This window comes from Bufo bufo, chromosome 10 (genome assembly GCF_905171765.1).
Source record: "Bufo bufo chromosome 10, aBufBuf1.1, whole genome shotgun sequence".
In the NCBI taxonomy this organism is placed as follows: Eukaryota; Metazoa; Chordata; class Amphibia; order Anura; family Bufonidae; genus Bufo; species Bufo bufo.
In genome coordinates, this window is record NC_053398.1 from 146,727,709 (window position 1) to 146,871,887 (window position 144,179).

Below are 144,179 nucleotides of genomic sequence, written 5' to 3' on the forward strand. Positions count from 1 at the left end.
AATGACACACTGACACTCGGGGTACAGGATAATGACACTGACACTCGGGGTACAGGACAATGACGCTGACACTTGGGGTAGGAGATAATGACGCTGACACTCGGGGTACAGGATAATGACACTGACACTCGGGGTACAGGATAATGATGCTGATACTCGGGGTACAGGATAATGACGCTGACACTCGGGGTACAGGATAATGACGCTGACACTCGGCGTACACGACAATGACGTTGACACTCGGGGTACAGGATAATGACACTGATACTCGGGGTACAGGGTAATGAGGCTGACACTCGGGGTACAGGATAATGACGCTGACACTCGGGGTACAGGATAATGACGCTGACACTCGGGGTACAGGATAATGACGCTGACACTCGGGGTACAGGATAATGACACTGACACTCGGGGTACAGGATAATGACACTGACACTTGGGGTACAGGATAATGACGCTGACACTCGGGGTACAGGATAATGACGCTGACACTCGGGGTACAGGATAATGACGCTGACACTCGGGGTACAGGACAATGACGTTGACACTCGGGGTACAGGATAATGACACTGATACTCGGGGTACAGGGTAATGACGCTGACACTCGGGGTACAGGATAATGACGCTGACACTCGGGGTACAGGATAATGACGCTGACACTCGGGGTACAGGATAATGACGCTGACACTCGGGGTACAGGATAATGACACTGACACTCGGGGTACAGGATAATGACACTGACACTTGGGGTACAGGATAATGACGCTGACACTCGGGGTACAGGATAATGACGCTGACACTCGGGGTACAGGATAATGACGCTGACACTCGGGGTACAGGATAATGACGCTGACACTCGGGGTACAAGATAATGACGCTGACACTCGGGGTACAGGATAATGACACTGACACTCGGGGTACAGGATAATGACGCTGACACTTGGGGTACAGGATAATGATGCTGATACTCGGGGTACAGGATAATGACACTGACACTCGGGGTACAGGATAATGACACTGACACTCGGGGTACAGGATAATGACACTGACACTCGGGGTACAGGATAATGATGCTGATACTCGGGGTACAGGATAATGACACTGACACTCGGGGTACAGGATAATGACACTGACACTTGGGGTACAGGATAATGACGCTGACACTCGGGGTACAGGATAATGATGCTGACACTCGGGGTACAGGATAATGACGCTGACACTCGGGGTACAGGATAATGACACACTGACACTCGGGGTACAGGATAATGACGCTGACACTCGGGGTACAGGACAATGACGTTGACACTCGGGGTACAGGATAATGACACTGTAACTCGGGGTACAGGGTAATGACGCTGACACTCGGGGTACAGGATAATGACGCTGACACTCGGGGTACAGGATAATGACGCTGACACTCGGGGTACAGGATAATGACGCTGACACTCGGGGTACAGGATAATGATGCTGACACTCGGGGTACAGGATAATGACGCTGACACTTGGGGTACAGGATAATGACACTGACACTCGGGGTACAGGATAATGACGCTGACACTCGGGGTACAGGACAATGACGTTGACACTCGGGGTACAAGATAATGACGCTGACACTCGGGGTACAGGGTAATGACGCTGACACTCGGGGTACAGGATAATGACGCTGACACTCGGGGTACAGGATAATGACGCTGACACTCGGGATACAGGATAATGACACTGACACTCGGGGTACAGGATAATGACACTGACACTTGGGGTACAGGATAATGACACTGACACTCGGGGTACAGGATAATGACGCTGACACTCGGGGTACAGGATAATGACGCTGACACTCGGGGTACAAGATAATGACGCTGACACTCGGGGTACAAGATAATGACGCTGACACTCGGGGTACAGGATAATGACACTGACACTCGGGGTACAGGATAATGACGCTGACACTTGGGGTACAGGATAATGATGCTGACACTCGGGGTACAGGATAATGACGCTGACACTCGGGGTACAGGATAATGACACACTGACACTCGGGGTACAGGATAATGACGCTGACACTCGGGGTACAGGACAATGACGTTGACACTCGTGGTACAGGATAATGACACACTGACACTCGGGGTACAGGATAATGACACTGACACTTGGGGTACAGGATAATGACGCTGACACTCGGGGTACAGGACAATGACGTTGACACTCGGGGTACAGGATAATGACACACTGACACTCGGGGTACAGGATAATGACGCTGACACTCGGGGTACAGGACAATGACGCTGACACTCGGGGTACAGGATAATGACACTGTAACTCGGGGTACAGGGTAATGACGCTGACACTCGGGGTACAGGATAATGACGCTGACACTCGGGGTACAGGATAATGACGCTGACACTCGGGGTACAGGATAATGACACTGACACTCGGGGTACAGGATAATGACACTGACACTCGGGGTACAGGATAATGACACTGACACTCGGGGTACAGGATAATGACGCTGACACTCGGGGTACAGGATAATGACGCTGACACTCGGGGTACAAGATAATGACGCTGACACTCGGGGTACAGGATAATGACACTGACACTCGGGGTACAGGATAATGACGCTGACACTTGGGGTACAGGATAATGATGCTGATACTCGGGGTACAGGATAATGACACTGACACTCGGGGTACAGGATAATGACACTGACACTCGGGGTACAGGATAATGATGCTGATACTCGGGGTACAGGATAATGACACTGACACTCGGGGTACAGGATAATGACACTGACACTTGGGGTACAGGATAATGACGCTGACACTCGGGGTACAGGATAATGACGCTGACACTCGGGGTACAGGATAATGACGCTGACACTCGGGGTACAGGATAATGACACACTGACACTCGGGGTACAGGATAATGACGCTGACACTCGGGGTACAGGACAATGACGTTGACACTCGGGGTACAGGATAATGACACTGTAACTCGGGGTACAGGGTAATGACGCTGACACTCGGGGTACAGGATAATGACGCTGACACTCGGGGTACAGGATAATGACGCTGACACTCGGGGTACAGGATAATGACACTGACACTCGGGGTACAGGATAATGACACTGACACTCGGGGTACAGGATAATGACACTGACACTCGGGGTACAGGATAATGACGCTGACACTCGGGGTACAGGATAATGACGCTGACACTCGGGGTACAGGATAATGATGCTGACACTCGGGGTACAGGATAATGACGCTGACACTTGGGGTACAGGATAATGACACTGACACTCGGGGTACAGGATAATGACGCTGACACTCGGGGTACAGGACAATGACGTTGACACTCGGGGTACAAGATAATGACGCTGACACTCGGGGTACAGGGTAATGACGCTGACACTCGGGGTACAGGATAATGACGCTGACACTCGGGGTACAGGATAATGACGCTGACACTCGGGATACAGGATAATGACACTGACACTCGGGGTACAGGATAATGACACTGACACTTGGGGTACAGGATAATGACACTGACACTCGGGGTACAGGATAATGACGCTGACACTCGGGGTACAGGATAATGACGCTGACACTCGGGGTACAAGATAATGACGCTGACACTCGGGGTACAAGATAATGACGCTGACACTCGGGGTACAGGATAATGACACTGACACTCGGGGTACAGGATAATGACGCTGACACTTGGGGTACAGGATAATGATGCTGACACTCGGGGTACAGGATAATGACGCTGACACTCGGGGTACAGGATAATGACACACTGACACTCGGGGTACAGGATAATGACGCTGACACTCGGGGTACAGGACAATGACGTTGACACTCGTGGTACAGGATAATGACACACTGACACTCGGGGTACAGGATAATGACACTGACACTTGGGGTACAGGATAATGACGCTGACACTCGGGGTACAGGACAATGACGTTGACACTCGGGGTACAGGATAATGACACACTGACACTCGGGGTACAGGATAATGACGCTGACACTCGGGGTACAGGACAATGACGCTGACACTCGGGGTACAGGATAATGACACTGTAACTCGGGGTACAGGGTAATGACGCTGACACTCGGGGTACAGGATAATGACGCTGACACTCGGGGTACAGGATAATGACGCTGACACTCGGGGTACAGGATAATGACACTGACACTCGGGGTACAGGATAATGACACTGACACTCGGGGTACAGGATAATGACACTGACACTCGGGGTACAGGATAATGACGCTGACACTCGGGGTACAGGATAATGACGCTGACACTCGGGGTACAAGATAATGACGCTGACACTCGGGGTACAGGATAATGACACTGACACTCGGGGTACAGGATAATGACGCTGACACTTGGGGTACAGGATAATGATGCTGATACTCGGGGTACAGGATAATGACACTGACACTCGGGGTACAGGATAATGACACTGACACTCGGGGTACAGGATAATGATGCTGATACTCGGGGTACAGGATAATGACACTGACACTCGGGGTACAGGATAATGACACTGACACTTGGGGTACAGGATAATGACGCTGACACTCGGGGTACAGGATAATGACGCTGACACTCGGGGTACAGGATAATGACGCTGACACTCGGGGTACAGGATAATGACACACTGACACTCGGGGTACAGGATAATGACGCTGACACTCGGGGTACAGGACAATGACGTTGACACTCGGGGTACAGGATAATGACACTGTAACTCGGGGTACAGGGTAATGACGCTGACACTCGGGGTACAGGATAATGACGCTGACACTCGGGGTACAGGATAATGACGCTGACACTCGGGGTACAGGATAATGACACTGACACTCGGGGTACAGGATAATGACACTGACACTCGGGGTACAGGATAATGACACTGACACTTGGGGTACAGGATAATGACACTGACACTCGGGGTACAGGATAATGACGCTGACACTCGGGGTACAGGATAATGACGCTGACACTCGGGGTACAAGATAATGATGCTGACACTCGGGGTACAGGATAATGACACTGACACTCGGGGTACAGGATAATGACGCTGACACTTGGGGTACAGGATAATGATGCTGACACTCGGGGTACAGGATAATGACGCTGACACTCGGGGTACAGGATAATGACACACTGACACTCGGGGTACAGGATAATGACGCTGACACTCGGGGTACAGGACAATGACGCTGACACTCGGGGTACAGGATAATGACGCTGACACTTGGGGTAGAAGATAATGACGCTGACACTCGGGGTACAGGATAATGACACTGACACTCGGGGTACAGGATAATGACGCTGATACTCGGGGTACAGGGTAATGACGCTGACACTCGGGGTACAGGATAATGACGCTGACACTCGGGGTACAGGATAATGACGCTGACACTCGGGGTACAGGATAATGACACTGACACTCGGGGTACAGGATAATGACACTGACACTCGGGGTACAGGATAATGACGCTGACACTCGGGGTACAGGATAATGACACTGACACTCGGGGTACAGGATGATGACACTGACACTCGGGGTGTAGGACAGTGATATTTGGGGCACAGCAGCTGTTGTTTATCAGGTCTCTATTGCACAATATTACAGGCCACACATAATCCTGAGGCCCCTGGGGGTCATTTTCTGGGTAGGGGGGCTTTTTTCTACTCGGATTTCGCTCTCTTTATGGATTTGTTTCTTGATTTTTATGTTCCTTTTTCAGATGCGGGCGCTCAGTGTCCGGTCTGTAGTGATGTGTCGCTGCCTGTGGGGTCCGTCCTTACAGGAGGGTCTATGTGGTCCCCACTCTAGGGTGGCCGAAGGCACAGATGACACACTGATTTCACATGGGACCAGACGCTCAGGAGTCAGTCTTACAAGAGGCGTAGGCTTGGTGGTCACCTTTCAGTGAAGGCTGCGGGGTCACTAGTGCAGTACTGTCTCTTTAAGAGGAGACCACCGCTTACTCTCTCCTTTGTTGTATTGCACCCTGCACATCACCACTCTAACTGGAATCTCCTCCAGATGGCAGCGTGACGATTGCTAGGGGCAGTTGGCACCGTGATATCTCTATATGGCACGGTCCCTCACAGTTGTGCCCAGGTTGTGGTATGTCTGTCCTTGCAACCACCCCCCACTTGTTATACAGAACATGGCTGCTGTCCAGATGGGGGGCTCTTTTCTACCCCTATGCTGCTCTACTACCTGAGGTGGTGCACCTTTATGACTAGTGTCACTTACCTCCACTTCTAGCTAACTACACACATTAGTGCAGCAGCTCTCAGCCCACACCAGTGCTGTGTCTGACCATGAGGTCTGCCTGCTCTGCCATACAGGAGGACGGGCTAGTCGGGGGACAGTACTCGGCGTCGGCCATCTGTAAGGCCCCATGACACCCTATCTGACTCCTGCGAGGTGTCAGAGCACAGGCTGATGATAATGTTGCCAATTCAGAGCCCACCATGGCCACGATATGCACAGGGCCAATCGATCTCATATCTGGTCACCTTGTAGTACCAGTCTCATCGTATGACATATTACACGTATAATAACATACATGTAATGCTGGCGTGTCCTCAGCAACATTCACATAACTGTTCAACAGGGTTAATGGAAACCCATAGCAACTGGCTCAGTGGTAACCCATAGCAATAGAACACTGAAAAGGATACAGTTTGGAAGACCAGGGCTGTTTTCAACCTCTTACAAAGGTTCTGTGGGGACGGTGACAACCGCCATATTGGTCTTTGTCAGCAGTAGAGAGTGTTTCATGGTTCTCTGTTATTGGGGGTTATAATTGGGGGTCATTCTTTTGTTGTATGTGTGGGTCCATGGACACTAGTCACTTGGGGTTCAGAGGAGCTGCTCGGGGTCTGGATGGGGGTGATTTGGCCCAGACCCCTGGACGTGTATCAGCAGATTCCGGAAGGTCTAGTCTTCCTCTGTGGTTTTGTAGTCACATCCCCTCCCCCGCTCCTTCATGTCCATCAGCCAGCAGGGACGCCCCCTTAGACAATAATTGAAGGGTCCTGTGTGATTATTGGTATTTGTGCAGCAAAGGATTTATTTTTGGAGTGATCTCCCACTTTCAGTAAGTATGTGCCCCCCTCCCCGAACTGTAACACCAGGATTGTGTGAATGGAGCCTCCTGGTTGTAGAATATTTATATATCTGTGAATGGGAAGCTTAGCTGAAAAACCTCAAAACTGTTTGTTACAATTGTATCCACTGGACAAAATCCTCTGAACTCCAGACTGTTACAATGTATCCAACTGTCAGGAAAGGAAAGTCTTGTGCTGCTGTGGTCAGCTCACAGAGGAAGATTGTAACAAACCCTCAGCTGTGAGAAGTAATAGGCTAGAGCTTCATATAGACTGCAGCTGTCCCACAAAGTCACTTTATTAAAGGGGTTATTCCATGATTAATGTAACAAATGAAAATCAGACATTATTTTTAACATGTTGAGCAAAGCTAGAACCAGCCCTGTACCTCACATGGTCCAGAGATCTGCCCAGTCAATGCTTCAGCTGCTCTGCTAGAGGTATTTCAGGCTGGCAGCTAAGAGGGGTGCGCCCAGTCGGCCGCAGCTCACAGAGGCCCCCCCCCCGACGGCCGCAGCTCAGAGGGGCGCGCCCCGTAGGCCGCAGCTCACAGGGCCCCTCCCCGACGGCCGCAGCTCAGAGGGGCGCGCCCCGTAGGCCACCGCTCACAGGGGCCTCCCCGACGGCCGGAGCTCAGAGGGGCGCGCCCCGTAGGCCGCAGCTCACAGGGCCCCTCCCCGACGGCCGCAGCTCAGAGGGGCGCGCCCCGTAGGCCACCGCTCACAGGGGCCTCCCCGACGGCCGCAGCTCAGAGGGGCGCGCCCCGTAGGCCGCAGCTCACAGGGGCTCCCCCCCGACAGCCGCAGCTCACAGGGCCCCCCCCCCGACGGCCGCAGCTCAGAGGGATGCGCCGCGTCCCGTTGGCCGCAGCTCAGAGGGGAGCGCCCTGTCGACCGCAGCTGGTGGCAGTTGAAGGATGGAACTGAGCATATGCGACCACCTCAGTGCGGTGGACAGAAATAAAAGAACTAACAACAGGTGGCGCTATACATACAGATATTATTAAATAGCTCAGATCCATATGCTGTTTTGAAAACTGTATAATATTTTTCATGGGACAACCCTAAAAGTTTCCTCTTTGCTGGTAACCTCTCCCTCCTACTACATGACCCCCCCAAATACCTCGTAGGACAAATTCCACCCCAGGATCACGTTTCTGCTCTTCTTCTTTTTATTCCGATCTCTGCCAATAATCAGCAAATCTCATCTTGCGCAATAAATCCGAGTGTCCTCTCCGGGGACGGAACGTGATGTACAGAAAATTTTTTGAACAAAACAAGTCACAGCCTCATATTCCTTCACTGATAGTAATATCGGGGTGTGCGGGACCCCTGGGTGTCTTGTATCTAGGCCACAGACTGAAATGGCTGATAACAGGGGGTAGTAGACTGTATTCTCCTGTCATGTATGTAAGGAGACATGGGAAACTGAATGTGGCACATTCCAAACATCCCTGTACTGTGACATCACTGTGTGTATTATCTCTGTACTGTGACATCACTGTGTTTATTATCTCTGTACTGTGACATCACTGTGTGCATTATCTCTGTGCTGTGACGTTGCTGTGTTTATTATCTCTGTACTGTAACATTACTGTGTGCATTATCCCTGGACTGTGACATTACTGTGTGCATTATCCCTGTACTGTGACTTCACTGTGTGCATTATCCCTGTACTGTAACATTACTGTCTATTATCTCTGTGCTGTGACATCACTGTGTTTACTATCCCTGTACTGTGACATCACTGTGTTTATTATCTCTGTACTGTGACATCACTGTGTTTATTATCCCTGTACTGTGACATCACTGTGTTTATTATCCCTGTACTGTGACATCACTGTGTTTATTATCCTGCACTGTGACATCACTGTGTTTATTATCCCTGTACTGTGACATCACTGTGTTTATTATCTCTGTACTGTGACATCACTGTGTTTATTATCTCTGTACTGTGACATCACTGTGTTTATTATCCCTGTGCTGTGACATCACTGTGTTTATTATCTCTGTACTGTGACATCACTGTGTGTATTATCTCTGTACTGTGACATCACTGTGTTTATTACCTCTGTACTGTGACATCACTGTGTGTATTATCTCTGTACTGTGACATCACTGTGTGTATTATCTCTGTGCTGTGACATCACTGTGTTTATTATCCCTGTACTGTGACATCACTGTGTGTATTATCTCTGTACTGTGACATCACTGTGTTTATTATCTCTGTACTGTGACATCACTGTGTTTATTATCTCTGTACTGTGACATCACTGTGTTTATTATCCCTGTACTGTGACATCACTGTGTTTATTATCCTGCACTGTGACATCACTGTGTTTATTATCTCTGTACTGTGACATCACTGTGTTTATTATCTCTGTACTGTGACATCACTGTGTTTATTATCCCTGTGCTGTGACATCACTGTGTTTATTATCTCTGTACTGTGACATCACTGTGTGTATTATCTCTGTACTGTGACATCACTGTGTTTATTACCTCTGTACTGTGACATCACTGTGTTTATTACCTCTGTACTGTGACATCACTGTGTATATTATCCCTGTACTGTGACATCACTGTGTTTATTATCTCTGTGCTGTGACATCACTGTGTATATTATCCCTGTACTGTGACATCACTGTGTTTATTATCCCTGTACTGTGACATCACTGTGTTTATTATCCCTGTACTGTGACATCACTGTGTGTATTATCTCTGTACTGTGACATCACTGTGTGTATTATCCCTGTACTGTGACATCACTGTGTTTATTATCCCTGTACTGTGACATCACTGTGTTTATTATCTCTGTACTGTGACATCACTGTGTTTATTATCTCTGTACTGTGACATCACTGTGTTTATTATCTCTGTGCTGTGACATCACTGTGTATATTATCCCTGTACTGTGACATCACTGTGTTTATTATCTCTGTACTGTGACATCACTGTGTTTATTATCTCTGTACTGTGACATCACTGTGTTTATTATCTCTGTACTGTGACATCACTGTGTTTATTATCTCTGTACTGTGACATCACTGTGTTTATTATCCCTGTACTGTGACATCACTGTGTGTATTATCTCTGTACTGTGACATCACTGTGTTTATTATCTCTGTACTGTGACATCACTGTGTGTATTATCTCTGTGCTGTGACATCACTGTGTTTTGTTATCTCTGTCTATGTGTACAGGGGTGTCGGTTACTGCAGTGTATCTAAGCCAGTTATGTGTGATACCGACTGCTTATCAGTGTATCCGATGTATCCTGTGCGATTCTCTTTTCTGCTTCATGTATAATTTGAAGTCGCGGATGATCATTTTTTTTAATCAGGGTTTTACGATGTGATTTGGGCAGAATTATTTATGGCATGCATTCCGGAGCAGCAAGCGCAGGGCACGGTGGGGCTGGAATTGATGGCATCCACAGCGGAGAGGGTCCTCTACTGTCTGGGTGATGTCTCTCTTGCTCCTTCATCTATGTAGAATTATCTGGGAAAGCTAGAGGACAACTCTCATGAGGAAGTACTACTTCCCCAGCCTCCGGTGGTCCCTGGCTGGTGTCTATACTGTGGAGCTTCTCTTTACCTGTATATTTTGCTGCCCTCTAGTGGTGACCCTTCACTTTTTTTTCCTATGTAGCTGTTGCTTGTAGAATGTTGCAGGACTATAACCCCCATCAGCCTGTGTTGAGCCTTGTGGTCCCCTGCTCGGTAGGAATGTGTCTGGGGACCTGAGAGGTTCAGCTGGGTTTCTTGCTGTGATTTACGAGGCAGCGGTTATGGCTGTGACAGCGCCAGCCTAATAAAAAGCGCAGTAAGTGCTCCACGAAGACCGCGATGATGCAGACCGCGCCGCGCATCTGCCGGTTTACCCCATCCGCGGCCCCAGCTGTTATCATACAATGTATCAGTTTATGTTACTGCTCCTCCTGAACGCACAGCTCTGCTACATGGTAACGCTCTGCTGCTTCAGGGCCACGTTCTGGGTTGAAATGGTACAGTACAGTATAATGTTTGTGTGCGCCACCGTCACCATTTTTCAAGATCTCTGCTTGCTGTCAGTAAATGGAAACTTTCATGCACACTCTGAACACCTGTCCTTGCCCCTCTCCCACAGCTGAGGGTTTGTTACAAAGTATCTAGTGGAGACCATCCTTTGTGAGGTAGACAGCCTGCACTCCCCACTGATACATTGTAACAAACAGAGACAGGACAGATTTGTGCTGCTGATTGGAGACGTCTGGTGCTCACTAGGAGAGGCGTAACACCAGATCCTGGTGTCACCTGGCCACTAGACGGCCGCCATCGATCTCCGTGCAGGACTGTGGCATCAGCTAGATGAATGGAGAGAAGTATGTGACCCCTCCACCTCCAGCAGGTTGTATCCCATTCTACATCCCTGAGCATTGATGGAGGAAGAGAAAAGGGCCTCCCCAAACTGTCCCCAAACAATTGTCCATGATGTCTCGTCTGAAGCATTAAGATTTCCCTTCACTGGAACTAAGAGGCCGACCCCTGAAGACCCCCATAGTATTACCCCTCCTCCACCAGACTGTACAGCAGTCAGGCCGACCCCCGAAGACCCCCCATAGTATTACCCCCTCCTCCACCAGACTGTACAGCAGTCAGGCCGACCCCCGAAGACCCCCCCATAGTATTACCCCTCCTCCACCAGACTGTACAGCAGTCAGGCCGACCCCCGAAGACCCCCCCATAGTATTACCCCTCCTCCACCAGACTGTACAGCAGTCAGGCCGACCCCCGAAGACCCCCCATAGTATTACCCCCTCCTCCACCAGACTGTACAGCAGTCAGGCCGACCCCCGAAGACCCCCCCATAGTATTACCCCTCCTCCACCAGACTGTACAGCAGTCAGGCCGACCCCCGAAGACCCCCCCATAGTATTACCCCCTCCTCCACCAGACTGTACAGCAGTCAGGCCGACCCCCGAAGACCCCCCCATAGTATTACCCCTCCTCCACCAGACTGTACAGCAGTCAGGCCGACCCCCGAAGACCCCCCTATAGTATTACCCCTCCTCTACCAGACTGTACAGCAGTCAGGCCGACCCCCGAAGACCCCCCATAGTATTACCCCTCCTCCACCAGACTGTACAGCAGTAAGGCCGACCCCTGAAGACCCCCCATAGTATTACCCCTCCTCCACCAGACTGTACAGCAGTCAGGCCGACCCCTGAAGACCCCCCCATAGTATTACCCCCTCCTCCACCAGACTGTACAGCAGTCAGGCCGACCCCCGAAGACCCCCCATAGTATTACCCCTCCTCCACCAGACTCAGGCAGGTAACATTCTCCTGGTCTTCATCAGACCTCCAGATAGAGAGGTATGATTGGTGGCTGCATTGAAGACGTCTCGTGTGGTCCAGTGGTGCTGTGCTTTACACCGCTCCATCCCACACCTGGCATTGTGCTTGGTGATTGAAGGATGGCATACAGTGGCCATGGAGATCCATGCCACAAACCTCCCGGGACAGCACAGGTTTCAGCAGACGAGGTCTGGACTCTGCAGATATGGAGTCAGCAAAGCGTTTTATGCACTTGGTCATCCGCTCTCTAACTTTACGTGGTCTCCACTTTGTGGATGATTTGCTGTGGTTCCTTCCTCTTTACAATAATGCCACTCACAGCTGATGATGGAAATCCTAGAAGGAAAGACATTTCAGGAAGTGACTTGTGGCAGCCGTGGCTCCAATTACAGGATGATGCTGAGATTCAGGGAACTCTTTACAAGAAACCATTCTGTCATCAATTGTTATACACCTGTGGTAATGGTGGACTGCACGGCTAGAGGCTGGATGTTATACACTGTGGTAATGGTAGACTGCACGGCTAGAGGCTGGATGTTATACACTGTGGTAATGGCAGACTGCACGGCTAGAGGATGGATGTTATACACTTGTGGTAATGGCAGACTGCACGGCTAGAGGTTGGATGTTATACACCTGTGGTAATGGCAGACTGCACGGCTAGAGGCTGGATGTTATACACTGTGGTAATGGTAGACTGTATAGCTAGAGGCTGGATGTTATACACTGTGGTAATGGTAGACTGCACGGCTAGAGGCTGGATGTTATACACTGTGATAATGGTAGACTGCATGGCTGGAGGCTGGATGTTATACACTGTGGTAATGGTAGACTGCATGGCTAGAGGCTGGATGTTATACACTGTGGTAATGGTAGACTGTATAGCTAGAGGCTGGATGTTATACACTGTGGTAATGGTAGACCGCACGGCTAGAGGCTGGATGTTATACACTGTGGTAATGGTAGACTGCACGGCTAGAGGCTGGATGTTATACACTGTGGTAATGGTAGACTGCATGGCTGGAGGCTGGATGTTATACACTGTGGTAATGGTAGACTGCATGGCTGGAGGCTGGATGGTATACACTGTGGTAATGGTAGACTGCATGGCTAGAGGCTGGATGTTATACACTGTGGTAATGGTAGACTGCATGGCTAGAGGCTGGATGTTATACACTGTGGTAATGGTAGACTGCATGGCTGGAGGCTGGATGGTTTACACTGTGGTAATGGTAGACTGCATGGCTGGAGGCTGGATGTTATACACTGTGGTAATGGTAGACTGCATGGCTAGAGGCTGGATGTTATACACTGTGGTAAAGGTAGACTGCACGGCTAGAGGTTGGATGTTATACACCTGTGGTAATGGCAGACTGCACGGCTAGAGGCTGGATGTTATACACTGTGGTAATGGTAGACTGTATGGCTAGAGGCTGGATGTTATACACTGTGGTAATGGTAGACTGCACGGCTAGAGGCTGGATGTTATACACTTGTGGTAATGGTAGACTGCACGGCTAGAGGCTGGATGTTATACACTGTGGTAATGGTAGACTGTATAGCTAGAGGCTGGATGTTATACACTTGTGGTAATGGTAGACTGTATAGCTACAGGCTGGATGTTATACACTGTGGTAATGGTAGACTGTATAGCTAGAGGCTGGATGTTATACACTGTGGTAATGGTAGACTGCATGGCTGGAGGCTGGATGTTATACACTGTGGTAATGGTAGACTGCATGGCTAGAGGCTGGATGCTATACACTGTGGTAAAGGTAGACTGCACGGCTAGAGGTTGGATGTTATACACCTGTGGTAATGGCAGACTGCACGGCTAGAGGCTGGATGTTATACACTGTGGTAATGGTAATCTGTATAGCTAGAGGCTGGATGTTATACACTGTGGTAATGGCAGACTGCACGGCTAGAGGCTGGATGTTATACACTTGTGGTAATGGTAGACTGCACGGCTAGAGGCTGGATGTTATACACTGTGGTAATGGTAGACTGTATAGCTAGAGGCTGGATGTTATACACTGTGGTAATGGTAGACTGTATAGCTAGAGGCTGGATGTTATACACTTGTGGTAATGGTAGACTGCACGGCTAGAGGCTGGATGTTATACACTGTGGTAATGGTAGACTGTATAGCTAGAGGCTGGATGTTATACACTGTGGTAATGGTAGACTGTATAGCTAGAGGCTGGATGTTATACACTTGTGGTAATGGTAGACTGTATAGCTAGAGGCTGGATGTTATACACTGTGGTAATGGTAGACTGTATAGCTAGAGGCTGGATGTTATACACTGTGGTAATGGTAGACTGCATGACTAGAGGCTGGATGTCATACACTGTGGTAATGGTAGACTGCATGGCTAGAGGCTGGATGTTATACACTTGTGGTAATGGTAGACTGCATGGCTGGAGGCTGGATGTTATACACTGTGGTAATGGTAGACTGCATGGCTAGAGGCTGGATGTTATACACTGTGGTAAAGGTAGACTGCACGGCTAGAGGTTGGATGTTATACACCTGTGGTAATGGTAGACTGCACGGCTAGAGGCTGGATGTTATACACCTGTGGTAATGGTAGACTGCACGGCTAGAGGCTGGATGTTATACACCTGTGGTAATGGTAGACTGCACGGCTAGAGGCTGGATGTTATACACCTGTGGTAAAGGTAGACTGTATGTAATTCTGCTGTTATCATGTTCTATGCTCCAGTCACATCCAGAGTCATGATTCTTCTGTTTTCCTATAGGTCCTAGGATCACATATGACTGGGTGACATTGGCCAAATGTAAAGGGTGATCAACTTGTTTTCCTGAAGTCCTAAATGACATAAATAATCTGGGTTGTTACACAGTGACATCTGCCCTGTCACCTGCTCTGCTTGTGTAAATGTCAGTCTTCTCTGTAGTGCTGGTATTCTATTCGTGAACCAGGCAGATCAGGATGAGCTTAGGTATAAGTGTTGTGCAATTAAGCTCATGGGTCTGGGAACTCATAGACTGCAGAGAACATGGCCCCCGGATGTTCTGTTTCAGTCACGGCTCAGTAGAAATCTTTGGGTCGTTGCCTGAAAATCTGCAGCAAACATCTTGCAGGTGCAGCGCAGATTGATAGCTGGAGTGATGGCCGCACAGGGACACGAAGCCCCCCCCCCATACTGACCGCCATGTGTAACCACCGCGGCAGCTCCCCATGTATCGGATACGGGGGCCTCACACGGTCACCAATGCTCACTATGAATGTGATACAAATGTGAGTGCAGCTCTGGATGTGACTGGAGCTTAAGACCTATTTTAACTGGAGAATTGTATATGACTGGAGTATAAGACATAAATAGTTGCTACAGCTTTGGATGTGTCTAGAGTATAAAATACATACATGATTTGCAGAGTTATATATTGAACTTAAAATATTAAATTCTGATTTACACTCCTCCTTGGCTAATAAAAACTCTACAATTTTCTAATCCACTTTGTTTCAATTCCTCATAGTTTTTAAGATCTCTGCTGGCTGTCAGTGAATGGGAACAACCATTGTTTATATCCAAAGACTGAAAAGTGCTGACACAGCAGAAGGTTGGTTACAATTGTATCAACTCTGCTCAGCGGTCAACACCTGGACTGATACACTGTGACAATCCCTCAGCTGTGTGACCCAGGTCGCCCTTATATCACATCATTCTTTGGTTGAGCACTGTAATTATATTATCCGTGGTCACATGACCCTGGTAATGGCTCCGATGATCGCGCAGCTCGCAGGGCAGAGTCCAAGGCCATGATATCGCGCTCCTCGTTATCTCATCCAGGACTCATTTATGAAGCCCAATCTTATTACACAATTTGTGGGTTTTATTTCAGGTGTGATAATGAGAGCGGCGAGAATCCTTTAAAATACGGACAGCCCCTTTAACCCTTCTTTCACCGGCCCTCCAGGAGGGGGCGACAGCAATTCCAATGACGTTAGAATGAGACGGATGACTACAGATAGCAGTAGTCAGTTCTGCAACTTTGATTTTTAAATCCTCACTGCTGTAAGTGAATAGGAACATATCCAGAGGCTGAGATCCCCACAGCTGAGGGTTTGTTACAATTGTATCCAGTCTAGACAATCATTTGTGATGTAAACAGCCTGGACTCCAGTCTGATACATTGTAACTCTCACGACAGGAATCATGTGTGCTGCTGCTGTGTCTAACTCACAGAGGATTGTTTAGACTGCTACATTGTAACAAACCATCAGCTGTGTGTGAGTTCAGGCCAGGTTTCAGCCTACGGATGAACGGTTTGTGTCCCGTTTCCGGGCTCCTCCTGAGTGTCACATGACCTGTCAGTAATTTATAGCTGTCGGTGACAGTGATTGGTGGCCGCTTATCTCCCTGTGATTGATACATGTGACTGCAGCTGCTGCGCCGCCTCCTGATCATTGATTTTCTGGCTCCATTGAGCAGGGGCACCGCGGGGTGATTGGCAGTCGGGCTGCAGGTGCCACTGACCTGCTTGTTGACAGGTCCCAATAATGAAGCTTTGTGAGGGAATTCTGGACATGGAACTAGCTGATTACTCCGAGCCCCTGGACTCCACGTACACCATGCTGGAATTCGACAGTATCCGGGTCCTGCCGCCCAATGCAGGTGAGGAGCTGTGACAACAGCCTAGGGCATGCTTAGACTTGTAGTCCCATGTCAGCTAGACTTCAAATATAACACAGATTCACATCATTCATAGACTTCCATAGCTTGGGGGGGGGGGGGGGATTTATCTCTCAGGTATAGGAGGAGTACATAGAGGACTCCGCTCCCAGGAACCCCCCCTCCCCCTAATCATCCACAGGAAGTTGCAGGTGCCGCGCGGCCATTTTCTACCTCTTGCCTTGCTTGTGAGGTTCCAGATTATTAGACCTCTCTGTGGTGTGTAGATAATAACATGCTGGAGTATTATAAACTGTGCCACTGGGTCGTAATGTCCCGATTTTTATCAACTAAATATCTCTAAAATTCTGTGATAATGACATATATCTTTTTATCCATCAGCGACTAGTTTCCCTGATGCACAGATCCAAATCCTCTGCAGAGACTGAAATCAGAGAGCTCAGGAAATCACAGCCACCACTAGAGGGAGCTCAGGAGATTACTGCATACAGATATATACAGCCACCACTAGAGGGAGTTCAGGAGATTACTGCATACAGATATATACAGCCACCACTAGAGGGAGCTCAGGAGATTACTACATGCAGATATATACAGCCACCACTAGAGGGAGATCAGGAGAATACTGCATAGAGCTATATACAGCCACCACTAGAGGGAGCTCAGGAGATTACTACATACAGATATATACAGCCACCACTAGAGGGAGCTCAGGAGATTACTACATGCAGATATATACAGCCACCACTAGAGGGAGATCAGGAGAATACTGCATACAGCTATATACAGCCACCACTAGAGGGAGCTCAGGAGATTACTACAGATATATACAGCCACCACTAGAGGGAGCTCAGGAGATTACTGCATACAGCTATATACAGCCACCACTAGAGGGAGCTCAGGAGATTACTACATACAGATATATACAGCCACCACTAGAGGGAGCTCAGGAGCTTACTGCATACAGATATATACAGTCACCACTAGAGGGATCTCAGGTGATTACTACATACAGATATATACAGCCACCACTAGAGGGAGATCAGGAGATTACTACATACAGATATATACAGCCACCACTAGAGGGAGCTCAGGAGATTACTGCATACAGATATATACAGCCACCACTAGAGGGAGTTCAGGAGATTACCGCATACAGATATATACAGCCACCACTAGAGGGAGCTCAGGAGATTACTACATACAGATATATACAGCCACCACTAGAGGGAGCTCAGGAGATTACTACATACAGTTATATACAGCCACCACTAGAGGGAGCTCAGGAGATTACTACATACAGTTATATACAGCCACCACTAGAGGGAGCTCAGGAGATTACTACATACAGATATATACAGCCACCACTAGAGGGAGCTCAGGAGATTACTGCATACAGATATATACAGCCACCACTAGAGGGAGCTCAGGAGATTACTGCATACAGATATATACAGCCACCACTAGAGGGAGCTCAGGAGATTACTGCATACAGATATATACAGCCACCACTAGAGGGAGCTCAGGAGATTACTGCATACAGATATATACAGCCACCAATAGAGGGAGCTCAGGAGATTACTACATACAGATATATACAGCCACCACTAGATGGAGCTCAGGAGATTACTGCATACAGATATATACAGCCACCACTAGAGGGAGCTCAGGAGATTACTACATACAGTTATATACAGCCACCACTAGAGGGAGCTCAGGAGATTACTACATACAGATATATTCAGCCCCCACTAGAGGGAGCTCAGGAGATTACTGCATACAGATATATACAGCCACCACTAGAGGGAGTTCAGGAGATCACTACATACAGATATATACAGCCACCACTAGAGGGAGCTCAGGAGATTACTACATACAGTTATATACAGCCACCACTAGAGGGAGCTCAGGAGATTACTACATACAGATATATTCAGCCCCCACCAGTGGATGCTTCCTGCATACGCTGAACTAAGTAATAACACTGTATGACAGTTTCTCCATCAATGTGGAAGGGGATTCTTTACTGTAGCAGACAAATGGAGCAGTGCGACTATGGACTCTTTACTGTAAGAGCAGTGAGACTGTGGACTCTGTACTGTAAGAGCGGTGAGACTATGGACTCTTTACTGTAAGAGCAGTGAGACTATAGATTCTTTACTGTAAGAGCAGTGAGACTATGGACTCTATACTGTAAGAGCAGTGAGACTATGGACTCTTTACTGTAAGAGCAGTGAGACTATGGACTCTGTACTGTAAGGGCAGTGAGACTATGGACTCTTTACTGTAAGAGCGGTGAGACTATGGACTGTTTACTGTAAGAGCAGTGAGACTGTGGACTCTTTACTGTAAGAGCAGTGAGAATATTGACTCTATACTGTAAGAGCAGTGAGACTATGGACTCTTTAAGAGCAGTGAGACTATGGACTCTATACTGTAAGAGCAGTGAGACTATGAACTCTTTACTGTAAGAGCAGTGAGACTATGGACTCTGTACTGTAAGAGCAGTGAGACTATGGACTCTGTACTGTAAGAGCAGTGAGACTATGGACTCTTTACTGTAAGAGCAGTGAGACTATGGACTCTATACTGTAAGAGCAGTGAGACTATGGACTCTATACTGTAAGAGCAGTGAGACTATGGACTCTTTACTGTAAGAGCAGTGAGACTATGGACTCTTTACTGTAAGAGCAGTTAGACTATGGACTCTGCTGTAAGAGCAGTGAGACTATGGACTCTTTACTGTAAGAGCAGTGAGACTATGGACTCTTTACTGTAAGAGCAGTGAGACTATGGACTCTTTACTGTAAGAGCAGTGAGACTATGGACTGTACTGTAAGAGCGGTGAGACTATGGACTCTTTACAGTAAGAGCAGTGAGACTATGAACTCTTTACTGTAAGAGCAGTGAGACTATGGACTCTGTACTGTAAGAGCAGTGAGACTATGGACTCTTTACAGTAAGAGCAGTGAGACTATGAACTCGTTACTGTAAGAGCAGTGAGACTATGGACTCTTTACTGTAAGAGCAGTGAGACTATGGACTCTTTACTGTAAGAGCAGTGAGACTATGGACTCTTTACTGTAAGAGCAGTGAGACTATGGACTCTTTACTGTAAGAGCAGTGAGACTATGGACTCTATACTGTAAGAGCAGTGAGACTATGGACTCTTTACTGTAAGAGCAGTGAGACTATGGACTCTTTACTGTAAGAGCAGTTAGACTATGGACTCTTTACTGTAAGAGCAGTGAGAATATTGACTATACTGTAAGAGCAGTGAGACTATGGACTCTTTACTTTAAGAGCAGTGAGACTATGAACTCTTTACTGTAAGAGCAGTGAGACTATGAACTCTTTACTGTAAGAGCAGTGAGACTATGGACTCTGTACTGTAAGAGCGGTGAGACTATGGACTCTTTACTGTAAGAGCGGTGAGACTATGGACTCTTTACTGTAAGAGCGGTGAGACTATGGACTCTTTACTGTAAGAGCAGTGAGACTATGGACTCTTTACTGTAAGAGCAGTGAGACTATGGACTGTTTACTGTAAGAGCAGTGAGACTATGGACTCTTTACGGTAAGAGCAGTGAGACTATGGACTCTATACTGTAAGAGCAGTGAGACTATGGGCTCTTTACGGTAAGAGCAGTGAGACTATGGGCTCTTTACGGTAAGAGCAGTGAGACTATGGACTCTTTACTGTAAGAGCGGTGAGACTATGGACACTTTACTGTAAGAGCAGTGAGACTATGGACTCTTTACGGTAAGAGCAGTGAGACTATGGACTCTTTACTGTAAGAACAGTGAGACTATGGACTCTTTACTGTAAGAGCAGTGAGACTATGGACTCTTTACTGTAAGAGCAGTGAGACTATGGACTCTTTACTGTAAGAGCAGTGAGACTATGTACTCTATACTGTAAGAGCAGTGAGACTATGGACTCTTTACTGTAAGAACAGTGAGACTATGGACTCTGTACGGTAAGAGCACTGAGACTATGGACTCTTTACTGTAGGAGCAGTGAGACTATGGACTCTTTACTGTAAGAGCAGTGAGACTATAGACTCTTTACTATAAGAGCAGTGAGACTATGGACTCTTTACTGTAGGAGCAGTGAGACTATGGACTCTTTACTGTAGGAGCAGTGAGACTATGGACTCTATACTGTAAGAGCAGTGAGACTATGGACTCTTTACTGTAAGAGCAGTGAGACTATGGACTCTGTACTGTAAGGGCAGTGAGACTATGGACTCTTTACTGTAAGAGCAGTGAGACTATGGACTCTTTACTGTAAGAGCAGTGAGACTATGGACTCTATACTGTAAGAGCAGTGAGACTATGGACTCTTTACTGTAAGAGCAGTGAGACTATGGACTCTTTACTGTAAGAGCAGTGAGACTATGGACTCTTTACTGTAAGAGCAGTGAGACTATGGACTCTTTACTGTAAGAGCAGTGAGACTATGGACTCTTTACTGTAAGAGCAGTGAGACTATGGACTCTTTACTGTAAGAGCAGTGAGACTATGGGCTCTTTACTGTAAGAGCAGTGAGACTATGGACTCTTTACTGTAAGAGCAGTGAGACTATGGACTCTTTACTGTAAGAGCAGTGAGACTATGGACTCTTTACTGTAAGAGCAGTGAGACTATGGACTCTGTACTGTAAGAGCAGTGAGACTATGGACTCTTTACTGTAAGAGCAGTGAGACTATGGACTCTTTACTGTAAGAGCAGTGAGACTATGGACTCTTTACTGTAAGAGCAGTGAGACTATGGACTCTTTACTGTAAGAGCAGTGAGACTATGGACTCTTTACGGTAAGAGCAGTGAGACTATGGGCTCTTTACTGTAAGAGCAGTGAGACTATGGACTCTTTACTGTAAGAGCAGTGAGACTATGGACTCTTTACTGTAAGAGCAGTGAGACTATGGACTCTATACTGTAATGAGGAAAATTGGCTTCTACCTCCTGAGAGGTTTCCTTCTACGGTGCAGGATAACCGGCTTTTTTTCAGCCTTTGTTACCATGTTAGGTTGTAATTTCTAGATGTAAACAATAATATTTCTATTAACTGACAGCAAGCAGAGATCTTAAACAGGAAGACATTGAAGCTGGTCTATTGGAAGCTGCTGAACTCCTGGACTGTTTTGTATACGAGATGTTGTCCAGTATAGATGGCGACATCCAGGATAACGGCGCATTGTGTAACCAGAGTAAATACATGGGAGGTAGCGGCTGTGGGGTCACGGATTGTGCGTGGGGTCGGGCTCGCCGTGGCGGGGTCATGTTCACTTTGTATTGTTTGCTGTGCAGTTAATCAATTACGTTTTTTGCCGCCATCTTTGTTGTCTATAGCAAAGTCAGCAGAAAATGGCGCGAGTATCAGTAGAACGTTAACATGACCGCCAGACGCCGTTTTATGAATTTATTTACCTCTGGTCGTGGTCTTCAGTTTAGGGGTGAATATGTGAAAGCGGTGCGCCAAACTTATAACACGGAGCGACCTCTTCTATGTACAAAAACTCATCATGATGCCTGAGTGTGGGGGTCATTCACACAACAGTCGGCCTGCCAGTACAGATCGGAGGGGCCAACCCTGCAGCTATGACGTAGGGAGGGGCCCGAGATCAGGCGCTCTCTTCACTACGGATGCCTAGGGCCCGTTCACATCTGCAAGGCATGCTGGGAGGGTTCATATTCGTGGCGTACCATGGCGGTTAAGATGTTGTGGATGGCGGTGCTGGGGCGCTGACGTCCCCTTCGGTCCGTGACCTTTGGTTCAATTAGCTGCATTTATGGCGCCATAAAACCTGAGCGAGCGCAGATTTCTCCCCGGAGATCAGAAGAGTCCAGTCCCAGAGACGGCGGAGGACAGAGCGCTTCCCAGAATGCACTGCGACCAGATACCTCCTGGTGAAAGCGCCAGTCCAGTAATAAGCTAATCTTATATCCGCTTGCTGTCAGTGAATGGAAACATGCAATATTAAATTCAGAAGCTGTAAAGCCATGGGATGCTCGCTGCAGGGCTCTGACACACTGTACTGAACTGTGCACCCCCCCCCCCAATAATGAGCAGAATCCCAAGACCCAGAGCCCCCGCGCCCCCTCCAGTAATGAACAGAGCCCCCGCGCCCCCTCCAGTAATGAACAGAGCCCCCGCGCCCCCTCCAGTAATGAACAGAGCCCCCGCGCCCCCTCCAGTAATGAACAGAGCCCCCGCGCCCCCTCCAGTAATGAACAGAGCCCCCGCGCCCCCTCCAGTAATGAACAGAGCCCCCGCGCCCCCTCCAGTAATGAACAGAGCCCCCGCGCCCCCTCCAGTAATGAACAGAGACCCTGCGCCCCTCCAGTAATGAACAGAGCCCCCGCGCCCCCTCCAGTAATGAACAGAGCCCCCGCGCCCCCTCCAGTAATGAACAGAGCCCCCGTGCCTCCTCCAGTAATGAACAGAGCCCCCGCGCCTCCTCCAGTAATGAACAGAGCCCCCGCCAGTAATGAACAGAGCCCTCGCGCCCCCTCCAGTAATGAACAGAGCCCCCGCGCCCCCTCCAGTAATGAACAGAGCCCCCGCGCCCCCTCCAGTAATGAACAGAGCCCCCGCGCCCCCTCCAGCAATGAACAGAGCCCCCGCGCCCCCTCCAGTAATGAACGGAGCCCCGCGCCCCCTCCAGTAATGAACAGAGCCCCCGCGCCCCCTCCAGAAATGAACAGAGCCCCCGCGCCCCCTCCAGCAATGAACAGAGCCCCCGTGCCCCCTCCAGTAATGAACAGAGCCCCCGCGCCCCCTCCAGTAATGAACAGAGCCCCCGCGCCCCCTCCAGTAATGAACAGAGCCCCCGCGCCCCCCTTTAGTAATGAACAGAGCCCCCGCGCCCCCTCCAGTAATGAACAGAGCCCCCGCGCCCCCTCCAGTAATGAACAGAGCCCCCGCGCCCCCTCGAGTAATAAACAGAGCCCCCGCGCCCCCTCCAGTAATGAACAGAGCCCCCGCGCCCCCTCCAGTAATGAACAGAGCCCCCGCGCCCCCTCCAGTAATGAACAGAGCCCCCGCGCCCCCTCGAGTAATAAACAGAGCCCCCGCGCCCCCTCCAGTAATGAACAGAGCCCCCGCGCCCCCTCCAGTAATGAACAGAGCCCCCGCGCCCCCTCCAGTAATGAACAGAGCCCCCGCGCCCCCTCCAGTAACGAACAGAGCCCCCGCGCCCCCTCCAGTAATGAACAGAGCCTCCGCACCCCCTCCAGCAATGAACAGAGCCCCCGCGCCCCCCCCCCCCGGTATCGCCTACTGAAGGATTGAACAGATAAGTACCCCCTAATGGCAGTACCCTCTATCAGCAGGTTAATGCTCAATCTGATCATCGTCTGTGGGATCCTCGGAGGCCGGATATAACAGGGCTCCTCCATGATGGGTCAGCGGGGGCAGCACAGTATTTGGGTTTTAATGTTCTGGCTCATATATAGTAATGTCATTTCATCAGTCTCCAGCTGCTGCAGCACTACAACTCCCATTATACACTGGCAGCCTATGAATAGCTTCAGGAGGTGACCGAGTCCTGGGGGCCGCTCAGCGCAGTTTTAAGGAGGTTGTCGCCGGTGTCCAATACGCGCAGCGCGACCGCAAATATACATGTATGAAAATCAGTCTCTCGACTCCGCAGTCGTGCGACCCCCTCGAGCTCCGCACACACCGTCCTGTAACACCGTCTTTTCTCTCCTGCAGAGATAATAACCATTGAGTCGGGGAGCCCGGGGCCCCTCAGCAGCGGCATCAGCGCCTTGTGCGCAATCTGTGAAGACCGGGCAACAGGGAAACACTACGGAGCGTCCAGCTGTGATGGCTGCAAGGGGTTTTTCCGAAGAAGTGTCCGCAAGAATCATATGTATGCCTGCAGGTAATAAAGAGCATCACCCCTCCAGATCAGCGCACTCCTCTCCTGAAATCCTCTGTGCTGCTGGGACCCTGTTCCTTTCACTATGTAAGGCTACTTTCACACTTGCGGCAGAGTGATCCGGGAAGCAGTTCCATCGCCGTCGCCATATGCCAACTGATGGCATTTGTAAGACTGATCAGGATCCTGATCCGTCTTACAAATGCAATGAAATGCCGGATCCGTCTTTCCGGTGTCATCCGGCAAAACGGATCCGGCATTTATTTTTTACTGGATCCAACATTCAGGCAAGCCTTCATTTTTTTGGGCCGGAGATAAAACCGTAGCATGCTGCGGTTTTATCTTTTGCCTGATCAGTCAAAATGACTGAACTGAAGACGTCCTGATGCATCCTGAACGGATTACTCTCCATTCAGAATGCATGGGGTTAAAACTGATCAGTTCTTTTCCGGTATTGAGCCCCTAGGACGGAACTCAGTGTAAAAGTACCCTTAGGCCTCTTGCACACAAACGTATGGCTTTTTCTGTATTTTGCGGTCCGTTTTTCACGGATCCATTGTTCAATTTTTCGTTTCCGTTCCGTAGTTCCGCAAAAAATCTCCGTATGGTTTCCGTATGCGATCCGTTGTTTGTGGATCACAAACAGAAACATTAAACTTTTAATCCTGTTTTGTAATGTGTTTTAACAGTACACACATGGGCAAAGAGGGCACGGATCCGCAAAAAACGGATGACATACTGATGTGTTCTGTATGCTTTCCGTATTTTTTGCGAACCCACTGACTTGAATGGAGCCACGGATCGTGATTTGAGGGGAAACAATAGGACAAGTTCTATCTTTCAGCGGAATGGAAATACGGAAACGGAATGCATACGGAGCACATTCAGTTTTTTTTTGCAGAACCATTGAAATGAATGGTTCCGCATACAGACCGCAAACAGAATCCGCAAAAACGGAGCGGAAACGGAAAAAAATAACATTTGTGTACAAGAGGCCTAACTCATGCTGTGACCTCCAGAAGATCAGCGCACTCCTCTCCTGAAATCCTCTGTGCTGCTGGGACCCTGCTCCTTCCACTATGTAACTATCAGCCTAACTCATGGCTGTGACCTCCACATGATCAGCACACTCCTCTCCTGAAATCCTCTGTGCTGCTGGGACCCTGCTCCTTCCACTATGTAACTATCACCCTGTGACCGCCACAAGATCAGCGCACTCCTCTCCTGAAATCCTCTGTGCTGCTGGGATCCTGCTCCTTCCACTATGTAACCCTCATCCTGTCACCTCCACATGATCAGCACACTCCTCTCCTGAAATCCTCTGTGCTGCTGGGATCCTGCTCCTTCCACTATGTAACCCTCATCCTGTCCCCTCCACAAGATCAGCGCACTCCTCTCCTGAAATCCCTGTGCTGCTGGGATCCTGCTCCTTCCACTATGTTACCCTCATCCTCTCACCCCACAAGATCAGCGCACTGCTCTCCTGAAATCTTATGTGCTGCTGGGACCCTGCTCCTTCCACTATGTAACTCTCATCTTGTGACCTCCACAAGATCAGCACACTCCTCTCCTGAAATCCTCTGTGCTGCTGGGGACCCTGCTCCTTCCACTATGTAACTCTCATCCTGTGACCTCCACAAGATCAGCGCACTCCTCTCCTGAAATCCTCTGTGCTGCTGGGATCCTGCTCCTTCCACTATGTAACCCTCATCCTGTCACCTCCACATGATCAGCACACTCCTCTCCTGAAATCCTCTGTGCTGCTGGGATCCTGCTCCTTCCACTATGTAACCCTCATCCTGTCACCTCCACAAGATCAGCGCACTCCTCTCCTGAAATCCTCTGTGCTGCTGGGATCCTGCTCCTTCCACTATGTTACCCTCATCCTGTCACCTCCACAAGATCAGCGCACTGCTCTCCTGAAATCCTCTGTGCTGCTGGGACCCTGCTCCTTCCACTATGTAACTCTCATCCTGTGACCTCCACAAGATCAGCACACTCCTCTCCTGAAATCATCTGTGCTGCTGGGAGGACCCTGCTCCTTCCACTATGTAACTCTCATCTTGTGACCTCCACAAGATCAGCGCACTCCTCTCCTGAAATCATCTGTGCTGCTGGGAGGACCCTGCTCCTTCCACTATGTAACTCTCATCTTGTGACCTCCACAAGATAAAGCGCACTCCTCTCCTGAAATCCTCTGTGCTGCTTCTACTAATGCTTCCCTAGCTTCAGAGTAGTGTGGAGTGTAGGCGGTGACTCTGTTCCCAGTAGAGCTGCAGCAGTAGCTCCTCCGTGTGCAGATGTGGAAATGATTTGTGTTTCTTTCTTTCCACTGTAACCAAAATCCAGGGGAAAAAATGACATTAGAGGAAGATTCTCCTGAGTGCGGTCAGAGGCTAATACCGTGTACAGATGTCTCACAGCGAGGGGTTTGTTACACTGTGTCAGAGTAGACAATCGTCACAAATCTCTCTCCTGTTATAATAGTTGGTTACCGTGTATCAGTCTGGAGTCCACGTTGTTTATATAACAGAGGATTGTCTCCACTGGGGACCACTGTAACAGACCCTCAGCTGTGAGATATACTAGGTCAATGGGTTTTTTAAATCCTGGATCTAGGCAAGAATGTTTCCATTCACTTGCAGCAAGCAGCGATCTTGAAAATGGTTAAGAAAACCCAAAGGGGGGGATATTTATTGATTGGTTTTGCTCTGCGCACCTGCGCCAAATTTATGAGCTTTGTATAATGAAGCTTTATATAAATAAGACTGAACGCCGGCCCTTTAAATGCAATCCTCTGAGCAGCGCTTTTTCTGCAGGTATGACACTGAAGCCCCGCCCCCGCACGCCCACACCGCCACCGCGCTCCTTCCTCCACTGCTTTATTAATTTTCCTTTGACTTGAATATTTCTTTCTGTTGATTTTCCCGAATCTGTGGGAAAATATGATTGCGGAGAATAAAAATCATCAATGTCTGCGTCCTCCAGAAACCGCGACAAATCCGGGGGCCAGGAAACAGTGTTTCTGACACTAACAGCCGCCATTACTGGGAGGTCACTCAGCTTTCCTGAGACTCTGAATAGTAGAAAATGCACCAGCCCTTCTCTATTCTATACAAGTGTCAGTCCTTACTATATTCATGCCATTCTATTCATAAACCTGAACATCCAAGCTTGGAAAATGTAATCCTGTCCTGTGTGATACAGTCTGCTGAGCTGTGTATCTAATCCTGTCCTGTGTGATACTGTCTGCTGAGCTGTGTATTTAATCCTCTCCTGTGTGATACTGTCTGCTGAGCTGTGTATCTAATCCTATCCTGTGTGATACTGTGTGCTGAGCTGTGTATCTAATCCTCCCCTGTGTGATACTGTCTGCTGAGCTGTGTATCTAATCCTATCCTGTGTGATACTGTCTGCTGAGCTGTGTATCTAATCCTATCCTGTGTGATACTGTCTGCTGAGCCGTGTATCTAATCCTCTCCTGTGTGATACTGTCTGCTGAGCTGTGTATGTAATCCTCTCCTGTGTGATACTGTCTGCTGAGCTGTGTATCTAATCCTATCCTGTGTGATACTGTCTGCTGAGCTGTGTATCTAATCATATCCTGTGTGATACTGTCTGCTGAGCTGTGTATCTAATCCTATCATGTGTGATACTGTCTGCTGAGCTGTGTATCTAATCCTATCCTGTGTGATACTATCTGCTGAGCTGTGTATCTAATCCTATCCTGTGTGATACTGCCTGCTGAGCTGTGTATCTAATCATCTCCTGTGTGATACAGTCTGCTGAGCTGTGTATCTAATCCTCTTCTGTGTGATACTGTCTGTTGAGCTGTGTATCTAATCCTGTCCTGTGTGATACTGTCTGCTGAGCTATGTATCTAATCCTATCCTGTGTGATACTGCCTGCTGAGCTGTGTATTTAATCCTCTCCTGTGTGATACTGTCTGCTGAGCTGTGTATCTAATCCTATCCTGTGTGATACAGTCTGCTGAGCTGTGTATCTAATCCTGTCCTGTGTGATACTGTCTGCTGAGCTGTGTATTTAATCCTCTCCTGTGTGATACTGTCTGCTGAGCTGTGTATCTAATCCTATCCTGTGTGATACTGTGTGCTGAGCTGTGTATCTAATCCTCCCCTGTGTGATACTGTCTGCTGAGCTGTGTATCTAATCCTATCCTGTGTGATACTGTCTGCTGAGCTGTGTATCTAATCCTATCCTGGGTGATACTGTCTGCTGAGCCGTGTATCTAATCCTCTCCTGTGTGATACTGTCTGCTGAGCTGTGTATGTAATCCTCTCCTGTGTGATACTGTCTGCTGAGCTGTGTATCTAATCCTATCCTGTGTGATACTGTCTGCTGAGCTGTGTATCTAATCATATCCTGTGTGATACTGTCTGCTGAGCTGTGTATCTAATCCTATCATGTGTGATACTGTCTGCTGAGCTGTGTATCTAATCCTATCCTGTGTGATACTGTCTGCTGAGCTGTGTATCTAATCCTATCCTGTGTGATACTGCCTGCTGAGCTGTGTATCTAATCATCTCCTGTGTGATACAGTCTGCTGAGCTGTGTATCTAATCCTCTTCTGTGTGATACTGTCTGTTGAGCTGTGTATCTAATCCTATCCTGTGTGATACTGCCTGCTGAGCTGTGTATCTAATCCTGTCCTGTGTGATACTGTCTGCTGAGCTGTGTATCTAATCCTATCCTGTGTGATACTGCCTGCTGAGCTGTGTATCTAATCATCTCCTGTGTGATACTGCCTGCTGAGCTGTGTATCTAATCCTGTCCTGTGTGATACTGTCTGCTGAGCTGTGTATCTAATCCTCTCCTGTGTGATACTCTCTGCTGAGCTGTGTATCTAATCCTATCCTGTGTGATACTGTCTGCTGAGCTGTGTATCTAATCCTCCCCTGTGTGATACAGTCTGCTGAGCTGTGTATCTAATCCTCTCCTGTGATACTGTCTGCTGAGCTGTGTATCTAATCCTATCCTGTGTGATACTGTCTGCTGAGCTGTGTATCTAATCCTATCATGTGTGATACTGTCTGCTGAGCTGTGTATCTAATCCTATCCTGTGTGATACTGTCTGCTGAGCTGTGTATCTAATCCTATCCTGTGTGATACTGCCTGCTGAGCTGTGTATCTAAGTCTATCCTGTGTGATACTGTCTGCTGAGCTGTGTATCTAATCCTATCCTGTGTGATACTGTCTGCTGAGCTGTGTATCTAATCCTACCCTGTGTGATACTGTCTGCTGAGCATCTAATCCTCTCCTGTGTGATACAGTCTGCTGAGCTGTGTATCTAATCATCTCCTGTGTGATACAGTCTGCTGAGCTGTGTATCTAATCCTCTCCTGAGTGATACTGTCTGCTGAGCGGTGTATCTAATCCTCTCCTGTGTGATACTGTCTGCTGAGCTGTGTATCTAATCCTCCCCTGTGTGATACTGTCTGCTGAGCTGTGTATCTAATCCTATCCTGTGTGATACAGTCTGCTGATCTGTGTATCTAATCCTGTCCTGTGTGATACTGTCTGCTGAGCTGTGTATCTAATCCTCCCCTGTGTGATACTGTCTGCTGAGCTGTGTATCTAATCCTATCCTGTGTGATACTGTCTGCTGAGCTGTGTATCTAATCCTATCCTGTGTGATACTGTCTGCTGAGCTGTGTATCTAATCCTATCCTGTGTGATACTGTCTGCTGAGCTGTGTATCTAATCCTATCCTGTGTGATACAGTCTGCTGAGCTGTGTATCTAATCCTATCCTGTGTGATACTGTCTGCTGAGCTGTGTATCTAATCCTCTTCTGTGTGATATTGTCTGCTGAGCTGTGTATCTAATCCTATCCTGTGTGATACTGTCTGCTGAGCTGTGTATCTAATCCTATCCTGTGTGATACTGCCTGCTGAGCTGTGTATCTAATCCTCTTCTGTGTGATATTGTCTGCTGAGCTGTGTATCTAATCCCGTTCTGTGTGATACTGCCTGATAAGCGATGTATCTAATCCTCCCCTGTGTTATACCGCTTGCTGAGCTGTGTATCTAATCCTCTTCTGAGTGATACTGTCTGCTGAGCTGTGTATCTAATCCTATCCTGTGTGATACCGTCTGCTGAGCTGTGTATCTAATCCTATCCTGTGTGATACTGTCTGCTGAGCCGTGTATCTAATCCTCTCCTGTGTGATACTGTCTGCTGAGCTGTGTATCTAATCCTCCCCTGTGTGATACTGTCTGCTGAGCTGTGTATCTAATCCTATCCTGTGTGATACTGTCTGCTGAGCTGTGTATCTAATCCTATCCTGTGTGATACTGTCTGCTGAGCCGTGTATCTAATCCTCTCCTGTGTGATACTGTCTGCTGAGCTGTGTATCTAATCCTATCCTGTGTGATACTGACTGCTGAGCTGTGTATCTAATCCTATCCTGTGTGATACTGTCTGCTGAGCTGTGTATCTAATCCTATCCTGTGTGATACTGTCTGCTGAGCTGTGTATCTAATCCTATCCTGTGTGATACTGTCTGCTGAGCTGTGTATCTAATCCTATCCTGTGTGATACTGCCTGCTGTGTATCTAATCCGACCCTGTGTGATACTGTCTGCTGAGCTGTGTATCTAATCCTATCCTGTGTGATACTGTCTGCTGAGCTGTGTATCTAATCCTCCCCTGTGTGATACAGTCTGCTGAGCTGTGTATCTAATCCTCTCCTGTGTGATACTGTCTGCTGAGCTGTGTATCTAATCCTATCCTGTGATACTGTCTGCTGAGCTGTGTATCTAATCATATCCTGTGTGATACTGTCTGCTGAGCTGTGTATCTAATCCTATCCTGTGTGATACTGTCTGCTGAGCTGTGTATCTAATCCTATCCTGTGTGATACTGTCTGCTGAGCTGTGTATCTAATCCTATCATGTGTGATACTGTCTGCTGAGCTGTGTATCTAATCCTATCCTGTGTGATACTGTCTGCTGAGCTGTGTATCTAATCCTATCCTGTGTGATACTGCCTGCTGAGCTGTGTATCTAATCATCTCCTGTGTGATACAGTCTGCTGAGCTGTGTATCTAATCCTATCCTGTGTGATACTGTCTGCTGAGCTGTGTATCTAATCCTCTTCTGTGTGATACTGTCTGTTGAGCTGTGTATCTAATCCCGTTCTGTGTGATACTGCCTGATAAGCGGTGTATCTAATCCTCCCCTGTGTTATACCGCTTGCTGAGCTGTGTATCTAATCCTCTCCTGAGTGATACTGTCTGCTGAGCGGTGTATCTAATCCTCTCCTGTGTGATACTGTCTGCTGAGCTGTGTATCTAATCCTCCCCTGTGTGATACTGTCTGCTGAGCTGTGTATCTAATCCTATCCTGTGTGATACTGTCTGCTGAGCTGTGTATCTAATCCTATCCTGTGTGATACTGTCTGCTGAGCTGTGTATCTAATCCTATCCTGTGTGATACTGTCTGCTGAGCTGTGTATCTAATCCTATCCTGTGTGATACTGTCTGCTGAGCTGTGTATCTAATCCTATCCTGTGTGATACTGTCTGCTGAGCTGTGTATCTAATCCTATCCTGTGCGATACTGTCTGCTGAGCGGTGTATCTAATCCTCTCCTGTGTGATACTGTCTGCTGAGCTGTGTATCTAATCCTCCCCTGTGTGATACTGTCTGCTGAGCTGTGTATCTAATCCTATCCTGTGTGATACTGTCTGCTGAGCTGTGTATCTAATCCTATCCTGTGTGATACTGTCTGCTGAGCCGTGTATCTAATCCTCTCCTGTGTGATACTGTCTGCTGAGCTGTGTATCTAATCCTATCCTGTGTGATACTGTCTGCTGAGCTGTGTATCTAATCCTATCCTGTGTGATACTGTCTGCTGAGCTGTGTATCTAATCCTATCCTGTGTGATACTGTCTGCTGAGCTGTGTATCTAATCCTATCCTGTGCGATACTGTCTGCTGAGCTGTGTATCTAATCCTATCCTGTGTGATACTGTCTGCTGAGCTGTGTATCTAATCCTATCCTGTGTGATACTGTCTGCTGAGCTGTGTATCTAATCCTATCCTGTGTAATACTGTCTGCTGAGCTGTGTATCTAATCCTCCCCTGTGTGATACTGTCTGCTGAGCCGTGTATCTAATCCTCTCCTGTGTGATACTGTCTGCTGAGCTGTGTATCTAATCCTATCCTGTGTGATACTGACTGCTGAGCTGTGTATCTAATCCTCTCCTGTGTGATACTGTCTGCTGAGCCGTGTATCTAATCCTCTCCTGTGTGATACAGTCTGCTGTGTATCTAATCCTATCCTGTGTGATACTGACTGCTGAGCTGTGTATCTAATCCTATCCTGTGTGATATTGTCTGCTGAGCTGTGTATCTAATCCTCTCCTGTGTGATACTGTCTGCTGAGCTGTGTATCTAATCCTCCTCTGTGTGATACTGTCTGCTGAGCTGTGTATCTAATCCTCTCCTGTGTGATACAGCCCGCTGAGCTGTGTATCTAATCCTATCCTCTGTGATACTGTCTGCTGAGCTGTGTATCTAATCCTATCCTGTGTGATACTGACTGCTGAGCTGTGTATCTAATCCTATCCTGTGTGATACTGTCTGCTGAGCTGTGTATCTAATCCTATCCTGTGTGATACTGCCTGCTGAGCTGTGTATCTAATCCTATCCTGTGTGATACTGTCTGCTGAGCTGTGTATCTAATCCTATCCTGTGTGATACTGTCTGCTGAGCTGTGTATCTAATCCTATCCTGTGTGATACAGTCTGCTGAGCGGTGTATCTAATCCTATCCTGTGTGATACTCTCTGCTGAGCTGTGTATCTAATCCTATCCTGTGTGATACTGTCTGCTGAGCTGTGTATCTAATCCTATCCTGTGTGATACTGTCTGCTGAGCTGTGTATCTAATCCTATCCTGTGTGATACTGTCTGCTGAGCTGTGTATCTAATCCTATCCTGTGTGATACTGTCTGCTGAGCTGTGTATCTAATCCTATCCTGTGTGATACTGTCTGCTGAGCTGTGTATCTAATCCTATCCTGTGTGATGCTGTCTGCTGAGCTGTGTATCTAATCCTATCCTGTGTGATACTGTCTGCTGAGCTGTGTATCTAATCCTATCCTGTGTGATACTGTCTGCTGAGCTGTGTATCTAATCCTATCCTGTGTTATACCGCTTGCTGAGCTGTGTATCTAATCCTCCCCTGTGTGATACTGCCTGATAAGCGGTGTATCTAATCCTCCCCTGTGTTATACTGCTTGCTGAGCTGTGTATCTAATCCTCCCCTGTGTTATACTGCTTGCTGAGCTGTGTATCTAATCCTTTCCTGCTGTGTATCTAAGCCTCTGACGGGTGGCTCTCTCCCCAGGTTCAGCAGGCAGTGCGTCGTGGATAAGGATAAGCGGAATCAGTGTCGCTATTGTCGTCTGCGGAAATGTTTCCGAGCGGGAATGAGAAAAGAAGGTTTGTACTGCGCGCTGCGATCACGTATCTTAAAGGGCAAGCAACCTTGCAGTTTCCATAGTGTGGGTCACTGGTCAGTTGGGGGCCCTGGAGCCCCCCTTGGTCAGCGCCGCGCTGTGCATTATAATCCTATTACAGTCCTGTCTGATCTTGGCGCGGTGGAGCAAGCATGTGATGTTTGTTGCGTCCACTGCCGCTCAACGCCTTCAGGTCCTTATGTGATGGAGAATGTGGACATTCTAGTAATTTGCGCAGAGATGAAGCAAGTAATTACCCCCCACCAGGCAGCAGGGCTATGGAGATGTCTCCTGAGCAGACGTGATCCCTCCACATAACGGGACAGCCACTGCGTATATTCCGGCCCTTTAAATTAAAAAATATTCATGAAAAATTCCATTCCGCCATTACTAGTTATTCAGGTTTCTGGGAAAATGGAGCAGTAATAAACATGGAGATCAGTCGGTTCTCAAATGTCAAATCAAAGAGCGCCCCCTCCAGTCCATGTGTCTGATATTTACAAGAATGTGGCTCAGCTGCATTACCAGACCCAACCATTGACTGCAGGGGCGCTGTTTCTGAGGAACCAAACCCTAAAACCTTCTGTCGCTCAGGTTGTGACTGGAGAAATGTGTCCAGAAGCTTCCCAGGGTGTAGGACTCACAGCTGAGGGTTTGTTAGCTTGTATCCAGTCTAGATAATCCCCTGTGAACCATACATGTTGCCTGCACTGATACATTGTAACAAACTATCAGGAGAGGAGGATTGTCCACGCCGGATACAAATGTAACAAATCTTCTCAAAGTGTTCAAGTCCAGACAAAATTTCCTCCTCTGTCTGTAAATCAGAATGTTTACATTTACTGACGGCCAGCAGAGTCTCAGCAAATGGTGACAGGATGATGCAGACTATTAGAAAGTTACATACGGGGGTGCTGGCTCTCATTGTCAATGGGGGGCACAGGGCGCCACTTACCACATTTACTGTTGTTTCAGCCGTGCAGAACGAGCGAGACCGGATCAGCATGAGAAGGAGCAGCTTCGAGGACAACGGCGCATTATCCATCAGCGTCCTGACCCAGGCAGAAGCCATGACACAGCAGGTGAGGATCCTCAATACCGCAATACCAGGATCTACAGTATAAAAATACAACAATGTAACCAGCGACATCTACAGTAATACAACAATGTAACCAGCGAACCGGAAACTGCGACATCTACGGTAATACCACATTGTAACCAGAGAGAAAACGGACCTGTCTCCAGCGTTTTTCTGTCCGCGATGGGGACGCAACCAAACGGAACGGAATGCATTTTGGTGCCCTCCGTTTCGTTCAGTTCAGTTTTGTCTCTATTGACAATGAAAGGGGACAAAACAGAAGCGTTGTCGTCTGCTATTGAGATCCTATGACGGATCTCAATAGCGGAATTGAAAACGCAGATGTGAAAGTAACCCTAACAGAGAACTGGGATCGGTGACATCTACAGTAATACAACAATGTAACTGGCGACATCTACAGTAATACAACAATGTAACTGGCGACATCTACAGTAATACAACAATGTAACCAGAGAACCAGGACCAGCAACATCTACAGTAACACAACAATGTAACTGGCGACATCTACAGTAATACAACAATGTAACTGGCGACATCTACAGTAATACAACAATGTAACTGGCGACATCTACAGTAATACAACAATGTAACCAGAGACATCTACAGTAATACAACAATGTAACCAGAGAACCAGGACCAGCGACATCTACAGTAATACAACAATGTAACCAGAGACATCTACAGTAATACAACAATGTAACCAGAGAACCAGGACCAGCGACATCTACAGTAATACAACAATGTAACCGGCGACATCTACAGTAATACAACAATGTAACTGGCGACATCTACAGTAATACAACAATGTAACCAGAGAACCAGGACCAGCGACATCTACAGTAATACAACAATGTAACTGGCGACATCTACAGTAATACAACAATGTAACCAGAGACATCTACAGTAATACAACAATGTAACTGGCGACATCTACAGCAATACAACAATGTAACCAGAGAACCAAGACCAGCGACATCTACAGTAATACAACAATGTAACCAGAGACATCTACAGTAATACAACAATGTAACCAGAGAACTGGGATCGGTGACATCTACAGTAATACAACAATGTAACCAGAGACATCTACAGTAATACAACAATGTAACCGGCAACATCTACAGTAATACAACAATCTAACCAGAGAACCAGAGACATCTACAGTAATACAACAATGTAACCAGAGAACCGGAGACATCTACAATAATACAACAACATAACCAAAGAACCAGAGACATCTACATTAATACAACAATGTAACCGGCGACATCTACAGTAATACAACAATGTAACCACAGAACCGGCGACATCTACAGTAATACAACAATGTAACCAGAGACATCTACAGTAATACAACAATGTAATCAGAGAACCAGGATCGGCGACATCTAGAGTAATACAACAATGTAACCATAGACATCTACAGTAGTGTTGAGCGAACTTGTGTTTTAAGTTCGGCGTCTAAAGTTCGAGTTCAGGTTATCGAAGTATCCCGTTATGGATTCTAAATTCCGTTATGGTCCATGGTAGCAGAATCCATAACGGGATACTTCGATAACCTGAACTCGAACTTTAGACGCCGAACTTAAAACACAAGTTCGCTCAACACTAATCTACAGTAATACAACAATGTAACCAGAGAACCGGTGACATGTACAGTAATACAAAAATGTAACCGGCGACATCTACAGTTATACAACAATGTAACCAGAGACATCTACAGTAATACAACAATGTAACCAGAGACATCTACAGTAATACAACAATGTAACCAGAGACATCTACAGTTATACAACAATGTAACCATAAAACCGAGACCGGTGACATCTACATTAATACAACAATGTAACCAGAGACATCTACAGTAATATAACAATGTAACCAGAGACATCTACAGTAATACAACAATGTAACCAACGATATCTACAGTAATACAACAATGTAACCAGAGAGAAAACCGATCTGTCTCTAGCGTTTTTCTGTCCGCGATGGGGACGCAACCAAACGGAAAGGAATGCATTTTGGAGCACTGCATTTCGTTCAGTTCAGTTTTGTCCCCATTGACAATGAATGAGGACAAAACTGAAGCGTTTTCTTCCGCTATTGAAACCCTATGACGGATCTCAATAGCGGAATTGAAAACGCAGATGTGAAAGTAGCCCTACCAGAGAACTGGGATCGGTGACATCTACAATAATACAACAATGAAACCGGTGACATCTACAGTAATACAACAATGTAACCAGAAAACCGGAAAACGGCGACATCTACAGTAATACAACAATGTAACCAGAGAGAAAAACGGATCTGTCTCCAGCGTTTTTCTGTCCGCGATGGGGACGCAACCAAACGGAACGGAATGCATTTTGGTGCATTCCGTTTCGTTCAGTTCAGTTTTGTCTCCATTGACAATGAATGGGGACAAAACAGAAGCGTTTTCGTCCGCTATTGAGATCCTATAACGGATCTCAATAGCGGAATTGAAAACGCAGATGTAAAAGTAGCCCTACCAAAGAACTGGGATCGGTGACATCTACAGTAAGGCTACGTCTACACGACGACATTTGTCGCGCGACATTTTGTTGCACTAATGTCGCGCGACAATTTTTATAATGGCAGTCTATGGTGTCCCACTGCAACATGCTGCGACTGCGACGCAACAGTCACAGAAAATCCATTCGAGATGGATTTTTCTGCGTCTGTTGCGTCGCAGTCGCAGCAGGTTGCATGTTGCAGTGCGACACCATAGACTGCCATTATACAAATTGTCGCGCGACAATTAGTGCTACAAATGTTGCAGTGTAGTTGTGCCCTATCTGTCCCGCGACAAATGTCGTCGTGTAGACGTAGCCTAATACAACAATGAAACCAGTGACATCTACAGTAATAAAACAATGTAACCAGAGAACCAGTGACATCTACAGTAATAAAACAATGTAACCAGAGAACCGGCGACATCTAGAGTAATACAATAATGTAACCAGAGGACCAGGACCGGCGACATCTAGAGTAATACAACAATGTAACCAGAGACATCTACAGTAATACAACAATGTAACCAGAAAACTGGGACCGGTGACATCTACAGTAATATAACAATGTAACCAGAGACATATTCAGTAATACAACAATGTAACAAGAGACATCTACAGTAATACAACAATGTAACCAATGACATCTACAGTAATACAACTATGTAACCAGAGAGAAAACGGATCTGTCTCCAGCGTTTTTCTGTCCGCGAGGGGAAGCAACCAAACGGAAAGGAATGCATTTTGGAGCACTGCGTTTCGTTCAGTTCAGTTTTGTTTCCATTGACAATGAATGGGGACAAAACTGAAGCGTTTTCTTCCACTATTGAAACCCTATGACAGATCTCAATAGCGGAATTGAAAAAGCAGATGTAAAAGTAGCCCTACCAGAGAACTGGGATCGTGACATCTACAATAATACAACAATGAAACCGGTGACATCTACAGTAATACAACAATATAACCAGAGAACTGGGACCGGTGACATCTACAGTAATGCAACAATGTAACCAGAGAACCAGAGACATCTACAGTAATACAACAATGTAACCAGAGAACCAGGACCGATGACATCTACAGTAATACATCAATGTAACCAGAGAACTGGGACCGGTGACATCTACAGTAATGCAACAATGTAACCAGAGAACCAGAGACATCTACAGTAATACAACAATGTAACCAGAGAACCAGGACCGATGACATCTACAGTAATACAACAATGTAACCAGAGAACTGGGACCGGTGACATCTACAGTAATGCAACAATGTAACCAGAGAACCAGAGACATCTACAGTAATACAACAATGTAACCAGAGAACCAGGACCGATGACATCTACAGTAATACAACAATGTAACCAGAGAACTGGGACCGGTGACATCTACAGTAATGCAACAATGTAACCGGCGACATCTACAGTAATACAACAATATAACCAGCGACATCTACAGTAATACAACAATGTAACAGGCGACATCTACAGTAATGCAACAATGTAACCGGCGACATCTACAGTAATACAACAATGTAACCAGAGACATCTACAGTAATACAACAATGTAACCAGAGAACCAGGACCGATGACATCTACAGTAATACAACAATGTAACCAGAGAACTGGGACCGGTGACATCTACAGTAATGCAACAATGTAACCGGCGACATCTACAGTAATACAACAATGTAACCGGCGACATCTACAGTAATACAACAATGTAACAGGCGACATCTACAGTAATGCAACAATGTAACCGGCGACATCTACAGTAATACAACAATGTAACCAGAGAACCAGGAACGGCGACATCTACAGTAATACAACAATGTAACCAGAGAACCATGACCGGCGACATCTACAGTAAGACAACAATGTAACCAGAGTTTCAGGACCGGTGACATCTACAGTAATACAAAAATGTAACCAGAGAACCCGGACCAGTGACATCTACAGTAATACAATGTAACCAGAGAATCGGGACCAGCGACATCTACAGAAATACAATAATGTAAACGGTGACATCTACAGTAATACAACAATGTAACCAGAGAACCAGAGACATCTACAGTAATACAACAATGTAACCAGAGAACCATGACCGGTGACATCTACAGTAATACAACAATATAACCAGAGAACCAGGATCGGGGACATCTACAGTAATACAACAATGTAACCAGAGAACCAGAGACATCTACAGTAATACAACAATGTAACAGAGACATCTACAGTAATACAACAATGTAACTAGAGACATCTACAGTAATACAACAATGTAACTGGCGACATCTACAGTAATACAACAATGTAACCAGATAATCAGGACCAGCAACATCTACAGTAATACAACAATGTAACCAGAGACATCTAAAGTAATACAACAATGTAACTGGCGACATATACAGTAAAACAACAATGTAACCAGAGACATCTACAGTAATACAACAATGTAACCAGAGAACCAGGATCGGCGACATCTATAGTAATACAACAATGTAACCGGTGACATCTACAGTAATACAACAATATAACCAGAGACATCTACAGTAATACAACAATGTAACCAGAGACATCTACAGTAATACAACAATGTAACCAATGACATCTACAGTTATACAACAATGTAACCAGAGAACCAGGACCGATGACATCTACAGTAATACAACAATGTAACCAGAGAACTGAGACCGGTGACATCTACAGTAATGCAACAATGTAACCGGCGACATCTACAGTAATACAACAATGTAACCGGCGACATCTACAGTAATACAACAATGTAACAGGCGACATCTACAGTAATGCAACAATGTAAACGGCGACATCTACAGTAATACAACAATGTAACCAGAGATATCTACAGTAATACAACAAAGTAACCAGAGAACCGGAGACATCTACAATAATACAACAATGTAACCAGAGAACCAGAGACATCTACAGTAATACAACAAAGTAACCAGAGACATCTACAGTATTATAACAATGTAACTGGCGACATCTACAGTAATACAACAAAATCCCTTTGAAGTGCAGCTCGAGGCAGGCGCTTGAGAGAGCTATATAAGATTAGTAACTCAGCTCCTCCAGTGGTTGTCTTATATTTCAGTAAGGGGGTCAGAGCTGCAGTACTACATACAACCTGTGGACAAGTGTGGCGTTGTTTCTCGAATGCCGTTCAACCCCGTTAACGCTTCTGCTAATAAACAGATTGATTAGCAGGAGTTTGCAATAGGGAAATATTGGGGCCGATAGGGGTTAATGGCGTGCACTCTGCGCGGTGTCAGTGCACAGAACAATCTCCTCTTATCTGCTGCCAATTCTCTAAGAGGAAAGTAGAAAGTGACGGCAAAGCAAGAAACGTGGCCCAAGGTGGGAATATCGTGTGTACAACACCACCTGGTGGCCACGATGTGGAACAGCCAGGGATTATAATATCCAGTGCGTATAACGGGTGTATATACTCAGTGTCGGACTAGGGTACCTAGGGACCACCAGTAAAATGTATTTTGGGGGCCCACCGTATGGATACATTCAAATATAATAAATAATCTAACAAGTTTTTTATATGAACATAAGCTGGTTGAGGTGCTGTACATTGAATATATGTATGTAGTGCAGTAAGTCTACTGTATTATGTGCCACTTGTGCAGGGGGTGGGAGACTAGGGGCCCACCTTGCTCAGGAGCCCACTGGGGGATTCCCCTGTACCCCTGTGGGCCAGTCCGAGCCTGTATATACTGTAGCTGGTTGTCAGCAGCCGCCTCGCTTCGTCCCATGACTTTGTAACTTTTTGCTATTTTAGGGGGTCATTCAGTATATCGGTGTGTTGTTTATAATAACCTGCCCATTGTCCCGCCCTCTTGCCTCCAGTTCTCCTGCCTCAGTCCAGCATCCGTGGGGGAAATTTCCATGAAGAAAATCGCTACGATCGGCGATGTGTGCGAGTCCATGAAGCAGCAGCTCCTCCTACTGGTCGAGTGGGCGAAGTACATCCCAGCGTTCTGCGAGCTTCCTCTGGACGACCAGGTAACACACACGCCATAGGGCAGGGGTCAGCACCCTCCGGGCTCCAACTACTACTCCCAGCATGCACGGTTGCTTGGCTGTTCTCAGAACTCCCATAGACTAGAATCACGCTGACAGATGTGTCTTCAGCTTTCTCTTATTCTCAGTATTTTTGTGTGTCCTGCCCCCGCGGTGCCTTTACCCCTCCCTCTTCTGCTGTCTTTTCCCAGGTGGCTTTGCTGCGGGCGCACGCTGGCGCTCATCTCTTGCTGGGTGTCGCCAAGCGCTCCCTCCCTTATACAGATTTCCTGCTTCTGGGTAAGAAACAAAGTATCGTTTTATAAACTTGCTCCTCCCCCTCTGATCTGACGGCTCTGCAGCTGCTGTCTAGGATCAGTCAACAGCATGGCTGCCTTATAACGTACCATAAATATTTCATTGTAGCCAGAAAATATTTTTTAGGGAAAAAAAAGTGAGAATAAAATCTGCGCAGCAGTGCAGGACCCATGGTTTTTACAGTAAATTATTTTTGGGGGTTGGAAATGAGTCTGGTTTGTGCGCCATTCATGGGGACACGCCTGGCGATGCATGACCCATGCAACCCCCCCGGGTTCTGCGCCGCTGTTCACTAGGTCCCCCGGCGGATCTCTGTTCGCACTGGTGTGATGTCACCGTGTCATGTGACCCCCGGGATCTGATCGCTCTGTATCTTCCTCCCTGCAGGGAACGATTTCATCATTCCCATGCAGTGTCCAGAGCAGGAGATCGCCCGCGTGGCGGTGAGGATCCTGGACGAGCTGGTGAAGCCGCTACGGGAAATCCTGATCGATGACAACGAGTACGCCTGCCTGAAGGCCATTATATTTTTTGATCCGGGTGAGTGTCAAATAAGGAGGGAGGGGCCAAACCTGCACAAAGGTCACGTGATTGGCGTGCTTGTTTAGCCCCGCCCCTGTACAAGGCATTTCTGGGAACAAATGGCGCAGTTGTGATCGCCGCCATGTGTCTCCGCAGACTGTAAGGGCCTCAGCGACTCCAGTAAAGTGAAGAACATGCGATTCCAGGTGCAGGTGAACCTAGAAGACTACATCAACGATCGGCAGTACGACTCCAGGGGGCGCTTCAGCGACATCCTCCTCCTCCTCCCCCCGCTGCAGAGCATCACCTGGCAGATGATCGAGCAGGTGCAATTCGCCAAGTTGTTTGGAATGGCGCGAGTTGACAGCCTGCTGCAGGAAATGTTACTGGGAGGTAAAGTATCAGCTGACACATTGTAACAATGACAGTGGGGGCCAGACAATGGATACAATGTTGACTGGGCTATTAAAGGGCCGGCCTCCTGTAAATACAACTTCAATCTTGTACGGTGAAAAGTTCTGCAGCTTTCCAGTAAACTCTATTTCTTACCATTGAGGATTTCTGCTTCTTGTCAGTGAATAGAAACATTCTGGTTTACATTCAGAGGCTGAAATCTCTGCTTAGAATGGATTGATATAACCTGTGTTCCAAGACTCTGGCAGGAAGCAGAGATCTTGAAGACGTTACTGAGCTTTGCCCCATACATTGACGGACTGACGTTGAACCCCCGCTGATCACTGTAATGTAGGGGTCACAGCTGCCCCTTTGAGTTATAATCTTCAGACTTTCACATTAATTTTAATGCACAGACAATGAAGGGGGCGCCGCGGCGCTTTGCTTTTAATGAGCACTTGGGGCCCCCAGACACATGACATCTCTGGGTGAACCTTTAAGACGCCCCTTTAAATAAGTACATGATTATGTTGTGGGTGGCAATGCTCATCTACAGGCGATGGGAACACACACATGCGCCACCTGCTGGTCAGTCACGGAATGCTTCCTGCAGGTGTAATGACTGACGCTGGATCTCTCCGCAGGGTCAGTGGCGGATGGCGGCCATCATTATCTGCACGCAGCGCCCTCCAGTCTCAGCCTGGAGCTCCTCCCCGCTCACACCCAGGTGCTGCCCCCCTCAGGTGAGCCCTTATATTGCAGCTCCCTCCTGTCCCATGGCAGCTTTGTTACGTGGTTTCAAGAGATATTTAAGAAAGGCGCCATTTTATGGTAAAACCAGATGGCAGAGAAGCCAGAATTCAGGTTCTTTACATGAACGACACCAACTCTACCAAAGAGTATGTTCACGCCATGAAAAACTCAGAAGAAGCAGGTATTTCTGTGGTGCCCCAGAGAACACAACCCCAGAAATCAAGGAATAAGATAGTCACAGACGCTCCCACCTCCAATCCGAGTAATTGGCCACTGGTAGAAAATGTGCAATTTCTGTCCCTTTAAAAAACAGTGACCCAATAGAGTAACATTGGAAGCTCTTAAAGGGACAGTAACATGAGATCTAGACTTCTTGGCTGTACTCACCGGGTCGCGCTATACATTCTATATTGATCGTCTTGAGGTGCTGATTCTGGAAGAAAAAAAAAGATATGAAGGTGAGAACAAAGGAAGTAAAGGAGGTTACACAGTGGGACAGGCGAATGAGACACGGTCCTGACAGGATAATGGGATTTGTGGCCCTTTAAGCTCCAAACGTTTCATCCAATATTTTACAGAATGTACATTTTTAATTCCTTTTTAGAATCCTCCGAAGTGTCACTCCCATCCTCCACCACCATCGGGACTGCCATACCCGTCCTGCACCGCACCGTCATCGCCAAGAAAGAGATCTTATAGGACGAAGTGCCGTCCGACCCTGCACAGAGGAGACAGATTGTGTCAAGATAGAATTAAAATATAAAGTGATGGATGATGGGGGTTGTGGCCACCAGAGAGACTCAATTTCATGGTAACGCACCGAGAGGAACGTTTTGGCAGCATCCGGTATATATTAACCACATTCTGAACTGAAGACCAGAGTGGACGGGATTGACTACTCGCCATCAGCCGCCATCCTCTGGTATTGTTAGCATCAAAATATACAGAAAACATCAGTAAGTGGTATTCTTCTAGAGCAGCGTGAAAAACACGGCCGCTTATCTCCAAACTCCACAGTGCAGAACTGGAACTCGTGCTGAATCGATTTAAGGCGGCGCAATGTGAACGGCGCAAACGGACTTTGTTCTAAGAACTTAATACCAACAAGTCCTATAACCATGGGGGAGGGGAAATATGAAGATGTAAAGATTAAGAAATCTGCTGCATTAAATGCATTTACATTAATCTTCTCGCTGAATGATAAAAGTCTGTTCTGTGACAGGACAAAGTGATAGTGAAAAATACTGTAATCGAGGGTCCCCCAAAAGAGGGAGAACCAGCAGAATACAGAAAAGGGAACAGACAAAAAAAACATACATGTAATATAACCTGTTATGTACAAGGAATATAACTACTATAATACTGCCTCCTATGTACAAGAATATAACTACTATAATACTGCCTCCTATATACAAGAATATAACTACTATAATACTGCTCCTATGTACAAGAATATAACTACTATAATACTGCCTCCTATGTACAAGAATATAACTACTATAATACTACCTCCTATGTACAAGAATATAACTACTATAATACTGCTCCTATGTACAAGAATATAACTACTATAATACTGCCTCCTATATACAAGAATATAACTACTATAATACTGCTCCTATGTACAAGAATATAACTACTATAATACTGCTCCTATGTACAAGAATATAACTACTATAATACTGCTCCTATGTACAAGAATATAACTACTATAATACTGCTCCTATGTACAAGAATATAACTGCTATAATACTGCCTCCTATGTACAAGAATATAACTGCTATAATACTGCTCCTATGTACAAGAATATAACTACTATAATACTGCCTCCTATGTACAAGAATATAACTACTATAATACTGCCTCCTATGTACAAGAATATAACTGCTATAATACTGCTCCTATGTACAAGAATATAACTGCTATAATACTGCTCCTATGTACAAGAATATAACTACTATAATACTGCTCCTATGTACAAGAATATAACTACTATAATACTGCTCCTATGTACAAGAATATAACTACTATAATACTGCTCCTATATACAAGAATATAACTACTATAATACTGCCTCCTATGTACAAGAAAATAACTACTATAATACTACCTCCTATGTACAAGAATATAACTACTATAATACTGCTCCTATGTACAAGAATATAACTACTATAATACTACCTCCTATGTACAAGAATATAACTACTATAATACTGCTCCTATGTACAAGAATATAACTACTATAATACTGCTCCTATATACAAGAATATAACTACTATAATACTGGCTCCTATGTACAAGAATATAACTACTATAATACTGCTCCTATGTACAAGAATATAACTACTATAATACTGCTCCTATGTACAAGAATATAACTACTATAATACTGCTCCTATATACAAGAATATAACTACTATAATACTACCTCCTATGTACAAGAATATAACTACTATAATACTGCTCCTATGTACAGGAATATAACTACTATAATACTGCTCCTATGTACAAGAATATAACTACTAGAATACTGCCTCCTATGTACAAGAATATAACTACTATAATACTGCCTCCTATGTACAAGAATATAACTGCTATAATACTGCCTCCTATGTACAAGAATATAACTACTATAATACTGCTCCTATGTACAAGAATATAACTACTATAATACTGCTCCTATGTACAAGAATATAACTGCTATAATACTGCCTCCTATGTACAAGAATATAACTGCTATAATACTGCTCCTATGTACAAGAATATAACTACTATAATACTGCCTCCTATGTACAAGAATATAACTACTATAATACTGCCTCCTATGTACAAGAATATAACTGCTATAATACTGCTCCTATGTACAAGAATATAACTGCTATAATACTGCTCCTATGTACAAGAATATAACTACTATAATACTGCTCCTATGTACAAGAATATAACTACTATAATACTGCTCCTATATACAAGAATATAACTACTATAATACTGCCTCCTATGTACAAGAAAATAACTACTATAATACTACCTCCTATGTACAAGAATATAACTACTATAATACTGCTCCTATGTACAAGAATATAACTACTATAATACTACCTCCTATGTACAAGAATATAACTACTATAATACTGCTCCTATGTACAAGAATATAACTACTATAATACTGCTCCTATATACAAGAATATAACTACTATAATACTGCTCCTATGTACAAGAATATAACTACTATAATACTGCTCCTATGTACAAGAATATAACTACTATAATACTGCTCCTATATACAAGAATATAACTACTATAATACTACCTCCTATGTACAAGAATATAACTACTATAATACTGCTCCTATGTACAGGAATATAACTACTATAATACTGCTCCTATGTACAAGAATATAACTACTAGAATACTGCCTCCTATGTACAAGAATATAACTACTATAATACTGCCTCCTATGTACAAGAATATAACTGCTATAATACTGCCTCCTATGTACAAGAATATAACTACTATAATACTGCTCCTATGTACAAGAATATAACTACTATAATACTGCTCCTATGTACAAGAATATAACTACTATAATACTGCTCCTATGTACAAGAATATAACTACTATAATACTGCCTCCTATGTACAAGAATATAACTACTATAATACTGCTCCTATGTACAAGAATATAACTACTATAATACTGCCTCCTATGTACAAGAATATAACTACTATAATACTACCTCCTATGTACAAGAATATAACTACTATAATACTGCTCCTATGTACAAGAATATAACTACTATAATACTGCTCCTATGTACAAGAATATAACTACTATAATACTGCTCCTATGTACAAGAATATAACTACTATAATACTGCTCCTATGTACAAGAATATAACTACTATAATACTGCTCCTATGTACAAGAATATAACTACTATAATACTGCCTCCTATGTACAAGAATATAACTACTATAATACTGCTCCTATGTACAAGAATATAACTACTATAATACTGCTCCTATGTACAAGAATATAACTACTATAATACTGCTCCTATGTACAAGAATATAACTACTATAATACTGCTTCTATGTACAAGAATATAACTGCTATAATACTGCTCCTATGTCAAAGAATATAACTACTATAATACTGCCTCCTATGTACAAGAATATAACTACTATAATACTGCTCCTATGTACAAGAATATAACTACTATAATACTGCTCCTATGTACAAGAATATAACTACTATAATACTGCCTTCTATGTACAAGAATATAACTACTATAATACTGCCTCCTATGTACAAGAATATAACTACTATAATACTGCTCCTATGTACAAGAATATAACTACTATAATACTGCCTCCTATGTACAAGAATATAACTACTATAATACTGCCTCCTATGTACAAGAATATAACTACTATAATACTGCCTCCTATGTACAAGAATATAACTACTATAATACTGTCTCCTATGTACAGGAATATAACTACTATAATACTGCTCCTATGTACAAGAATATAACTACTATAATACTGCTCCTATGTACAAGAATATAACTACTATAATACTGCTTCTATGTACAAGAATATAACTGCTATAATACTGCTCCTATGTCAAAGAATATAACTACTATAATACTGCCTCCTATGTACAAGAATATAACTACTATAATACTGCTCCTATGTACAAGAATATAACTACTATAATACTGCTCCTATGTACAAGAATATAACTACTATAATACTGCTCCTATGTACAAGAATATAACTACTATAATACTGCTCCTATGTACAAGAATATAACTACTATAATACTGCTCCTATATACAAGAATATAACTACTATACTACCTCCTATGTACAAGAATATAACTACTATAATACTGCTCCTATGTACAAGAATATAACTACTATAATACTGCTCCTATGTACAGGAATATAACTACTATAATACTGCTCCTATGTACAAGAATATAACTACTAGAATACTGCCTCCTATGTACAAGAATATAACTACTATAATACTGCCTCCTATGTACAAGAATATAACTGCTATAATACTGCCTCCTATGTACAAGAATATAACTACTATAATACTGCTCCTATGTACAAGAATATAACTACTATAATACTGCTCCTATGTACAAGAATATAACTACTATAATACTGCTCCTATGTACAAGAATATAACTACTATAATACTGCCCCTATGTACAAGGATATAACTACTATAATACTGCTCCTATGTACAGGAATATAACTACTATAATACTGCTCCTATGTACAAGAATATAACTACTATAATACTGCTCCTATGTACAAGAATATAACTACTATAATACTGCCCCTATGTATAAGAATATAACTACTATAATACTGCCTCCTATGTACAAGAATATAACTGCTATAATACTGCCTCCTATGTACAAGAATATAACTACTATAATACTGCTCCTATGTACAAGAATATAACTACTATAATACTGCTCCTATGTACAAGAATATAACTACTATAATACTGCTCCTATGTACAAGAATATAACTACTATAATACTGCCCCTATGTACAAGGATATAACTACTATAATACTGCTCCTATGTACAGGAATATAACTACTATAATACTGCTCCTATGTACAAGAATATAACTACTATAATACTGCTCCTATGTACAAGAATATAACTACTATAATACTGCCCCTATGTATAAGAATATAACTACTATAATACTGCTCCTATGTACAAGAATATAACTACTATAATACTGCCTCCTATGTACAAGAATATAACTACTATAATACTGCCTCCTATGTACAAGAATATAACTACTATAATACTGTCTCCTATGTACAGGAATATAACTACTATAATACTGCTCCTATGTACAAGAATATAACTACTATAATACTGCTCCTATGTACAGGAATATAACTACTATAATACTGCTCCTATGTACAAGAATATAACTACTATAATACTGCTCCTATGTACAAGAATATAACTACTATAATACTGCCCCTATGTATAAGAATATAACTACTATAATACTGCCTCCTATGTACAAGAATATAACTACTATAATACTGCCTCCTATGTACAAGAATATAACTACTATAATACTGCCTCCTATGTACAAGAATATAACTACTATAATACTGTCTCCTATGTACAGGAATATAACTACTATAATACTGCTCCTATGTACAAGAATATAACTACTATAATACTGCTCCTATGTACAAGAATATAACTACTATAATACTGCTTCTATGTACAAGAATATAACTGCTATAATACTGCTCCTATGTCAAAGAATATAACTACTATAATACTGCCTCCTATGTACAAGAATATAACTACTATAATACTGCTCCTATGTACAAGAATATAACTACTATAATACTGCTCCTATGTACAAGAATATAACTACTATAATACTGCTCCTATGTACAAGAATATAACTACTATAATACTGCTCCTATGTACAAGAATATAACTACTATAATACTGCTCCTATGTACAAGAATATAACTACTATAATACTGCTCCTATATACAAGAATATAACTACTATACTACCTCCTATGTACAAGAATATAACTACTATAATACTGCTCCTATGTACAAGAATATAACTACTATAATACTGCTCCTATGTACAGGAATATAACTACTATAATACTGCTCCTATGTACAAGAATATAACTACTAGAATACTGCCTCCTATGTACAAGAATATAACTACTATAATACTGCCTCCTATGTACAAGAATATAACTACTATAATACTGCTCCTATGTACAAGAATATAACTACTATAATACTGCTCCTATGTACAAGAATATAACTACTATAATACTGCTCCTATGTACAAGAATATAACTACTATAATACTGCTCCTATGTACAAGAATATAACTACTATAATACTGCTCCTATGTACAAGAATATAACTACTATAATACTGCTCCTATGTACAGGAATATAACTACTATAATACTGCTCCTATGTACAAGAATATAACTACTAGAATACTGCCTCCTATGTACAAGAATATAACTACTATAATACTGCCTCCTATGTACAAGAATATAACTACTATAATACTGCTCCTATGTACAAGAATATAACTACTATAATACTGCTCCTATGTACAAGAATATAACTACTATAATACTGCTCCTATGTACAAGAATATAACTACTATAATACTGCCCCTATGTACAAGGATATAACTACTATAATACTGCTCCTATGTACAGGAATATAACTACTATAATACTGCTCCTATGTACAAGAATATAACTACTATAATACTGCTCCTATGTACAAGAATATAACTACTATAATACTGCCCCTATGTATAAGAATATAACTACTATAATACTGCCTCCTATGTACAAGAATATAACTGCTATAATACTGCCTCCTATGTACAAGAATATAACTACTATAATACTGCTCCTATGTACAAGAATATAACTACTATAATACTGCTCCTATGTACAAGAATATAACTACTATAATACTGCTCCTATGTACAAGAATATAACTACTATAATACTGCCCCTATGTACAAGGATATAACTACTATAATACTGCTCCTATGTACAGGAATATAACTACTATAATACTGCTCCTATGTACAAGAATATAACTACTATAATACTGCTCCTATGTACAAGAATATAACTACTATAATACTGCCCCTATGTATAAGAATATAACTACTATAATACTGCTCCTATGTACAAGAATATAACTACTATAATACTGCCTCCTATGTACAAGAATATAACTACTATAATACTGCCTCCTATGTACAAGAATATAACTACTATAATACTGCCTCCTATGTACAAGAATATAACTACTATAATACTGCTCCTATGTACAAGAATATAACTACTATAATACTGCCTCCTATGTACAAGAATATAACTACTATAATACTGCCCCCTATGTACAAGAATATAACTACTATAATACTGCCTCCTATGTACAAGAATATAACTGCTATAATACTGCCTCCTATGTACAGGAATATAACTACTATAATACTGCTCCTATGTACAAGAATATAACTACTATAATACTGCCTCCTATGTACAAGAATATAACTACTATAATACTGCTCCTATGTACAGGAATATAACTACTATAATACTGCTCCTATGTACAAGAATATAACTACTATAATACTGCTCCTATGTACAGGAATATAACTACTATAATACTGCTCCTATGTACAAGAATATAACTACTATAATACTGCTCCTATGTACAAGAATATAACTGCTATAATACTGCCTCCTATGTACAAGAATATAACTACTATAATACTGCCTCCTATGTACAAGAATATAACTACTATAATACTGCTCCTATGTACAAGAATATAACTACTATAATACTGCTCCTATGTACAAGAATATAACTACTATAATACTGCCTCCTATGTACAAGAATAGGGCTTTTGCGACTTTTTGCATGTGTAAACCACTCACTCCAGTTTTGTAATATGGGTGGAGAAGTGGGCGTGGTCAGCTATGTTAATGAGTCTCACTCCAGGAGGAGGCGGAGAAGGAAAACGGGAGGAGCTTCTCCAGACAGAAGTGTTCGGTGTTTGATAAATGTGGCACAAAGTTCTCCATCACAGACTGAAGAAAAACGGACTAATGATAAATTCCCCCCAAAGTCTATTAGAACATATCATACATATCTCCTGAGCGGTGCCCAGCATTACACATTGATGAGGCGTGAGGCACGGGCCGCCTCGCTCCAGCACCAGGGGGGTTAACACAGCAGATCAGCTTCTAGAGGATGAGGACAATTAAACCTTCCAGGTGTGAAATCTCTTAATCCCGGTCTGGCAGTAACCACGGAGACGGAGGAGCGCGGCGCCGATAATCCTGACCGCTCCATACAATATGTGCTGCCCGGGAATGTCAGTGGTGTGAGGAGGGGAGTGTAAGCTCTTGTGCTCCAGAGCTGTAATCCAAACTCACACCTGATCATCTCTGGATAATGACAAGTTCTGTAACTTTCTAACTGACCTTTTTTAGGATCTCTGCTTGCTGTCAGTGAATGGGACCCTCCCCGATCATATTTGAAGGCTGAAAGCCTGTCAGAAAAATGTATACCCCATTTACTGGAGAGGAGATAACTGCTAGATTAAGGGGGGGTCCCCACTGATCATCGTAATGGGGGGGGGGGGGGGGGGGTCACAGTGCTAGGAGCCTCCTGATAGTGAATGGAAAGGTGGCCGAGCCGGTAGCGTTCATGCTGGACCACTGCTAGTCATATGGAGGACACGGGACCCCCGCCAATCTAACAGTTGTCTCTAATCCAGCAGAATACCCCTTTAAACCTAGTACTTCTCACCGCTGAGGACTTGTTACATTTGTATCAAATCTAGATTCTAAATACAAAAGCAGAAACATCTCTTCTGTACAAGACTGATACATTGTAACAAACCCTAGGCTGGGGGAAGTATTAGGTCAGTTTTCAGTCTTTGCATGTAAATGAGAAGTTTTCCATTCACTGACAGTAAGCAGAGATCTACAATTAAATAGCAGGACACAACGTAGACCCTTTATGTACAGAACCTTGTCACCCTGTGTGTGGGGGTCAATAAGTGTGAGACCACAGCTATAACCCCCCCCCCCCCCCAAGTGGTCGTCACCCAGCTTTCCTAGAGGCGGAGAACGAGTGACTACAATCTACAGAGAGGAAACGAGTTCAATACTTTATTTCACAAATCAGTGCATAAGAAAACTCTCATCATCCGCAACGGCATGCCCCATACACGAGACAACGGCGCTCCCCGGACACAGGATGATTTACAATGAGGAGAGGTGAAGGAGCCGGCGCCCAGGTTCATGCTGGGACACGCAGGAGAAGCGGTGACTACTCTGCAGAAGCCGCTTGTCCTGAGCGGATCAGACAGCACAATCACGGCGGCCCCTGCACGTCACGGATTCGCAGCTCCACTGTGACACATCATGTCCCAGGTTATTGCTGCATGAGTACTGTACTCCAGTCACAGCCAGAGCTGCAGCCACAATTCGTTTAGCTCTCCGGCTGCAGGACTTAAAGGGGTTGCCCCCTGGCTATATGGGCACACCATAGGGAGGGTTCCCCCAAATGAGTGAGAATGGAAACGCTCTCTGGTCATTCAGCCAAATTACTGCCATGCAATACTTCACTTCCCCTGTAGTGGCCGCCACAGGGGGAACGCCCCGCTGACTACAGCTGGGGGTGCCAACCATCCACTGATCGCTGCAGCATCCATATTCTGACATTTTAGCTAGCTGAATTGTGATTACAGCTCTGCACATGACAAGGGGAAAGGAATGATTTAAAATCAACGTTGTAACAGAAGCTCTAGATGTGAACGGAGCATTAGACAGGATATAAAAAGAATTGTGAATGCAGCTCTAGATGTGACTGCAGCATAAGACATGATTTAACAGAATTGTGAATGCAGCTGTGGGTGTCATTGAGGTACAGGACATTAAGTAACAATCTGACGGCAGCTCTAGATGTGAGTGGAGTATAAGACATGATGTAACATCACAATGGTCACTGGAGCTCCGGATAAGATTGGAGAATAAAGCATGATATAACAGTTGTGAATTCAGCTCTGGATGTGACTGAAGACAAAATGTAACAAATGTGAATGTAGCTCTGGATGCAATTGGAGTTTAAGGTATGATGCAATATCAAAATGTTGACTGCAGCTCTGGATGTGACTGGAGCCTAAGACATGATATAAGAGAATAGTGGGTTCAGCTCGGGATGTGATTGAAGATATGGTGCAACAGAATTGTGAATTCAGCTCTGGGAGTGACTGGTGTACAGAATTGTGAACCAGTATAACCCGCAGCTTTAACCAGTAAATGATGTCACAGTGGAGCTGCGTGTTGCCTGAAGACACTAAACCTGGCGCCACAAACCTCCTACTGCCCGGCGCCAAGATGTTCTGCAGCATCTAGATCAAGATGGCAACTGCAATGAGAGCGCAGGAGGGGGGGGAGGGACGGAGGAGGAGATGAAGCGGAGAGCGGAGCGAGCCCAGAGCCTACAGCCGCCATGCACACGTGGAGCAGGACCTGCATGCTGACACCGCCCAACCGGATCAGGGCGGCTCTCGTCTCCCGCCATAAAATCTCATCCTGATAAAAAAAAATCTGTAGACATGAACTAAAAAAAACAATCCGGACCCTGTAGCAGAAGAGAAGACCCTCCAGACCCCACACTGTCCGCATCTCTGAAGTCTCTTCAATTAAAAACAAATCCGTAAATTTGATTGTAAGCTCCTTGTGTCTTTTGGTCGTCTGAATAACACGTCTTATTCCGGGGTAAATCTCAAACCGAGAACTCGGTGCCTCCTTTCCGCGCTCTCAGGAAACGTCTGATTTGGAGACCGGCAAAGGGGTTAATCCACAGGAAAGATGGCTGCCCCCCGAAGACGGACCTCATTCCCTCCCAGCGCAGTCGCCGCTCCCAGGTCGGCTTCTCGCTCTTTAGTCGCTCGATTTCCTGCAACAGAAAATGAAGAAACAGAAGGTTCAGTGTTGGGCGAGTACTAGCGGGCAGAGCAATTCCGGAGTCCGGGAAAGCCGAGCGCCACCCACTGCTGGGGGTTATAATAGTCTCTCTACTGGTCGTCATCCAGCTTTCCCAGGCTCCTGAAATAGAGAACTTCCCTAATTACGTACAGATACACGATGTTCCAGGAGGTGGACAGTAGTGTCCGAAACAAAAAACAGTAAAAACATCGGGAAACTGGTAAATCAGTGTTTTTGGGTAGAAGTGATATTTGTACAAAGCAAAAAGTGTCGTTGAGGAATAAACAGAGCCAACAATCAGGACGTGCATACTGCGCATTCTGCATAGAAGAAATACAGACCCAACAATCAGGACGTGCATACTGCGCATTCTGAATAGAAGAAATACAGAGCCAACAATCAGGACGTGCATACTGCGCATTCTGAATAGAAGAAATACAGACCCAACAATCGGGACGTGCATACTGCGCATTCTGCATAGAAGAAATACAGACCCAACAATCAGGACGTGCATACTGCGCATTCTGCATAGAAGAAATACAGAGCCAACAATCAGGACGTGCATACTGCGCATTCTGCATAGAAGAAATACAGAGCCAACAATCAGGACGTGCATACTGCGCATTCTGCATAGAAGAAATACAGACCCAACAATCAGGACGTGCATACTGCGCATTCTGAATAGAAGAAATACAGAGCCAACAATCAGGACGTGCATACTGCGCATTCTGAATAGAAGAAATACAGACCCAACAATCGGGACGTGCATACTGCGCATTCTGCATAGAAGAAATACAGACCCAACAATCAGGACGTGCATACTGCGCATTCTGCATAGAAGAAATACAGAGCCAACAATCAGGACGTGCATACTGCGCATTCTGCATAGAAGAAATACAGAGCCAACAATCAGGACGTGTATACTGCGCATTCTGCATAGAAGAAATACAGAGCCAACAATCAGGACGTGCATACTGCGCATTCTGAATAGGAAATACAGAGCCAACAATCAGGACGTGCATACTGCGCATTCTGAATAGAAGAAATACAGAGCCAACAATCAGGACGTGCATACTGCGCATTCTGAATAGAAAATACAGAGCCAACAATCAGGACGTGCATACTGCGCATTCTGAATAGGAAATACAGAGCCAACAATCAGGACGTGCACACTGCGCATTCTGAATAGAAGAAATACAGAGCCAACAATCAGGACGTGCATACTGTGCATTCTGAATAGAAGAAATACAGAGCCAACAATCAGGACGTGCACACTGCGCATTCTGAATAGAAGAAATACAGACCCAACAATCGGGACGTGCATACTGCGCATTCTGAATAGAAGAAATACAGAGCCAACAATCAGGACGTGCATACTGCGCATTCTGAATAGAAGAAATACAGAGCCAACAATCAGGACGTGCATACTGTGCATTCTGAATAGAAGAAATACAGAGCCAACAATCAGGACGTGCATACTGCGCATTCTGAATAGAAGAAATACAGACCCAACAATCGGGACGTGCATACTGCGCATTCTGAATAGAAGAAATACAGAGCCAACAATCGGGACGTGCATACTGCGCATTCTGAATAGAAGAAATACAGAGCCAACAATCAGGACGTGCATACTGTGCATTCTGAATAGGAAATACAGAGCCAACAATCAGGACGTGCATACTGCGCATTCTGAATAGAAGAAATACAGACCCAACAATCAGGACGTGCATACTGCGCATTCTGAATAGAAGAAATACAGAGCCAACAATCAGGACGTGCATACTGCGCATTCTGAATAGAAGAAATACAGAGCCAACAATCAGGACGTGCATACTGCATAGAAGAAATACAGAGCCAACAATCAGGACGTGCATACTGCGCATTCTGAATAGAAGAAATACAGAGCCAACAATCAGGACGTGCATACTGCGCATTCTGAATAGGAAATACAGAGCCAACAATCAGGACGTGCATACTGCGCATTCTGAATAGAAGAAATACAGAGCCAACAATCAAGACATGTATATTGCGCATTCTGAATAGGAAATACAGAGCCAACAATCAGGACGTGCATACTGCGCATTCTGAATAGGAAATACAGAGCCAACAATCAGGACGTGCATACTGCGCATTCTGAATAGAAGAAATACAGAGCCAACAATCAGGACATGTACACTGCGCATTCTGAATAGAAGAAATACAGAGCCAACAATCAGGACGTGCATACTGCGCATTCTGAAAAGAAAATACAGACCCAACAATCAGGACATGTACACTGCGCATTCTGAATAGAAGAAATACAGAGCCAACAATCAGGACGTGCATACTGCGCATTCTGAAAAGAAAATACAGACCCAACAATCAGGACGTGCATACTGCGCATTCTGAATAGGAAATACAGAGCCAACAATCAGGACGTGCATACTGTGCATTCTGAATAGAAGAAATACAGACCCAACAATCAGGACGTGCATACTGCGCATTCTGAATAGGAAATACAGAGCCAACAATCAGGACGTGCATACTGCGCATTCTGAATAGAAGAAATACAGAGCCAACAATCAGGACGTGCATACTGCGCATTCTGAATAGAAAATACAGAGCCAACAATCAGGACGTGCATACTGCGCATTCTGAATAGAAAATACAGACCCAACAATCAGGACGTGCATACTGCGCATTCTGAATAGAAGAAATACAGAGCCAACAATCAGGACATGTATACTGCGCATTCTGAAAAGAAAATACAGACCCAACAATCAGGACGTGCATACTGCGCATTCTGAATAGGAAATACAGAGCCAACAATCAGGACGTGCATACTGCGCATTCTGAATAGAAGAAATACAGAGCCAACAATCAGGACGTGCATACTGCGCATTCTGAATAGAAGAAATACAGAGCCAACAATCAGGACGTGCATACTGCGCATTCTGAATAGAAAATACAGAGCCAACAATCAGGACGTGCATACTGCGCATTCTGAATAGAAGAAATACAGAGCCAACAATCAGGACGTGCATACTGCGCATTCTGAATAGAAGAAATACAGAGCCAACAATCAGGACGTGCATACTGCGCATTCTGAATAGAAGAAATACAGAGCCAACAATCAGGACGTGCATACTGCATAGAAGAAATACAGAGCCAACAATCAGGACGTGCATACTGCATAGAAGAAATACAGAGCCAACAATCAGGACGTGCATACTGCGCATTCTGAATAGGAAATACAGAGCCAACAATCAGGACGTGCATACTGCGCATTCTGAATAGAAGAAATACAGAGCCAACAATCAGGACGTGCATACTGCGCATTCTGAATAGGAAATACAGAGCCAACAATCAGGACGTGCATACTGCGCATTCTGAATAGGAAATACAGAGCCAACAATCAGGACGTGCATACTGCGCATTCTGAATAGAAGAAATACAGAGCCAACAATCAGGACGTGCATACTGCGCATTCTGAATAGGAAATACAGAGCCAACAATCAGGACGTGCATACTGCGCATTCTGAATAGAAGAAATACAGAGCCAACAATCAGGACATGTATATTGCGCATTCTGAATAGGAAATACAGAGCCAACAATCAGGACGTGCATACTGCGCATTCTGAATAGGAAATACAGAGCCAACAATCAGGACGTGCATACTGCGCATTCTGAATAGAAGAAATACAGAGCCAACAATCAGGACATGTATACTGCGCATTCTGAATAGAAGAAATACAGAGCCAACAATCAGGACGTGCATACTGCGCATTCTGAATAGAAGAAATACAGAGCCAACAATCAGGACGTGCATACTGCGCATTCTGAATAGAAGAAATACAGAGCCAACAATCAGGACGTGCATACTGCGCATTCTGAAAAGAAAATACAGACCCAACAATCAGGACGTGCATACTGCGCATTCTGAATAGGAAATACAGAGCCAACAATCAGGACGTGCATACTGTGCATTCTGAATAGAAGAAATACAGAGCCAACAATCAGGACGTGCATACTGCGCATTCTGAATAGAAGAAATACAGAGCCAACAATCAGGACGTGCATACTGCATAGAAGAAATACAGAGCCAACAATCAGGACGTGCATACTGCGCATTCTGCATAGAAGAAATACAGACCCAACAATCAGGACGTGCATACTGCGCATTCTGAATAGAAGAAATACAGAGCCAACAATCAGGACATGCATACTGCGCATTCTGAATAGAAGAAATACAGAGCCAACAATCAGGACGTGCATACTGCGCATTCTGAATAGAAGAAATACAGAGCCAACAATCAGGACGTGCATACTGCGCATTCTGAATAGAAAATACAGAGCCAACAATCAGGACGTGCATACTGCGCATTCTGAATAGAAAATACAGACCCGACAATCAGGACATGTATACTGCGCATTCTGAATAGAAAATACAGACCCGACAATCAGGACATGTATACTGCGCATTCTGAATAGAAGAAATACAGACCCAACAATCAGGACGTGCATACTGCGCATTCTGAATAGAAGAAATACAGAGCCAACAATCAGGACGTGCATACTGCGCATTCTGAATAGAAAATACAGAGCCAACAATCAGGACGTGCATACTGCGCATTCTGAATAGAAGAAATACAGAGCCAACAATCAGGACGTGCATACTGCGCATTCTGAATAGAAGAAATACAGAGCCAACAATCAGGACGTGCATACTGCGCATTCTGAATAGAAGAAATACAGAGCCAACAATCAGGACGTGCATACTGCGCATTCTGAATAGAAGAAATACAGAGCCAACAATCAGGACATGCATACTGCGCATTCTGAATAGAAAATACAGACCCAACAATCAGGACGTGCATACTGCATAGAAGAAATACAGAGCCAACAATCAGGACGTGCATACTGCGCATTCTGAATAGAAGAAATACAGAGCCAACAATCAGGACGTGCATACTGCGCATTCTGAATAGAAAATACAGACCCAACAATCAGGACGTGCATACTGCATAGAAGAAATACAGAGCCAACAATCAGGACGTGCATACTGCATAGAAGAAATACAGAGCCAACAATCAGGATGTGCATACTGCATAGAAGAAATACAGAGCCAACAATCAGGACGTGCATACTGCGCATTCTGAATAGAAGAAATACAGAGCCAACAATCAGGACATGCATACTGCGCATTCTGAATAGAAAATACAGACCCAACAATCAGGACGTGCATACTGCATAGAAGAAATACAGAGCCAACAATCAGGACGTGCATACTGCGCATTCTGAATAGAAAATACAGAGCCAACAATCAGGACGTGCATACTGCGCATTCTGAATAGAAGAAATACAGAGCCAACAATCAGGACGTGCATACTGCGCATTCTGAATAGAAGAAATACAGACCCAACAATCAGGACGTGCATACTGCGCATTCTGAATAGAAGAAATACAGAGCCAACAATCAGGACGTGCATACTGCGCATTCTGAATAGAAGAAATACAGAGCCAACAATCAGGACGTGCATACTGCGCATTCTGAATAGAAGAAATACAGAGCCAACAATCAGGACGTGCATACTGCGCATTCTGAATAGAAGAAATACAGAGCCAACAATCAGGACATGTATACTGCGCATTCTAAATAGAAGAAATACAGAGCCAACAATCAGGACATGCATACTGCGCATTCTGAATAGAAAATACAGACCCAACAATCAGGACGTGCATACTGCATAGAAGAAATACAGAGCCAACAATCAGGACGTGCATACTGCGCATTCTGAATAGAAAATACAGAGCCAACAATCAGGACGTGCATACTGCGCATTCTGAATAGAAGAAATACAGAGCCAACAATCAGGACGTGCATACTGCGCATTCTGAATAGAAGAAATACAGACCCAACAATCAGGACGTGCATACTGCGCATTCTGAATAGAAGAAATACAGAGCCAACAATCAGGACGTGCATACTGCACATTCTGAATAGAAGAAATACAGAGCCAACAATCAGGACGTGCATACTGCGCATTCTGAATAGAAGAAATACAGAGCCAACAATCAGGACGTGCATACTGCGCATTCTGAATAGAAGAAATACAGAGCCAACAATCAGGACGTGCATACTGCATAGAAGAAATACAGAGCCAACAATCAGGACGTGCATACTGCGCATTCTGAATAGAAGAAATACAGACCCAACAATCAGGACGTGCATACTGCGCATTCTGAATAGAAGAAATACAGAGCCAACAATCAGGACGTGCATACTGCGCATTCTGAATAGAAGAAATACAGAGCCAACAATCAGGACGTGCATACTGCGCATTCTGAATAGAAGAAATACAGAGCCAACAATCAGGACGTGCATACTGTGCATTCTGAATAGAAGAAATACAGAGCCAACAATCAGGACGTGCATACTGCATAGAAGAAATACAGAGCCAACAATCAGGACGTGCATACTGCGCATTCTGAATAGAAGAAATACAGAGCCAACAATCAGGACCTGCATACTGCGCATTCTGAATAGAAGAAATACAGAGCCAACAATCAGGACGTGCATACTGCATAGAAGAAATACAGAGCCAACAATCAGGACGTGCATACTGCGCATTCTGCATAGAAGAAATACAGAGCCAACAATCAGGACGTGCATACTGTGCATTCTGAATAGAAGAAATACAGAGCCAGCAATCAGGACGTGCATCCCGCTCAATCATTAATGGAAAAAGGCTCAAAATAATAGCCGTGATGAGATAAATTGGTGAATTCATTCATTGTGTGGAATAACAGGTGTAAATTTTGGCAATTATTTAAGGAGGAAGGCACCAAATGCTGCACATGTTGGTTATACTGCATTTCCTTCTGAAATACTGGGGAAAGTGGCTTGGTCCAGATATTGTTCTGAAGAACGTACTTTGATCGGAGAGAGAAAACCATACAGAGAAGTGCAGCAAATGATCGGCGGCTCAGCTGAAATGATCATAAATTCCTTGAAGTTGCAACGAAAACATGAAAGCCGCGGAACAATGGATGGAAGAATAGCCAAAATGGCAAAGGCCCAGCCGATGATGAGCTCCAGAAAGATGAAAGAAGATCTGATGTCACCAGCGAGAAGATGATGAAGTGAAGACAGGTTACCAGCAAGAACTCCCCGAAAAGTCCCCCCAAAAAATATAAAGACATGTCCTGAAAAAGTAAGACATGGACTGGTCCAAAGAGAAAAGGTGGAACATTGTGTGGACTGATGAAAGCAGTGGCTGCAGACAGAAGACGTGAAGCACGGCGGGGCAGACATCCTATATGGGGATGGTCCTATTTATCACGGCTCAGTAGGAATATATCAGAATACTGGCGGAGATCATGCTGCCATATAGTGAAGCAGAAATGCTAGTATAAACATTGCTATATAAGGCTCCATTCACACGTCCGTGGAGTATTGCGGATCCACAATACACCCGGCCGGCACCCCCCATAGATCTGCTTATTCTGGTCCGGACAAGAATAGGAATGTTCTATTTTTTTGCAGAGCCGCGTCCTGGAAGTTCGGGGCCGCGCTCCGGAAATGCGGATAGCACATTGTGTGCTCTCCGCATCTCGTTCTGCCCCATTGAGAATGAATGGGTCCGCACCCGTTCCCGCTGCAGACCCATTCGCTCCTCTCACAGATGTACGATGCGCGGCGGCTGGGGGGCTCCAGGGGGCAAAATAACAGCTCCATTTTGTCAGCGGTATGAACTCCTATTTAAATGGCGAGGTCCTGGGCCGGCATGTGCTTGGCTCTCCATGTCCAGGGTCTCATGATCAGGTCCTACCACCATTATTGGGCGCCACTAAAATAGCCTCCCCACTTATCCCTACCAATAATCCACGGACGCGATGCGTCCCAGGTCTCGCCTCGCTCTGAACAGCCGAGGACGAAACCAATATGGTGGTGCGCTCCGGGTGACTGGGACCGGAACCTATAAATCCATTCCATTCTGGTCCCAGTCACCTTTTCTAGGGGAAGGTCTCATCAGTTCTAATGCCGAAAAAGACAGAGAGACCTAGGATCTCCATCATGACGTTCCCAAATGTGATTTCCCACGGGAGTATTGTTCTTTTCCATATCATCATTTACAAGCTCAAGAACGCGGCAACGAAATTCTCGGAATGTTTTCCCCACATAGGACAAGGGCAGCGACATAGGAACACTACTCCCTTGCTCCTACAGTTAATAAAATCCCTTACGGTGTAACTTCCGTTTGTGGCTGAACATACATTGACTTTCGATTTCTTAACAAGACGACAGGCCGAGCAGGTTCCACAGCGAAAAATACCCAATGGTTTCCTGTCCAACCATGTCCGTGCTGGAACAGGGCGCGAAACGTTCGGACGGGGTAACAAGACGTCAGCCACGTCCGGATCCATCCAGAGGATTGGCCAGTATTTATCAAGGATCTCCCTAAGGGCTCATTCAGACGGCCGTACGCTGTCCGCAAAAATGTGGATCCGTTTTTTTTTGCGGACAGTTTCATCATGTCCGCAAAAAAAACGGATTGCATTGAGTTTCTTTGTTGACCCATAGACTTCAATGGGGCCATGTCCTGATATTTACTGACAAGGACAGGACATGTTTCATTTGTTTTGCTGAGCCGTGCAATGGAAGAAAAGGGCCCATAGAAGTGAATGGGACAGCATCTAATCCGCAAAAAAACGGATCCGCATTTTTGCGGACAGCATACGGCCGTCTGAATGAGCCGCTAAATATTGGCTCAGTCATTCAAAGGAAATCTCCGGCATTTCTTCACTTTACATTAAACATTTGGGTCTTTACAGAAAATGCTGGAGCGGCTACTTTTATAAACGGCCGGATATTCCTCCTTCTTTACTGACTGTAAAGGGTTAACACAATCTGGAGAAACGCTGGTGGGATCAGGGGATGAACGTGTAGAATTTCCAGGGGATTTATGGAAAGAAGTTATTAGAAGGATTTTGCAATTTATTTGCTTTTTTAAATTCACTGCAATTTTTTTTGAACACTTCTTCTGTGCATGCGGAAGTCTGGGAAAGCTGGGTGACGGCACCACAAGGGGCCACAAGGGGCCACATTGGCCATTAGCAGCTGTCCGAGGTATAGAGCCGTGTCACTACTGGCTGCCACCCAGCTTTCCCAGGCTCCTGCAATGGAAAACTTCCCTAATTATCACAGACACATTCTCTTCCCCGAAGTAAATATGCAGACGACTGGGAAAGCTGGGTGACAGCCGAAGGGCCAGCCTCAATGGGGACACTACTGGCTGCCACCCAGCTTTGCCAGGCTCCTGCAGAAGAAAACATTACTTTCCATTCCCTTAGGTTTATATGCAGAAGTCTGGGAAAGCTGGGTGACAGCTGTAAGTGGAGGGCGATGCTGGCTCCTACCCAGCTTTCCCAGGCTCCAGAATGGAAAACCTGCCCAGTTATGTTGACGGAAAGTTTGTAACAATGGGATTGTCCGGAATGACAACGTTTATAGAAGGGAGCGTTCACAATCTAGGCAGGCGATCGTCTACACGCGGTGGGTGGTCCCTGCGCCCCCAACTTCCTGAGGCAGACAACGTACCGTCTCATCGTTACATATCGAGTGAATCTGGGTCCCGAACATGACGGCGGTGAAGGTGAGGAAGAGGAACCCCTCCAGGCAGAGGAAGATCATGAGGATGACCGTGACCGGGGGTGAGAACGAGCTGCAGCCTGCAAGACAAAGGGGCAGATCACCCAACGGCAGATACAAGGGGGAGGGGAACGCCCCCAATACACACCGCGGGATGGAGGGAGCGCCCCAATACACACCGCGGGATGCAGGGAGCGCCCCAATACACACCGCGGGACGCAGGGAGCGCCCCAATACACACTGCGGGATGGAGGGAGCGCCCCAATACAAACCGCGGGAGGCAGGGAGCGCCCCAATACACACCGCGGGACGCAGGGAGCGCCCCAATACACACCGCGGGACGCAGGGAGCGCCCCAATACAAACCGCGGGATGGAGGGAGCGCCCCAATACAAACCGCGGGAAGCAGGGAGCGCACCAATACACACCGCGGGACGCAGGGAGCGCCCCAATACACACCGCGGGACGCAGGGAGCGCCCCAATACACACCGCGGGACGCAGGGAGCGCCCCAATACACACCGCGGGACGCAGGGAGCGCCTCAATACACACCGCGGGATGCAGGGAGCGCCCCAATACAAACCGCGGGAAGCAGGGAGCGCCCCAATACACACCGCGGGATGCAGGGAGCGCCCCAATACACACCGCGGGATGCAGGGAGCGCACCAATACACACCGCGGGACGCAGGGAGCGCCCCAATACACACCGCGGGACGCAGGGAGCGCCCCAATACACACCGCGGGATGCAGGGAGCGCACCAATACACACCGCGGGACGCAAGGAGCGCCCCAATACACACCGCGGGATGGAGGGAGCGCACCAATTGACACCGCAGGATGGAGGGAGCGCCCCAATACACACCGCGGGATGGAGGGAGCGCCCCAATACACACCGCGGGATGGAGGGAGCGCCCCAATACACACCGCGGGATGGAGGGAGCGCCCCAATACACACCGCGGGATGGAGGGAGCGCCACAATACACACCGCAGGATGGAGGGAGCGCCCCAATACACACCGCAGGATGCAGGGAGCGCCCCAATACACACCGCGGGATGCAGGGAGCGCCCCAATACACACCGCGGGATGCAGGGAGCGCCCCAATACACACCGCGGGATGCAGGGAGCGCACCAATACACACCGCGGGATGCAGGGAGCGCCCCAATACACACTGCAGGATGGAGGGAGCGCCCCAATACACACCGCAGGATGGAGGGAGCGCCCCAATACACACCGCAGGATGGAGGGAGCGCCCCAATACACACCGCGGGATGCAGGGAGCGCACCAATACACACCGCGGGATGCAGGGAGCGCCCCAATACACACTGCAGGATGGAGGGAGCGCCCCAATACACACCGCGGGATGGAGGGAGCGCCCCAATACACACCGCAGGATGGAGGGAGCGCCCCAATACACACTACAGGAACTGGGGGGGGGAGTAACAAGTATCAAGGGACAGGAAGTGATTGTTACAATGTACATCTGACCATGAACACAATCGGCTTACAATGCAACTTTGTGACTCTTTTCAATAGGTCTGCTTGCTGTCAGCAACTGGAAACATTCTCATTCACATTCAAAGGCTAAAATCCCATCCTGGGCTGCCTCACAGACCTGAGGGTTTGTTACAATTGTATCCAATCAGCAGCACAAATACCTCCTGTCCTGTGTAAAGGATGTAAAATGCCCGGCTACAACTGAAACAAACCCTCAGCTGTGAGGTCAGGAGCTAAGACAAGCTATCAGCCAATCATTTACCAGACGGTTTAGGCCGTTAAACAGCAACAGGAAATGAGCAGAGCAGTGTTGAGGGGCAGAGGTGAACCCCAAAAATAGCAGCTGCAGGGGTTAATGTACTCACTTGTCCACTGCCCCTGGACGCAGGTGAAGAGCTGGAGGACGCACAGGACGAGCGCGTGGAGGGAGATGAGCGCGATGTACATCTGCGGGGAGAGACAGTCATCAGCGGTACGCCCCTGACAGCGCCCCTCCCCCCCCCTACTGCGTACACCCCGACCCCAAAAGGCATCACCCCCATCATCCCTGATCTCAGGAACCCACAATCTATTCTGTCTATGTAACAATCATCACTCCCATCATCCCTGATCCCAGAAGCTCACAATCTATTCTCCCATCAGACACAAAATAGATAAAAACACCCGGGACCCCCCAGAGACCCCAGAGGCTGATCTCGGACTCACTGTGAAGAGGACAAAGAATCGCTGGTTCTTCTCCCCGACGCAGTTATTGACCCAGGGGCAGTGGTGGTCCATCTTCCGGATACATCGCTTACAGATACTGACGGGACAGAGAAAGAAGAGGTGACAGCGGGGTCCGGCCAGCCCCCCCCCACATCAGCACTACTACCCCCATCATGTAGTCACCCCCCAGGATGATCACCGTAAATACTTCCCTCATCACAGCGAAGACTCCAGTCACATCTAGAGCTGCAATTACCATCCCACTGTCACGTCATGTCTTACACTAATCACATCCAGAGCTTCAGTCTTATTGGTAGATTTTTTGGGCACAGTTTTTATAAAAATATTTTTTTTTACGGCGTTCACCTGATGGGGTGGATTATACAATATGTTTATAGAACCAGTAGTTACAGATGCAGCAATAACTTATTTTTTTCTATTTTTTACAACTTTATATGTATTTATTATGGAAAAGGGCGTTTTTGTTTTTTGAATTGAAACTAATTTTTATTATAATAAAACACTTTCTTTTTTTTTACTTTTGGGGGTCTGATCCGCTCTGCAGTGCATTACAACACATCTGTATTGTAATGCATTGCCTGGCTGTTCCTTTCCTTATATTTCTGTCCACCTCAATGAGATGGTCGCACATGCTCAGTTTTATCCTTCAACTGCCACCTGTGATAGTGACAAGGAAAAGGACACGCCCTTGAATTACCAAACCTGAACATCACAACTGGAGCAATGAATGGGGAGATCTCCGGAGAGAAGCCACGTGAGGTGCTCGGCTGGTTCTAGCTTTGGTGGAGATAGTCATATAATGTATGATGTCTGATTAACCATGAGAATACCGCTTTAAGAAGATCGGGGCCCTGGGGTGTGGGGGCCCCGGGCAGATGAATCACGCCTTCCATATTTGAAATGCATCATAAGTAATAAGTCAAATTTCTAATCATCGTCACATGGTCCAGGGGGAAGTGTCTAATAAGATCCTGCATTATATTAGGTCCTGAACAAGTTGTGCCGGATTCTTTGGGGACAGCTTTGGCTGTGACTGGAGTATAAGCGGATGCGACGGCACTGCTGTGTGGGGGTTACCTGCAGTGGTGGGCGCGCTCTGGTTTGATGCTGCAGCACTTCGGACACTTGTAGATCACCTCGCCCGGCTTCAGCTGTAAACTCTCCATATATTCCTTGGTCGCATTTCCTTTGGGCACTGCCCCCTAATGCCGTGGAGAAGACAGAGGATGATGAGAGGGATGATGAGAGTGATAATGGCGTCCGAACACGCCGGATGCTCGTTACAGGAATCTACTAACTACAGGACGCAGGAATGAGGTCACCGCGCTACGACCTATCATTTTCACTGGGTGGGGGGGCCTCGTAAAGTTTTCACATGTCATCAAGTATCAGCACTGACACCCGCCCTGCGACCGCTCCTTCAACCCCGTAAGCTAATTATATACAAATAAGATGGCAGGGTCAGGTCATAAAACCGCCATCTATAATGGAACGTTTATAACGAGCACCGCCAATCACGTGACCAGATGAATCACCTTTAAAATCTCTGCAAAAAGTGATACCGCCTACAATTCTCACAGTAAACACCGCGGAGCACCCGACTAGTCACTGACAACACAGTCCAGGGAACACATCAGAAAATTAGCACAGCAATAAAAAAGTAATTACCACTAATAATCAGTCAAAATGTCACAACAACATGAAGTCAGACTGACACCCGGAGCCATCACATAATGTCAAAGTATATATAGCAGTTATATCCTTGTATATAGGAGCAGTATTATAGCAGTTATATCCTTGTATATAGGAGCAGTATTATAGTAGTTATATTCTTGTACATAGGAGGCAGTATTATAGTAGTTATATTCTTGTACATAGGAGGCAGTATTATAGTAGTTATACTCTTGTACATAGGAGCAGTATTATAGTAGTTATATTCTTGTACATAGGAGCAGTATTATAGTAGTTATATTCTTGTACATAGGAGCAGTATTATAGTAGTTATATTCCTGTACATAGGAGCAGTATTATAGTAGTTATATTCTTGTACATAGGAGGCAGTATTATAGTAGTTATATTCTTGTACATAGGAGGCAGTATTATAGTAGTTATATTCTTGTACATAGGAGCAGTATTATAGTAGGTATATTCTTGTACATAGGAGCAGTATTATAGTAGTTATACTCTTGTACATAGGAGGCAGTATTATAGTAGTTATACTCTTGTACATAGGAGCAGTATTATAGTAGTTATATTCTTGTACATAGGAGCAGTATTATAGTAGTTATATTCCTGTACATAGGAGCAGTATTATAGCAGTTATATCCTTGTATATAGGAGCAGTATTATAGCAGTTATATTCTTGTACATTGGAGCAGTATTATAGTAGTTATATTCTTGTACATAGGAGCAGTATTATAGTAGTTATATTCTTGTATATAGGAGCAGTATTATAGTAGTAATATTCTTGTACATAGGAGCAGTATTATAGTAGTTATATTCTTGTACATAGGAGCAGTATTATAGTAGTTATATTCTTGTACATAGGAGCAGTATTATAGTAGTTATATTCTTGTACATAGGAGCAGTATTATAGTAGTAATATTCTTGTATATAGGAGCAGTATTATAGTAGTAATATTCTTGTATATAGGAGCAGTATTATAGTAGTTATATTCTTGTACATAGGAGCAGTATTATAGTAGTTATATTCTTGTACATAGGAGCAGTATTATAGTAGTTATATTCTTGTACATAGGAGGCAGTATTATAGTAGTTATATCCTTGTACATAGGAGCAGTATTATAGTAGTTATATTCTTGTACATAGGAGCAGTATTATAGTAGTTATATTCCTGTACATAGGAGGCAGTATTATGGTAGTTATATTCTTGTACATAGGAGCAGTATTATAGTAGCTATATTCTTGTACATAGGAGCAGTATTATAGTAGTTATATCCTTGTACATAGGAGCAGTATTATAGTAGTTATATTCTTGTACATAGGAGCAGTATTATAGTAGTTATATTCTTGTACATAGGAGCAGTATTATAGTAGTTATATTCTTGTACATAGGAGGCAGTATTATAGCAGTTATATTCTTGTACATAGGAGCAGTATTATAGTAGTTATATTCTTGTACATAGGAGGCAGTATTATAGCAGTTATATTCTTGTACATAGGAGGCAGTATTATAGCAGTTATATTCTTGTACATAGGAGGCAGTATTATAGCAGTTATATTCTTGTACATAGGAGGCAGTACTATAGTAGTTATATTCTTGTACATAGGAGCAGTATTATAGTAGTTATATTCTTGTACATAGGAGGCAGTATTATAGTAGTTATATTCTTGTACATAGGAGGCAGTATTATAGCAGTTATATTCTTGTACATAGGAGCAGTATTATAGCAGTTATATTCTTGTACATAGGAGGCAGTATTATAGTAGTTATATTCTTGAACATAGGAGCAGTATTATAGTAGTTATATTCCTGTACATAGGAGGCAGTATTATAGTAGTTATATTCCTGTACATAGGAGCAGTATTATAGTAGTTATATTCCTGTACATAGGAGCAGTATTATAGTAGTTATATTCTGGTACATAGGAGCAGTATTATAGTAGTTATATTCTTGTATATAGGAGCAGTATTATAGTAGTTATATTCTTGTACATAGGAGCAGTATTATAGTAGTTATATTGTTTTACATAGGAGGCAGTATTATAGTAGTTATATTCTTGTATATAGGAGCAGTATTATAGTAGTTATATTCCTGTACATAGGAGCAGTATTATAGTAGTTATATTCTGGTACATAGGAGCAGTATTATAGTAGTTATATTCTTGTATATAGGAGCAGTATTATAGTAGTTATATTCTTGTACATAGGAGCAGTATTATAGTAGTTATATTGTTTTACATAGGAGGCAGTATTATAGTAGTTATATTCTTGTACATAGCAGCAGTATTATAGTAGTTATATTCCTGTACATAGGAGCAGTATTATAGTAGTTATATTCTTGTACATAGGAGCAGTATTATAGTAGTTATATTCTTGTACATAGAAGTAGTATTATAGTAGTTATATTCTTGTACATAGGAGCAGTATTATAGTAGTTATATTCTTGTACATAGGAGGCAGTATTATAGTAGTTATATTCTTATACATAGGGGCAGTATTATAGTAGTTATATTCTTGTATATAGGAGCAGTATTATAGTAGTTATATTCTTGTACATAGGAGCAGTATTATAGTAGTTATATTCTTGTACATAGGAAGCAGTATTATAGTAGTTATAATCTTGTACATAGGAGGCAGTATTATAGTAGTTATATTCTTGTACATAGGAGCAGTATTATAGTAGTTATATTCTTGTACATGGGAGCAGTATTATAGTAGTTATATTCTTGTACATGGGAGCAGTATTATAGCAGTTATATTCTTGTACATAGGAGCAGTATTATAGTAGTAATATTCTTGTACATAGGAGCAGTATTATAGTAGTTATATTACTGTACATAGGAGGCAGTATTATAGTAGTTATATTACTGTACATAGGAGGCAGTATTATAGTAGTTATAATCTTGTACATAGGAGCGGTATTACAGTAGTTATATTACTGTACATAGGAGGCAGTATTATAGTAGTTATATTCTTGTACATAGGAGCAGTATTATAGTAGTTATATTCCTGTACATAGGAGGCAGTATTATAGTAGTTATATTCTTGTACATAGGAGCAGTATTATAGTAGTTATATTCTTGTACATAGGAGACAGTATTATAGTAGTTATATTCTTGTACATAGGAGGCAGTATTATAGTAGTTATATTCCTGTACATAGGAGGCAGTATTATAGTAGTTATATTCTTGCACATAGGAGGCAGTATTATAGTAGTTATATTCTTGTACATAGGAGCAGTATTATAGTAGTTATATTCTTGTACATAGGAGCAGTATTATAGTAGTTATATTCTTGATCAGAGGCTCCACACGTGGCGTCGGTGGCACTTACCGGATCAGTCAGCATTGTCCTCAGGTGGGAGGTCAGCGCCAGCACTGCCAAGCAGTTGAACATGGTCCCATTAATAACTGAATACCAAAAGTCTCTGGAGGGGAGCAGCATTACAAAAGTCACCACAAAGTCTGCATAGAAGACCAGCATCCATGTTATCACAGCGCAGACCATGCCGCAGCCATCGCGGATGAACCACAGCCTGTCCGCCAGCTCCGCCTCTGAGGGGGAGGAGTTGAAGCCATCGCTCTCATTAAGCAGAGGATGGTGCTCCACATCACGGAAGCGATGTGCTGACGCCTGCATGTCTGAAATGTGACCTGCGAAAGAAGAGACAAAGAGGTGACAGAATGTCCAGCGAGGCCACCAGAGGGCGCTGTGGAAAGGGGTGCAGAAGTGTGGAGCGATATCAGAAGTCACCACTGGTAAAGCTCTGCCTGTTGGTGCACTGATATATCCCTAGCACTGTACTTAAAGAGGCATGACACTCAGGAGTCTGGGAAAGCTGGGTGACAACTGTATGAGTTCTAATGGTTGCCGTAATGGTTCTCAAGAATCTTATCCGAAATTTTTTTTATACAGGCAGAAGATGACCGGAGGTGGATTCCGATTATTTCAGGGAATCTAAGATGTTGCGATTCTGGTAGTGTTGTTCCGGTTATCTATAGCGGTAATGTGGGGCGGCCACTGCACTGGCTCCAAGGGTCGTATGAGGCTCAGAAGAATTTAAAAGGGCCAATGACCTGTAGACAGACAGCAACTGAGATAAAAGCAGAGATAACGAGGGCAGAGAATTCCTGCTCTGACAACCATCCTAGTGGAGTACATTACAACAGGGGGCAATAGACTGTATTCTCCTGTCCTACAGTCATCCTCTCCCCTGAAATGTCTGATAACAGGGGGCAATAGACTGTATTCTCCTGTCCTACAGTCATCCTCTCCCCTGAAATGGCTGATAACAGGGGGCAATAGACTGTATTCTCCTGTCCTACAGTCATCCTCTCCCCTGAAATGGCTGATAACAGGGAGCAATAGACTGTATTCTCCTGTCCTACAGTCATCCTCTCCCCTGAAATGGCTGATAACAGGAGGCAATAGACTGTATTCTCCTGTCCTACAGTCATCCTCTCCCCTGAAATGGCTGATAACAGGGAGCAATAGACTGTATTCTCCTGTCCTACAGTCATCCTCTCCCCTGAAATGGCTGATAACAGGGGGCAATAGACTGTATTCTCCTGTCCTACAGTCATCCTCTCCCCTGAAATGGCTGATAACAGGGTGCAATAGACTGTATTCTCCTGTCCTACAGTCATCCTCTCCCCTGAAATGGCTGATAACAGGGGGCAATAGATTGTATTCTCCTGTCCTACAGTCATCCTCTTCCTGAAATGGCTGATAACAGGGAGCAATAGACTGTATTCTCCTGTCCTACAGTCATCCTCTCCCCTGAAATGGCTGATAACAGGGAGCAATAGACTGTATTCTCCTGTCCTACAGTCATCCTCTCCCCTGAAATGGCTGATAACAGGGGGCAATAGACTGTATTCTCCTGTCCTACAGTCATCCTCTCCCCTGAAATGGCTGATAACAGGGGGCAATAGACTGTATTCTCCTGTCCTACAGTCATCCTCTCCCCTGAAATGGCTGATAACAGGGAGCAATAGACTGTATTCTCCTGTCCTACAGTCATCCTCCCCCCTGAAATGGCTGATAACAGGGGGCAATAGTCTGTATTCTCCTGTCCTACAGTCATCCTCTCCCCTGAAATGGCTGATAACAGGGGGCAATAGACTGTATTCTCCTGTCCTACAGTCATCCTCTCCCCTGAAATGGCCGATAACAGGGGGCAATAGACTGTATTCTCCTGTCCTACAGTCATCATCTCCCCTGAAATGGCTGATAACAGGGAGCAATAGACTGTATTCTCCTGTCCTACAGTCATCCTCTCCTCTGAAATGGCTGATAACAGGGGGCAATAGACTGTATTCTCCTGTCCTACAGTCATCCTCTCCCCTGAAATGGCTGATAACAGGGGGCAATAGATTGTATTCTCCTGTCCTACAGTCATCCTCTCCCCTGAAATGGCTGATAACAGGGGGCAATAGACTGTATTCTCCTGTCCTACAGTCATCCTCTCCTCTGAAATGGCTGATAACAGGGGGCAATAGACTGTATTCTCCTGTCCTACAGTCATCCTCTCCCCTGAAATGTCTGATAACAGGGGGCAATAGACTGTATTCTCCTGTCCTACAGTCATCCTCTCCCCTGAAATGGCTGATAACAGGGGGCAATAGACTGTATTCTCCTGTCCTACAGTCATCCTCTCCCCTGAAATGGCTGATAACAGGGAGCAATAGACTGTATTCTCCTGTCCTACAGTCATCCTCTCCCCTGAAATGGCTGATAACAGGAGGCAATAGACTGTATTCTCCTGTCCTACAGTCATCCTCTCCCCTGAAATGGCTGATAACAGGGAGCAATAGACTGTATTCTCCTGTCCTACAGTCATCCTCTCCCCTGAAATGGCTGATAACAGGGGGCAATAGACTGTATTCTCCTGTCCTACAGTCATCCTCTCCCCTGAAATGGCTGATAACAGGGTGCAATAGACTGTATTCTCCTGTCCTACAGTCATCCTCTCCCCTGAAATGGCTGATAACAGGGGGCAATAGATTGTATTCTCCTGTCCTACAGTCATCCTCTTCCTGAAATGGCTGATAACAGGGAGCAATAGACTGTATTCTCCTGTCCTACAGTCATCCTCTCCCCTGAAATGGCTGATAACAGGGAGCAATAGACTGTATTCTCCTGTCCTACAGTCATCCTCTCCCCTGAAATGGCTGATAACAGGGGGCAATAGACTGTATTCTCCTGTCCTACAGTCATCCTCTCCCCTGAAATGGCTGATAACAGGGGGCAATAGACTGTATTCTCCTGTCCTACAGTCATCCTCTCCCCTGAAATGGCTGATAACAGGGAGCAATAGACTGTATTCTCCTGTCCTACAGTCATCCTCCCCCCTGAAATGGCTGATAACAGGGGGCAATAGTCTGTATTCTCCTGTCCTACAGTCATCCTCTCCCCTGAAATGGCTGATAACAGGGGGCAATAGACTGTATTCTCCTGTCCTACAGTCATCCTCTCCCCTGAAATGGCTGATAACAGGGGCAATAGTCTGTATTCTCCTGTCCTACAGTCATCCTCTCCCCTGAAATGGCCGATAACAGGGGGCAATAGACTGTATTCTCCTGTCCTACAGTCATCATCTCCCCTGAAATGGCTGATAACAGGGAGCAATAGACTGTATTCTCCTGTCCTACAGTCATCCTCTCCTCTGAAATGGCTGATAACAGGGGGCAATAGACTGTATTCTCCTGTCCTACAGTCATCCTCTCCCCTGAAATGGCTGATAACAGGGGGCAATAGATTGTATTCTCCTGTCCTACAGTCATCCTCTCCCCTGAAATGGCTGATAACAGGGGGCAATAGACTGTATTCTCCTGTCCTACAGTCATCCTCTCCTCTGAAATGGCTGATAACAGGGGGCAATAGACTGTATTCTCCTGTCCTACAGTCATCCTCTCCCCTGAAATGGCTGATAACAGGGAGCAATAGACTGTATTCTCCTGTCCTACAGTCATCCTCTCCCCTGAAATGGCTGATAACAGGGAGCAATAGACTGTATTCTCCTGTCCTACAGTCATCCTCTCCCCTGAAATGGCTGATAACAGGGAGCAATAGACTGTATTCTCCTGTCCTACAGTCATCCTCTCCCCTGAAATGGCTGATAACAGGGAGCAATAGACTGTATTCTCCTGTCCTACAGTCATCCTCTCCCCTGAAATGGCTGATAACAGGGGGCAATTGACTGTATTCTCCTGTCCTACAGTCATCCTCTCCCCTGAAATGGCTGATAACAGGGAGCAATAGACTGTATTCTCCTGTCCTACAGTCATCCTCTCCCCTGAAATGGCTGATAACAGGGAGCAATAGATTGTATTCTCATGTCCTACAGTCATCCTCTCTCCTGAAATGGCTGATAACAGGGGGCAATAGATTGTATTCTCCTGTCCTACAGTCATCCTCTCCTCTGAAATGGCTGATAACAGGGGGCAATAGACTGTATTCTCCTGTCCTACAGTCATCCTCTCCTCTGAAATGGCTGATAACCGGGGGCAATAGACTGTATTCTCCTGTCCTACAGTCATCCTCTCCTCTGAAATGGCTGATAACAGGGGGCAATAGACTGTATTCTCCTGTCCTACAGTCATCCTCTCCTCTGAAATGGCTGATAACAGGGGGCAATAGACTGTATTCTCCTGTCCTACAGTCATCCTCTCCCCTGAAATGTCTGATAACAGGGGGCAATAGACTGTATTCTCCTGTCCTACAGTCATCCTCTCCTCTGAAATGGCTGATAACAGGGAGCAATTGATTGTATTCTCCTGTCCTACAGTCATCCTCTCCCCTGAAATGGCTGATAACAGGAGGCAATAGACTGTATTCTCCTGTCCTACAGTCATCCTCTCCCCTGAAATGTCTGATAACAGGGGGCAATAGACTGTATTCTCCTGTCCTACAGTCATCCTCCCCCCTGTAATGGCTGATAACAGGGAGCAATAGACTGTATTCTCCTGTCCTACAGTCATCCTCCCCTCTAAAATGGCTGATAACAGAGGCAATAGACTGTATTCTCCTGTCCTACAGTCATCCTCTCCTCTGAAATGGCTGATAACAGGGGGCAATAGACTGTATTCTCCTGTCCTACAGTCATCCTCTCTCCTGAAATGGCTGATAACAGGGGGCAATAGACTGTATTCTCCTGTCCTACAGTCATCCTCTCCCCTGAAATGGCTGATAACAGGGAGCAATAGATTGTATTCTCCTGTCCTACAGTCATCCTCTCCCCTGAAATGGCTGATAACAGGGGGCAATAGACTGTATTCTCCTGTCCTACAGTCATCCTCTCCTCTGAAATGGCTGATAACAGGGGGCAATATACTGTATTCTCCTGTCCTACAGTCATCCTCTCCCCTGAAATGGCTGATAACAGGGGCAATAGATTGTATTCTCCTGTCCTACAGTCATCCTCTCCTCTGAAATGGCTGATAACAGGGGGCAATAGACTGTATTCTCCTGTCCTACAGTCATCCTCTCCTCTGAAATGGCTGATAACAGGGAGCAATTGATTGTATTCTCCTGTCCTACAGTCATCCTCTCCCCTGAAATGTCTGATAACAGGGGGCAATAGACTGTATTCTCCTGTCCTACAGTCATCCTCTCCCCTGAAATGGCTGATAACAGGGAGCAATAGACTGTATTCTCCTGTCCTACAGTCATCCTCCCCCCTGTAATGGCTGATAACAGGGAGCAATAGACTGTATTCTCCTGTCCTACAGTCATCCTCCCCTCTAAAATGGCTGATAACAGAGGCAATAGACTGTATTCTCCTGTCCTACAGTCATCCTCTCCCCTGAAATGGCTGATAACAGGGGGCAGTAGATTGTATTCTCCTGTCCTACAGTCATCCTCTCCCCTGAAATGGCTGATAACAGGGGGCAATAGACTGTATTCTCCTGTCCTACAGTCATCCTCTCCCCTGAAATGGCTGATAACAGGGGCAATAGACTGTATTCTCCTGTCCTACAGTCATCCTCTCCTCTGAAATGGCTGATAACAGGGGGCAATAGACTGTATTCTCCTGTCCTACAGTCATCCTCTCCCCTGAAATGGCTGATAACAGGGGGCAGTAGATTGTATTCTCCTGTCCTACAGTCATCCTCTCCCCTGAAATGGCTGATAACAGGGGGCAATAGACTGTATTCTCCTGTCCTACAGTCATCCTCTCCCCTGAAATGGCTGATAACAGGGGCAATAGACTGTATTCTCCTGTCCTACAGTCATCCTCTCCCCTGAAATGGCTGATAACAGGGGGCAATAGACTGTATTCTCCTGTCCTACAGTCATCCTCTCCCCTGAAATGGCTGATAACAGGGGCAATAGACTGTATTCTCCTGTCCTACAGTCATCCTCTCCCCTGAAATGGCTGATAACAGGGGGCAGTAGATTGTATTCTCCTGTCCTACAGTCATCCTCTCCCCTGAAATGGCTGATAACAGGGGGCAATAGACTGTATTCTCCTGTCCTACAGTCATCCTCTCCCCTGAAATGGCTGATAACAGGGGCAATAGACTGTATTCTCCTGTCCTACAGTCATCCTCTCCCCTGAAATGGCTGATAACAGGGGGCAATAGACTGTATTCTCCTGTCCTACAGTCATCCTCTCCCCTGAAATGGCTGATAACAGGGGCAATAGACTGTATTCTCCTGTCCTACAGTCATCCTCTCCCCTGAAATGGCTGATAACAGTGGGCAATAGACTGTATTCTCCTGTCCTACAGTCATCCTCTCCCCTGAAATGGCTGATAACAGGGGGCAATAGATTGTATTCTCCTGTCCTACAGTCATCCTCTCCCCTGAAATGGCTGATAACAGGGGGCAATAGACTGTATTCTCCTGTCCTACAGTCATCCTCTCCCCTGAAATGGCTGATAACAGGGGGCAATAGACTGTATTCTCCTGTCCTACAGTCATCCTCTCCCCTGAAATGGCTGATAACAGGGAGCAATAGACTGTATTCTCCTGTCCTACAGTCATCCTCTCCCCTGAAATGGCTGATAACAGGGGGCAATAGACTGTATTCTCCTGTCCTACAGTCATCCTCTCCCCTGAAATGGCTGATAACAGGGGGCAATAGACTGTATTCTCCTGTCCTACAGTCATCCTCTCCCCTGAAATGGCTGATAACAGGGAGCAATAGACTGTATTCTCCTGTCCTACAGTCATCCTCTCCCCTGAAATGGCTGATAACAGGGGGCAATAGACTGTATTCTCCTGTCCTACAGTCATCCTCTCCTCTGAAATGGCTGATAACAGGGGCAATAGACTGTATTCTCCTGTCCTACAGCATTGCTCTCTTATCAGCCACTTTCGGTGGGACGAGGGCTCTGGCACAGCAAACCTGGTGAAGAGAGATGTACCCAAACCAACCAGGGAGATGGGCACCGGGGCTTCCTCCACAGAAGTGCACGCTGTATTAGAGTCTGAGAATGGAATTGTTAAGTAAGCGACTGTCATCCTGGCTCCTCCGGGCCCCTGTCACACCCGTTGCTCCTCAATCTCCATCTCCCGTCTCTCCCTTAGAGATTTTGTCCGCCATAATAACTGAGCTGCCGGCCACACAGAGAGGTGGCAGCAGATGTCCGGGGCTCTGGAGACCTCGCACCTCACCAAAAATCTGTAACAGTTTAATTTACTCATTTTCAATACCTCTGTTTGCAGTTAGTGAATGGGGCCACTGTTTACATCTAGAGGATAAAAATCTGTACAGACGAAGACCAGCTCACACGGCTGAGGGTTTGTTACATTTGTATCCAGTCTGGACAATCCTCTGTGAGGTGAGTAGCCTGTACTCCAGACTGATACACTGTAACAAACAAGAGAGGAGGGAGAGACTAGAGCGGATACACTGTAACAAAGAAGAGGGGGGGGGAGACTAGAGCAGATACACTGTAACAAACAAGAGGGGGGAGACTAGAGCAGATACACTGTAACAAACAAGAGGGGGGAAGACTAGAGCAGATACACTGTAACAAACAAGAGGGGGGAGACTAGAGCGGATAGACTGTAACAAACAAGAGGGGGGGAGACTAGAGCGAATAGACTGTAACAAACAAGAGGGGGGAGACTAGAGCGGATACACTGTAACAAACAAGAGGGGGGGAGACTAGAGCGAATAGACTGTAACAAACAAGAGGGGGGAGACTAGAGCAGATACACTGTAACAAACAAGAGGGGGGAAGACTAGAGCAGATACACTGTAACAAACAAGAGGGGGGAGACTAGAGCGGATAGACTGTAACAAACAAGAGGGGGGGAGACTAGAGCGAATAGACTGTAACAAACAAGAGGGGGGAGACTAGAGCGGATAGACTGTAACAAACAAGAGGGGGGGAGACTAGAGCGAATAGACTGTAACAAACAAGAGGGGGGAGACTAGAGCGGATACACTGTAACAAACAAGAGAGGAGGGAGAGACTAGAGCGGATACACTGTAACAAACAAGAGGGGGGAGACTAGAGCGGATAGACTGTAACAAACAAGAGGGGGGGAGACTAGAGCGGATAGACTGTAACAAACAAGAGCGGGGAAGACTAGAGCAGATACACTGTAACAAACAAGAGGGGGGAGACTAGAGCGGATACACTGTAACAAACAAGAGGGGGGGAGACTAGAGCGGATACACTAACAAACAAGAGGGGGGAGACTAGAGCGGATACACTGTAACAAACAAGAGGGGGGAGACTAGAGCGGATACACTAACAAAACTTCCTAGCAGAACGATCTAAGGTACATTGTATCATTCACCAATTTCTTAGTTTGTTCACCAATTTGTTCCAATCTCACGACTCACCTCACAGTTTGGATAATCGTTACGCGGACATCGCACGCGGCTCCTGACCCCACGACCGACGTCTGATCATGTCCGAAGAAATCTGCAAAGACAAAAGCACAAAGAAGTGAGGAGTGTCCTGAGGAGGCGGCCGGCGCGGTACTTGATGCTTGTTTTATCTTGTGTCTTCGGGCCGAGCAGCTCAACTGCGGCACGGGACTAGCGAGCTGCTGCTCCGACACCTGACAACTGGCCTGCAGGGACGAGCCACCAATAACAAGTCCTAATTAATTACAGGACCTCAAAATAAAATCACTGAGTCACTGGAAGACGGACCGGTTCTGGAGAATGTAACCGGGCGAGTTCGCCCACCGCAAAAGAAACGGAAGCACAAGTCTGTACTGGTTGTCAGGTTTCCTGAGGACCACAATCTGAAATCCCGTGTGTGATCTGCCACAATCCAGACAACCTGCTTCATCTGCAGCACAAGTGTGGGAACCTGGTTGTCAGGGCCCAACCCGCTTCTGTACGATCCCACCATGTTCTGATGGGTTGTGCTCCTCCAGGATAATGGGCTGAGATCTGACAACCCAGGTCCACACTGCAGACAGACAGGATGGAGACTGCAGAAGAGCAACAGACCCCAATCATTGCCGCTCAGTGACTCCTGAGGGGTCAGATCTTACACAGAACCCAGGACTGTACCCCCTGCACACGCGCTACACCCCGACATACGCCCCCCTGCACGCGCGCTACACCCCGACATACGCCCCCCTGCAAACGCGCTACACCCCGACATACCCCCCTCCTGCACGCGCGCTACACCCCGACATACACACCCCCCCCCCTCCTGCACGCGCGCTACACCCCCCGACATACCCCCCCCTCCTGTACGCGCGCTACACCCCCCGACATATCCCCTGTACGCGCGCTACACCCCCACATATCCCCTGTACGCGCGCTACACCCCCACATATCCCCTGTACGCGCGCTACACCCCCACATATCCCCTGTACGCGCGCTACACCCCCACATATCCCCTGTACGCGCGCTACACCCCCACATATCCCCTGTACGCGCGCTACACCCCCACATATCCCCTGTACGCGCGCTACACCCCCACATATCCCCTGTACGCGCGCTATACCCCCACATATCCCCTGTACGCGCGCTACACCCCCACATATCCCCTGTACGCGCGCTACACCCCCACATATCCCCTGTACGCGCGCTACACCCCCACATATCCCCTGTACGCGCGCTACACCCCCACATATCCCCTGTACGCGCGCTACACCCCCACATATCCCCTGTACGCGCGCTACACCCCCACATATCCCCACATATCCCCTGTACGCGCGCTATACCCCCACATATCCCCTGTACGCGTGCTATACCCCCACATATCCCCTGTACGCGTGCTATACCCCCACATATCCCCTGTACGCGTGCTATACCCCCACATATCCCCTGTACGCGTGCTATACCCCCACATATCCCCTGTACGCGCGCTATACCCCCACATATCCCCTGTACGCGTGCTATACCCCCACATATCCCCTGTACGCGTGCTATACCCCCACATATCCCCTGTACGCGTGCTATACCCCCACATATCCCCTGTACGCGTGCTATACCCCCACATATCCCCTGTACGCGTGCTACACCCCGACATATCCCCTGTACGCGTGCTACACCCCGACATATCCCCTGTACGCGTGCTATACCCCCCTCCTGCACATGCTATACCCCCACATATCCCCTGTACGCGTGCTATACCCCCCTCCTGCACATGCTATACCCCGACATATCCCTTGTACACGTGCTATACCCCCATTCTCTGGTCTGATGACTGCTCTTGACAAGGACCTGTCACCAGTGGAGGAGCCGAGGGCAGCGTCTCATCAAGCGTCACATGTGGCTGTGTCACATCTGGGTCAGCGATGCGCCTCGGGCAGACGCTGCCACAACCGGCAGGAATGGCGAAAGATCAGCAGCTGCGCAAAGAGCAAAAAATATCACTAAAACGGTAACCCTATCGCACGGTACACCCAATACCCTGGTCAGGGGTCTAGTAAAGCTGGGGGACAGACAAAGTGGAAGCTGCTGTAGCAGCAGCCTTGAGAGCGACTCAGGGATCTCTTGGTTTTTGGGGCAAGGGGCACCATAAACGTTCCATCAGCTAGAAGATACAGTAAGAGCAGCCCTTGGGGCAAGTAAATGGTTAACTACATGGTGGCAGCGCTCAGACAGATCCGTCATATCAAGGTGAAAGGTCAGGCGTAATTTGAAGGTTAAGATAAGATGAGCGTTGCCACTGGCTGCCGCTTATCACCACCATATCATGGGTTGAAAGACGAACGCCGGCGCAGAATTCAAGGGCAACGCATGTGGTGTGGCGAGGAGACGACCTGACAGTAAACTACCCTGGAGGGTGACTGCTGCCGAGGATCCGGATAAATACTGCCTGCTCATCCTCCTCGGGGGGTAGTAGTACACAGCATATCCCTTCTTAAAGGGATCACATCATTCAGGCCCTATGAAGTACAGTAACACTTGTTGCTGACTCCAGATCAGTTATCTTTCGTCCATACGGACCCCCACCCCCACTACGTGCCCACATACCGGCTGCGGAATACAGAGAGGACATCTCCTGGAGTCCCGGTAGTGTCTTTAGCAGCTGCTGCATGGCACTATTCACTGAGCAAGCGCTCTCCTCTCTACAGCACTATTCACTGAGCATTCACCGCAGGGCAGGAGCGCTCTCCTCTCTACAGCACTATTCACTGAGCAAGCGCTCTCCTCTCTACAGCACTATTCACTGGGCATTCACCGCAGGGCAGGAGCGCTCTCCTCTCTACAGCACTATTCACTGAGCAAGCGCTCTCCTCTCTACAGCACTATTCACTGAGTATGCACCACAGGGTGGGAGCGATCTCCTCTATATAGCACTATTCTCTAGCATGCTCCACAGGGCGGGAGCGCTCTACTCTCTACAGCACTATTCACTAAGCATGCACCGCCGGGCAGGAGCGCTCTACTCTCTTCAGCACTACTCACTGAGCATGCACCGCCGGGCAGGAGCGCTCTCCTCTCTACAGCACTATTCATTGAGCGTGCACTGCAGGGAAGGAGCGCTCTCCTCTCTACAGCACTATTCACTGAGCATGCACTGCAGGGAAGGAGCGCTCTCCTCTCTACAGCACTATTCACTGAGTATGCACCACAGGGTGGGAGCGATCTCCTCTATATAGCACTACTCACTGAGCATGCACTGCAGGGAAGGAGCGCTCTCCTCTCTACAGCACTATTCACTGAGCATGCACCGCAGGGCAGGAGCGCTCTCCTTTCTGCAGCATTATTCACTGAGCATGCACTGCAGGGCAGGAGCGCTCTCCTTTCTGCAGCATTATTCACTGAGCGTGCACCGCCGGGCAGGAGAGCTCTCCTCTCTACAGCACTATTCACTAAGTATGCACCACAGGGCGGAAGCACTCCCCTCTCTTCAGCACTATTCACTGAGCATGCACCGTGGGAGCGCTCCCCTCTCTTCAGCATTATTCATTGAGCGTGCACCGCCGGGCAGGAGCGCTCTACTCTCTACAGCAGTATTCACTAAGCATGAACCACAGGGCGGGAGCGCTCTACTCTCTTCAGCACTATTCACTGAGCGTGCACCGCTGGGCAGGAGCTCTCTACTCTCTGCAGCACTATTCACTAAGCGTGCACCACAGGGCGGGAACGCTCTCCTCTCTGCAGCACTATTCACTGAGCATTCACCGCAGGGCGGGAGCGCTCTACTCTCTGCAGCACTATTCAATGAGCATGCTCCACAGGGCAGGAGCGCTCTCCTCTCTACAGCACTATTCACTGAGCATGCTCCACAGGGAAGGAGCGCTCTCCTCTCTACAGCACTATTCACTAAGCATGCACCACAGGGCGGGAGCGCTCTCCTCTATATAGCACTATTCACTGAGCATTCACCACAGGGCGGGGGGGAGCGCTCTACTCTCTACAGCACTATTCACTGAGCATGCACCACAGGGCAGGAGCGCTCTCCTCTCTACAGCACTATTCACTGAGCGTGCACCACAGGGCGGGAGCGCTCTCCTCTCTACAGCACTATTCACTGAGTATGATCCACAGGGCGGGAGCGCTCTCCTCTATACAGCACTATTCACTAAGCTTGCACCACAGGGCGGGAGCGCTCTCCTCTATACAGCACTATTCACTAAGCTTGCACCACAGGGCGGGAGCGCTCTCCTCTCTACAGCACTATTCACTGAGCATGCTCCACAGGGCGGGAGCGCTCTCCTCTATACAGCACTATTCACTAAGCTTGCACCACAGGGCGGGAGCGCTCTCCTCTATACAGCACTATTCACTAAGCTTGCACCACAGGGCAGGAGCGCTCTCCTCTCTACAGCACTATTCACTGAGCATGCTCCACAGGGCGGGAGCGCTCTACTCTCTACAGCACTATTTGTTGAGCATGCACCGCAGGGAAGGAGCGCTCTCCTCTCTACAGCTGCTGTACTGCACTATTCACTGAGCAAGCGCTGGAAGGGAAAGTGAATGGAGCCTGCGCAGGATCTTGTGCTGCAGAGGGCGGAGAGGGAACATGAAAGCCTGACTTCTAGGAGGTTTGAGCTGGAATCTTTGACTTCAACAAGCTAATTTGCCTATTGGCGACAACAAGAATAAAAGTTACAGTTACAAGTCACTTCTGGAGAACCATAGCCTGATGTAAAAGGTCCTGCGGGCGTCACCATATCAGCGAGCCGTCAGGATTCCTTTAAAGGGGTTCTCCGCTTAAGGCTACTTTCACACTTGCGTTGTTCTTTTCCGGCATAGAGTTCCGTCACAGGGGCTCTATACCGGAAAAGAACTGATCAGGTATGTCCCCATGCATTCTGAATGGAGAGTAATCCGTTCAGTTTGCATCAGTATGTCTTCAGTTCAGTCGTTTTGACTGATCAGGCAAAAGAGAAAACCGTAGCATGCTACGGTTTTATCTCCGGCTAAAAAAACTGAAGACTTGCCTGAATGCCGGATCAGGCATTTTTTCCCATAGGAATGTATTAGTGCCGGATCCGTCCTTCCGGTATGCGCATGCGCAGACTGAAAAAAAGGTGAAAAAATAAATGCCGGATCCGTTTTTGCCGGATGACACCGGAAAGACGGATCCGGCATTTCAATGCATTTTTTCGACTGATCAGGCATTTTTAAGACTGATCAGGATCCTGATCAGTCTTACTAATGCCATCAGTTAGCATACATTTTGCCTGATCCGGCAGGCAGTTCCGGCGACAGAACTGCTTGCCGGATCTCTCTGCCGCAAGTGTGAAAGTAGCCTTATTTACATTGATGACCTATCCTCAGGATCAGATCGGTTGAGGTCCAACTCCTGGCGCTCCCGCCGATCAGCGCTCCCTTACCTTTACTGTTGACCTGTTCGCTGTCGCAACCGCAGCGGTGTTCAGTGTAATTACAAGTAATGGCGGCTCCATTCACTTCTATGGACGGCTCTGTAGTATTCACCTGAATGGGAAGGAGGTGAATGGGGCCGCCATACTTGTAATTACACTGATCACAGGTCAACAGTGAAGGGAAGGTCGCGCTGCCTTCTCTTCCAACAGCTGATCGGCGGGGGCACCAGGAGTCGGACCCCCCCCCGATCTGATATTGATGACCTGTCATGAGGATAGATCAATCAATATAAATAAAAGCGACAACCCCTTTAAGACGACGACATTGCAGCAAGAAAAAGCTTTCTTTTGTCTTGGAATTTGTAGGATCCGGTTCGGTTGTGAACGTGAAATGTTCTGAATAAACTTGGTAAATGTTCTCCGCGTTGAAGGAACCAAAATCACCGGCTTTTTATGGGACAAGTCCAGGCGCCAAAGCCTTGGGAAGAGACCGTGATCAGGAGCCGGGTACGGGCGCGGCTTATACCTCAGCCAGACGTCGGCGTCCTCATCAATACCCAAACAGATGCTCAATTGGGTTCAGGTCTGGGGAATTAGGGGCCGGGGAGTCCCTGGAAGTCTTGCTCATGCTCTTCCAACCAATGTCGGACATTTCTAGCCATGTCACACATCGCATTGTCTTGCTTGAAGATCCCATCCGCCCCAAGGGAGACAATCAGCATGTATGGGTGTAGGTGATCTTCAAGGATGGATTCATACCAAAATGGGTGGAGAGCGCCTTCCACGTGGATGAGTGGCTCCTTCCCCCGACCATAACGCAGCCCCCACCGTCTTCTTCCAGCAGTGTTCCCTCTGATGTTTCCCGCCTGACCCACCAACGTCCATCTGTTCCATGAAGTAGAAAACGGGCCTCACCGGAGAAGACGACCCTTTACCAGTGGAGGTCCAACTCTGATACCGCCGCCAAAACTGAAGACCTCTGCCGATGAAGCTTCGTTATCAGAGGAGCAGTGACCGTCCGTCCGCTCTGGGGCCCCGTACGCAGTAGGTTCTCTGAACCGTTGTGTTAGGCTACTTTCACATTAGCGGTTTTTGCGGATCTGTCATGGATCTCCAAAAACGCTTCCATTACCATAATACAACCGCATGCATCCGTCATGACCGGATCCGGTTGTATTCTGTCTTCTATAGCCATGACGGATCCGTTTTCTATTGTGCCAGATTGTGTCAGAGAAAACGGATCCGTCCCCATTGACTTACATTGTGTGTCAGGACGGATCCGTCTTGTTGTGCACCACATCGCGGACGGAAAAACGCTGTGACCCCAGCAGCAGAGAACAGTTCACACTGCGCAGAAATACCGACTTCAGCTTCACAGTTTGATGCAAATTAACGAAGTGACGCGTGACAGAGGCGAGACGGAGCACGTCTTGGAAATCCCTCCGCAGAGGCCATACATTGTACAGTAGGACGGAGCCCATATTATTAAAAGGGGTTATCCCTATAATGACCCCCTAATGCCCGGGCCCCCTCACACAGGTTGTACCCACCTGGGCCCCCGCGTCTGAAGCCTGCACAGCCGCCACTGCATCTCCCGTCACGTGGATCAAAACATCCGGGGGGGGGGTAGAAAATAGCAAGCGGCGGCGGGGACGAGTCTTCCTAGCATCGCGGGCCCCGGGGAGCGCAGTAAGTATAACCTGTGTGAGGGGCCCGGGCATTAGAGGGGTTCACCTATAAGGTATCTTCTATGAGAATTATAGAAAATAAATATTATAGTAATAAATATATACACATATAGTATACACACATTATACACTACACATCTATATATAGTATACACACACATTATATACACACATATAGTATACACACATAGTATACACTACACATCTATATATAGTATATACACATTATATACACACATATAGTATACACACATAGTATACACTACACATCTATATATAGTATATACACATATTATATACACACATATAGTATACACACATAGTATACACTACACATCTATATATAGTATATACACATTATATACACACATATAGTATACACACATAGTATACACTACACATCTATATATAGTATATACACACATTATATACACACATATAGTATACACACATAGTATACACTACACATCTATATATAGTATATACACACATTATATACACACATATAGTATACACACATAGTATACACTACACATCTATATATAGTATATACACATTATATACACACATATAGTATACACACATAGTATACACTACACATCTATATATAGTATATACACACATTATATACACACATATAGTATACACACATAGTATACACTACACATCTATATATAGTATATACACATTATATACACACATATAGTATACACACATAGTATACACTACACATCTATATATAGTATACACACACATTATATACACACATATAGTATACACACATAGTATACACTACACATCTATATATAGTATATACACATTATATACACACATATAGTATACACACATAGTATACACTACACATCTATATATAGTATACACACACATTATATACACACATATAGTATACACACATAGTATACACTACACATCTATATATAGTATATACACACATTATATACACACATATAGTATACACACATAGTATATATACACACACACATAGTATACACTACACATCTATATATAGTATATACACACATAGTAATAAATATACACACATGTACATATATTATACACACATTCATATACATATCACCCCCCTCCATATGACAGTGAGGCGTCAGGCGCAGCTGCTGCAGAACCTCTTCAGATGCCGCTCCCCGTGCTGTCAGCCATCCCCCGGTCACATGATCTCAGGTGGTTACATTGTGACAGGAGGCCCGGGAGCCGCACTGCCCGCGCCCCCTCCTCCTCCTCCCTGCAGGACCCCCGGTCTCCCGTCACCCCGCCCTCACCTGTCGCCGCCGCCGCTCTCCTCCATTGTCCCCTCGGACGCCGCCGGCCACCACAGCCCCTGCCTGGCTCCAGCTGCTACTTCCGGGGTCGCTGGGATCGGCTCTTTCCGGAGGCGTTGAAGGCGACTTCGGAAGATTTCGGAGAGCCGACAGCAGGCATGCGACTTCGAGTTCTCGCGAGAGCTCACTCATCCTGCCATATTACTTGAGGCAAAGGCAGGTCCAGTGGCCTGTGTCCGCCATCTTGGTTGTGGCATTGCTGCTGTTCATAAGGTTCTATGGTAGGGAGTAAAAGTGTTTTATTGACCCCTTAATTTCCTTTTCTTACTCCCAACCTTCCCAAAGCCATAATTTTTTTCATTTAATTAACCTTGTCAGGGCTCATTATTTGCAGGGCATTCTGTACTCTTCATTGACAACTTTTTATAAAATTTGTTGAAGGAGGTGAAGCTCTTCTTAAAGGGTTGAGTGAATCACACATTGTACATTTTTTCCTGTTTGCCGTATGGGATAAATATTTTTAAATTTTAATAGTACAGGCACCCTAACAATAGCAGTGTCACACAGATGGCACCCTAACAATAGCAGTGTCACACAGATGGCACCCTAACAATAGCAGTGTCACACAGATGGCACCCTAACAATAGCAGTGTCACACAGATAGCACCCTAACAATAGCAGTGTCACACAGATGGCACCCTAACAATAGCAGTGTCACACAGATGGCACCCTAACAATAGCAGTGTCACACAGATGGCACCCTAACAATAGCAGTGTCACACAGATGGCACCCTAACAATAGCAGTGTCACAGAGATGGCACCCTAACAATAGCAGTGTCACACAGATGGCACCCTAACAATAGCAGTGTCACAGAGATGGCACCCTAACAATAGCAGTGTCACACAGATGGCGCCCTAACAATAGCAGTGTCACATAGATAGCACCCTAACAATAGCAGTGTCACACAGATAGCACCCTAACAATTGCAGTGTCACAGAGATAGCACCCTAACAATAGCAGTGTCACAGAGATGGCACCCTAACAATAGCAGTGTCACACAGATGGCACCCTAACAATAGCAGTGTCACAGAGATGGCACCCTAACAATAGTAGTGTCACACAGATGGCGCCCTAACAATAGCAGTGTCACATAGATAGCACCCTAACAATAGCAGTGTCACACAGATAGCACCCTAACAATTGCAGTGTCACAGAGATAGCACCCTAACAATAGCAGTGTCACACAGATGGCACCCTAACAATAGCAGTGTCACAGAGATAGCACCCTAACAATAGCAGTGTCACAGAGATAGCACCCTAACAATAGCAGTGTCACAGAGATAGCACCCTAACAATAGCAGTGTCACACAGATAGCACCCTAACAATAGCAGTGTCACACAGATAGCACCCTAACAATTGCAGTGTCACAGAGATAGCACCCTAACAATAGCAGTGTCACACAGATAGCACCCTAACAATAGCAGTGTCACAGAGATAGCACCCTAACAATAGCAGTGTCACACAGATAGCACCCTAACAATAGCAGTGTCACACAGATGGCACCCTAACAATAGCAGTGTCACACAGATGGCACCCTAACAATAGCAGTGTCACACAGATAGCACCCTAACAATAGCAGTGTCACACAGATGGCACCCTAACAATAGCAGTGTCACACAGATGGCACCCTAACAATAGCAGTGTCACACAGATGGCACCCTAACAATAGCAGTGTCACACAGATAGCACCCTAACAATAGCAGTTTTTCCTTCTCTGTTGGTGCCCGGACTCCTCTTCTTCTGTGAAGCCGCGCTGTTGTGATGGGGGCAGGATGTGGTTCTCATTGTCTTGCTGAAACATGCGAGGTCTTCGCTGAGAGAGACGATGGATGGCGCACGTATTGTTATACAACCTGTATGAGCTGCCCGCTCCTGAGGCACCTCATACCCTCAGACGTGTGCACGGATAACAAGCTGGGTGCTCCCTCTCCTCTTCAGTCTGTCGGACACAGTGCGGGATATTCCGAGTTTGCACAATTTTATGTTTTTAGATGTAGTTTTTTGCAAATTGCCGAACCTCTGTCCATCTGGGCTTCTGAGAGACTCTGCTCTCTACCACCTGCCTTTTATACCCAGTCTTGTGACTTAGTAGCAAATTGCTCCTCCGACTGTTTTTTTAGTAGTACCACTTACTTTTTCAGCCTTTCGTTAACTTTCTCCCAACTTTTTTAAGTTGCGTTGCTGCCATCAAGTTCTAAATGAGTTCATTATATTCACGACATGGCAAAATGTCTCCCTCAGAGCATCTGATACGTTCTGTAATATGGGGCTATGAGATTTACAGACACTTGCATTCTGGTTTATTTGCATTTTTTTACATTTTACATGACGTCCCAACTTTTTAACAATTGGGGCTGTAATAGTGTCACACAGACAGTGTCCTAAAAATAGTAACGCCACACAAAAAGTGCCCTAAAAATAGTGATGACACATAAAGTGCCCTAAGACTAGTGACGACACAACATAAAGTGTGTCATTTATTAACGCAGGACTTAATAAATGACCCCCATAGTGTCACATAGTTCCATAAAACAATAATGCTACACAGTGCCCTACAATCTTATTGTCAGTGCCATAAAATAGTCCAAAAATGGAGGGGCAGTCAAATATCTGAGTAAGATGGACAACAATAGGGTTTATTATATAATAAAATGCCAAAATGAGCACATAAATAAACATCATACAATACAATGACCGTCCCAATGGATATGGGGCAGACTGGCAGATAACCCCTGTAAGGTTGGTACCGTGGGTCACAAAGTCAATGATGAAACATTCAAGTTCTTACATTCCATATAAATTGAATAGGTGGTAGTTAGTAGGTTACCGCTCCCTGGCCGGTGTTCAGCTTCTCAATCTGCCGCCCGGACCCGACGCGGCGTTTCGTGTGGTCTCGCGGTCAAACAGCGGCGTCCCACGTGACTCAGTGGCGTCCCACGTGATCGAGTAGTAACCACGTGACCGGCGTATAGGATAATGCGTTCCACCACGCGCTTCAATGAGGAACTTCTGCAGTATGTTTCACTTGAAGTTAGAAGGGAAGAGCTTGTAATGGAGAACAGTTGGATCGCTGATACATCTTACAGCATAGGTCTCCAGAGGGTAGAATGCTTGCTGGGACACTTCCGCCATACGCGTTTCGGGGTAACTCCCCTTCCTCAGTGTCAGTGTCAGTGCCATAAAATCGTGTCACACAGATAGCACCCTAAAACTACAGCCACAATAATAGTTCCCGAAGAAAAATGGTATAATCTAGATAATAGTTCGATATAGATAGTGCCCAAAAAATAATAACGCCAAACCAACAGTGACCGAAAGGTAATCGTGCCAAATAGATAGTGTGCTAAAATAATACTGTCATCTACAAATAGAGTCTCTGAAAGTGGCCCTTGTGCCCTGTGCAGTATTACTGGACTCTGGAGCCCACAGACATAGTGCCCGTCTAGTGGCTCCCACATACAGGGGAAACTCCAAATATTAGAATATCATGCAAAAGTCAATTTATCTCAGTAATGCAGCTTAAAATGAGAATTTCGTGAAAAGGTTGAATATTCTCGGCTCAAAGTGTCAGACTCTAGTCGGCTAATTAATCCGTACCCCCTGAGCAACGGGGACCTGAGAGTGTGACTTTGGGGTTTCATAAACTGTAAACCACAATCATCCAAATTATAACAAATAAAGGCCTGAAATATCTCGCTTTCCATGTAACGAGTCTCATATGTTAGTTTCACCTTTTTAAGTTGCATTACTGAAATAAGTGAACTTTGCACAATATTCTAATTTTTTAAGTTTCACCTGTATATGCAGCAGGTGTATCTCCTTCCCAGTAATGATGCCCCATTAGTGTCTCCCCAAATAGGGGGCAGTATTATAGTAGTTATATTCTTGTACATAGGAGCAGTATTATAGTAGTTATATTCCTGTACATAGGAGGCAGTATTATAGTAGTTATATTCTTGTACATAGGAGCAGTATTATAGTAGTTATATTCTTGTATATAGGAGCAGTATTATAGTAGTTATATTCTTGTATATAGGAGCAGTATTATAGTAGTTATATTCTTCTACATAGGAGCAGTATTATAGTAGTTATATTCTTGTACATAGGAGGCAGTATTATAGTAGTTATATTCTTGTACATAGGAGGCAGTATTATAGTAGTTATATTCTTGTACATAGGAGGCAGTATTATAGTAGTTATATTCTTGTACATAGGAGCAGTATTATTGTAGTTATATTCTTGTACATAGGAGCAGTATTATAGTAGTTATATTCTTGTACATAGGAGGCAGTATTATAGTAGTTATATTCTTGTACATAGGAGGCAGTATTATAGTAGTTATATTCTTGTACATAGGAGCAGTATTATAGTAGTTATATTCTTGTACATAGGAGCAGTATTATTGTAGTTATATTCTTGTACATAGGAGCAGTATTATAGCAGTTATATTCTTGTACATAGGAGCAGTATTATTGTAGTTATATTCTTGTACATAGGAGCAGTATTATAGTAGTTATATTCTTGTATATAGGAGGCAGTATTATAGTAGTTATATTCTTGTACATAGGAGGCAGTATTATAGTAGTTATATTCTTGTACATAGGAGGCAGTATTATAGTAGTTATATTCTTGTACATAGGAGCAGTATTATAGTAGTTATATTCTTGAACATAGGAGCAGTATTATAGTAGTTATATTCTTGTACATAGGAACAGTATTATAGTAGTTATATTCTTGTATATAGGAGCAGTATTATAGTAGTTATATTCTTGTACATAGGAACAGTATTATAGTAGTTATATTCTTGTATATAGGAGCAGTATTATAGTAGTTATATTCTTGAACATAGGAGCAGTATTATAGTAGTTATATTCTTGTACATAGGAGGCAGTATTATAGTAGTTATATTCTTGAACATAGGAGCAGTATTATAGTAGTTATATTCTTGTACATAGGAACAGTATTATAGTAGTTATATTCTTGTATATAGGAGCAGTATTATAGTAGTTATATTCTTGTACATAGGAGGCAGTATTATAGTAGTTATATTCTTGTACATAGGAGCAGTATTATAGTAGTTATATTCTTGTACATAGGAGCAGTATTATTGTAGTTATATTCTTGTACATAGGAGCAGTATTATAGCAGTTATATTCTTGTACATAGGAGCAGTATTATTGTAGTTATATTCTTGTACATAGGAGCAGTATTATAGTAGTTATATTCTTGTACATAGGAGCAGTATTATAGTAGTTATATTCTTGTATATAGGAGGCAGTATTATAGTAGTTATATTCTTGTACATAGGAGGCAGTATTATAGTAGTTATATTCTTGTACATAGGAGGCAGTATTATAGTAGTTATATTCTTGTACATAGGAGCAGTATTATAGTAGTTATATTCTTGAACATAGGAGCAGTATTATAGTAGTTATATTCTTGTACATAGGAACAGTATTATAGTAGTTATATTCTTGTATATAGGAGCAGTATTATAGTAGTTATATTCTTGTACATAGGAACAGTATTATAGTAGTTATATTCTTGTATATAGGAGCAGTATTATAGTAGTTATATTCTTGAACATAGGAGCAGTATTATAGTAGTTATATTCTTGTACATAGGAGCAGTATTATAGTAGTTATATTCTTGAACATAGGAGCAGTATTATAGTAGTTATATTCTTGTACATAGGAACAGTATTATAGTAGTTATATTCTTGTATATAGGAGCAGTATTATAGTAGTTATATTCTTGTACATAGGAGGCAGTATTATAGTAGTTATATTCTTGTACATAGGAGCAGTATTATAGTAGTTATATTCTTGTACATATGAGGCAGTATTATAGTAGTTATATTCTTGTACATAGGAGGCAGTATTATAGTAGTTATATTCTTGTACATAGGAGGCAGTATTATAGTAGTTATATTCTTGTACATAGGAGGCAGTATTATAGTAGTTATATTCCTGTACATAGGAGCAGTATTATAGTAGTTATATTCTTGTACATAGGAGCAGTATTATAGTAGTTATATTCTTGTACATAGGAGCAGTATTATAGTAGTTATATTCCTGTACATAGGAGCAGTATTATAGTAGTTATATTCTTGTACATAGAGCAGTATTATAGTAGTTATATTCTTGTACATAGAGGCAGTATTATAGTAGTTATATTCTTGTACATAGAGCAGTATTATAGTAGTTATATTCTTGTACATAGAGGCAGTATTATAGTAGTTATATTCTTGTACATAGGAGCAGTATTATAGTAGTTATATTCTTGTACATAGGAGGCAGTATTATAGTAGTTATATTCTTGAACATAGGAGCAGTATTATAGTAGTTATATTCTTGTACATAGAGCAGTATTATAGTAGTTATATTCTTGTACATAGAGGCAGTATTATAGTAGTTATATTCTTGTACATAGAGCAGTATTATAGTAGTTATATTCTTGTACATAGAGGCAGTATTATATTAGTTATATTCTTGTACATAGGAGCAGTATTATAGTAGTTATATTCTTGTACATAGGAGGCAGTATTATAGTAGTTATATTCTTGAACATAGGAGCAGTATTATAGTAGTTATATTCTTGTACATAGGAACAGTATTATAGTAGTTATATTCTTGTATATAGGAGCAGTATTATAGTAGTTATATTCTTGTACATAGGAGGCAGTATTATAGTAGTTATATTCTTGTACATAGGAGCAGTATTATAGTAGTTATATTCTTGTACATATGAGGCAGTATTATAGTAGTTATATTCCTGTACATAGGAGCAGTATTATAGTAGTTATATTCTTGTACATAGGAGCAGTATTATAGTAGTTATATTCTTGTACATAGGAGCAGTATTATAGTAGTTATATTCCTGTACATAGGAGCAGTATTATAGTAGTTATATTCTTGTACATAGAGCAGTATTATAGTAGTTATATTCTTGTACATAGAGGCAGTATTATAGTAGTTATATTCTTGTACATAGAGCAGTATTATAGTAGTTATATTCTTGTACATAGAGGCAGTATTATAGTAGTTATATTCTTGTACATAGGAGCAGTATTATAGTAGTTATATTCTTGTACATAGAGGCAGTATTATAGTAGTTATATTCTTGTACATAGGAGGCAGTATTATAGTAGTTATATTCTTGTACATAGGAGCAGTATTATAGTAGTTATATTCTTGTACATAGGAGGCAGTATTATAGTAGTTATATTCCTGTACATAGGAGGCAGTATTATAGTAGTTATATTCTTGTATATAGGAGCAGTATTATAGTAGTTATATTCTTGTATATAGGAGCAGTATTAATTTAGTTATAGTCCTGTACATAGGAGCAGTATTATAGTAGTTATATTCTTGTACATAGGAGCAGTATTATAGTAGTTATATTCTTGTACATAGAGGCAGTATTATAGTAGTTATATTCTTGTACATAGAGGCAGTATTATAGTAGTTATATTCTTGTACATAGAGGCAGTATTATAGTAGTTATATTCTTGTACATAGTAGCAGTATTATAGTAGTTATATTCTTGCACATAGGAGCAGTATTATAGTAGTTATATTCTTGTACATAGAGGCAGTATTATAGTAGTTATATTCTTGTACATAGTAGCAGTATTATAGTAGTTATATTCCTGTACATAGGAGCAGTATTATAGTAGTTATATTCTTGTACATAGGAGGCAGTATTATAGTAGTTATATTCTTGTACATAGGAGGCAGTATTATAGTAGTTATATTCTTGTACATAGGAGCAGTATTATAGTAGTTATATTCTTGTACATAGGAGCAGTATTATAGTAGTTATATTCTTATACATAGGAGCAGTATTATAGTAGTTATATTCTTGTATATATGAGCAGTATTATAGTAGTTATATTCTTGTACATAAGAGTCAGTATTTGCAGTGTTGGCCCTTCTTTTTCAGGACCTCTGCAATCCGACTGCGCATGCTCTCAATCACCTTCTGGGCCAATTCCTGACTGATACAACCCATTCTTTCATCATCACTTCTTGGAGTTTGTCAGAATTACTGGGTTTTTGTTTGTCCACCCGCCTCTTGAGGATTGACCACAAGTTCTCAATGGGATTAAGATCTGGGGAGTTTCCAGGCCATGGACCCAAAATGTCAACGTTTTGGTCCCCGAGCCACTTAGTCATCACTTTTGCCTTATGGCACGGCGCTCCATCGTGCTGGAAAATGCATTGTTCTTCACCAAACTGTTGTTGGATTGTTGGAAGAAGTTGCTGTTGGAGGGTGTTTTGGTGCCATTTTTTATTCATGGCTGTGTTTTTGGGCAAAATTGTGAGTGAGCCCACTCCCTTGGATGAGAAGCAACCCCACACATGAATGGTCTCAGGATGCTTTACTGTTGGCATGACACAGGACTGATGGTAGCGCTCACCTTTTCTTCTCCGGACAAGCCTTTTTCCAGATGCCACAAACAATCGGAAAGAGGCTTCATCGGAGAATATGACTTTGCCCCAGTCCTCAGCAGTCCATTCACCAGACTTTCTGCAGAAGATCAATCTGTCCCTGATGTTTTTTTGGAGAGAAGTGGCTTCTTTGCTGCCCTTCTTGACACCAGGCCATCTTCCAAAAGTCTTGGCCTCACTGTGTGTGCAGATGCGCTCACACCTGCCTGCTGCCATTCCTGAGCAAGCTCTGCACTGGTGGCACTCCGATCCCACAGCTGAATCCTCTTTAGGAGACGATCCTGGCGCTTGCTCGACTTTCTTGGACGCCCTGAAGCCTTCTTAACAAGAATTGAACCTCTTTCCTTGAAGTTCTTGATGATCCTATAAATTGTTGATTGAGGTACAATCTTAGTAGCCACAATATCCTTGCCTGTGAAGCCATTTTTATGCAACGCAATGATGGCTGCACGCGTTTCTTTGCAGGTCACCATGGTTAACAATGGAAGAACAATGATTTCAAGCATCACCCTCCTTTTAACATGTCAAGTCTGCCATTTTAACCCAATCAGCCTGACATAATGATCTCCAGCCTTGTGCTCGTTAACAAGACGATTACTGAAATGATCTCAGCAGGTCCTTTAATGACAGCAATGAAATGCAGTGGAAAGGTTTTTTGGGGATTAAGTTAATTTTCATGGCAAAGAAGGACTATGCAATTCATCTGATCCCTCTTCATAACATTCTGGAGTATATGCAAATTGCTATTATAAAAACTTAAGCAGCAACTTTTCCAATTTTCAATATTTATCTAATTCTCAAAACTTTTGGCCACGACTGTACATGTATGCTTTGTGCATTGTTTAAAGAAATGACTGAGAAGTGTCTCCGATGTTTTGTACTTTCACACTAGCGGCAGGACGGATCCGACAGGCTTTTCACCCTGTCAGATCCGTCCTGCCGCTATTTCGCCGTGCCGCCGGACTGCCGCTCTGTGCCCATTGGCGCAGCACGGCAGTGCGCGGCGAGAGGTCATCGGACTAAAAGTACTGCATGTCTGACTTTTTAGTCCGACGGCCTCTCGCCATGCACTGCCGTGCTGCGCCAGAGCTTCGCCCCCGTCCCCATTATTTTCAATAGAGACAGAGCGGCAGTCCGGCGGCACGGCGAAATAGCGGCAGGATGGATCCGACAGTGTGAACAGCCTGTCGGATCCGTTCTGCCGCTAGTGTGAAAGTAGCCTAGTTGCCTGTGGTTCAACATGTGACATTTTATCCAGGTGATTATATACATTGTTGCAGTTTATGTTGTGTCCTATATCATAGGTGTTATTATTTGTGCATGATGAGAGTTGATAGGATGTCTGCAATGCTCCACTCCGAGCTCCTGCATTTATCGCTCCCTTCATGTTATACTTATGTAGGCTTACTCGCCACTGACCATAAGAGCTTACACTCTACAGGAGAGAGCGCTCCTTGCCCATAAGAGCTTACACTCTACAGGAGAGAGCGCTCCTTGCCCATAAGAGCTTACACTCTACAGGAGAGAGAGGACACTGACCATAAGAGCTTACACTCTACAGGAGAGAGCGGTCCTTGCCCATAAGAGCTTACACTCTACAGGAGAGAGCGGTCCTTGCCCATAAGAGCTTACACTCTACAGGAGAGAGCGCTCCTTGCCCATAAGAGCTTACACTCTACAGGAGAGAGCGGTCCTTGCCCTTAAGAGCTTACACTCTACAGGAGAGAGCGCTCCTTGCCCATAAGAGCTTACACTCTACAGGAGAGAGCGGTCCTTGCCCATAAGAGCTTACACTCTACAGGAGAGAGCGGTCCTTGCCCTTAAGAGCTTACACTCTACAGGAGAGAGCGCTCCTTGCCCTTAAGAGCTTACACTCTACAGGAGAGAGCGGTCCTTGCCCATAAGAGCTTATATTCTACAGGAGAGAGCGGTCCTTGCCCATAAGAGCTTACACTCTACAGGAGAGAGCGCTCCTTGCCCATAAGAGCTTACACTCTACAGGACAGAGTGCTCCTTGCCCATAAGAGCTTACACTCTACAGGAGAGAGCGCTCCTTGCCCATAAGAGCTTACACTCTACAGGAGAGAGAGAGAGGACCCCGCCGAGCAGTAGGGCAGGGATACATGTGACATACTTTCCTGCTTCCTATGCTTTCGGCTGCCGGCGTTGCTTTCAGTTTGCTTTTCTCAGGATTCTCAGTTCCTTCTTTGATCCTTTCTTGCGAAATCAGATTGCAGTGAAGGAAAGAAAGTTGTGCACCGCGCAGTGGAGCAGAGTTCAGCAGGGCAGTCTCTCCGAACCTGCGGCACGGGATGGCCGTCTTTCTGCTGCTCTTTGTGGCATTTCTTTTCTTGGTAAAATGCTACATAACCCGTGTGCCAGCTGCCCCCTCAGGGGCATACCCAGTGCCAGGACCATTGTTCTGCATCAAGAGATTCATCTACCTGACGCTCATTCGATATTCGCCTAAAAAAACATCGTCGTACGGAGCGCTGCGGGAACAAGAGATGCTTGGGGCGAGGAAGCCCCCCAATCCTCAGCACCTTTCCACCCGTGACCTGGAGGCTCCGCAAAAGCTGGTGGATAATCCTTATGTGAGTACATGAAGGTGGCCTCAACTGCAGTGCCAGGTCCACACTGGCATATCCATCCATCCATCTATTATCTATCTATCCTCTATCTATCTATCTATCTGTCTATCTATTATCTATCTATTAATCTATTATCTATCTATTATCTATCTATTAATCTATTATCTATCTATTATCTATCTATCTGCTATCTATTATCTATCTATCTATTATCTATTATCTATCTATCTATTATCTATTATCTATCTATTATCTATCTATTATCTATCTATCTATCTATCTATTATCTATCTATTATCTATCTATCTATTATCTATCTATCTATTATCTATCTATCTATTATCTATCTATCTATTATCTATTATCTATCTATCTATTATCTATTATCTATTTATTATCTATCTATTATCTATCTATCTATTATCTATCTATTATCTATTATCTATCTATTATCTATCTATCTATCTATTATCTATCTATTATCTATCTATCTATCTATCTATCTATCTATTATCTATCTATCTATCTATCTATCTATCTATTATCTATCTAGAAGAGAAAAGAAAAGAAGCAGCACTCAAAAAAATAATAAATGTGGGTGCAAAAAGTCCTCCTTATAAGACCTGTGACCAAGGTCCAGATTGTAGACATACAGCAAAAACGAAGGCAGCACTCCAAGTTTGTGAAAAAGGTGGAAGGTTTATTCACCCAACCAGCAGCAACGTTTCAGCTCTCTCTATGGAGCCTTTGTCCAGCTGGACAAAGGCTCCATAGAGAGAGCTGAAACGTTGCTGCTGGTTGGGTGAATAAACCTTCCACCTTTTTCACAAACTTGGAGTGCTGCCTTCGTTTTTGCTGTATGTCTATTATCTATCTATCTATTTATTATCTATCTATTATCTATCTATCTATCTATCTATCTATCTATCTATCTATCTATCTATCTATCTATCTATCTATCTAGCTATTATCTATCTATCTATCTATCTATCATCTATCTATCTATCTATCTATTATCTATCTATTATCTATCTATCTATCTATCATCTATCTATCTATCTATCTATCTATTATCTATCTATCTATCTATCTATCTATCTATCTATCTATCTATCTATTATCTATATATTATCTATCTATCTATCTATCTATCTATCTATCTATCTATCTATCTCATATCTATCTATCTATCATCTATCTATCTATCTATTATCTATCTATTATCTATCTCTCTCATGTCTGTGCCTTGAGATGAGAGACGTCTTCTGATGACATAGAAGGTGTTGCTCGCCTTGTCTTGCAGTATCTCTGGTTTTCTCCCTGATCGCTGATTTCTAGGCCCAGGTCGGTGCAGCTGTCGGTTTCTGTGGACAGTTGTTTAGCAGGAAGGGCGGACGCCCGGCAGCTTCCCGGTTTCTCTTCAGGACACCATGATGCTGTTGTTTTTGTGGATTGATGGGCAGTGCCCACGTAGTTTTGACTTTCTCCAGGATTTCCAGGTTATCTTGGGGACCTTTCTCAGTTGGTGACGGAGGAGGTCATCTGCATTAGGGCACTTTCACACTTGTGTCAGAGTTTTCCTGTATAGAGTTCCGTCCTAGGGGCTCAATACCAGAAAAAAAAAGATCAGTTTTATCCTAAGACTACTTTCGCACTTGCGGCAGAGTGATCCGTCAAAACGTATGCCAACTGATGGCATTAGTAACACTGATCAGGATCCTATCCGTTTGCACATGGATTTCCGGATCCAGCAGGCAGTTCCGGCTACGGATCTGCCTGCCGGATCTTCACAACGCAAGTGTGAAAGTAGCCTTAAGCAGAAATTTCACCTCGGTGTCCTGAAGGGTGAGACCGGGTGATGAGGAGAACTCCAGAGCCACCGCCAGCTCATTGATGTAGATGTTAAACAGGGTTGGACTGAGGCTGCAGCCCTGTCTGACTCCTCGGCTCTGCCGGAAATAAGCCGTTCTCCTCCCGTTCACCTTCACGCTGCATCTGTTCTCAGTGTAGGAGTTTCTGATGACATCATATGTTTTTCCTCCTATTCCGCTTTCCAGAAGTTTCAGGAATAGTCCCCGGTGCCACACTGACTGAGTCAAAGGACTTCTTAACCTTTTCAATACCAGCAACGTACATGTACGGTGCTGGATCGATGTGTAAACATGGCGCCTGCTCGCACGTGCAGCTGGTGCCATGGCCGGCAGATCTCTGCTGTTTCAAACAGCAAAGATCTGTGGCTAATTACTGTGACCGGCAATAATGCCGATCGCCTTAATCAAATGCTTTAGATGCCGTGACCAAGTGAGGTCACGGCATCTAAATGCACAAAAACCCGGAAGCTCGAGCTTCAGGGCTTCCTACCGATGCCCCGTTTGGCCAATTGGGGCATCGGTACTTGCGCTGAAAACTTTCAACCTTGCTGATGAGGCTGAAAGTGTTCATGCTGCAATTCTTATTTTGCCAGGATAACAAATGAGCAAAATCAAGTTAAAAATGCATTTTAAAAATCTCTGATAGACCAAAATGAAAAATTTAAAACATAATTTATAGGCTCAGATATGAGCCACAAAATCATCACAAAAAAAATAAAAAATTCTGACTAAGTATCATGATATGTACAGTGGCGCCCAGGGATCTCACTGCACTTACTATTATCCCTGGGTGCCGCTCCGTTCTCCCGCTATGTCCTCCGGTATCTTCGGGGACTTGGTTATACTTAACATGGAAACATAGAAACATAGAATGTGTCGGCAGATAAGAACCATTTGGCCCATCTAGTCTGCCCAATATACTGAATCCTATGGATAGCCCCCGGCCCTATCTTATATGAAGGATGGCCTTATGCCTATCCCATGCATGCTTAAACCCCTTCACTGTATTTGCAGCTACCACTTCTGCAGGAAGGCTATTCCATGCATCCACTACTCTCTCAGTAAAGTAATACTTCCTGATATTACTTTTAAACCTTTGCCCCTCTAATTTAACACTATGTCCTCCTGTAGCAGTTTTTCTTCTTGTAAATCTTCTCTCCTCTTTTACCTTGTTGATTCCCTTTATGTATTTAGCAGTTTCTCTCATCTCCCCTCTGTCTCTTCTTTCTTCCAAGCTATACATGTTAAGGTCCTTTAACCTTTCCTGGTAAGTTTTATCCTGCAATCCATGGACCAGTTTAGTAGCTCTTCTCTGAACTCTCTCCGAAGTATTAATATCCTTCTGGAGATATGGTCTCCAGTACTGAGCACAATACTCCAGATGAGGTCTCACTAGTGCTCTGTAGAGCGGCATGAGCGCCCCCTCTGTCTACTGGTAATGCCTCTCCCTATACACCCCAGCATTCTGCTAGCATCTCCTGCTGCTCTATGACATGGTCTGCCTACCTTTAGGTCTTCTGAAATAATGACCCCTAAATCCCTTTCCTCAGATACTGAGGTTAGGACTGTATCACTGATTTTATATTCTGCTCTTGGGTTTTTACGCCCCAGGTGCATTATCTTGCACTTATCCACATAAAATTTTAGTTGCCAGATTTTTGACCATTCCTCTAGTTTTCCTAAGTCCTTTTCCATTCCGTGTATTCCTCCAGGAACATCAACCCTGTTACACATCTTTGTGTCATCAGCAAAAAGACCCACCTTACCATCGAGGCCTTCTGTAATTTCGCTGATAAAGATATTTAACAATATGGGTCCCAGAACAGATCCCTGAGGTACCCCACTGGTAACAAGACCTTGGTCTGAATATACTCCATTGACTACAACCCTCTGTTGTCTGTTCCTCAGCCACTGCCTAATCCATTCAACAATATGGGAGTCCAAGCCCAAAGACTGCACTTTATTGATAAGCCTTCTATGTGGGACAGTATCAAAAGCCTTACTGAAGTCTAGATAAGCGATGTCTACTGCACCTCCGCCATCTATTATTTTAGTCACCCAATCAAAAAAAAATCTATAAGATTAGTTTGACATGATCTTCCTGAAGTAAACCCATGCTGTTTTTCATCTTTCAATCCATGGGATTTTAGATGTTCCACAATCCTCTCATTAAGTATGGTTTCCATTAATTCCCCCACTATTGATGTCAGGCTTACTGGCCTATAGTTGCCCGATTCCTCCCTACTACCTTTCTTGTGAATGGGCACAACATTTGCTAATTTCCAATCTTCTGGGACGACTCCTGTTGCCAGTGATTGGTTAAATAAATCTGTTAATGGTTTTGCTAGTTCGCCGCTAAGCTCTTTTAATAGCTTTGGGTGTATCCCATCAGGCCCCTGTGACTTATTTGTATTAATTTTAGACAGCTGACTTAGAACCTCTTCCTCTGTAAAGACACATGCATCAAAAGATTCATTAGTCTTCCTTCCTAACTGAGGTCCTTTTCCTTCATTTTCTTTTGTAAAAACTGAGCAGAAGTATTCATTGAGGCCGTCATCTAGTTCTTTATCTTCTTCCATATACCTTCCTTCTTTTGTTTCCTTTTTTCATTTATGTATCTGAAGAATGCCTTATCGCCTTTTTTCCCTGACTGAGCTCATTTCTCTTCTGCCTGTGCTTTAGAAGCTCTTATAACTTATAACTCTTATAACTCTGCCTAATCTTATAAATTTGCCTGTCATCCTATTTTTTTTTTTTTATAATTCCTAAATGCTATATTTTTGTTTTTAATGATTTTGGCCACTTCTGCCGAGTACCACAGTGGTCTCTTCCTTTTTTTGCTTTTACTGACAAACCTAATGCAATTTTCTGTTGCCTTCAATAGTGCCACTTTTAAGTAGTCCCATTTCTCCTGGACTCCAATGAAACTGTTCCAATCTGATAAGGACTCGTATACCACTAATCTAATTCTAGAAAAGTCTGTTTTTCTAAAATCTAAAACTTTTGTTTTTGTGTGGTGTGACTCTGTACTTATAGTAAACCACACTGACTGGTGATCACTAGATCCCAAGCTTTCCCCTACAGTAATATCAGATACCAAATTCCCATTTGTTATACTTGGTATCACAGTGACCGCAAGCGCCCATTCTATTAAAATGGAATCAACATGGTGAATGGCGTAACGGAAAAAAGGGTCAAAATGGCCGATTTGCCATTTTTTCATTGCTTCTCTTAACCCCAAGAAATGTAATAAAATGTGTTCAAAAAGTCACGCACTCTCCAAAATGGTATCAATAAAAACGACACATTGTTCCGCAAGAAACGAGCCCTTAAACAGCTCAGTAGACATAAGTATAAAAGAGTCAGAATGTGGTGATATAAAAAATAAAATAAAAAGTTATTAAAGTTTGAATTTATTTTTACACTATTTAGACATAAAGAACCTATACATATGGGGTATCGTTGTAATCGAAACGCCGTGGGAACAAAACCCGTAAAACAGTGAAGGAATTGCGTTTTTTTCCCAATTCCACCCCATTTGGAATTTTTTTACCGCTTCCCACTACATTGAATGCCATAATTAATGGTGGCATTAGAAAGTACAACCTGTCCCGCAAAAAATAAGCCATACACATACAGCTATGTGACCGGAAATATAAAAAAGTTATGGCTCAAGGAAAATAGGGAAGAAAAATTAAAACGCAAAAAATGAAAAAACCTCCGGTATCCTAAGGGTTAGTCCACAAAGCAGGCAGAGATCTTTCCATGCTTTGTATTGCTTACGTGGCTCTTGGTGACGCTCTGCAGAGTGTAGATCTGGCCCGCGGTGCGATGGCTTGGCATGAGGCCTGCTTGGCTTCTGCTGAGGATGTTGTGCTGGGTGAGGAAGCTGAGGCTCCTCTTATTCAGGATACTGCTGAGGAGTTTCCCAGGTTGCTGCTGACACATATCCCTCTATAGTTGGCTGGTCGTACCTGTCTCCGCTCTTGTGTATGGTGGTGCTTTACTATTGCAGCCTGGATCCTCTCTGTTATCTCCTGCAGCGTGATCGGTCTTTCTAGAGGGTTTTGGAAATCTTAGATTTTGTTCCTCCATGTCCTTCAGCTTTTTCGTGATTTCTTTTTGTTCTTGGCTTTGGTCCTCCCTCGAGATGGCTTTGTAAAAATCCTTCAAGTACTGGAGCCAGATGTTGCTGTCTTGGATGTGGAGGTTGGTGTTTTTATGGGTTTGGTCCATGTGTTTTCATAGTTTCCAGAAGGAGTTGTCCTGGAGAGCATCTTGGAGTTGGAGGAGCTTGGTTGAGATGTTGCTTTTTCTTTCTGAGGATGGTTTTGTGATGTCTTTGTATGTTGTTGTAGGCTTCCCTCAGACTGGGGTTAGTTGGGTTGGTTGGTTCCTATTTGAGGCCATTCTTAGCGCCTTCCTTATATCTTTACACTCCCGGTCGAACCAACTGTTGGGTTGTTGCTCTCTCGGCCTATTGTGGTATCTTTTGAGGTCAGACATTTCCACCATGGTGCAAAGTATATTATTAAAGTCCCTTACCGCGAGATTTACTCCTTCTGGGTTCAGCTCACACACTTTACTATGGAAGTTATGGAGCATCTCCTGGATCTATCCATTAGATAACGGGCAGCACATTCTACTGATTATAATGTGTCACTGAGAAGCTAACAAGTAACTTTCCCTAATGACCCCCCTCCCCCCAATCCATAGAATGAAGAGCTGTCGTGCTCTATGTAATACTGTGTCTCCTTGATCTTCAGGTGGCCAGATAAAGGTGACTTTCCTCCATTTAAAAGCCATGGTTTGCATTATCTCCCTCCTCTATAGAAATCTCTAGACGGAGCTCCCTATTTTCAGAGTTGCACAGCCTATTGATATACAGCTCCAAATCCCCTGCTTTCTATTACACAGCCACAGACGTACGTTCTGCAGTCACCACTAGGGGGAGAACTCTACTGCAGAGTTATACAGCAATATATCTATCTTCAGTGAGCTCCCCCTAGTGGTTGCTTCTGGAAGACCGAATCTAGAATTCTGTCTCTTGGAGCCCTGAATCAGAAAATCAGAGTTTCAATCCCTATAAATATTTGGTTGATATTAAATTTAGGTGATATAGTGTCCTGTGTCACTTGCTTGTGGTTGGAATTGTGCCGACGTGCTTGCGCTCCTCTTCATTTCTGCGAGGGTTAATCTTTCTCTTGCTGTGTGTCTGTATCATTCAGTGTGTGCGATGTCTCCTCAGTGTCATAACCTGCCCTGGTTGAACAACGGTCGCTCCTTGTTCATTGGTTGTTTCTGGATTGTTCTAGTTTATCACTGGTTTTCATGTTCTGATCAGGGTCGCCAAACAGAATAATTTTTTCTGGACAACTTATCCCAAAATCAACCAACATTTTTTATGGACAAATTCGAAAATCATAATGAACGATAAATATTATAAGTAACACATGTCTACAGCTCAATATACTGATAATGACTCATTAACAGCATTTACTGAAAATAATGAGAATCACCACCAAAATAATCTAGTCAAGAACCGCCAGCCTCAAAAAAAGCACAGACACGTCTATTTTGTTTCACAGACAATTTTTATGTAATGTCCAGAAATTTCTGAATGGTCGGCGACCCTAATTCTGATTTGTGTCACAGTCTGAATCCTGTTCTAGTCCTGTGTGTTGTCTGCAGTATGTCCTAGTTCTTGTCCAGTCTTCCATAGCTTCTTTATGTATCTGCTGTGTCTGAATAATGTCCATGTACCTGAAGTCCATGTGTCCAGGTGCATGAAGTCTGTATGTCTGGGTGTCCTTTTGTCTGCCAGTGCTCTCTGTCCTTTCCTTTGCCTGCAGTTCATGTTTGAACTTAGTGTGCAGAAAAGATGTATCCAAAAGTTTTGGATCTGCACACTTGACTGATTTTTAACATGATCTAATAAACTCTGGGATTTTTTATGTAATCGGAGGCTGGAATTTTTGTACTCATGTGCTATAATATTGCCTCCTATGTACAAGAATATAACTACTATAATACTGCTCCTATGTACAAGAATATAACTACTATAATACTGCTCCTATGTACAAGAATATAACTACAATAATACTGCTCCTATGTACAAGAATATATCTACTATAATACAGCTCCTATGTACAAGAATATAACTACTATAATACTGCTCCTATGTACAAGAATATAACTACTATAATACTGCTCCTATGTACAAGAATATAACTACTATAATACTGCCTCCTATGTACAAGAATATAACTACTATAATACTGCCTCCTATGTACAAGAATATAACTACTATAATACTGCCTCCTATGTACAAGAATATAACTACTATAATACTGCTCCTATGTACAAGAATATAACTACTATAATACTGCTTCTATGTACAAGAATATAACTACTATAATACTGCTCCTCTGTACAAGAATATAACTACTATAATACTGCTCCTATGTACAAGAATATAACTGCTATAATACTGCCTCCTATGTACAAGAATATAACTACTATAATACTGCTCCTATGTACAAGAATATAACTACTATAATACTGCCTCCTATGTACAAGAATATAACTACTATAATACTGCCTCCTATGTACAAGAATATATCTACTATAATACAGCTCCTATGTACAAGAATATAACTACTATAATACTGCTCCTATGTACAAGAATATAACTACTATAATACTGCTCCTATGTACAAGAATATAACTACTATAATACTGCCTCCTATGTACAAGAATATAACTACTATAATACTGCCTCCTATGTACAAGAATATAACTACTATAATACTGCCTCCTATGTACAAGAATATAACTACTATAATACTGCTCCTATGTACAAGAATATAACTACTATAATACTGCTTCTATGTACAAGAATATAACTACTATAATACTGCTCCTCTGTACAAGAATATAACTACTATAATACTGCTCCTATGTACAAGAATATAACTGCTATAATACTGCCTCCTATGTACAAGAATATAACTACTATAATACTGCTCCTATGTACAAGAATATAACTACTATAATACTGCCTCCTATGTACAAGAATATAACTACTATAATACTGCCTCCTATGTACAAGAATATATCTACTATAATACAGCTCCTATGTACAAGAATATAACTACTATAATACTGCTCCTATGTACAAGAATATAACTACTATAATACTGCTCCTATGTACAAGAATATAACTACTATAATACTGCCTCCTATGTACAAGAATATAACTACTATAATACTGCCTCCTATGTACAAGAATATAACTACTATAATACTGCCTCCTATGTACAAGAATATAACTACTATAATACTGCTCCTATGTACAAGAATATAACTACTATAATACTGCTTCTATGTACAAGAATATAACTACTATAATACTGCTCCTCTGTACAAGAATATAACTACTATAATACTGCTCCTATGTACAAGAATATAACTACTATAATACTGCCTCCTATGTACAAGAATATAACTACTATAATACTGCCTCCTATGTACAAGAATATAACTACTATAATACTGCTCCTATGTACAAGAATATAACTACTATAATACTGCTTCTATGTACAAGAATATAACTACTATAATACTGCTCCTCTGTACAAGAATATAACTACTATAATACTGCTCCTATGTACAAGAATATAACTGCTATAATACTGCCTCCTATGTACAAGAATATAACTGCTATAATACTGCTCCTATGTACAAGAATATAACTACTATAATACTGCTCCGATGTACAAGAATATAACTGCTATAATACTGCCTCCTATGTACAAGAATATAACTACTATAATACTGCTCCTATGTACAAGAATATAACTGCTATAATACTGCCTCCTATGTACAAGAATATAACTACTATAATACTGCCCCCTATGTACAAGAATATAACTACTATAATACTGCTCCTATGTACAAGAATATAACTACTATAATACTGCTCCTATGTACAAGAATACAACTACTATAATACTGCCTCCTATGTACAAGAATATAACTACTATAATACTGCCTCCTATGTACAAGAATATAACTACTATAATACTGTTCCTATATACAAGAATATAACTACTATAATACTGCCTCCTATGTACAAGAATATAACTACTATAATACTGCTCCTATGTACAAGAATATAACTACTATAATACTGCTCCTATGTACAAGAATATAACTACTATAATACTGCTCCTATGTACAAGAATATAACTACTATAATACTGCCCCTATGTACAAGGATATAACTACTATAATACTGCTCCTATGTACAAGGATATAACTACTATAATACTGCTCCTATGTACAAGAATATAACTACTATAATACTGCTCCTATGTACAAGAATATATCTACTATAATACTGCTCCTATGTACAAGAATATAACTACTATAATACTGCTCCTATGCACAAGAATATAACTACTATAATACTGCTCCTATGTACAGGAATATATCTACTATAATACTGCTCCTATGTACAAGAATATAACTACTATAATACTGCTCCTATGTACAAGAATATAACTACTATAATACTGCTCCTATGTACAAGAATATAACTACTATAATACTGCCTCCTATGTACAAGAATATAACTACTATAATACTGCCTCCTATGTACAAGAATATAACTACTATAATACTGCCTCCTATGTACAAGAATATAACTACTATAATACTGCCTCCTATGTACAGGAATATAACTACTATAATACTGCCTCCTATGTACAAGAATATAACTACTATAATACTGTTCCTATATACAAGAATATAACTACTATAATACTGCCTCCTATGTACAAGAATATAACTACTATAATACTGCTCCTATGTACAAGAATATAACTACTATAATACTGCTCCTATGTACAAGAATATAACTACTATAATACTGCTCCTATGTACAAGAATATAACTACTATAATACTGCCCCTATGTACAAGGATATAACTACTATAATACTGCTCCTATGTACAAGGATATAACTACTATAATACTGCTCCTATGTACAAGAATATAACTACTATAATACTGCTCCTATGTACAAGAATATATCTACTATAATACTGCTCCTATGTACAAGAATATAACTACTATAATACTGCTCCTATGCACAAGAATATAACTACTATAATACTGCTCCTATGTACAGGAATATATCTACTATAATACTGCTCCTATGTACAAGAATATAACTACTATAATACTGCTCCTATGTACAAGAATATAACTACTATAATACTGCTCCTATGTACAAGAATATAACTACTATAATACTGCCTCCTATGTACAAGAATATAACTACTATAATACTGCCTCCTATGTACAAGAATATAACTACTATAATACTGCCTCCTATGTACAAGAATATAACTACTATAATACTGCCTCCTATGTACAAGAATATAACTACTATAATACTGCTCCTATGTACAAGAATATAACTACTATAATACTGCTTCTATGTACAAGAATATAACTACTATAATACTGCTCCTCTGTACAAGAATATAACTACTATAATACTGCTCCTATGTACAAGAATATAACTGCTATAATACTGCCTCCTATGTACAAGAATATAACTACTATAATACTGCTCCTATGTACAAGAATATAACTACTATAATACTGCTCCGATGTACAAGAATATAACTACTATAATACTGCTCCTATGTACAAGAATATAACTACTATAATACTGCTCCTATGTACAAGAATATAACTACTATAATACTGCTCCTATGTATAAGAATATATCTACTATAATACTGCTCCTATGTACAAGAATATAACTACTATAATACTGCTCCTATGTACAAGAATATAACTACTATAATACAGCCTCCTATGTACAAGAATATAACTACTATAATACTGCCTCCTATGTACAAGAATATAACTACTATAATACTGCCTCCTATGTACAAGAATATAACTACTATAATACTGCCTCCTATGTACAAGAATATAACTACTATAATACTGCTATGTACAAGAATATAACTACTATAATACTGCTCCTATGTACAAGAATATAACTACTATAATACTGCCTCCTATGTACAGGAATATAACTACTATAATGCTGCCTCCTATGTACAAGAATATAACTACTATAATACTGCTCCTATGTACAAGAATATAACTGCTATAAAACTGCTCCTATGTACAAGAATATAACTACTATAATACTGCCCCCTATGTACAAGAATATAACTACTATAATACTGCTCCTATGTACAAGAATATAACTACTATAATACTGCTCCTATGTACAAGACTATAACTACTATAATACTACTCCTATGTACAAGAATATAACTACTATAATACTGCTCCTATGTACAAGAATATAACTACTATAATACTGCTCCTATGTACAAGAATATAACTACTATAATACTGCTCCTATGTACAAGACTATAACTACTATAATACTGCTCCTATGTACAAGAATATAACTACTATAATACTGCTCCTATGTACAAGAATATAACTACTATAATACTGCTCCTATGTACAAGAATATAACTACTATAATACTGCCTCCTATGTACAAGAATATAACTACTATAATACTGCTCCTATGTACAAGAATATAACTACTATAATACTGCTCCTATGTACAAGAATATAACTACTATAATACTGCTCCTATGTACAAGACTATAACTACTATAATACTACTCCTATGTACAAGAATATAACTACTATAATACTGCTCCTATGTACAAGAATATAACTACTATAATACTGCCTCCTATGTACAAGAATATAACTACTATAATACTGCCTCCTATGTACAAGAATATAACTACTATAATACTGCCCCTATGTACAAGAATATAACTACTATGATACTGCTCCTATGTACAAGAATATAACTACTATAATACTGCTCCTATGTACAAGAATATAACTACTATAATACTGCTCCTATGTACAAGACTATAACTACTATAATACTGCTCCTATGTACAAGAATATAACTACTATAATACTGCCTCCTATGTACAAGAATATAACTACTATAATACTGCTCCTATGTACAAGAATATAACTACTATAATACTGCTCCTATGTACAAGAATATAACTACTATAATACTGCTCCTATGTACAAGACTATAACTACTATAATACTACTCCTATGTACAAGAATATAACTACTATAATACTGCTCCTATGTACAAGAATATAACTACTATAATACTGCCTCCTATGTACAAGAATATAACTACTATAATACTGCCTCCTATGTACAAGAATATAACTACTATAATACTGCCCCTATGTACAAGAATATAACTACTATGATACTGCTCCTATGTACAAGAATATAACTACTATAAGACTGCTCCTATGTACAAGAATATAACTACTATAATACTGCTCCTATGTACAAGAATATAACTACTATAATACTGCCTCCTATGTACAAGAATATAACTACTATAAGACTGCTCCTATGTACAAGAATATAACTACTATAATACTGCTCCTATGTACAAGAATATAACTACTATAATACTGCTCCTATGTACAAGAATATAACTACTATAATACTGCCTCCTATGTACAAGAATATAACTACTATAATACTGCCTCCTATGTACAAGAATATAACTACTATAATACTGCTATGTACAAGAATATAACTACTATAATACTGCCTCCTATGTACAGGAATATAACTACTATAATACTGCTCCTATGTACAGGAATATAACTACTATAATACTGCTCCTATGTACAAGAATATAACTACTATAATACTGCTCCTATGTACAGGAATATAACTACTATAATACTGCTATGTACAAGAATATAACTACTATAATACTGCCTCCTATGTACAGGAATATAACTACTATAATACTGCTCCTATGTACAGGAATATAACTACTATAATACTGCTCCTATGTACAAGAATATAACTACTATAATACTGCTCCTATGTACAAGAATATAACTACTATAATACTGCCTCCTATGTACAAGAATATAACTACTATAATACTGCTCCTATGTACAAGAATATAACTACTATAATACTGCTCCTATGTACAAGAATATAACTACTATAATACCGCCCTATGGATATAATTGCTTTCCTTCCGCTCCAGGCTATAGACTCCGTATATTTCACAGCCTTCACAGAGGATGGTAAAAGCTTCATCATCGCTCGTGTCGCCCGGAGATCGGAGAACCGCTGTGAGGTCTGGTTGTTTCTGAGGGTGGACGGGGTCGGTGATTTTGAGGTAAGTCTTTGTGAGTCTTCTCTGTGTTTATTCTCTGCTCGTGGTTCCTGTCTCTGGCTCCGCTCCGAGCTTCTCCAGGTTTGGTGATTATATTATTATCTTACTAGACAAGGGCCCAGTGCTCTGTGATTTATATGATCTGTATGATCTCCGTGATCTGTATTATCTGGTTGATCTCTGTCATCTGTAGGGTTTCTAATCTGCTTCATCTTTGCTGGGAAGATGCCTTCATATTTTTAAAGCAGTACATTCCTGCAGCCTGTAGAAGTGAATAGTAGCCCCTTCACTACACAAGACCACCCGGGCTTTACCATTAGACTCTTAACTGTCCTTGACCAACAATTTGGCATTGACTCCTATGTGCACTGCTGTGGACCACCAGGGACTTTACTATTAACCTCTTAACTTGGCTATTCTTCTAGGGGCAATACTATTAACCCCTGCTCGCACTGTCCTTTCCACCAGGGTCTTTGCCCTTAAATTCTTTACTGCCCTAGACCACCAGGGACTTTACCATTCAGCCTCATGCTGCCCTTGGCCAATTAATCTGTACACACACTTCTTTGGACCACTGCGGGCTTTAGTATTACATTCTCCTCTTTCCTAGACCACCAGGGACTATATGATCAATCTTTTCTCTTACCTAGGCTTCCAGGGACTATACTATTAACCCCTGCATTGACCACTGCAGACTTCACTATAAAATACTTCAGTGCCCTAGATCACTGAGGACCTTCCCCCTGTGCTGCCCAAGACCATTTGGAACTTTATAATTATCCCCTTGAACTGCCTTAGGTCACTTTGGACTTTACCATTAACCCTTTCCTTGCCCTAGTTCATTATGTATTTCATCATCAATTCCTTTACTACTCTACAACATCAGGGATGTTACCTTTAAAAATTAACTTTCGCCACAAAGTTCTAAATTTGACAGAAATGCTACAAATGCTGCATCCTGCGCAGACTTGTGACATTGCTATGGCAGCCTGGGGCCTTGTGATAACTCGGAGGCCCGCCCTGTGAAGTTCATATTATGCCCTTCCTGCTGCAAGGCTTAATACGAACACTGATTTTACTGTAGACTGCAATGGTAAACCATCACAGTCTATGGCATGAGATCTAACCATAAACAATAAAAAGATGGGGCACACCCCAAAATGGCATCAACATAAACCAAAATCTAGGTGCACTGACATTAGTAAATGTGGGCCAATATCTTTCCTCTGCAGCATCCTGAGCACCCCGTCACCATCATGGCAACTGAGGCGAACGACAGCTGGGGCGCTGGGGGTCTCACAGTGACGTGTCTGCAGCCGTTCCAGACATGGAGGATTTCTTTTGACGGAGTCTTAAGGTTGATATCAACTTCTTGCAGTGGGAGCCTTATTAAAGTAATCAGATGACACTACTGACTCCGCCCTCTAGTGGTAATGAGATGACACTTCTGACCCCACCCTCTAATGATAATGAGATGACACTTCTTGACCCCACCTTCTAATGATAATGAGATGACTGCTGACCCTGCCCTCTAATGATAATAATATGACTATTGATCCTGTCCTCTAATGATAATGAGATGACTGCTGACCCTGCCCTCTAATGATAATGATATGACTATTGATCCTGTCCTCTAATGATAATAAGATGACTCTACTGACCCCACCCTCTAGTGATAATGAGATGACTCTGCTGATCCTGTCTTCTAATGATAATGAGATGACTCTATTGACTCCACCCTCTAATGATAATGAGATGACTTTACTTACCCTGTTCTGTAATGATAATGAAATCACTGCCGACCACACCCTCTAATGATAATACTGCTGAACCCACCCTCTAATGATAATGCGATGACTCTGCTTATCCCACCCTTTAATGATAAGATTACTCTGTTGACCTCCTCTAATGGTAATGAGATGACCCTGTTGAGCCCATCCTGTAATGATAATGAGATGACTCTACTGACCCTGTCCTCTATTGGCAAAGAAATGACTCTGCTGACCCTATTCTCCACTGATAATGAGATAACTGTTGAATCCTCCCTCTACTAATAATGAGATGACTCTGCTAAACCCACCCTCTAAGGATAAAATTAGTCTGCTGACGCCACCCTCTAATGATAATGAGATGACTTTAGTGACCCCACCCTTTATTGGTAATGAGATTACTCTATTCTCTATTAACAATTAGATGACTCTGTGGACTCACCCTCTATTGATAAAGAGATGACTCTACTGACCCTGTCCTCTGTTGATAATGAGATGACTCTGCTCACCCTGTCCTCTACTGATAATGAGAGGACTCTGCCGACCCCACCCTCCAATGATAATGAGATGACTCTGCTGACCCCACCCTCTAATGATAATGAGATGACTCTGCTGACCCCACCCTCCAATGATAATGAGATGACTCTGGTGATCCCACCCTCCAATGATAATGAGATGACTCTGCTGACCCCACCCTCTAATGATCATCAGATAATGAGGTGACTCTGCTGACCCCACCCTCTAATGATAATCAGATAATGAGATGACTCTGCTGACCCCACCCTCTAATGATAATCATATAATGAGATGACTCTGCTGACCCCACCCTCTAATGATAATCAGATAATGAGATAACTCTGCTGACCCCACCCTCCAATGATAATCATATAATGAGATGACTCTGCTGACCCCACTCTCTAATGATAATCAGATAATGAGATGACTCTACTGACCCCACCCTCCAATGATAATCAGATAATGAGATGACTCTACTGACCCTACTTTTTAAAAATAATGAGATGACTCTGCTAACTCTACCCTCTTAATGAGATGACTCTGCTGACCCTGCCCTCTTACTTTAATGAGGTGACTCTGCTGACCCCACCCTCCAATGATAATGAGATGACTCTGCTGACCCCACCCTCTAATGATAATCAGATAATGAGGTGACTCTGCTGACCCCACCCTCTGATAATCAGATAATGAGATGACTCTGCTGACCCTGACCTCTTGTGTTATTGAGATACCATTACTCTTTTTATATAGTTGCTTGAAAAATTACAAAAAAAACACAAAAAATAAACAACCCTTCTTTAAGTGATGTGTCACTTCCTGATGATCCTTTTCTTTGCTTGATTTTCAGGAAGGGACCGTTCCGACACAGTGACAGTGACGATGGTGGCTCCAAAGTGCACGTCACATTTACATTGCTGTACGTAAGATATTTGTCTGTACAGTAGGAAACATTCTGGGGACTACAAGTCGCAGCATGCCCCTGATTTATGGCAGATGCTACACTGAGGTGCTTTATGTCTCCTCCTCAGTTGGACAGCCGCCACCGACGTCTATGACTTTGATTATGACTTTAACCCCAGCACGGCCGCAGATGCGATGGCCATGGAGCCGCTGAGCATGGAATTCTTATCTGCTGTGAAAAAGTAAGATTCCTAAAAATCACCTCTAATACTACTACTTAATACTACTACTTCCACTACTATTACTACTATCACCACTACTATGACTACTACTGTCACCACTACTACCACCACTATTATTACTACTACTACTACTATCACCACTACTATGACCACTATTACTCATACTAATATCACCACTACTACCACCACTATTACTACTACCACTACTATTACTACTATCACCACTACTATGACTACTATTACTACTACTGTCACCACTACTACCACCACTATTACTCATACTACTACCACCACTATTACTGTCACAACTATTACTACTACTACCTCCTCTGTTACTACTACTATAACCCCTATCACTGTTACTAAGACTACTACTATCACCACTATTACTACTACTATCACCATTATTACTATTACTATCACCACCACTATCAATACTACTACTGTCACCACTATTAACACTACTAACACCACTATTACTACTACTACTTTCACTATTACTACCACCACTATCAATCACCACCACTGCCACCAATAATACCACTACTACCACCAATAATACTACAATCACCACTACTAGCACTGTAGGCTCTAGAGCAGGTTCTAGGTCGGATGGACGCTGTGATGGGTTCCGTGTTGCGCCTTTGCAGATCTAAGGACGAGCACTACCGCTATGAGCAATGGGGAGGCCTGAAGGCCAAGGTGTCGATCGGCGGTGACCCAGAGCGCCAGATGTCCTTGAGCGGGATCCGCAGCCATTCCTATGGTAGGCCGACCACCATCCTCCTCCGCACATGTACAATCTAGGGGCAATGATGCCGATCCTTCTTTCTGCAGGTGTCAGGGACTGGGCGCAATTCCACCGATACATCATGTTCTTAATACATTTTGAGGTAAGTGTCCTGTAAGTGAAACTGACGCCGTTCCATTCACCGCAATGTAATGTCCACAGCTCTCCCATAATGGTGAACTGGTTATATAGAACGTGAGGGCACCCCCATAATGGTGAACTGGTTATATAGAACGTGAGGGCACCCCCATAATGTTATACTGGTTATATAGAACGTGAGGGCACCCCATAATGTTATACTGGTTATATAGAAAGTGAGGGCACCCCCATAATGGTGAACTGGTTATATAGAATGTGAGGGCACCCCCATAATGGTGAACTGGTTATATAGAACGTGAGGGCACCCCCATAATGTTATACTGGTTATATAGAACGTGAGGGCACCCCATAATGGTGTACTGGTTATACAGAATATGAGGGCACCCCCATAATGGTGTACTGGTTATATAGAACGTGAGGGCACCCCCATAATGGTGTACTGGTTATACAGAATATGAGGGCACCCCCATAATGGTGTACTGGTTATATAGAACGTGAGGGCACCCCCATAATGTTATACTGGTTATATAGAACGTGAGGGCACCCCATAATGTTATACTGGTTATATAGAAAGTGAGGGCACCCCCATAATGGTGTACTGGTTATATAGAATGTGAGGGCACCCCCATAATGGTGTACTGGTTATATAGAATGTGAGGGCACCCCATAATGGTGTACTGGTTATACAGAATATGAGGGCACCCCCATAATGGTGTACTGGTTATATAGAATGTGAGGGCACCCCCATAATGGTGAACTGGTTATATAGAATGTGAGGGCACCCCCATAATGGTGTACTGGTTATATAGAACGTGAGGGCACCCCCATAATGGTGTACTGGTTATATAGAATGTGAGGGCACCCCCATAATGGTGTACTGGGTATATAGAACATGAGGTCACCCCATAATGGTGTACTGGTTATACAGAATGTGAGGGCACCCCCATAAGGGTGTACTGGTTACATAGAATGTGAGGGCACCCCCATAATGGTGTACTGGTATATAGTATGTGAGGGCACCCCCATAATGGTGTACTGGTTACATAGAATGTGAGGGCACCCCATAATGGTGTACTGGTTATACAGAATATGAGGGCACCCCCATAATGGTGTACTGGTTATATAGAATGTGAGGGCACCCCCATAATGGTGAACTGGTTATATAGAATGTGAGGGCACCCCCATAATGGTGTACTGGTTATATAGAATGTGAGGGCACCCCATAATGGTGTACTGGTTATACAGAATATGAGGGCACCCCCATAATGGTGTACTGGTTATATAGAATGTGAGGGCACCCCCATAATGGTGAACTGGTTATATAGAATGTGAGGGCACCCCCATAATGGTGTACTGGTTATATAGAATGTGAGGGCACCCCCATAATGGTGAACTGGTTATATAGAATGTGAGGGCACCCCCATAATGGTGAACTGGTTATATAGAATGTGAGGGCACCCCCATAATGGTGTACTGGTTATATAGAACGTGAGGGCACCCCCATAATGGTGTACTGGGTATATAGAACATGAGGTCACCCCATAATGGTGAACTGGTTATATAGAATGTGAGGGCACCCCCATAATGGTGTACTGGTTATATAGAACGTGAGGGCACCCCCATAATGGTGTACTGGTTACATAGAATGTGAGGGCACCCCCATAATGGTGTACTGGTTACATAGAATGTGAGGGCACCCCCATAATGGTGTACTGGTTACATAAAATGTGAGGGCACCCCCATAATGGTGTACTGGTTATATAGAACGTGAGGTCACCCCATTATGGTGTACTGGGTTTATAGTATGTAAGGGCACCCCCATAATGGTGTACTGTACTGGTTATACAGAATGTGAGGGCACCCCCATAAGGGTGTACTGGTTACATAGAATGTGAGGGCACCCCCATAATGGTGTACTGGTATATAGTATGTGAGGGCACCCCCATAATGGTGTACTGGTATATAGTATGTGAGGGCACCCCCATAATGGTGTACTGGTTACATAGAATGTGAGGTCACCCCATAATGGTGAACTGGTTATATAGTATGTGAGGGCACCCCCATAATGGTGAACTGGTTATATAGAATGTGAGGGCACCCCCATAATGGTGTACTGGTATATAGTATGTGAGGGCACCCCCATAATGGTGTACTGGTTACATAGTATGTGAGGGCACCCCCATAATGGTGTACTTGTTATATAGTATGTGAGGGCACCCCCATAATGGTGAACTGGTTATATAGAATGTGAGGTCACCCCATAATGGTGTACTGGTTATATAGTATGTGAGGGCACCCCCATAATGGTGTACTGGTTATATAGAATGTGAGGGCACCCCCATAATGGTGTACTGGTATATAGTATGTGAGGGCACCCCCATAATGGTGTACTGGTTATATAGTATGTGAGGGCACCCCCATAATGGTGTACTGGTTATATAGTATGTGAGGGCACCCCCATAATGGTGTACTGGTTATATAGTATGTGAGGGCACCCCCATAATGGTGTACTGGTTATATAGTATGTGAGGGCACCCCCATAATGGTGTACTGGTTATATAGTATGTGAGGGCACCCCCATAATGGTGTACTGGTATATAGTATGTGAGGGCACCCCCATAATGGTGTACTGGTATATAGTATGTGAGGGCACCCCCATAATGGTGACAGGAGCTCCTCGGGGGCGGGATATTTTTGATCCTGATGAACTTTGTTCTCACTCTTCTCTAGAATGGGATGTTTGTGCACCTGAACATTGTCAGCCTCCCCAAAACCACCAGACAGTAAGTAATCATAGCAGATTATCAAGAACCCAGAGCATTAATGTTCTCATTCACTGACAACTATCAGAGATCTTAACAATTGAATGAATTGAAACAAAGTCTGTTAGAAAGGTACAGGACATTCTATTTACTGCTCCGCTGCTATTATTTCTGGTCGTGACTGCACTTTACTAGAAAGTTACCCCATAGGGAGCAGTCAGGATGCAGGTTCCTCATATACACCCCTCCTGATTACCCCTCTGACTGATAATGATGGGACCTAAATCAGAAAGTTACCCTCAGGTTCTGATTATCATCATCACCATGTTCTATTTGCTGTTGTGCTCTGATGTTTGCCCCTTTGTTGACCTCTTTGTGTTGCCTCCATTTCTTTATTGTTGCCTCACTGTTGTGATTGTCGCCCTCGTGTTGTGATTGTCGCCCTCGTGTTGTGATTGTTGCCCCAGTGTTGTGATTGTCGCCCCAGTGTTGTGATTGTTGCCCTCGTGTTGTGATTGTCGCCCTCGTGTTGTGATTGTTGCCCTAGTGTTGTGATTTTCGCCCTCGTGTTGTGATTGTTGCCCCAGTGTTGTGATTGTTGCCCTCGTGTTTTGATTGTCGCCCTCGTGTTGTGATTGTCGCCCTCGTGTTGTGATTGTTGCCCTCGTGTTGTGATTGTCGCCCCAGTGTTGTGATTGTTGCCTCCGTGTTGTGATTGTTGCCCCAGTGTTGTGATTGTTGCCCTAGGGTTGTGATTGTTGCCTCCGTGTTGTGATTGTTGCCCCAGTGTTGTGATTGTTGCCCCAGTGTTGTGATTGTTGTCCCAGTGTTGATTGTTGCCTCCGTGTTGTAATTGTTTCCCCAGTGTTTTGATTGTTGCCCCAGTGTTGTGATTGTTGCCCCAGTGTTGTGATTGTTGTCCTAGTGTTGATTGTTGTCCCAGTGTTGTGATTGTTGCCCCAGTGTTGTTTGTTGTCCCAGTGTTGTTTGTTGCCCCAGTGTTGTGATTGTTGCCCCACTGTTGTGATTGTTGCCCCAGTGTTGTGATTGTTGCCCCAGTGTTGTGATTGTTGCCCCAGTGTTGTGATTGTTGCCCCAGTGTTGTGATTGTTGCCCCAGTGTTGTGATTGTTGCCCCAGTGTTGTGATTGTCGCCCTCGTGTTGTGATTGTCGCCCTCGTGTTGTGATTGTTGCCCCAGTGTTGTGATTGTCGCCCCAGTGTTGTGATTGTTGCCCTCGTGTTGTGATTGTCGCCCTCGTGTTGTGATTGTTGCCCTAGTGTTGTGATTTTCGCCCTCGTGTTGTGATTGTTGCCCCAGTGTTGTGATTGTCGCCCTCGTGCTGTGATTGTTGTCCCAGTGTTGTGATTGTTGCCCTCGTGTTTTGATTGTCGCCCTCGTGTTGTGATTGTCGCCCTCGTGTTGTGATTGTTGCCCTCGTGTTGTGATTGTCGCCCCAGTGTTGTGATTGTTGCCTCCGTGTTGTGATTGTTGCCCCAGTGTTGTGATTGTTGCCCTAGGGTTGTGATTGTTGCCTCCGTGTTGTGATTGTTGCCCCAGTGTTGTGATTGTTGCCCCAGTGTTGTGATTGTTGTCCCAGTGTTGATTGTTGCCTCCGTGTTGTGATTGTTTCCCCAGTGTTTTGATTGTTGCCCCAGTGTTGTGATTGTTGCCCCAGTGTTGTGATTGTTGTCCTAGTGTTGTGATTGTTGTCCCAGTGTTGTGATTGTTGCCCCAGTGTTGTTTGTTGTCCCAGTGTTGTTTGTTGCCCCAGTGTTGTGATTGTTGCCCCACTGTTGTGATTGTTGCCCCAGTGTTGTGATTGTTGCCCCAGTGTTGTGATTGTTGCCCCAGTGTTGTGATTGTTGCCCCAGTGTTGTGATTGTTGCCCCAGTGTTGTGATTGTTGCCCCAGTGTTGTGATTGTTGCCCCAGTGTTGTGATTGTTGCCCCAGTGTTGTGATTGTTGTCCCAGTGTTGTGATTGTTTCCCCAGTGTTGTGATTGTTGCCCTCGTGTTGTGATTGTTGCCCCAGTGTGGTGATTGTTGCCCCAGTGTTGTTTGTTGCCCCAGTGTTGTGATTGTTGTCCTGCTTTTGCTACAGTTGATCTTTTGTATCAGTTTAATTATAGGTTACGTGTTTTTTCCTGCTGGTGATAAGGCGGGGATTGAATGGTCTGACGCTCACCTCTCTAACCTGGCCGATGACCGCGCCATTAAGGAAAATTACCAGATCAGTTTTACTGCCGGTGAGTTTTGTCATCTCCACTAGACGCAGCGCCCAGGTCGTGCTGCATGGTGGCAAATGTGCAATAGCATGGGTACCTCCGGTTCTCTATTCTTTGTGTTGGCTAGCATTGTAGCGGGGCACTGTGGCTGGCATGTGGGGGAGACTCTATTCAGCATTGTAGTGATCATCATGGTTGATATTGTAGAGGAGCACTTTGGCCAATATTGTTCGGGGCACTGTGGCCAATATTTTAGGAGGCACTGTGGCTGATATTCTATGGGGCATTGTGGCTGATATTGTAGGGGGCACTGTGGCTGATATTCTATGGGGCATTGTGGCTGATATTGTAGGGGGCACTGTGGCTGATATTCTATGGGGCATTGTGGCTGATATTGTAGGGGGGCACTGTGGCTGATATTGTAGGGGGGCACTGTGGCTGATATTGTAGGGGGCACTGTGGCTGATATTGTAGGGGGCACTGTGGCTGATATTGTAGGGGGCACTGTGGCTGATATTGTAGGGGGCACTGTGACTTATATTGTAGGGGGCACTGTGGCTGATATTCTATGGGGCATTGTGGCTGATATTGTAGGGGGGCACTGTGGCTGATATTGTAGGGGGGGCACTGTGGCTGATATTGTAGGGGGCACTGTGGCTGATATTGTAGGGGGCACTGTGACTTATATTGTAGGGGGCACTGTGACTGATATTGTAGGGGACACTGTGGCTGATATTGTAGAGGGGCACTGTGACTGATATTGTAGGGGGCACTGTGGCTGATATTGTAGGGGGCACTGTGACTGATATTGTAGGGGGCACTGTGGCTGATATTGTAGGGGCACTGTGGCTTATATTGTAGGGGGCACTGTGGTTGATATTGTAGGGGACACTGTGGCTGATATTGTAGGGGGCACTGTGGTTGATAGTGTAGGGGGCACTGTGGCTGTTATTGTAGGGGGCACTGTGACGGATATTGTAGGGGGCACTGTGGCTGATATTGTAGGGGGCACTGTGGTTGATATTGTAGGGGACACTGTGGCTGATATTGTAGGGGGCACTGTGGTTGATATTGTAGGGGGCACTGTGGCTGATATTGTAGGGGGGCACTGTGGTTGATATTGTAGGGGACACTGTGACTGATATTGTAGGGGGCACTGTGGCTGATATTGTAGGGGGCACTGTGGTTGATATTGTAGGGGACACTGTGGCTGATATTGTAGGGGGCACTGTGGTTGATATTGTAGGGGGCACTGTGGCTGATATTGTAGGGGGGCACTGTGGCTGATATTGTAGGGGGCACTGTGACTTATATTGTAGGGGGCACTGTGACTGATATTGTAGGGGCACTGTGGCTTATATTGTAGAGGGGCACTGTGGCTGATATTGTAGGGGGCACTGTGGTTGATATTGTAGGGGACACTGTGGCTGATATTGTAGGGGGCACTGTGGTTGATATTGTAGGGGGCACTGTGGTTGATATTGTAGGGGGCACTGTGGCTGATATTGTAGGGGGCACTGTGGCTGATATTGTAGGGGGCACTGTGGCTGATATTGTAGGGGGCACTGTGGCTGATATTGTAGGGGGCACTGTGGTTGATATTGTAGGGGACACTGTGACGGATATTGTAGGGGGCACTGTGACTGATATTGTAGGGGGCACTGTGGCTGATATTGTAGGGGGCACTGTGGTTGATATTGTAGGGGACACTGTGGCTGATATTGTAGGGGGCACTGTGGTTGATATTGTAGGGGGCACTGTGGTTGATATTGTAGGGGGCACTGTGGCTGATATTGTAGGGGGGCACTGTGGCTGATATTGTAGGGGGCACTGTGACTTATATTGTAGGGGGCACTGTGACTGATATTGTAGGGGGGCACTGTGGTTGATATTGTAGGGGACACTGTGACGGATATTGTAGGGGGCACTGTGACTGATATTGTAGGGGGCACTGTGGCTGATATTGTAGGGGGCACTGTGACTGATATTGTAGGGGGCACTGTGACTGATATTGTAGGGGGGCACTGTGACTGATATTGTAGGGGACACTGTGGTTGATATTGTAGGGGACACTGTGGCTGATATTGTAGGGGGCACTGTGACTGATATTGTAGGGGGCACTGTGGCTGATATTGTAGGGGGCACTGTGGCTGATATTGTAGGGGGCACTGTGGTTGATATTGTAGGGGACACTGTGACTGATATTGTAGGGGACACTGTGGTTGATATTGTAGGGGACACTGTGGCTGATATTGTAGGGGGCACTGTGGTTGATATTGTAGGGGGCACTGTGGCTGATATTGTAGGGGGCACTGTGGCTGATATTGTAGGGGGCACTGTGGCTGATATTGTAGGGGGCACTGTGGTTGATATTGTAGGGGACACTGTGGCTGATATTGTAGGGGGCACTGTGGTTGATATTGTAGGGGGCACTGTGGCTGATATTGTAGGGGGGCACTGTGGCTGATATTGTAGGGGGCACTGTGACTTATATTGTAGGGGGCTGTCACAACCAGACAGTTGAGAAGCTCTGACAGGAGCTTTCCAGATCCTCCTCCTTGAGTTTCTTTGTTTTGGTTAAGTTCCTCATCTCGTTAGTCTATCTCAGCTGTCATGCAGTTGGACTGATTGCTTCCCTTTAAGTTCCTCCCCAATATGCAGTAGTGTGCGGCTTATACAACTTCCTGGAGTGTGTGTGCATGCTGTTTCTATTCCTCAGTCCTCTGCAAGATAAGTGCTGTTCCTTTATTTGTGATTTTCTGTCTGCTGGATTTTCAGGTGACCCTGACTCCCTCCGTGTCTGGTGTAGGGAGCCGGTGGTCGTGTCCCCTCACTATTGTAGGGTCTTCAGGTATTAGATAGACGAGGTTCGTGGATATGCGCCCATCCACCTTTGGGGTGTTCGCATAGGCTGAGCAATTAGGGAGAGTGGCAGGTCTCATGTAGGGGTCTCCCTTTTGTTCCTTAGTTGTGGATCCAGTGAGTCATATATTGTATTGCATTGTCTTGTTTCCTGTACACCATCCGTGACATTATAAGCCGCCAAAACCGTCTCAAGCATGGATCCGGTTTCACTTTTGGCTGAGCGCTTCCAGGGTCTTTCATTGGAGGTAGCTGATCTCCGTAAGACTTTTTCTCAGTTTCAAGTGACCGGTTCAGCTTGCGTTCATGGAGTTTGTTCTGAGCCTAAGATCTCGCTCCCGGATACGTTCTCCGGGGGTAGTGAGTATTTTGTGCGTTTTAGAGAGGCTTGCAAACTCCATTTTCGCCTTCTTCCCCATTCCTCTGGTGATGAAGAACGGAGGGTGGGGATCATTATATCGCTGCTCAGGGGTAACGCTCAATCCTGGGCCTTTTCGCTGCCAGAGGGGGCACGGCCCCTCCGTTCAGTGGATGAATTCTTTTTAGCCCTGGGTCAGATATATGATGATCCGGATCGTATTGCTCTGGCTGAGTCTAGACTACGTCTGTTATGCCAGGGTAAACAATCCGCAGAGATATACTGCTCAGAATTTCGGAGATGGGCAGCTGATACTGGTTGGAATGATGCTGCACTCCGAAGTCAATTTTGCCATGGTCTTTCAGAGGGATTGAAAGATGCATTTGCCTTTCATGAGAGACCTACCTCCTTGGATTCTGCTATGTCTCAGGCTGTTCGTATTGACAGGCGTCTTAGAGAGAGAGAGGAGATCTCTCCTTCCTGTCATACTCAGTCCCGGGACAGTGCAGCGGTCTCTTTCTGTGCACAGGGGTCTCAGTCACTGTCAGCCCCTTCTGAGCAGGAGCCCATGCAGCTGGGGTTGATTGCCTCTGACAATAGAAGATTCAGCCCGCAGGGGAGGGTTTGTTTTTGTTGTGGAGGTATAAATCATTTGGCAAATGTTTGTCCCTCTAGGAGATTCAGGCAGTCTTCTGGGAGTAATAAAGAAACAAAAAGGAAAAAATCTTTTAAAAATGTTCCGTCTGTTACTATTGGCAGGGTTGAGGCGGAAATTGAAGGTTTTCCGTTTGCTTGTAGTTCCCGTTTTGTCCTGCCTGCTAGGGTGGCGCTAGAGAGCAAGAGCATTTTTTGTGAGATTTTTTGAGGATAGTGGAGCAGCTGTCAATCTCATTGATAATCAATTTGCAATAACTCATGGTTTCCAGGTATGCACTTTGGGAAAGGATATTCCTGTTTTTGCTATTGATTCTGCTCCACTTTCTCAGAAATCATTAAAGGGCATAGTTCACAATTTCCGTTTAATTGTGAGTGATGCTCATGTTGAGGATGTGTCATGTTTCGTCCTTAGCGGTTTGCCTACTCCTCTAGTGTTGGGGCTACCCTGGCTCACTAAACATAACCCCACCATTAATTGGCAAGCGAGGCAAATAAATGGTTGGAGTGACTTTTGCAGAGAGAATTGCCTCATGACATCTGTTTCTGAGGTTTCTACTAAGACTGTACCACCTTTCCTCTCTGAATTTTCGGATGTCTTCTCTGAGAGTGGTGTTCAGGATTTGCCCCCGCACAGGGAGTACGATTGCCCTATTAATCTCATCCCAGGCGCCAAGCTGCCTAAATCTCGTTTATACAATCTTTCCCAACCTGAGAGGGTCGCTATGCGTGCTTATATCTCTGAGAGTCTGAGAAAAGGACACATACGACCCTCGAAGTCACCTGTCGCCGCTGGTTTTTTCTTTGTTAAGAAAAAAGATGGTTCTTTAAGACCTTGTCTGGATTTCAGGGAGCTGAACAGTATCACTATTCGTGATCCTTATCCGCTTCCTCTGATCCCGGACCTGTTTAACCAGGTTGTTGGGGCTAAAGTCTTTTCCAAATTAGACCTAAGAGGGGCATACAACCTGGTCAGGGTCAGAGAAGGAGACGAATGGAAGACGGCCTTCAATACCCCTGAGGGCCATTTTGAGAATTTGGTTATGCCTTTTGGTTTGATGAATGCCCCAGCCGTTTTTCAGCATTTTGTGAACAGCATTTTTTATCATTTAATGGGAAAATTTGTATTAGTGTATTTGGATGACATTTAGATTTTTTCTCCTGATTTCAAGACTCATAAGGAACACTTACGTCAGGTCTTACTCATCCTGCGGGAGAATAAATTATACGCGAAACTGGAAAAATGTGTGTTTGCGGTTCCAGAAATTCAATTTCTGGGGTTTCTTCTCTCCGCTTCTGGTTTTCGCATGGACCCCGAGAAGGTCCGCGCTGTGCTTGAGTGGGAGCTTCCTGAGAATCAGAAGGCGCTGATGCGTTTTTTGGGCTTTGCCAATTATTACAGGAAATTTATTTTGAATTATTCCTCTGTTGTTAAACCACTCACTGATATGACCAGAAAGGGGGTAGATTTTTCTTCCTGGTCGGTAGAGGCGCGTAAGGCCTTTTCTAATATCAAGGAGAGTTTTGCTTCCGCTCCCATCCTGGTACAACCTGATATTTCGTTACCCTTCATAGTTGAGGTTGATGCTTCTGAGGTAGGGGTGGGTGCGGTCTTGTCTCAGGGTTCCTCTCCTGCCAAATGGCAACCATGTGCCTTTTTCTCGAAGAAACTCTCCTCCGCAGAGAGAAATTATGATGTGGGAGATAGGGAATTGTTGGCCATCAAGTTGGCTTTTGAGGAATGGCGCCATTGGCTAGAGGGAGCCAGACACCCTATTACCGTGTTTACCGACCATAAGAATCTGGCCTACTTGGAGTCAGCCAAGCGTCTGAACCCGAGACAGGCCAGATGGTCTTTGTTCTTTTCAAGGTTTAATTTTGTTGTCACGTTCCGCCCTGGGGTTAAGAATGTGAAGGCAGATGCCCTGTCACGTTGTTTTCCGGGAGGTGGGAATTTTGAAGACCCGGGTCCCATTTTGGCTGAAGGTGTGGTGGTCTCTGCTCTTTTTCCTGAATTGGAGGCAGAGGTGCAGGCAGCCCAGTCAGAGGCTCCTGATCTTTGTCCTCCTGGGAGGTTGTTTGTGCCTCTCGCTTTGAGACACAAGATTTTTAAGGAACACCACGATACGGTCCTTGCTGGGCACCCGGGGGCAAGAGCCACACTGGATCTCATCGCTCGGAGATTCTGGTGGCCTGCGCTTCGTAAGTCGGTTGAGGGTTTTGTGGCAGCTCGCGAGACTTGCGCTCGTGCCAAAGTCCCTCATTCACGGCCATCAGGTCCTCTCCTTCCCTTACCCATTCCTTCTCGTCCTTGGACACATCTGTCCATGGACTTCATAACGGACTTGCCTCGTTCCTCGGGGAAGACTGTGATTCTGGTGGTGGTGGACCGTTTTAGCAAAATGGTGCATTTCATCCCTTTTCCTGGTTTGCCCAATGCTAAGACGCTGGCGCAGGCATTTATTGACCACATTGTCAAATTGCATGGGATTCCTTCAGACATAGTCTCTGATAGGGGCACGCAGTTTGTTTCCAGATTCTGGAAGGCTTTCTGTTCTCGCTTGGGGGTTCGGTTGTCATTCTCTTCTGCTTTCCACCCGCAGTCGAATGGCCAGACAGAGCGCGTCAATCAGAATCTGGAGACATATCTGCGCTGTTTTGTGGCGGAGAATCAGGAGGATTGGTGTTCTTTTTTGTCCCTTGCTGAGTTTGCTTTAAATAACCGTCGTCAGGAGTCCTCTGATAAGTCACCATTTTTTGGTGCATATGGGTTTCATCCGCAGTTTGGGACTTTCTCGGGAGAGGGGTCTTCTGGTTTACCTGATGAGGACAGATTCTCCTCGTCTTTGTCATCTATTTGGCAAATGATTCAGGATAATCTAAAGAGCATGAGTGAGAGATATAAGCGTGTGGCAGATAAGAGACGTGTGCCTGGTCCAGACCTGAATGTGGGTGATCTGGTGTGGTTGTCTACCAAGAATATCAAATTGAAGGTTCCCTCCTGGAAGTTGGGTCCTAGGTTTATTGGGCCTTACAAGATCCTGTCTGTCATCAATCCTGTTGCCTACCGTCTTGATCTTCCTCAGACTTGGAAGATCCATAATGTTTTTCATAAGTCCTTATTGAAACCTTATGTTCAACCTATTGTACCCTCGCCTTTGCCTCCTCCTCCGATTATGGTTGATGGAAATCTTGAATTTCAGGTCTCTAGGATTGTGGATTCTCGTCTTGTCCGCGGTTCCCTCCAGTACCTCGTTCATTGGGAGGGTTATGGTCCTGAGGAGAGGATGTGGGTCCCAGTGACGGACATTAAGGCCACTCGTCTCATCAGGGCTTTCCATAGGTCCCGTCCTGAGAAGGTGGGCCCTGAGTGTCCGGAGTCCACTCGTAGAGGGAGGGGTACTGTCACAACCAGACAGTTGAGAAGCTCTGACAGGAGCTTTCCAGATCCTCCTCCTTGAGTTTCTTTGTTTTGGTTAAGTTCCTCATCTCGTTAGTCTATCTCAGCTGTCATGCAGTTGGACTGATTGCTTCCCTTTAAGTTCCTCCCCAATATGCAGTAGTGTGCGGCTTATAGAACTTCCTGGAGTGTGTGTGCATGCTGTTTCTATTCCTCAGTCCTCTGCAAGATAAGTGCTGTTCCTTTATTTGTGATTTTCTGTCTGCTGGATTTTCAGGTGACCCTGACTCCCTCCGTGTCTGGTGTAGGGAGCCGGTTGTCGTGTCCCCTCACTATTGTAGGGTCTTCAGGTATTAGATAGACGAAGTTCGTGGATATGCGCCCATCCACCTTTGGGGTGTTCGCATAGGCTGAGCAATTAGGGAGAGTGGCAGGTCTCATGTAGGGGTCTCCCTTTTGTTCCTTAGTTGTGGATCCAATGAGTCATATATTGCATTGTCTTGTTTCCTGTACACCATCCGTGACAGGGGCACTGTGACTGATATTGTAGGGGGGCACTGTGACTGATATTGTAGGGGGCACTGTGGTTGATATTGTAGGGGACACTGTGACGGATATTGTAGGGGGCACTGTGACTGATATTGTAGGGGACACTGTGACTGATATTGTAGGGGACACTGTGGCTGATATTGTAGGGGGCACTGTGACTGATATTGTAGGGGGCACTGTGACTTATATTGTAGGGGGCACTGTGACTTATATTGTAGGGGGCACTGTGACTGATATTGTAGGGGCACTGTGACTGATATTGTAGGGGGCACTGTGACTGATATTGTAGGGGCACTGTGACTGATATTGTAGGGGACACTGTGACTGATATTGTAGGGGGCACTGTGGCTGATATTGTAGGGGGCACTGTGGCTGATATTGTAGGGGGCACTGTGGCTGATATTGTAGGGGGCACTGTGGCTGATATTGTAGGGGGCACTGTGGTTGATATTGTAGGGGGCACTGTGGCTGATATTGTAGGGAGCACTGTCGCTGATATTGTAGGGGGCACTGTGGTTGATATTGTAGGGGGCACTGTGGCTGATATTGTAGGGGGCACTGTCGCTGATATTGTAGGGGGCACTGTGGCTGATATTGTAGGGGGCACTGTGGCTGATATTGTAGGCGGCACTGTGACTGATATTGTAGGGGCACTGTGACTTATATTGTAGGGGGCACTGTGACTGATATTGTAGGGGGCACTGTGACTGATATTGTAGGCGGCACTGTGACTGATATTGTAGGGGGCACTGTGACTGATATTGTAGGGGGCACTGTGACTGATATTGTAGGGGGCACTGTGGCTGATGTTGTAGGGGGCACTGTGACTGATATTGTAGGGGGCACTGTGGCTGATATTGTAGGGGGCACTGTGACTGATATTGTAGGGGGCACTGTGACTTATATTGTAGGGGGCACTGTGGCTGATATTGTAGGGGGCACTGTGGCTGATATTGTAGGGGGCACTGTGACTTATATTGTAGGGGGCACTGTGACTTATATTGTAGGGGGCACTGTGACTGATATTGTGGGGGGCACTGTGACTGATATTGTAGGGGGCACTGTGGTTGATATTGTAGGGGACACTGTGACGGATATTGTAGGGGGCACTGTGACTGATATTGTAGGGGACACTGTGACTGATATTGTAGGGGACACTGTGGCTGATATTGTAGGGGGCACTGTGACTGATATTGTAGGGGGCACTGTGACTTATATTGTAGGGGGCACTGTGACTTATATTGTAGGGGGCACTGTGACTGATATTGTAGGGGCACTGTGACTGATATTGTAGGGGGCACTGTGACTGATATTGTAGGGGCACTGTGACTGATATTGTAGGGGACACTGTGACTGATATTGTAGGGGGCACTGTGACTGATATTGTAGGGGCACTGTGGCTGATATTGTAGGGGGCACTGTGGCTGATATTGTAGGGGGCACTGTGGCTGATATTGTAGGGGGCACTGTGGCTGATATTGTAGGGGGCACTGTGGTTGATATTGTAGGGGGCACTGTGGCTGATATTGTAGGGAGCACTGTCGCTGATATTGTAGGGGGCACTGTGGTTGATATTGTAGGGGGCACTGTGGCTGATATTGTAGGGGGCACTGTCGCTGATATTGTAGGGGGCACTGTGGCTGATATTGTAGGGGGCACTGTGGCTGATATTGTAGGCGGCACTGTGACTGATATTGTAGGGGCACTGTGACTTATATTGTAGGGGGCACTGTGACTGATATTGTAGGGGGCACTGTGACTGATATTGTAGGCGGCACTGTGACTGATATTGTAGGGGGCACTGTGACTGATATTGTAGGGGGCACTGTGACTGATATTGTAGGGGGCACTGTGGCTGATGTTGTAGGGGGCACTGTGACTGATATTGTAGGGGGCACTGTGGCTGATATTGTAGGGGGCACTGTGACTGATATTGTAGGGGGCACTGTGACTTATATTGTAGGGGGCACTGTGGCTGATATTGTAGGGGGCACTGTGGCTGATATTGTAGGGGGCACTGTGACTTATATTGTAGGGGGCACTGTGACTTATATTGTAGGGGGCACTGTGACTGATATTGTGGGGGGCACTGTGACTGATATTGTAGGGGGCACTGTGGCTGATATTGTAGGGGGCACTGTGACTGATATTGTAGGGGGCACTGTGGCTGATATTGTAGGGGGGCACTGTGGCTGATATTGTAGGGGGCACTGTGACTGATATTGTGGGGGGCACTGTGACTGATATTGTAGGGGGCACTGTGGCTGATATTGTAGGGGGCACTGTGACTTATATTGTAGGGGGCACTGTGACTGATATTGTAGGGGGCACTGTGACTGATATTGTAGGGGGCACTGTGGCTGATATTGTAGGGGGGCACTGTGGCTGATATTGTAGGGGGGCACTGTGACTGATATTGTAGGGGCACTGTGACTTATATTGTAGGGGGCACTGTGACTGATATTGTAGGGGGCACTGTGACTGATATTGTAGGCGGCACTGTGACTGATATTGTAGGGGGCACTGTGACTGATATTGTAGGGGGCACTGTGACTGATATTGTAGGGGGCACTGTGGCTGATATTGTAGGGGGCACTGTGACTTATATTGTAGGGGGCACTGTGGCTGATATTGTAGGGGGGCACTGTGACTGATATTGTAGGGGGCACTGTGACTGATATTGTAGGGGGCACTGTGGCTGATATTGTAGGGGGCACTGTGGCTGATATTGTAGGGGGCACTGTGACTGATATTGTAGAGGGGCACTGTGGCTGATATTGTAGGGGGCACTGTGACTTATATTGTAGGGGGCACTGTGGCTGATATTGTAGGGGGCACTGTGGCTGATATTGTAGGGGGCACTGTGGCTTATATTGTAGAGGGGCACTGTGGCTGATATTGTAGGGAGCACTGTGACTTATATTGTAGGGGGGCACTGTGGCTGATATTGTAGGGGGGCACTGTGGCTGATATTGTAGGGGGCACTGTGACTTATATTGTAGGGGCACTGTGACTGATATTGTAGGCGGCACTGTGACTGATATTGTAGGGGGCACTGTGACTGATATTGTAGGGGGCACTGTGACTTATATTGTAGGGGCACTGTGACTGATATTGTAGGGGGGCACTGTGGCTTATATTGTAGAGGGCACTGTGACTGATATTGTAGGGGGCACTGTGGCTGATATTGTAGGGGGCACTGTGGTTGATATTGTAGGGGGCACTGTGACTTATATTGTAGGGGGCACTGTGACTGATATTGTAGGGGGGCACTGTGGCTGATATTGTAGGGGGCACTGTGACTTATATTGTAGGGGCACTGTGACTGATATTGTAGGCGGCACTGTGACTGATATTGTAGGGGGCACTGTGACTTATATTGTAGGGGCACTGTGACTGATATTGTAGGGGGGCACTGTGGCTGATAGTGTAGGGGGCACTGTGGCTGATATTGTAGGGGGCACTGTGGCTGATATTGTAGGGGGCACTGTGGTTGATATTGTAGGGGGCACTGTGACTTATATTGTAGGGGCACTGTGACTGATATTGTAGGGGGGCACTGTGGCTTATATTGTAGAGGGGCACTGTGGCTGATATTGTAGGGGGCACTGTGACTGATATTGTAGGGGGCACTGTGACTGATATTGTAGGGGCACTGTGGCTTATATTGTAGGCGGCACTGTGACTGATATTGTAGGGGGCACTGTGACTGATATTGTAGGGGGCACTGTGGCTTATATTGTAGAGGGGCACTGTGGCTGATATTGTAGGGGGCACTGTGGCTGATATTGTAGGGGGGCACTGTGACTGATATTGTAGGGGGCACTGTGACTGATATTGTAAGGGGTGTGGACAGCAGCAGAATGGTGGGATCAGAGGGTGGGTGCACATTGGCTCCATGTGATGCGTCAGTGCGTGAGGGGGTAATCACACTGCTCTCTATCATCATACTGAGAGGATTCTCTTCTTCTAGGAGGTCAGACATTTGACGTTTCTGCGACTCTTGACTCCAGGAACAGCCCCTTTATTTACAATCCTTCCTTAAACTCTTCAACGAAGCAAACTGTTGGAATCACCCACGAATGCATCGCCACCTTCACGACGGGCACGGGTGATAACGGGTGGGGCCTTGTTGAGTTCTTCTATAGGGTAAGAAAATTTAAAGGGACAGTGAACTGCACCCAGTTCTTCTATTAGTTGTGTTCTGTTAATATATAAAAATGTACATTTCTGAAAACGCTCCTCCGCTCTCCTCACAACTTCTGTTCTCCTCTCATATCTCTCCTCTGATCTTCTCTCCTATCTCCTAATCTTTCTTCTCCTTTACTCTTCTCCTCTCCTTCCACCTTCTGTTCTCCTCTCATTCTCTCTCCTCTGCTCTTCTCTTCTCTCCTGTTCTCATCTTACTCTCTCTCTCTTCTCTCCCCTCTCCTTTTCTTTCCTCTTCTCTGCTCCTTCCCTCTATTTTCTTCTTCTACTGCTCTTTTATTTTCTTCTCTCTCTCCTTTCGTCACTTCTCTCCTTTCTTCTCTTCTTTTCATCTCTCCTCTTCTCTGTGCTCGTTTCTCCCCTTCTCTACTATTTTCTCTCCTTCCTTCTCCTCTCATCTTCTCTTCTCCACTCCCCTGTTCTCTCTTATTTTCCTCTGCTCTCCTCTCATTCTTTCTTGCTCTTCTGTCCTCCTCTCCTTTTCCTATCCTCTTCTCTACACCTCTCCCCTCATTGCCTCTCCTCTCTTCTTCTCTCATTGCTTTCCCATCTTTCCTCTACTTTTCAATCTTTTTTCTCCTCTTTTCTCTTCTTCTGTTCTTGTCTCTTCACTTGTCTCTCTCTCATGTATTATTTTCTCCTATTCTCTCTATCTCTTTCCTTCTCTTTCTCCTTTTCTCTCCTCATTATCTCCTCTCCTATATTCTCTTCTGTCCTTCTCCTGTCCTCTTCTCCACTCCACTCTCTTCTCTTTCTCTCATCTCTTCTTCAATTGTATTTTCCTCCTCACTCTTCTTCCTTACCTTTCTGTCTTCTTCTCCTTTTCTTCTCTCATTGTCTCTTCTCTGCTTCTTTCTTCTCTCCCGACTCCTTCTGTTTTTCTCCTTTTCTGCACTTCTTTCCTCTCACTTATCCATTTCTCTTCTGTTGTCTTTTCTACTCTTCTCTTATTCTCTCCTCTATACTTCTCTCCACCCTCTTCTCTTGCTATCCTCTCTTCTCTTTATCATCTTCTTTTCTCTCATCTCCTTCTCTATTCTTCTCCTCTCCTGTTTTATCTTCTTTTTCTCTGCTCTCATCCCCTTCTCTTTTACTCGTCGTTCCTCTTCTCATCTTCATCATTTTCCTCTTACTTTTTATCCTTTCATCTTCTCTCCTCCAGCTTTTCATCTCCTCTTTTCCTCTCTGTTCTCTTGTTCTGTCCTTGTCACGGATGAAGTTGCAGATAGCTGGAATTTATGAATAAACGTCCAACTGGCTTGATCCCAAACTAAGGAGCATATAGGTGAGCCCTATAAAACCCTAAGAGCTCTCCCTGACTGCTATGCCCATGCAAGGGTCTCAATGGTAGACGATTGCATGCCCACATACCTAAGACTGTGTGACACCTGAAAACCCTATAATAGTGAGGGGACACGACCACCGGCTCCCTGCACTTAATACGGACGGAGTCAGGGTCACCTAGAATCAAGCCAGCAAGTAAACACAATACATGAAAAGACTTATCTGAGCAAACAGCAGCAGCTGCCTCCAGCAGTGAACACTTCATCCAGGAAGTAGTATAAACCGCAAAGTGAGGCAGTATGGGAGGGAATATAAAGGGAGACGATTAGACTAAATAAGTGACACCTGGGAGAAGGAAAGGAAATGACAAAGTGAAAACAAAACAAAGAACATCATGCAAGAGGTAGAGAAGGATGTCTGTCAGACCTTCTCACAGAACTGGCGGTGACAGTCCTTTTCTTCCGCTTCTTCTCTCCCATTCCTCCCTTCTCTCTTCCCCTCTTCTGTTTTCTCTTCCTCTTATGCTTTCATCTTCTCTCCTTGTTGTATTTTCCTCTTTCTTCTTTTCCTCTTTTCCCTTCTCTCTTCTCCTCTCCTCTTCTCATATCTCTTCCTCTTTCTCTCTTTTATTTTCTCCAGTGATTTACAATGTTTCTTACATTTTCTCTGCAGGTATAAGAACTGCTCCTCATCTGGTCCCGGAACATCCTGCAATTCACTTTGATTTTTTAACATTCTTTTCTTTCTGTAAATCAGTCATAAGTAATATTCTGTGTAATATCAGCGGAGGCGCTGGTTTAGGGTCATGATTTGTAGTATTTGAACCCCGGATTGTAACCCGGAAGGGCTCTGCACCTACTCGGAACAACACAAGGTAGACCGCACAGTATCACAACCAGCTCTGCAAGTTAAAGGGGACGATGTCCAGTCTTCTGTATATGATTCATTATATAAAAGTTCAGCAACTTTCTAATAGACTGTGCCGCACATTTACTCTTGTGGCTTACCCTGGCAGTGGCTCAGTGGTTAGCGGTGGCTCAGTGGTTAGCGGTGGCTCAATGGTTGGCAGTGGCTCAATGGTTGGCGGTGGGTGAGTGGTTGGCAGTGGCTCAGTGGTTGGCAGTGGCTCAATGGTTGGCGGTGGCTCAGTGGTTGGCAGTGGCTCAGTGGTTGGCAGTGGCTCAATGGTTGGCGGTGGCTCAGTGGTTGGCAGTGGCTCAGTGGTTAGCGGTGGCTCAGTGGTTGGCGGTGGCTCAGTGGTTGGCGGTGGCTCAGTGGTTGGCGGTGGCTCAGTGGTTTGGGGTGGCTCAATGGTTAGCGATGGCTTAGTGGTTGGCGGTGGCTCAATGGTTGGCAGTGGCTCAATGGTTGGCGGTGGGTGAGTGGTTGGCAGTGGCTCAGTGGTTGGCAGTGGCTCAGTGGTTGGCAGTGGCTCAATGGTTGGCGGTGGCTCAGTGGTTGGCAGTGGCTCAGTGGTTGGCAGTGGCTCAGTGGTTGGCAGTGGCTCAGTGGTTAGCGGTGGCTCAGTGGTTGGCGGTGGCTTAGTGGTTGGCGGTGGCTCAGTGGTTGGCGGTGGCTCAGTGGTTTGGGGTGGCTCAATGGTTAGCGATGGCTCAGTGGTTGGCGGTGGCTCAGTGGTTGGCGGTGGCTCAGTGGTTTGGGGTGGCTCAGTAGTTAGCGATGGCTCAGTGGTTGGCGGTGGCTCAGTGGTTTGGGGTGGCTCAGTGGTTTGGGGTGGCTCAGTGGTTTTTAGCACTGGTGCCTTGCAGTGCTGGGGTCCTAGGTTCAAATCTGACTCAAGGACAACATCTGCATGGAGTTTGTATGTTCTCCCCGTGTACGTGGGTTTCCTCCGGGTTCTCTGGTTTCCTCCCGCACTCCAAAGACTGACTGATAGGGACCTTAGATTGTGAGCTCATGGGGACAGCGAGTGATGATAATGTCTGTACAGCGCTGCGGACAGACATTGCCCCCAATTGCCCAATGCCTGCTAAAAGATCTGGATTTGCCGGCAGCAGATGTCGCTGTGTAATCGCGATCTGCCGCCGGAACACCGCTGTCCTGCATGGGGATGAGCGATGGCATAGCGGAGGACGTTGCTGAATGTAATAACAGCGGTGTCCTCTGCTACGGGAGGAGGAGGGGAAGCTTCCCTCCCGACAATCGCTTGCAGAATCGGGGTGTCTAACCCACCCTTAAGAATATGTTATAGTGGAAGCAGCCAGAATATTTCCAGCCACCGACAACAAGCAGAGCTATTGAAATGGTGACAAATTGAAATACAAGGGCCCACATTTCTGAAGACAGGAGTTTCATACACCAACCTCAATCAAAAGTTTTTGGCATTAAAAGGTGCCCGTCTGGGCCTGCTGTGATTGGCTGCGTATGATGTAGCGGCTCCATGGGACCTTGTACATTGTATCTCAGCCTGTACATATCTGGGGCCTCGTTATCTCATCCTCTCCGTATCAGCGCTGATGTCATCTCAGTTTCTGCACTTTGTGGAAATAACAGCAGATCAGTCTCCTGGTGGAACCTGGGCTGCTATATGGCTGTAGTGACGTGTGGCGCCATCTAGTGGATCTGTGCGGAAGAGCAGCATGGAATGAGATTGATGCACTTCCTAAATGTATCATTATATTATTATTATCATCATCATTAATATCTCATTCATCGCCTCCTCTGCGGCCGTGTTCTGAGCAGTATCTGCAGCCTGCGTCTGATCCTCCTCTGGGATCTGTCACCTGATGAATGGCGTTTATAAAAAACCTTTTTACATTCTGAATGTACCAGATCCCCCCAAATCTCCCTCAGGACGCCCCACAGATTGAGCATTGTCACTGCTGATAATTCTTCTCATCATTTATAGTCAGCTCCAACAATCCCCAGCACCCACTGTCTGGAGCTTTAGTTATGTTCATCCTGAGCTTCCTGGTTCATGAATACAATGCTAGCACCTCAGTGAATGCAGACATTTGCAGAGCAGTAGGGAGATGTAGCCATGCTGATTCCATGCTATTACTATACAAGGTATACAGAGAAGTGGGTGAAAAGTACAACGGTGGCCATGAATGGTTGTCACTGAGCAATGGGCGACTGGAAGAGGAAATACTTTATTCCCTGTTCTGCAGAATATTGCAGATTTCATCATCCAGGATGCAGGACATTACACCTGTCTGTAGGACATTGCACCAGGCTGCAGGACATTACATCTGTCTGCAGGACATTATACCTGTCTGTAGGACATTGCACCAGGCTATAGCACATTGCACCAGGCCGCAGGCTATTGCACATTGCACCAGGCTGCAGGACATTACACCTGCATGACATTACACCTGTCTGTAGGACATTGCACCATGCTATTGGCCATTGCACCAGGCTGCAGGACATTACACCTGTCTGTAGGACATTGCACCAGGCAGCGGGATATTACACCTGTCTGCAGGACATTGCACCAGGATGCAGGACATTGCACCTGTCTGCAGGACATTACACCTGTCTGCAGGACATTGCACCAGGCTACAGGACATTACACCTGTCCTCGGGACATTGCACCAGGATGCAGGACATTACACCTGTCTGTAGGACATTGCACCAGGATGCAGGATATTACACCTGTCTGTAGGACATTGCACCAGGATGCAGGATATTACACCTGTCTGTAGGACATTGCACTAGGCTGCAGGATATTACACCTGTCCTCGGGACATTGCACCAGGATGCAGGACATTACACCTGTCTGCAGGACATTGCACTAGGCCTTAGGATGTTGCACCTGTTTGCAGAACATTACAACTGTCTGCATGAGATTGCACAAAGCTGCAGGACATTGCACCAGGATGTACTGGTTTTGTTACTGTATGTGCACTGGATACTTACTGGAGTGAGATAATATTTTCCACTAAACAGCGGCAGTTGCCATGGTTACTATCAGCGACCCTCTGCGCATCCTGTTTGTGCTGCGGGTTCGGGTCACTGTACGGTTCTGTGGTATAATGAGCTCAGCCGGACTCCATCCTGATCGGAGGGTCTCGGCAGATAACGCGGTGAATCATCAGCGAATGACCCCCAGGGGGACAGAGACATGTCAGACGACAGCCGATGCCCAGAGCAGGGATGAATCCGCCGCCATTTCCCAGGACCCCTGATGACCGGGGCTCAGCACCGCTATATGGTACCACGCGCCACGCCTCCTGCACACGACCGTATCCATTTTGTTGTCCACAAATTGAAGATTCGCAAAATATGAATGCAATTCCGGGTGCAGCTCCCGCTTTTCGTGAGCCCCATTGCAGAAATGCAGATTGTGCGCGAAGTGGACAAGAATGGGACGTGTTCTATAACTGGCGACATCGCGGCGCTGTCCGCATTTATGTGACCCATAGAGATGAAAGTGTCTGCGTGCAATCAGCAAAGTCGTGTGGATGAGGCCGAAGTCAGGGGTGTATGAGAAGAGTGGGAGATGATGGGAGTGCTCCACCATCGACATACTCCTCCAAAGCCTCTGCACAGTCTCCTCATGAGGGCCCCTCCTGACCCAGGTACTGGGGGCCACATGTCAGGGCTGGGTCCTGGCTGCTCCTACAATGTGACTATTTGCTCAGTGGGGTCATTTATCAAACTGGTGTAAAGTGGAACTGGGAGCTGCTCATAGCGACCAATCAGAGTCCATCTTTCATTATCCAAACGATCAGTGACAAATAGAAGGAGGAATCTGATTGGTTGCTATAAATCTCCCCCCGGGTCTGCAGCATATGATGAGACGAGGTGGCGGAGTACGGGAGGTGGCGAGAGGGTCACCCGGCAACATGAGGGTCACACGAATGAGACCCTGACAGCTGCCGTGGTAACGGACGTAACTATAGAGCCGCCATGACAGGTAATGGACACAGGTAACTATAGAGCCGCCATGACAGGTAATGGGTGTGGGTAACTATAGAGCCGCCATGACAGGTAATGGACGTGGGTAACTATAGAGCCGCCATGACAGGTAACAGACACAGGTAACTATGGAGCCGCCATGACAGGTAACGGACACGGGTAACTATAGAGCCGCCATGACAGGTAATGGACACAGGTAACTATAGAGCCGCCATGACAGGTAATGGACACGGGTAACTATAGAGCCGCCATGACAGGTAACGGACACAGGTAACTATGGAGCCGCCCTGACAGGTAATGGATGTGGGTAACTATAGAGCCGCCATGACAGGTAACGGACACGGGTAACTATAGAGCCGCCAGGACAGGTAACGGACACGGGTAACTATAGAGCCGCCATGACAGGTAACGGACACGGGTAACTATAGAGCCGCCATGACAGGTAACGGACACAGGTAACTATGGAGCCGCCCTGACAGGTAATGGATGTGGGTAACTATGGAGCCGCCATGACAGGTAACGGACACGGGTAACTATGGAGCCGCCATGACAGGTAACGGACACGGGTAACTATGGAGCCGCCATGACAGGTAACGGACACGGGTAACTATGGAGCCGCCATGACAGGTAATGGATGCAGGTAACTATGGAGCTGTTCGTGATGGCGGCGTCTGCGGTGATAATCGTCTTACGTTTCATCTTGTTTATCGCTCAGCAACCCGAATCTTTGACCCAGCAATTTACGCCATGACCATCGATTCCCGTCATGGTAAATGCATCTACAGCGGCAGACGTGACGGAACGCGGGGAGTTTGCAGCCTGCAGTCCGCGCTGTTCAGACTGGAAACACTGTAGCGAACCCTCCCCTGTGAGAAGTATCAGGTCAGGCTTTCAGCTTCTCATGTCAAGGAGAAGGAGATCCTGAAAATAGCAGGGAACGTAAAGGCGTACCAGAGGGGGCCCCATGCTGAAAACCAGACTGGGGCCCCTTCCTTGGACTGGTCCAGCACCTTCATGAGCAGCAGGGCCCCTCATACCTTGTGTGGACCTTATGTTGGATTTGCCCCCCCACACGTGGCACATGGTCAGACCTCCCATGGGGAAGGGGGGTGGTCACAGTTCACCTGTATGGGCCACCACCCTCCAGTGTCATCCCCCCCCACCCCCAGGCCTATGGTGCAGCCTCCGATCCCGGGATCACAATACGTTGTGTGACTTGGAAGCTGCACCTCTGACGCCCTGGAAGGGGCCCAAAACTAACAACCAAAAATTCCAGAGCTGCCAAAAAAAGGAGGGGGACGCCCAAGAGCAGGGGGGCAGCAACGAGCGACCCCGGCCCTGACATGTGACGCCCAGCGACTCCACATTCTCCAGTCACAACAAGAGCTGCATCCACAATTCAGCTCTCTAGTATTACAAGCTGAAGATTTGTTACAATTGTATCTTCTTTGAGATGATACAGACAGATACATATAACCTTCACTGATACATTGTAACGAACTATCAGGACAGGGGAGAGAGTTGTGCTGCTGCTGTGTTTACCTCACAGATTGTCCAGAGTGACACATTGTAACAAACCCTCAGCTGTGAGCAGTGCACAGCGGCTTCTGCCTCCGGAACACAATGAATCTCCCCTCACTGATTGCTTTTCTTCAGGAGTTCAGACACAAAGACAGAGGGGCAATGGGGGCATCAGATAGCACCATGGTGAGAGGGCAGGTAGGTGCACCTCCACCCACCTACTGCAGAGAGCCCTGGAGAAGAAGGATAAGTCACCGTGGAGGCCATTGCAGCTGCCTTGGTCAGCAGGCGGCATGTTTCCGTTGCTGTGATGTCTCCATTCCTATGCAGAACAACTCCCATCCTTCCCTGACAGACGGTGTCTATCACGATATGATGGGAAATGTAGTTTTGTAACAG

At 44.9% G+C, this 144,179-nt stretch overlaps 3 protein-coding genes across 5 annotated transcripts; 2 read left to right on the forward strand and 1 right to left on the reverse strand.

The window, feature by feature from the left end:
* Window positions 1–16,772: 16,772 nt before the first annotated feature.
* Window positions 16,773–45,028, forward strand: LOC120980835 (hepatocyte nuclear factor 4-beta-like). 2 transcript variants are annotated; one of them, XM_040410157.1, is made up of 10 exons: window positions 16,780–17,129; window positions 24,868–25,039; window positions 34,404–34,498; window positions 35,491–35,597; window positions 42,020–42,175; window positions 42,385–42,472; window positions 42,878–43,030; window positions 43,169–43,405; window positions 44,050–44,148; window positions 44,763–45,028. In XM_040410157.1, exons 1-10 carry the CDS (start codon window positions 17,015–17,017, stop codon window positions 44,855–44,857), a joined length of 1,317 nt encoding a protein of 438 aa, XP_040266091.1. In that variant the 5' UTR covers window positions 16,780–17,014; the 3' UTR covers window positions 44,858–45,028. The 2 variants fall into 2 exon arrangements, with proteins under 2 accessions (XP_040266092.1, XP_040266091.1); XM_040410158.1 differs by lacking the exon at window positions 44,050–44,148 and having other exon boundaries at window positions 16,773–17,129.
* Window positions 45,029–53,904: 8,876 nt separating this feature from the next.
* ZDHHC7 (zinc finger DHHC-type palmitoyltransferase 7) lies at window positions 53,905–89,617 on the reverse strand. 2 transcript variants are annotated; one of them, XM_040409340.1, is made up of 8 exons: window positions 89,481–89,617; window positions 81,087–81,168; window positions 72,614–72,933; window positions 68,676–68,800; window positions 67,578–67,674; window positions 67,238–67,319; window positions 65,325–65,455; window positions 53,905–55,714 (listed from the first exon to the last, which is right to left on the reverse strand). In XM_040409340.1, the coding sequence occupies exons 3-8, from the start codon at window positions 72,917–72,919 to the stop codon at window positions 55,541–55,543; spliced, it is 915 nt and encodes a 304-aa protein (XP_040265274.1). In that variant the 5' UTR covers window positions 72,920–72,933; window positions 81,087–81,168; window positions 89,481–89,617; the 3' UTR covers window positions 53,905–55,540. The 2 variants fall into 2 exon arrangements, with proteins under 2 accessions (XP_040265274.1, XP_040265275.1); XM_040409341.1 differs by lacking the exon at window positions 89,481–89,617 and adding an exon at window positions 89,265–89,288.
* A 10,604-nt stretch (window positions 89,618–100,221) lies between these two features.
* LOC120980429 lies at window positions 100,222–138,348 on the forward strand. Its single transcript, XM_040409537.1, has 11 exons — window positions 100,222–100,589; window positions 114,627–114,761; window positions 115,991–116,115; window positions 117,891–117,959; window positions 118,072–118,185; window positions 118,836–118,951; window positions 119,023–119,078; window positions 121,805–121,857; window positions 123,956–124,083; window positions 135,859–136,034; window positions 138,051–138,348. Exons 1-11 carry the CDS (start codon window positions 100,308–100,310, stop codon window positions 138,054–138,056), a joined length of 1,260 nt encoding a protein of 419 aa, XP_040265471.1. The 5' UTR covers window positions 100,222–100,307; the 3' UTR covers window positions 138,057–138,348.
* Window positions 138,349–144,179: the final 5,831 nt, after the last annotated feature.

Bases quoted from the DNA above. Each gene is read 5' to 3' on its own strand.
- LOC120980835 (XM_040410157.1), top strand. From the start codon at position 17,015: ATGAAGCTTTGTGAGGGAATTCTGGACATGGAACTAGCTGATTACTCC. The intron at 43,406-44,049 runs GTAAAGTATCAG...ATCTCTCCGCAG, and splicing joins GCAGGAAATGTTACTGGGAG to GGTCAGTGGCGGATGGCGGC. The intron at 44,149-44,762 runs GTGAGCCCTTAT...ATTCCTTTTTAG, and splicing joins CCAGGTGCTGCCCCCCTCAG to AATCCTCCGAAGTGTCACTC.
- ZDHHC7 (XM_040409340.1), bottom strand. From the start codon at position 72,919: ATGCAGGCGTCAGCACATCGCTTCCGTGATGTGGAGCACCATCCTCTG. The intron at 65,456-67,237 runs GTGAGTACATTA...TTTGTCTTGCAG, and splicing joins CGTCCAGGGGCAGTGGACAA to GCTGCAGCTCGTTCTCACCC. The intron at 55,715-65,324 runs GTACGTTGTCTG...TTTCTGTTGCAG, and splicing joins CGATATGTAACGATGAGACG to GAAATCGAGCGACTAAAGAG.
- LOC120980429 (XM_040409537.1), top strand. From the start codon at position 100,308: ATGGCCGTCTTTCTGCTGCTCTTTGTGGCATTTCTTTTCTTGGTAAAA. The intron at 100,590-114,626 runs GTGAGTACATGA...CTTCCGCTCCAG, and splicing joins AGCTGGTGGATAATCCTTAT to GCTATAGACTCCGTATATTT. The intron at 121,858-123,955 runs GTAAGTAATCAT...CTTTTGTATCAG, and splicing joins CTCCCCAAAACCACCAGACA to TTTAATTATAGGTTACGTGT.